General features: G+C 35.2%; 1 protein-coding gene across 1 annotated transcript; it reads right to left on the bottom strand.

The window, feature by feature from the left end:
- Positions 1-67,952: 67,952 nt before the first annotated feature.
- LOC149552043 (uncharacterized) lies at positions 67,953-121,252 on the bottom strand. The gene is made up of 4 exons (XM_089787517.1): positions 120,758-121,252; positions 120,490-120,636; positions 119,777-119,847; positions 67,953-68,649 (listed from the first exon to the last, which is right to left on the bottom strand). The coding sequence occupies exons 1-4, from the start codon at positions 121,073-121,075 to the stop codon at positions 68,364-68,366; spliced, it is 822 nt and encodes a 273-aa protein (XP_089643643.1). The 5' UTR covers positions 121,076-121,252; the 3' UTR covers positions 67,953-68,363.
- Between the last annotated feature and the right edge of the window lie 22,927 nt (positions 121,253-144,179).

Below are 144,179 nucleotides of genomic sequence, written 5' to 3'. Positions count from 1 at the left end.
GAACCCCAAAGCACTAAAAACTCTCTCATCCTCCACATATTCCAATATCATGGTCAAACATGATTCAAAAATCTTAAAAATTTCTGATATTAATTCCTACAACACTTTGCGCTGAACTAGACTTCCCCAAAGTTTGATTATTGATCCTTCTTCTCTAAGGTTCTGTGTAAGATCATATTGTTCCTTCATTGTAATGGAAAAATAAAAGGACTTCTCTCTCAAACAAGATTCATCTAAAACTCCATTTATAGTTACCCTATTGATTAGTTTTCTTTTGCAAAATTGATCTTTCAAAACAAGCAACTTATCTCTAAAATCTTTAGGACTTCATAAACTCCAATAATGGGAAACATAATACACATTGATTCAAATAATTTGTGTCAAGGTAGTATTTCTCTAATTTTTGAGGAAATATTATAAGTAATATCCTTCATAGAATCCATTAAAAATTCGATAATTTATTCAAGCACTTCCTTTGTAATAGTTAATTTTGGCTATATGGGTATCTTTCCTTTCCTTGTGGACATAGGCCTTCCATAGTAGTGCATTGTATCTAACACCCCGAATATTGGAACATAACTCCCCCTTTGCATCAATCTTTAAAAAGTTATCAAGATTATCCAAATATGTGATTCTCATCCACCCTTAAAGATTTTCATCCATAGAAAATGAATCTGGATTTCTATAGAGATTATCGAGGGTCGTGCATGTCATTTTATGTAGTGTATTATATTTTTAAATATAAATAAATCTTTGTTGGATATTCTTCATTATATTTATCATTTCCTCTAGCATGGGGATAATTTCTACTAACACTAAGAGTGTCTCTACATTACTTAACCTTTCACGTAGCTCACCACATTTTTGTTGACCACCCTGATCATCACAAGTTGACTCCATTGTACCAAGAAATGATAGATATTAAAAAAAAATCAATGAGCTAATCCATCCAAAGAGATCCATCTGGTATCATTATCCTTAAGAAGATTTCTCCCATTAGTTTGTCCTTCAAAAAACTATTGAAATTCCCTGAATCGTTTAGGACTTTGACAAAAGTTCTTATCGATCTCTTTGATTAAAACTTCAACTCCATATATTTTTGGAGAGTTGGTGACAATTCCAAAAGCTAGATTCATTGTATGGGCCATGTTGTGAATGTCAACAATGTAAGGTGCAATAAAATCTTTTTACTTTGTGACAAGACCATTCTTGTGGCCTTGCTTTATTGAAGCTCCATCTGCTCCAACATACACCAACTTTTGGGAAATCACCATTTTATATATACATGTCTATTCAATTAGAGAACTCTTTACTAGTTCAAATATATTTTCCATTGTTGAATAATCTTTCATTTTAATAACAATTAGTAGATTGGGTTGGAAGACAAAATTTTGTACAACATAGACATGCATGCATACCTTGGAAGTATTGTCTATTTTTGTCACCTCATCCAAAGATAATGCAATGAAATTTGACTATTTGATTTTTTCTTTGATATTTTCCTTTTCAACCTCAACAAGACAACTTGTCATTCCAATCCATTTTTTACTAACCAATGAATCCTCAGATAGTTAAAAACTTTAATAAAGTGTAATAAACCATTCAATGATGGGTAGTCTCTCATGGCATGCTCGTTGCTCACAATATAGAAGACACCACTTAACTGAAGAACATTACCCATTTCTTCAACTTCCATTACTTTTCCAAGACGAGATTCAATGGAGCCTTTTACTTTAGTAGGCTTTGTTTGTATTTTCTTATGAAATTCTAAGATTCTTGCATTCTTAACATGTTGACATTCCTCCTTGGTTTTTCATCTTTTCACTAATTATCCCACTCCATCTATGATTTTATTCTCATAAACATTACCCATATTATTTTCTATGGTGTCAATTTTTAGCTGCAACCTCTTTTCCTTTTTATTTATCCTTGTGCATATTGTACATTTTCATTTTATCAAAGGCTCACCTTCTTTTGGATTGTGTCAAAGTTCAATGAATGGATACTTTGAGGCCCATTCTATTTGAAAATTCATGATAGATAGATCCTAATTCCAATCTTTTTTGGATTTCACATCAGTTTTTGCATTTTATTTCCTTTTTCTCTTTCCTAGTTGTGCACCATCACCATCTTTGGAATTCTCATCCAAGTCTATTAATTATTATGGCTACTCTAGGTATTGACCTAAAGATCTTGGTTGCTTTGCGTATTGACATGAAGATCAAGTTTGCCAACTTCTTTAATATGTGCTAGTGGAACTGGTAGTGGCAATGGTTGGGAATCTTGTAAATTTCCTTGTGATGTTGTAGCTTCCCAATTTTTGCCTCTAAAATATGATGACATGGTTCTATTAGTGCATTTGGATGGCCTTTCTTAACTTCCACCACATGTAAGATGCTTACCCTTATTCATGTTTGACATCTCCCAAGGAATATAGGCTTCCATAAAATTCAAGATATTCAAAAAGTGATAGTTGACTACAATCTATTACATATATTTATCTAAATATTAGTCATTGGTTTTATGACCTATACTATAAAATATATAAGTCTTAGGTCTCCTTGGTTACCACATGACTCAATGGTACTAGTCATTGGTCCTTGTTGATAATTGACCACTAATAGTCTAACTTGTATCTACTAAATAAGAAAAAAACTAAAATTATAGAGAACATACAGATAGGAGTATGAGTTACTCACCTTTTCCTAAATTATAGTCATCATACTTGTGACTCGCTTGGCAATGATCTTGACAGTTTGAGAAATTGAGACTTCTCTATTGATTGGAACTGAGACAACCTACTAATCTATAAATGTATTTATACCACTCTTTTTGGCAAAGAGAATCAGAATATTATAGTGCATACAAAATATCTGGTGAAGCCCATGTAATAAATACATGTATTTTGGAATTTCTAAGGCGAATATGGTTTTTCCATTATATGACCATGCATAATATAGTTTGATAAATTGAATTAGTGTGTGACATGCATTCACATGTTTGTGGGGCGAATGCCATCCCTCTCCTAAAACATTTTTTAAAACCAAGGGTGAATTGAGGTCATCCAAAAAGTTTCACTTCAGAAATCATTGGTGCATGTGTTTAATTTGACGGCAAAAAAAAATTTATGGGATATTTCATTTCAAAAGGAGATCTAATGGAATAAATCATGTGCCAATGAGCCCAAGGGTCTGACCCATTTTTTATAATCTTGGGGTGATGCACCATACCACATATGTAGAAAAAGATTTCCAAAATAACGTTGGTCGATGAGCAAAATTCATGAATTGGCCCATATTCACCACTAAAGTGAACCTTGCAAATAAAATAAAATAAATTAAAAAGTAAATCTATTAAATCCCTTCCCCTTTAATAATCATTGTTTATTACTCCACTTACTAATTTAATATATTCACCCTACTCCCATACCTACTCTATCTACCCTACCTCCCCTACCTACCCCTACCCCCTACTAACCCATGTACCAAGAAAGGTGATGACACATTAAATGGGGAGGTTCCATATACATGAGGGATGCACCAAGATAGGGGCAACATAAATAAGGAAAAATTCATGCTAAAGAGTGGTGGGAGTTGGGAAGGGGACTCACCCCAAACAAAGGGTACCCCTCATAAATGAGATCCTCTTTTTTTTTTAAATTTACTTCTGCACACTTTTCCCAAAATAGTGGCATAAGAGGAAGGAGGGGAGGAATGGTGTTGGGGTGTAGGATAAGTGGAACCCATATGGGTTCACATGCCCCTCAACATCATTACCACATAAGTTTACATTTTAAAAAACAAATTGAAATGTTTAAAAAATATATTTATGCAAACATAATACTATATTTTCTTTTAGTTTTGTATTTTGTTTTCTATCTCAAGTGGGTCAAAAAATAGTAGTTTAATCTATGTAATTTGTATGGGGAATTAATTTCTTTCCTCATAGAAATTCTAGAGAGTTGAAGGTCACTTCCAGAATTTGTTTTTGTTTTGTCTAGCACTTTTCTTTCAACTATTATTCTTGCCTTCACTTTAATTTCTCCACTTTCATTGTTTTCTCAATTAGTGGATTTGTTTCCAAGGCATTATATCTTACTATTTGATTACTTAATACTACACTTTTAATGGTCTCATAACTCAAATTTATTAATCCATTTAATCTCATGAAAACTATTGAGCTTAAATATAGAGGTGAAAAATATTAATTGTAGTGCCTCTACCATTTGATTTTTGTAAGTCATCCTAATAGATGCAACCTTGATGATATTGTTTAGTGACTAATCATGATTATGACCATGAGTGGTTTACTTCCTTGAAGTGATTGGATTTATGTTATTGTATTATTTGCTTTGATTGTGCTTATGGCTAATTCATGAGATTATGATGTGTTAGATGGTTCACTGAGGTTTGTGTCAGTGGTTACTGTTGTGGTCTCACAACACACGCCCCATTCCTAGTGAGGAATGGGGACCCCCTACCTTTTTTTGACTCCTGAACTCACAGTTTGAGAGTCAATAAAAGATGTTAGAGTCAAAAAATTGAAAAACACAAAAAAATTGAAAAATTTGAAAAAGATGAAAAAATCAAAAAATATAAAATATATAAAAATTATAAAAGTAAAAAAAAATTAATAATAATTAAATACACACCATATGTGTGTGCGTGCGAGGTGAGCACTGCACACTAGTGCAGGGGCACAACTTGCACCTTGAACATCCACAGGGGTTATAAAACCCCCTGCCCACCAATGAAACTCCAACTAATTTTTCATTTTTCAAATTGATGACACCCTTGTTCGAAGGTGAGCATCTCTCCATGCATCCAAGAACACATTCGCACATGCACTGGCACGCACTGCATGCTGCAACACACTTGCATGCATTGTGAGCACCACCTCACATGTAGCCTGTGCACCCCGCACCTTGTGGCACTGCATGCCCAATAGCATGGCTACTATGTGCTTAATAAACTTTGCACCCGTGATGTTACAACTACACCCACGACACTTCATAACCCTCCACTGCCCATGAGATGAACACTACGCTCATGGCACTTCATATCACTCTCACCCACAGTGCCAACACTGCGCTCATGGTTCTAACCTCCACAACCCTCGTGCCTCTCTTTGCAGATTGCTCAACACCACATTCTACATGCCTACCACACCAAAACCCCACCTACTGTGCCACCACTCCGCAACGGCCTTTGTGCCCCATGCCACTGCTTCATAGCAGGCTTTGCACCCCATACAACCACAAGCGCTCTCTTCCCATGGCATGTGCTTCATTACTCCACCCTCTTGCATCTTTCAAACCCTTACTGCAGTGAGCGCTTAGCGCCGCACGTGCTCTACTTCCACTTATTTTATTATTATTTTTTGAAGTAAACCCAAAAATAATAAAAAATAATAATTAAAAAAATACAAATAATTGAAAATAAAATAAAAAATACAAATGCCCAAATTGGGCATTTCACTATTGTTCTTTATGTTTATTTTCTACTTTTTATTTCCAAGTCTTTATTATTTTGAACTAATAAACATTTTTTTCTAGTGACTTGTAGGAGATCAGATGGCATCCACATCTGAAATGACACCCAAGCCTGTAGTTTTCAAATTCCAAGGCGTTCCCTCAAAGTCAAGATTTCATGATGACCATGTAGAAATCAGGGATATTAATTTAGGGCACATGGATCTAAGTGAATTCTTGAGATCTGCAATAAGCCCACCAAGAGATCTGTACTAGTATCCTCATTGATCCATTATAGGTTGGTGAACATAGCGTCACACCCATATCAGTACAGTCATCAGAACTAATCATGGCCCTGGTGCAACATTTTTCTCCTGAAGAAAGGGTCGTCAAAAGTATCACATGAGAAGTTGTGTTGGACCTCTTACCCAATAACATTAAGAGGGTCTTCTGTCTCCCAAGAGCAGATCAGTTCATTAGGCTCTCGTATGAAGCAGCTGACAGATGGTACGGGGAGCACCAGTAGGAGACGATAGACATTATACAATCATCATACCTCATTGAGAAGCCTCCTAGGGGAAAGATAACAGGAAAAGTGGATATGACCTAAGGATACATGAAGGAGGACATCAGTTATTCCATCATTCTCTTAAGAAAATTCATGGGCTTACCCACAACTGGCCACCTCGGCACTTTCATGGTCAACTTCATTAAGACCATCAGAGCAATGAAGATACCTCTGGATTAGGCCAGCACACTAAGTTGAGCAACTGAGGATAGTAAAGGATAAGAAGAATTTATTCATGACTTCTTACATGGTATACCTACTTGCAATAAGGGTGATAAACTATCCCAATTTGTATAGAAGAGGCAGTATGCAAGATCCTAATTCCTGGCCATACATAGTCTACCCTCAGCTGGTGAAGAAGAAGCTCTTAGCGCAAAGAAAAGAATATAGAATCCTAAATGATGCGTTCATTTTTGTGATCATTCGATTCATTGAGGGAGATTATGATAAGAGATGAAGCCAAAGCATAGATTACAGTTCTCAGAGCCTACTTCATCCAGTTCAAAATGTTCACATATCTTTAGGTAGCTATTGCCTCCATCAATCCTAAGGAGCTCCCAAGATACCCAAGTGACAAACTGGTGCTATTGGAGATTTCCCAACAAATTGAGTTAGCATATGAGAAAATAAAGAGACAACGAAGACCTTGCTAGGCATGTCCACTGGTCATTGGACCATATCAGGTGAAGTGAAAGTAGGATATTTCATCCTTCAAGTGGGAGTGGGAGAACTATCCCCTTGAAGAATATAACTCTCCCTAGCCCTATTTTGATAATATTGGGACAGTGGAGATTCTGGCAGGAAAAGACTTTCACCATGAGGATGTGATTGAAGATCACTGGATGAATGCAACAAATGACTATGATGTTCACATAAGGGACTATTGTAGGATGACTTTGTATCCAGAAGAGAAGATGCTTTAGTTCAACACAAACAAAATTGGTGAAAGACCCATTATGAACACTAAGGTTGACAAGGAAGAGGCTGATGATATTAATCATTGGGCAAGGCATGTTATTAGAATGATGAAGGATTGGATCAAGAAACCTTTTCCACTTGATCCAATACCTAATATAGTGATCTTTCATGCACATGCCCACCCAGAAAGAGGTAGAGGGAAGAAAGTAACAATTCTTACCTTTGTGGCCTAGTCTTCTATCAGGCTAGAGATAGTATACTAGCTTGATCACCTAGTTGGATACTATCACCCTCTAGAGAGGAGGGGAAAGAACAAAAGGAAGAGGACCTCCCCTCAAAGGATTCAAATAGAATAAGCTAAAGAACAAGTGTCTTCCCAATAGCAAGAAGAGAGTGCACAAGGGTCTAAGGAAATTGGAGCTACTCAAGTCTAGGATGAACCTCAATTGCCTCTCATTGTGCCCAGCCAAATAGAAGAGGGAGAGATTCTGTAAGTCTCCATTCCTCTTGTGCAAGAAGAGCCAGCTTCTCCTTCTACCTCCAAGAAACAAAAGAAGAGTATTAAGATCCGGATGACAAAGAGGCAAAGGATCAAAAGAAGATTGGTGCCTTCCCCTTCTATTCCTGAAAGCATTTCAGAGGGAGACAAAGAGGAGGAAGAAGAAGAATCAGAAGAGGAAGAGGAAAAAGTGCCTCTACAGGGAAGAACTCAGCTAGCAAGAGCCACTGAGCTACAAAGGAGAAAGAGTGCCATGGGTGCCTCACCATCCACCATATTAGAACCCTTAGAACTCTCTTCCTTAGAAGATGAATTAGAGCTGTGGGTGGATGAGTAGAGTGAAGAGGGCAATGACATTTTTTCAATGCCAAATTTTGATTTTATGCCTATGGGTATAGAGTTGATCAAGGATAAGATCAGGGGCACCCCTCAAAGAGAACCTCAATAGGAAGACTAGATGCAAATGCCACCAGATACACAAGGTCTTCATCTTACTTCTCCATCTCCACCAAAAATTATGGTGGTAGATAAGGGTTTAGTTACTCCTCCACCTCTGAGTTTAGAAGAAGAACAAGTTTAGAAGGAACCATCACAAGAAGATGAACCAAAACAAATGATGACCAATGAAGTATCGAAGTAGGGAAAAATAGTGCAATATTCTCAACTACCTTCCCAAGACACTAAGGTTCAAGCTACAGGGTCTACTAAGACTCAAGCTATGGAATAAAAGCCCTCCAATTAGGAGACAACTCTAAGCAAAAGGGAAGGAAGTTGTAGAACATACCCTTTCATCATCAAGAGCTAGGTCCTTAGCAGGATGCATTCCTAGATGGATTCGAAAGGAGATAATGAGGAGTACTAAGCCTCAATTCTGTGCTTCAGAGGAAGACATTTGTGACATTGTAGATATTTTGAATAAACCTAAGTCTCCATCATAGGAGGCAACACCATTGACATTTGTCACTAGCACACAGAACCAGGAATTGTTTAGACAAGTGGCTACCCCTCCTAAAGACACAAATATAGAAGGCCTTGATCTTGAGGATTATGAATTGAAGGATGTTATGTTGGGGAGGCCTACATGGGATTTAGCTCGATTGATGATGATAGTGGGAGTCAAAGAGGTCCTTAAGCATATGAAATAGGATGAGGCCAAACTCCAAGCACTTCAAAGGTAGGTTGAGATCCTAAAGGGATATCTAGCTAAAGTAGTTGGTCCTCTAATCCTAAACACCCCAAGTAGACTTTGAACATTATACTTAGAGAAGGGGTAGTGGCACACATTGATCCATTTTTGAAAGCCTGTCAGCAATGGTAGGAAATTTTTGAAGAGAAAGGTGTTACGATAATTATAGGGAATTTGAAATTACTACATGCCACACAAGAGAATGTGAATAAAATCATAGTAATTTTGAAGCAGGACTTCAGTATTATGGATGAAGTATGGGCCTGGAGTAAGGATTTGCAAACTCTACAAGCCATAAAGGGGCAAAGGTACTGAGTTTTGATTGATGTATATATCGGAGAAGAATTAGATATGATTGGAAACTAGATAGAAAAGATAGTGGATAGCAATAAGGTAATGGGAACATTACATGATGAGATTCGTCGTCTCAAGGACCACGCTCGAGAGTGAATTTTGGAAGCAAAGAGACACTACAGTGATGCATGCTTGGATATTTTTGAAGATGAGGAATGAGAAAAGTTTTTATATATAGAGATAGTAGTGGAGAATTTCAAGAAGATTTTTTTGGAAGTTATTGATGATGAAGACATCCGACAAGCCTTCACAACTAAAGAAGCATTGTTAGAATTCGATACCAAACTCAGGGATTTGGAGGTAGATAATTACAAACAAAAGGTTAAGGATAAATATGAGGCTTTGGATTTACTAATGTAGCCAAAATTATTGAGATGATAGAGAAATTCAAGGGCAAACATCCAAACATAGCTTTGGGATGAAGAAGAACAAAACCCAGATGCCAGAATTTCAATTTTGACACTCGATAAAATTTTGAGATTTTGACCCTATCAAGGTCCGTAGCTCCATAGGTGCATAGGTCCATAGGCACGTAAGTCTGCAGCTCCATAATTCAAAGGTGTGCCGATAGTTAACTACTTGTTCCAAAAATAGCACTTTCCATGCATTGGGAACACATTCTAACAGCAACTTAACTTTGACACACGCCTAGTAAAGGACTAGCTTCTAATTTTGGCACCTCTGAACACTTCCACTTCAACTCAAAGTTTCCTCCTCTTTCTTCTCTCATATTTTCTTTTTTTTTTTTTACATGTAAAGACTCGTGCATCCAATTAATGAATAAAATATGGCTGGAGTCTTTTCTAAGCACCAGCTAGGTAGTTAGTTTTTATATAATTAGTTTGTTTATTGTTTAAAAGGCATTTTATTGTATGAAGATATCTCTCACTCTCAACACAAATTGAGGAGATGATTTCTTATAAATAACCCATTGTAATATGTAACAAAGGCTACCATTATTATGCAATTAAACTATGCTTTTGGTGCTCGCATTTGGAGTGTAGTCATTCTTGCCTGAATGTGTCATTGTTTTGTGAATTTAGCTCATGGAATCATGATTGAGCCAAAGGTTTATTGTGTTTTTTTTGGTTGTACGATCTTTTAGCTCTAGTGTTTTCTACAAATTTACAAATTTTGCTGACGTATTGAGCTCGAGAAGAAATCACCAAATTTTGCCTGCATACTCTTTGTCTTGCATTAGTGCACTTTTCATGGCCTTTCAATTTGATGAAGAGTGAAACATCATTTGATTATTGAAATTTCCCATTGATGATTACATCAGTGGAATCTAGGAAGCCCTACTTACTTTCATTGGTTACCTACCGATTTCTTTGAAAGCTCAACTTGCAATGTGTTGTTTTCTATAGCTTATGTCCATTAGGATTTCAATTTCATGTTATTTTCTTTGAATTTCATGTTTTTTTTTTTCAAGTTTTGTTATTTTCTTTACTAACCCCTTATTAGAATAGGAACTCATATTAGTTGCATTGTTAGATTGCATTCATAAAAAACATTAAAAACATTAAAAAAACATAATTTCTTTTAGTGTTGTTTTGAAACAATGTGCAGATTCTACATTTCATCTAAAATCAAAATGAACCAGAAAAGGCCTCCTCATGAAAATTCACATTTATCTTCAACTAGAGTCAGTTCACAAGATCAGCTTTTCAAGAGAGGAATTCACAAGAATTCTTGTCATTTAGCATCGTGTAAAATGATAGCTCAACAGTTACGAAGATCAATGTGGTATCATGATGTTGTTCCATGATTACCCTAAGAAATGTGTACAGATTGCACTATGTACTATTATCCTACTACATTGGACTAGGTTCCTTTAGTAGTGGTTAGTCATGTTATGACTGTATTCGCTTATGTATTTTTAGTGCCTTTTAATTTTTTTTAAACAACCATTATTAAATACTTAAATAATTAGAAATGAATTGTCCATGTTGGATTCATTGGTTATGTGTTGTGGATATTTACCTTGTTATATTTTGATTTGAGAGATACTTGTTACTCATGTTATGTTTTACATTTGAGATGACTTGAGAGTTAGATGTTTTGATCAGTTGATCATATTTTCATGATGATGTCATTTTGAGATGACAATATGATTTATGATGATATCTAGTTATCTAGTATTTGGACATATCTCTACTTATGTTATGTGATGGATTTAATGCTATGGTTATTTACTTCATTCTTGCTTCATTATGCTATATGCTAGTGTGAGTGATGTAAATAGATTATTTTAGTATAATTGAATAAATGGTTAAATTAGGTGATTTAATGCATTTATTGTTTTGGCTAAGTTATTATATGCAATTCCACTTGATCATGTATTTTAGTGTGCAGGATTTATATCCCTAGTAGTGTTATATGGAGTTAGTGATTCAATCATTCATATTTTACCCATATCATCCCTGTATGGTTGACATATCTTATTTAAATGATTAAATTAAACCCTCCAGTGATTTGATAAATCTAGACTCATTTGCATTATGTCACTAGACCCATAAACGTGTCTGTGCATTTAGAGGTTCGCATTGTTGTGGAGGTTGTTAATGAAATTTTGTGATTTTTGGAGTTTTCAAGATTTCTTTTATTTTATTTTTATATTTGGTAGCTTTTTCATAGATGAATTCTAATCACTTGGAATGGCCTATTTTCATTTGGGTTGATTCAGGATTTAACTAGTTCTCCTAAATATTTTCCCTAATCCATTATTCACTCAAAAAGTGAATAAGTATACAAAAAGGAATCTAATTTCTCATTTCTCACATTTGAATTAGAATGTTTTAGAGTAAAAATCAAAATCCTCTTCATGAGGAATTACTATTTTTTTCATTGTGAGAGCTACGAGTGTGGGATTGTTGCGAGATCAGTCTTGTTGGATCCAACTTGGGGAGACCTTGGATTGCAATGATTTTCGGCTACTTCTACGGGATTTTTATTTTATAGTTTAGATTCTTATTTTTCCCTTTTAGCTGTGAGGAAAGGCTCTTCCATTTTATTGTTTCAGCTCCATTTCTACTACTATTTTTTGGTAGCAATTTGTTAGGAGGCTGAGAGCTACTATTCCCCTCCATTTTTGTATGTTGGCTCTACCTAGTTGGGTGGGTATGAGCATTTCCCTAGTTTTTGAGATGAGGGTTTGGAGTTTTGCACCGTTAAGCTGGCCATTTTTGCATATAGAGTTCAAATCCATATTTTATTGGATTTTTGTGGCTTTTGTGCCCTAAGACCAAATGGGTTTTAATTTTCAAGTTTTTGAGTTTTGAGGTTTTTCATCTTGATTTGTGTGTCACCTAGTTTTCTCAGGTTTTCTTGGCATGATGTTGGTTGTGGAATTGTATTATCTATAGGATGTCAGTCAAACCATTTTTTCACTTTTATGTTGCATTGGGATGCATGTTGCATCTATACTCCTGACTTGGTGTTTGGTTGAGTGATTTTATACATGGTGTTATTGTCCTTTTGGACCCTTGTTATTATTTCGTGGACACTAGGATTCATGTAGAATCCATACTCCCAAATTGAAGTCGGTTGAGTGAGTTCATGATTTTTGGTCTTGTTGCATCATTGGGATTTGTGTAGACTCCATACTCCTAGATTGAGGCTGGTTGAGTGAGTTCATGATGCATGGTTTTATTGTTTCTTGGGATTCATGTAGAATCCATCCTTCAGAGTTTAGTTTCAACTAAGAGATATTTTATTTGTGTTCTCATCCATTCCTTGTGTTATGATCTTGTGATGGTGGTGTGCCACACATGAGCATGTATGTGTGTATTTTTTAGGTGACTTGCGAGGCTTGATCTTTTTTGGACTTATCAGAAGTTATGATCATTTGGGGTCGAGTTGGGAATATGCATGCCTACAAATCGTTGGATGGGCATGGGTAGGTTAGGGTAGCAAATGGAGGAGCTTCTATCTTGCAACCTGGTGACTATTTCCCATTGGTTGGTAGGAGAAGTTTAATACAAGTGATAACTAAATACAAATTATGAGTGGTAATAAATTTAAGATAATTAATAAGTTGGGATGGTGTGCCTTCCATTGGGAAGAGCTACCATTCGAGGTGTGTGTTTCTATTGGGGATTTCATTTACCAATATTGGCTTGGCCTTTTGGATGCCAAGTGACTCTCCATTATTTCAACCCCTACATAGTATCCCATTGAGTGTCTAACCAAGACCTATTATAATTGTATTGTTTCATAATCTTGGTTTTAGTTATCATTATTGTCTAGTGTGAGCTTTAGAGATGGATGTTTGCTTTATGTGTGTTTATGGTTGGATCATTATCTCCATCAACATGATAGGTGTGGACCTACAAATTTCACATGGTTGGGAGGCGTAGATACCTATACCACTATTATGGATTGGTGTACAGAGAGGGTCTATTGTCCTAGTGTGACCATCGTTGGATGTTTTCACTTGTTACTTCAAGTTCTAGAAATGTTTCCTTGTGATTTATGCTTCCATTAGGATGCTTTTATATCATGTTTAGATGGTGTTAGTTTATTTATGAATTCCATTATTATATGATTTGATAATGGTATCTTCTTAGTTGGAGTATCTATTGCTTTTGGTTTAGCATGTTAGATTTCTCGTTCTTAAGATGTTATTACACTTTAGTAGTGACGTCCTTGTAAGACATCTTCAACTATCCAGTTGGTAGTTTGGGATGTTACATGTGAGGGATGGATAAGGCCTTCAAGGTCTCATGATTCCATTATGGTTGGGAGGAAGCTCACACTTAGATTCATTGTTCCAATTCATTGTGATGTTGTATTCAGTTCACTACGTTCCTTTACTACTATGCTTTAGATGGTTGTTGTAGTTCTATCTTGCCATTATATCATTTGAGTGTCTATGCCTTGATTTGTGGATATGGTACTCCCTGGTGTGGAGGAAATTCATTTCCTAACTTTTTACCTTTTTGGGTTTTGGCTTGTTGTTTTAGATTCTCATGCAAAATTTTGCTTTCTCACATGAGAATGAAAAAGTTTGCATGGTGTGTTGGGTTTTCTCATGCAGCTCTTGGTACTTTCTTGCATGAAACCCCACACTAGATTTAGGTATTTTGGTTGTTGGGCCAAGTACTTCCTCACATCATTTAGTGCATTGCCTCACATGAAAAGCATTTTCTCGTGTGTTGTGTTGTACTTCCTCACACAAAATTTCTTTTGATGTAGTCCTCACACAAAAAATAGGGGGTATCTCCACTAGGTTTTGGGGATAATTTTTTGGTGTTTTAAGTACCCTTTGGGTTTACTTAATTTTCCATGTCAGGATAGATCTTAGATTCTTTGTTATGTGGTCTTCTTTAGTTTTTGTTTCTCTACTTGTGTGTGTTAGTTTGGTACTGGCATTTGGAGATTTTTTGGTTGTCAAGATTTTGGTTAAGTCTTTTGTTGTGATCTTTGTGATCCTCATATGTGGAGTGTTGTGTAAATCCATACTTGTTAAAATAAATAAAATCTTGGCTTGTATTGAATCTTTGTTCCAAGGATCTGTGGGTGGGGCATTACACTAATGTTGTATTCAATTTAACAAGTCTATTAAAGGGGTAATGGATTAGTTAACTTATCCCAAGTACACTATTGACATGAAATGAATTTATTTTAAAATAAGCACATTACCATAATCTCCAATTGGTAGAAATCATTTTATCACCTTCAAATTTTCACTATAACTTTGAAAACAAACATGAAGGGTCAATTCATTCTTAATACATTCAATTTACAACTAATTCAATTATACCTTTATTCATTTCAAGAACTATTAATTACAATAGAATGACATACTTGAGACTTCAATACAAAATCTTTCAATTTTTACAATAAAACATTAAGAAGAATAGAGAGATTTACATGGGATTTCCATGCTAATAATTTTAAGAAGATTGGTTATTTCTTCCAAATTCCAAGATACATACATACAAAGGGTATGACCATAGAGTAGAATTTTCATCACTCATCAAAGAATCAAAACCAATGATACAATGAAGAGAAGAAGAAGTACTCTCCAATATAACATTTTGATTATAATGCAACATGAAATTTTCTTCACATGATGCCAATAGGAGATCCAAAAAATTCAAGATTTCTCCAACTTGATGTTGATCTCCAATTGGATTTGACAAGTGAGTGTCAACACACCTAATTTATTTACTTAGTTCATGCCAAACTAGTAGTACATGTCAAGCACAATATGTAAATATTAAACCATGTTGAGTCATAGTGAATGTCGAGTCACTCATGTGCTGAGCAGATAGACCTTGCCAAGTGATTTAGGATCCAAGTAAATAGTGGATGTCGAGAAATCTATGTGCCAAGTCATAGTAGAGAGATTAGTGCATGTCGAGCATCAGAGACATCAAATGCTGAGTGACACAGTTTTGACATATTTGTTTGTAATAGCACAAAAAACTATGTAAACCATTTTTTAGCTGACTTAAAGGTAAATTATGATATTTTGGAGATAAGAACAAATATCTAGTTGGATTCCCTATGCAATTACATGCAGACAATTAGAAAATGGGAAGGATTAAGTGGCAAAAAGGATTAACCTCATCTGTAGATTCATATCTAACCCTAAACCACCAAAGTCTTCTTAAAGAAGACAAAAAAACCCAAAACTATCAATCAAGTGTGTAAGGAATTGAAGGAGTGAAGAGGATAGTTTTCATGAGCAAATAGAGTATTCATAGTGACTTAGTAGTTATGAAGAGAGAGTGAATTACAGAATCAGTTAGAGTAGAATAGAGGATAGAGAAAAGGATACAACATTGAGACATCTAATCAAAAAGGATCAAGAAGACATTATTTATAGGTGATCTATAATCAAGCAAGCAATTGCCAACCACAGAATCTATGTTGAGACATTCTAATAGGTGATTTTAGTCAAATCTCTTAACAGAGTAGTCTTAACAGGCTATATGAAATCCTTTAATAGGGTGCTTACTTAATTGTAAGCTAAAGTCTTTTAACAAGGCACACTTCTAACAGGGTGTTGAAATCCTCTAACAAGGTGAGACCTAACAGTCTTTGTAAGCCTTTAACATGGCAGATCTTTCACAAGGTAGATCATGTTTCATGGTTAAAACATTGTAACCTTCATTGGATACATTTTATTGTTATAGTAGTGAAAATTTGTGGGTGTCATCCCCACCCCAATTTTATTGAATCAAGCAAGAGAAGACCTAAAGAATTCCTTGAAGAGAAGGAAAGAAATTGCTATTGCGGAGAATAACACACAATACAAAGAGATAGACACTACTAAGCTATTTGTAGATGGAGACTCAAATGAATTTGACACAACAATTGTAGATCTAACGGAAAAGAACAAAGTAAAAGCTGAGGAAATCAAAAATCTTGAATTAGAGCAGGAATCACAAGTCATACTGCTATGTGAAGTAGTTGAACAAAAGAAGAAAGCTATGAAAGACAAAGCCATGATTGAAAAAGATAAAAGAATTATGACCAATAGATTGGAGGAGAAGTCAACATAGATAACCAAGATCTCCAACATACAATTGGATATTCTAAGTCAAATGATGAATGCCAATTATGGACTGAATGTCAAGGATATTGAGATAACTACATTAAAGTTGTAGAATGAACAATTACAAAGTGACTTAAAGAGAGAAAAGGAATTTGCTGAAAGTTTCAATAAACCAAATGAAGCCATCAAATACTTTGAGCAATTATTGAGATCCCCTAGATCCAATAATGATACATCCAGACTGGGATATACAAGAACTAAAGAAGGAGAATCATCCAAAAATGCAGAAGAAAGTATCAAAAAAGGTAAGAACCCCAAACATACTTGTCATAATTGTGGTAAGAAAGGACATACTACTAATGTGTGCAGAAGTAAGATTGCAAATTAGAATGTCAAGCCTAAGAACATGGTTCACTACCATAATTGCAACAAACAAGGTCATTGGGCACATGAATGCAAAACCAGGACCATGCATACACAAAGATTTGAAGGATATTGCTACAACTACCAGAAGTATGGACATAGAGCTTTTGAATGCAGATCTAAACCCATGTGGTCATCAAATAAGTGAATAAAGGTAAGGAACAATGGAAACTCTTATAACTAGGATTATAATACAAGATATTGTTGTCATTATTGTTAAGAATATGGAATATGCTTAAGAATTGTATTAGGACACACTTCAGAGGTAATTACCAAAGGTGGTTGAGTCAAACCACATGTTTTAGTTGTTTGAAGATTGGTCACATCAGTAGGTATTGCCCAACAAATTCAAAGGCACCAAGTTGTGAATTTGATAAAGGCAAAGGTAATGCAAATGTTGAACACATTAGAGATGAGATGAAGAAGACATGGAAAAATAAAGTTTTTTGTAGCACATCAAATGGAGAAGGGATTAGTTCACCCAAGGGGTCAAGTGATCACACTGCATCAAACTAGGAAATCAAGAGGTATATGGGATTGATATTTTAAGGATATATCATACATCAGTTCCAAAGGAGATAGTACTGAGAAGATTACATTAGCATGAATAAATATGCAAAATGTTGATAGGAATTCAAGATAAAACTTAAGTTTGTTGTGTTGTTGTCGAGCATGAAATATTTCCTATGTGTGTCGAGTGGAATGCTAGAAGATGTCGAGCTATCAATCTGGCTAGTTGATGCCAAGCTCATAGTGGTTTCCAAGTGATGGAAATGTCAATGGATGCCGAGTGACCTTGAAATTGGTCGATGCCAAGTTTACAACTGTGTAAGTACTAAGAATTTATTATAAGGTTTTCAAAGGGTATATCATCAATTTTAGTTCATTTTTCATCATTCCAAATTTGAGAAAGAGTGATCAAAGTAAAAGGTGATCTAGAAATCCATTCAAAGTGTTTTCAAAAGATTCTAGTAGTGATCTCACATCATTTTATTAGATTTCACAAGGTATTTATCAAGAACCAAGCTATGTAGTTTTAGTTTTCATAAACCCTGGTTTCACACAATGGCATCTAGTTCAAAGAATGTTGAAGGGAAGGAAGTGTTAAATGTTCAATTAATGAGTAATGAAGTCAAGTAGACTATTTTCAAAGCTATTCCTGACATTGCTTACAAGCAAGACCCTATTGGTGAATTTTCGATGATTCTGCCAAATGTAATAATGGTGCAAGATGTAAGAAAATGTTATAGCTGTAAGATAGGGAGCATTGGGGATATGGAAATTAGGAAAGCATACAATAAACTTTGTGAAAATGGTGTTTTGAAAGAAGAGCTCAAAATCATTGAGAGAAAAGGATTAACATGAGCCCTAGATTTTCCAAATGTGTTTAAGACATAATGGATCAGAATAGTGCTTAGTAGAATCCATGATGGTTCCTTATGGTTGGAGAATGGAAATATTAAAATTAGTATGAGAACAATCCATAGGGTTATTGGCTACCCAACCCTAGATCGGCCTAAGACACTAAGAAGTGATTCGAACGAAGTGATTGAGAAGAATACTACAGCTATCTGGAATAAGAGAGGCATGATAATAGACACAACTATTGATCCTCTAATAAAATTTGTTGTAAGGGTTATATCACACAGTATATTGAATAATGTACCCTATATAGCTATGGATGTTGGATATTGTTAAGAAAGATTATACATATGATCTAGCAGAACTACAATTGCAACAACTAATGGAGAACCTTGGAGCAATCAGGAAAACAAAGAGTACACAATACAAATTTGGCTCTATATATTGATTTTTATATTCTTTTATGTAAAAAAAACATTCCCCTCATTTGGTATTGTGCGATGGAAGACCAATAGATTAATTGTAGTACAGATTGGTGAGTACATTGAGTAGCTAGGAGAGAATTTTGAATCCTTAATGACTAGTTACTTTGAAGATTTCAAAAATTCAATGGAGGAGAGACTAAGAATGTTAGTATCTTTAGTTGAAAAATATTATAATGATGTATGTTTTCTTATGGATTCTAATTATACATGTGTACAAGCTACCACACCAAGGGTGAGATGGTTGAGACCCTTTAGGCTATGAGATAAATGTGGATGAAGCCTTTGCAGCTATAATAGCTCTACTTGCAGAAGAGGTAAACAAAACTACAAAAGTTTTTGGAAACTATGAGATGGTAAAGTCCAAGATTACCATGGAATTGAAGACTACCTCTACCATGAAGGAAAAGGAAAAGATAGTGAGGAAATTGAAAGCCAAATTTGGAGAGGGTGCTAAGGAAGGAGAGGAAGAAGAAACTTAAACACGAGCACCTCTAACTTTGACACAAGGCATGGGAGAAGGTAATGAAGAGGAGGAAACTAAAGGTGCCAAGGGAGAAGAAGTTGAGGAAGTGCCTACTCTTGCCAAGCCAAAGAAGAGGAAGGCCAAGGCACAACCTATGGCAAGGACTAAGAAAATTATCAAACCTAGTCAACCAAAGCCCATTGCACCTACAACAAGATTCAACAAATGTGCTACTACACAAAAGGTCAAGGAAAAGATAAATAAAATAGAACAAGGACATCAAGAGAAAAAGAGACCAAGAAGGAAGTATGTTGCACAACCAAATTTTGAAGAGGAGAAACAAAGTCAAATGACAATAGCCAATTTAAGCTGGTGAGTCACAACCCTCTTTCAAACCTTGAAAATTTATGTGAAAATGTTAAGAATAATGTAGACCTATCAAGATTTAGTCATGTTGATTTTGATAAATTGGGTAAAGAGGAGAAAAACCAAGTGGAAGAGGCCTTATATGCCATGATGGAAAAATTCAAGACAACACAACTAAAATTTTCCAACTATATACCTAAGAGTCTATATGACTTAGTTGAGCAAAAATGGCATTTCTATCTAAATCTGGAAAGACAAATTAGGGAGACTCACACTGGACCAATTGATACCTGAATTAATAAAGGCATGAATTGCTAATGTTGTAAAGAAGTGTGTAGTTAGGTTCACACCTAAATACAAAGCCTTTAGCATTTTACAAAATAATATTGAGGATGTTGTCAAGAAGTCAACACAAATATGGAAACTCATTTATGGGTTAACCACAGTAAAGAAAGGAGAACCTAAACCTTTTGAGGTCATAGATGATGATGAGGAAGATAATGAAAAAGATAATACTATTAGAGGAGGAACATAAATGAAAGAAGATGACATGGCAACAACTAAGCCTAAGCAACAAGAAGAATAGAGTGTGCATGACACACAATTTCCTAATGTCAATCCTCCACATGACACAACTGAGATACTGAAACAGTAACTGTCAAGGATGTTTTTTATCTATTAGCTCAAAACATCAATCCTCTTACTATAGAATATTTGAAGAAGATATTAGATCAATCTACACTATAGGCCAAACTTTGTGGCAATCCTATTTTGGTAAGTGTAGATGAACTACAAAAGTCAATGACTAATGTTGTAAAGGAAAAGGTGAATCCACAAGAACCACCTTCTATCATCCCTTCAACCACCAATGTATAACCTTTGGTCCAAATGCTAGAAGCTACATCTACCAAGGTTGATACAATTGCTAAGATTGATACTGTTGAGGAGAAGATAGCAATAGAACAAGACACCATTGCAGGACAACATGAATAGACCAAACAGACTTATCTACACCTATAGCACAAGGGAAAAGTGCAATTCAAGTCATAGTGGTAGAACAAGTCAAGCCTGAAGAGAGTGAGCTAATACCCAAGGTGAAGGAACAAGTTTCCATTCAAGATCTGGTAGCTCTACTAGCATCTAGCACTCCTTCCACACAAACTCTTCAGAAGCTTAGCACAAAAGCTATTCCATTGCAAATCTCAGTGCCAACCCCAAGTTCATCAAAGGTTGAAAAGGTAATTCATTATGGAGATATAAGCCTTGATGAAGAAATTATTATACCCAAATATGACTTTGACACCATGACATTAGAACAAATAGGCATATTACAGCAGGCCCTAGAAAGGAAAAAGCATAAAGAAATGCTTAGGAGAGAACATAGGTAGAACCAAGCACTTCAAGACATTAAGGACATCTTTCTAGATGCATTTAGTCTACCAACTCCTAAAGAAACCAAGCCACTAATGGAACAACTGACATATATAGTGGAAAAGGTTAGTAATGAAGACCTTGATACTAATGCTAAATTATTAGAATGGTCAGAAAAGAAGTTCCAAAACAAGGTGAATGAGAAAATATCTAGTGAGATAGCACTAACACAAGTTGCATTGGCAACTAAGGTTGAGGATGTGAAGAAGGTACTTGAGAACATTTTCTCATTGTACACAAAATTATGCAACCCATCACTCTTTACCCAAGAGACCATAAGTCACATTCTGAGTCTGGAGAGCCAAATTTCTACATCAAGTGCAAGACTACCAACGAATCCAATTTAGAGTGAGAAGCATTTTAGGGCATTGCTTCAAACACAAATTCAGTTAGCTATATTGATAGAAAATGAGTCTAACATAAGAGCCAAACTGACTAGCATACAAAGAACCCTCACCCCACATATGGAAATATTGCACAAGGAGCTAGGCTATGCTAAAACTTTACTGAAGAAAAATCCCAATCTTTCTACTTTAGATGGTCTAGTCCACCTTGCTACTTAGCTTGCCATCCAACTAGAGTCATTGGATTTTGCATGTGATAACTGGTATGCATCCCTCAAGATAATATTGGATGTCCATAAATCCTTTTTGGACAAACACATAATAAGTGTATAGCCCATTTGACATAAGTGTCAAAAAGTGGGAGATATAATACAGGGGGAGAATACAAACAAAGGGGGTATACATCATTGGAGTAGATATATATTTTTGGGGAGAGAGAGTAAAATGGGGAGATATTAGCTACAGAAGAGAAAGTATACAAGAAGTATCAGATGAAAGAGTATCAGTAACATAGTGCATTGAAGTCAACCTATATCTATAATACCCCAAAATTGGCTCATTGCCATGATACCAATTCTGGTCTATTTCTGATCAATCCTAAAGTCCTATTTCACTAGGAAAATTCTTATTCTACTACTCGCTACTTGACTTAATTGTTAGATGCAGAAAACACTAATCTGCATTTATCATGCTTATTATTTAATTCCTATAGTATTTACTCATATTAGTCACATTAAACCTATTGATTAATATTTTATTTAATTATTAAGTATTTATACTTTAATTAAATTAAATTATATCCTAAGGCTAATGTAATATGGAATTAAAAATTATTTAATTTAATAAATATGCCTATTTTAATTAATTAAATGAAATTATTTAATTAAATGGAGAACTTACTTCTAATTAATTAAACAAATTTATTTAATTAAATGGGAAGTCATTCCTAATTAATTAAATGAAGTTATTTAATTAAATAAGAAAAGTGTCTCTAATTAATTAAATAGAATTATTTAATTAAATGAAAAAGGTAATTATGAGAGCATATATCATTTTATTAAATAAAATATCTCTCCAAAATCTCTCTTCAATTCAAAAAGGAAATTCCTAGTTCACTGTTGATCAAATTAGAAGTGACCCAGATCACTTGCTTTTACACTGAAGTCTATCTGAGTTGACTGACTCTTACACTGAGATCTGAGCCAATTAACTCCCTTTGATTTGGGAATCTTCCTTTATGACTGAACTTCATCTTTAATCCTAACCGTTGATTGAAATCGATCTCAACCATTGATGGATTCCGAGAAAGTTAAGAGACCCTCATTTCCTCATTATAGAGGTTGAAATTGAATAGTATTGAATTGTTGTCGAATTGAGTACTCATCTTATTCCACATTGCTATCATTTTAGATTCTCATCTAGCTTAATAATGCATAAATTTAGCTTAATGTCTTTTATTTCTTAGATTAATTGCTTGCACTTTATTTAGAGTAAATTTGCATTCATCTAGCTTAATTGCATTCATCAAACCCTTCATTCTTAGAGGGTCTGGTTGCTTACACCTTGAATATGAGGATATTTAATAAGCAAAAAACCCTTTAGATAGGAGGCAATGGGTCACACTATCGGGTGTCTTGGGTAAACAATACCATGTTTATCCTAGGATGATTTCACAGGTAATGACCACGTTGAAGTGTCTGTGAGGTTCAGAGGCCCACAATTCATAGGTACATTTCTAGCACCGGCCATGGGGCCCGAGAAAATCAATTTCTCAGGGCTTCTCTACATTTTTTTAAAATCAAATATTAAATTCTCTGTCCGTACGATTCCATACAGATTTGGGAATCTTCGTGCGAGACTGTTTATTTTCGTGCGAGGATCCAAAATCTTTGCATGAAGATTCTCTTCGAGTCGTGCAAGAAAGTGCCTGAACGCACAAAATTTCACGTGGCACTTGTTTCTTCAAGCAGGCTGTAAAATAATTTTGCGCGAGCTGCAAACAATTTCGAGCGGCTTGAACAGAGATTTCACGCGAAATCTTATGACAGTAGTTTCAATTTTTAGCATTATTTTTTAATCTTTAGCTTATCTAATTTTGCTAATGTACTTGTCTTAATCTATTCTTTGATTTCTTATAGCTTCACCGTTGTTTGTAGGACGTATTGCCGAAGATTCCTTTTATAATCCACTTGAAAAAAGACTGACAATTTGCTTGCAAGACGCTGTCAAAGACATGCTTGTCAAAGATCAATATTTTAAAACCCACAAAACAATGTGTGTCTTCCTTTTCTGTTTTCAAAACTAGTCTAATTAGGGGCTTGTGAACTTCCTAGGTTGCAAGATGGAAGAATAGGGGAATATGCTCTTCACTTCTTGGAGGTCATGACCAAGAGTGAATTAGAAACCTAGACGCTTCTGAAAGATGACATTCTGAAGAAGGCAAGCAGCTTGGTGGTTCTCCAAAGCTTATTCTCTTCTATGATAAGACAATGATTTCCTTTTAGGGAATCAAAATCTTTAAGGAAGAATGAGTTTGGATTGATTAAGCCAAGTTGGTAATTAACTTGTCTTGTGTGTTTGAGAAGGGAAATAAGGTAGAGGATTATGCTCTTTCCCCTTGAGGGAAATTAGAAACTCAGACCCTTAGATCTAAACCACTAGTTTGTGTCAATCCTTTAGTCAATCCTTTAGAGGGCCTGTCGAAGTGATCCAACCTCCGAGAATGACCCAAGTGAGCACACTCCTTTCACCGGAGATTCCAACTCACTATAATCAAGATGCTTTGTAGAGCAAAAGACTCCAAAGCTAGATTAATTTCTTTCCCTTAATTCTTGATATCGCATATCAAGGGGAAGCTCTTTTTGTGCACTGGTCGGTGCCAGCCCCTGGCTTGTTAAGCAAGTAGTGTGCACTTTCAAATGCTCATGTGGGCTACTAGTCTCAACTCCGCTTGCAGAGCTACCGAGAATTAATACGAACAGAAGCCAAGTAAAAGCCTCCTAGTTAGAAGCTACCCGGTTCACCTCTAAAAGAAGGCATAATCTTTGTGCAAGGAGGGGGAAGAATCTCTCCTGTAAAACTCACCATAGGCATGCTATTGGACATTGAAGGTGGTATATGTGCTTGTCCCCTACCACAAGGGCACTTGTTTAGCGTATGCTATTGAGTCCTTTGAATATACCAAAAAATGGCTGCCCTCTAGGCGGTGACATGGCCGTGTGAGGTACACGCATGTGCATAAGATGTGGGACAAAGGTTTTGCCTTCTCTACCAATTTTTCTTTCTAGGGATAAAGCGTGTCTATTATCGAGTCATCAACAAAGTCCAAACCATTTTACAACAAACAAAAGTCAAGAATCCCCTATCCTATCAAGTTGCCTTATCCTCAGCAGGACTGTTTTCAACTATTGCTTGCTTCCCATTGTCTTCTTTGAACACTTTCCCTGAATTGCAAACTTGAAACTTTGTCCAAATGTCTTGCGAGGTCAATCTCATTGTCTGTCCAATTGAACTTATCTCAAAAAATTTCCTAATCTGTCCAAAAATTCAAGAAACCTTGTCAAAATTAGTTGTTGTTGTAAAATTGGTCTGCTTACTCATGCAAAATCATTTGGGTCTCGCGCAAAATCATTTGGTCCATGCACGAAATCATTTTGTTCTCGCACGAAATTAAACTTCTGTCATGAGTCTTTGCACAACCCTGTGAACTTTCTCATGTGAAATTAAAACACTATCATTGACCTTAGCACAATTCAGGAAACTTCTTCGTGCGGCCCGTAAAAGTTTCTCACGCAAGACTTTGTGTCAGCATTACCAATTTGGGTCTATTTTAGCTATTTGTAGCCTGCACACTAGCTTTTTCTGCGTCCGTTTATCGCTCTCTATCTACAAGTAGTCCTAAAATAGCGACACTTCACTTAGCTGGAGACTTGTGTCTTGTACTTTGACTGGTCTCGTCTCTTAAGTTACCTTTTGTCTTTGTTTCTTAATGCTTGTCATACCTTGTGTCATGTTGGTCATAATCTTTGGCTATTTTGGCCTTTAAATTAGACCATTTGTGCCTTGATGGACAACATTCTTGCTATTATCTCATCCTTTTTGAGACTCAGTCTTAGTGTAGTCCTTGTCTAGGTTCTAGCTTTTTGTTCTTGTCAATGACTGTTGCAACCAGAAGCGGCAACGTGTTTTATCCTGATAACCTTAGACGTGGTCGTGCTAGGGGTCATAATTGTGGTAGAGGTTGCTTACCTTTCATTTCGTATAATGACTGATCGTGAATCTGAACATAGTAGTCATAGTCGACATCAAGAACCACCTAGGAATGACAAAGAGAAAGAGAAAGACTATGACATCGATGAGGAATAGGAAGAGGTGGAAATACTCCCTGAACACATAGAAAAATTTTGAAGAGACAAAAACTTCCAAAAGGTCATGGGAATCCTACTCAACAAAGAGAAAGAAAAGTACTTTCTCAAACTTGCCCAAGAGGGAGCAAAGTTACCTTCTCATTTCAATGTAGAAACCATTGTCAAAATTGAAGAAGAAACTGAGACCTCTAAACTCCAAAAATAATTGAAAATTATACAAGACCAATTGGCTCAGATGATGCATGAGAAAGAGAAACCCACAAAGACATACACATTGGATGTTCTTTGTCCATTTCCATTTGACAAAAGCATAAACATTTCGCCTTTCCCACAAGGTGTAGAATTATCCAAATATGAAAAGTACTTTGGTAGTACTGATCCCCAAGATCACTTGTGAGAATTTGGTACTTTGTCTATGGAGTTTATACACGATCAAACCTACCTCATGTATTTATTTCCTAGAAGCCTAGGAGGTCAGGCTTTGGAGTGGTTCTCACATTTACCTCCTGGTATCAAGATGTTTGACAAAATTGTCAATCTCTTTGTTCAGCAATATTCTCATAACATTCAACACCCTGTCAATATTCGAGATCTATGCAACCTTAAATAGAAGGTTGGTGAACCTTTTCTCACTTTCCTCCAAAGGTGGAGACAACTATACACTAAGTATTCTCGTAAAATCCCAGAAACGGAGAAGCTTGACATTTTCACTGATAACCTCTTACCTGATTTTGAGTATAGAGTCCAACTACAAGGTCTACGTACCTTTGAAGATATGCCTACATAGGCTATCTGTATTGAAGAATTTATGGTCAAGAAAGGTGAACTCACTCTTTAGAGAGACATAAAACAAGGTTCCACTTCCAACAGGGATAAAACCAAATATGTCAACAAGAACTGAGAAATTGTACATGATGGAGTTGTTGAAATGTCACACCCAAACTTTCTAAAGCGGCATTTAATCTCACAGATGGCCTCAAAGTGGCCAAAAATGCTGAGAAACCTCCCCCTAACAATAAGACGTCTGGGAACAAACCAAGAAACTCATGGGCAACATGCCCTAAGCAAGAATACACGCCTTTGGGAGAACCCTTGGATGTGGTTTACAAAACATTGCTACAACACAAGCTTATTTCACCAATGGATAACCCTCGTCCCTATGATCCACAACCACATCCACCATGGTGGAATGAGACCTCATTCTGTGAGTATCATCAAAACAAGGGACACAAAACTAGCAACTGTATAAACATGCACCATGAAGTCCAAGAAATGATTGATGCTGCTGATCTTGTGGTAGATGGACATAACAAAAATTCGGATCACAAGGTGTTCAAAGAACCTTTCCTAGCTTATGAAAAAGGAGAGACTTTAAAACCACAACCCTACAACAAGGTCAACTATACATATTCCAATGATGACAATGTCATTCACATGGTTGAACCTATGGATTCTAAACATTGAGACGTTATTACCATTAAGGGCAAGCAAGATAATGACAAACCCAAGACACCATTTGTCTTGAGGGGCCCTACTTCCAATGCAATAGATAATGCGCCTTTGCAACACTGTGCTAATGCTGTCACTTGTTCTCGCACCAAGTTGGTGCTCAAAGGCCCAATGCCTGCTACTTCAAATCCTGAACAACACAAAGACAAAGCCATTGTGGGTCCATCTGGTAAAGGTGCAAAACCCACAACGAACTTGACTGCAACCAGTTATAGTGTTCTCGATCAACTAAAATGAACTAATGCTCAGATTTCCATCTTTGAGCTGCTTAAAATCTTGCCTGCTCATAGGAAAATTCTGGACAAAGCCCTCACTGAGGAAAATGTTCCTCAAGATCTTGATCTTGAGTGATTTCAATCCATGGTAGGTCACCTGACCTCACCTTATCTTATGACCTTCTCTAAGGAGGATGATAACTCACTGAGTCACCCACATAATCAACCTCTACATATTGAGGTTATGATTTATTAGACATGTGTTCGTCGGGTACTCATTGAAATGGTGCTGGCCTAAATATTGTCTCTATTGCTCTGCTTAGACAATTGAATTATTCTGAGTACTCTGTTGATCCTCAACAAAAGATCACTATTAAATCGTACGATGAAGTGGAATGAAAGTCACTAGGTCTTGTGGTTTTACCAATTCGTGTCAGTCCTATAAAGAGGGATGTCACTTGTCAGGTGCTTGACATTCCCTTGGCTTGCAACATTCTGTTAGGATGGCCATGGATACATGAGATGAGCGTTGTGCCATCCACATACCACCAATGCATCAAATTCTCATTTCATGGCTCTGAAGTTACTATTCCTGCCACTACTAGCTACACCTACAATATGCTCAAAGCTGCTGAAATTTTTGTCCCTACTAACTGTGATTCCACTAATTATCATGACAATAAGCTGAAACAAATTGAGCAATCATTCAAACTAAAAGAAACTGGCATGGGAGAGTATCACATTGAACCAGTGCTATCATTGGCATCTCTCCTAGAGTCTCCTCAACATTATGGGAGACCCTCAGAGGCAAAAAAGCCATTTGTGCTGACACCTCAGACCAAGTATAATGGTGTTTTTTTCAAGGCTATAGTTCCCTTAGAAGATGAAAGTGAAAATAGAGTCATTGTTGCATGGCTTTATAGAGAAGAGGCTCTAGTGGACCTAACAGAACACGCTTGAGAAATTACTCCTAAGAAATATGGGCCTGGCCTTAGGGTTATGAAGCATTTTGGTTACAAGGGAACTGGCTCTATTGGGTGCAATAACAATGGCCTAATTGATCCTATCAAAGCAAAAGCTCAAAGCAATAGTGATACAACTAGCCTAGGGTTTAAGAAAGTCTCTTTCCATTTGGGATCAAATAAATTCATCCCTAAACCTAAGAGTTCATTTGAAAATGAGTCACAAGCTGAGTCAGATACTCAGGAGGAAGAATCTGATGATGAGGATTCCTATCCTCACCTATCCCTTATGATCTCACTAAATTCTTTGCTGAGCTAGATGACTTTGTGCCACGTGTTAGCACTGTGGATGATACTAGTGATTCTTCTGAGGACAATACTGAGCAACTCAAATATCATTCAAAAAAGGGAGAATCTAATCAGTCATGCCATGTTGAGTATTTTTGTAAGAACCCAGAGGATGAAGGTGACTATGTCACTATCACTATTGGGAGTTTTATAATCTTTTGCCATGTAGCACTGATTCTCATGAATATGAATTTGACTCTCTTTTAGAAGCTACTACTGATAAAGACATTGATCAAGTGCATGTATATGAAAACCAAATCGAAGTGGGAGAAATGTCTAGGGTTAAGTCACATGGGTCTGATCCAACTAGTGTCCTAGAGTCTTCACTTACTGATGTTTGTATTCTGAGGCATTTGAACACACCTGTGGATGAAGTCGCCATAGGTCTCAAATTGCTAGTCCATACACTTAATGACTATACTATGAATGCAATTGAACCAACCACTACTCTCTCACTCACACATCCTGAGGTTATAGACTGGAACCCAAATACATCTAGCAAAGTCCCCACATTCCAGAATGACTATGCTCTCGCCTATTACCTAAATGCTATCAAACTTGTAATGTCTTCCACCAATCAGAAGAGAATCAACATGACTGAGGCTAACATCAAATATCTCAGTCACACAATTAAAAAGAAAAAATGAAAGAGGTCTGATGGTGAAAACCACATTGTGGTAGTGTTGGATCCCAAAAAATTAAAAACAAAAGACGTATTCAAGGGTGAAAACCTCTTTGAGGTGCCTGCGGATGAGATATTTGATGTCCTTCCCAGTCACTTCCAGGAGAGATCATCAATGTTAATAGAGCCAACGTAGCCAATTAATCTGGGCAAAGAGGAACATTCTCATTTGATACATCTGGCACAGTCACTGTCACCTGAAGAGAAGGAACAATTCATTTCTTTTTTCAAAGAAAAAAAGAAAAATTTTGCTTGGACATACTCTAACATGCTAGGATTGGATCCTGATCTTATCATGCGTCATTTTTCCATAGCACCAAGCATCAAACTAGTTAAACAGAAGCTTCAAAAAATGCACCCTCATGTTGCATTGCTCGTCAATGTAGAATTGGAAAAACTTCTCAAAGCTGGTTTCATTCGTGCAATTAATTATGCTAAATGGATATCCAATATTTTTCCAGTTTCCAAGCATGATAAATCTATCAGGGTTTGTATAGACTTCTGTGATCTTAACTTGGCTTTGTCCTAAGGATGACTTTCTACTCCCCAATATTGATATGATCATGGACATGACGGCTAGCTATGAGATGTACTCACTTATGGATGGTTTTTCTAGATACAATCAGATAAAAATTGTGCCAGAAGATCAGGAGAAAATGGCTTTCACATGTGCATGGGGAACCTTTTGTTGGAATGTAATGCCATTTGGTTTAAAGAATGCTGGTGCTACATATCAGCGAGCTGTTACTACAATTTTCCATGACATGATGCATAGAACCATGGAATACTATATTGATGATACCTTGGTCAAAAGCGCTAAACACAATACTCATCTGCAAGATTTGGGACCCATCCTAGATCGTATGGAAAAATTTAGTCTTCAGCTTAATCTTAAGAAATGTGCATTTGGTGTCACATCAAAGAAGTTGCTAGGATACATTGTTTCTGCAAAAGGAATTGAAGTAGATCTGGAGAAAGTACAAGCGATAATGGACATGCCACCACCTCAGAACATCAGTCAGATGAGAGGACTACAGGGAAGGATTCAATCTATCCGTAAGTTTATTTCATAATTGGTGAATAGATCACAACCCTTCACAAAGACCTTACATAAGGGTGTGAAATTAAATTGGAGCCAGGATTGTGAGAAAAGCTTAACACAGATCAAACAATATCTTGTCAATCCTCCAATTATTATGCCTCCTATTCATGGGAAGCCTTTTATTTTATACATTTCAGCCACTAAAACATCTTTGGGCATCCTATTGGCTCAGAAAGATAAAGAGAACAAAGAAAGAGCTATTTATTACTTGACCCAAACACTGGTTTCTTATGAGAAGAACTATAGCATTATTGAGAAAGCTTGCTTGGCAGTTGTCTTTGCTTCCCAAAAGTTGAGACACTACATTCTTGTCCACACTACATGGCTTGTGGCTAAAATAGATCCACTAAAGTACTTGCTCATTAAGGTAGCTCTCACAGGAAGATTAGCTAAATGGGTCATGATACTCAGTGAGTTTGACATCCAATATGTTGAACGCAAGGCTATAAAGGGACAAGCAATTGCAAACCAGCTGGCTAAGGCACCCATACAGAGTCTTCTACCAATGAACATTGATTTCCCAAATGAGTCAATTCTAACACTCACACACCATACATGGGTTATGTTCTTCGATGGGTCCTTTACACAATAGGGATCAGGTGCTAGATTACTCTTTATTACACCACAGAGATACTCATTGCCCAAAGCGTACAAGATTCTATTTCCTTGTACAAATAACATTGCTGAATATGAGGCTTTGATCAATGGCATGAAAATTGTAGCTGAATGGAGAGTGGATCAGTTAGACATCTTTGGTGACTCTCAGCTTGTTATCAACCAAGTAAATGATGTGTACCAAACAAATGATGAGAAATTAATTCCTTTCAAGAACATGGTTGATGACTTAAAGAAGTATTTTGCACACATCACCTTCCAGCAAGTTCCATGAGCAAATAATAAAACGGCTGATGCCATGGCCACTCTGGCCTCCCTGCTACAAATGCCAAAAAATAATCTCTGACATGAGTTCTTGGTGGAATCGTTACACTACCTAGCCTATGACACCCCTAATTCCAAGATGATCTATTCTATTATAGGACAAGAATCATCCTGCTACCATCTCATCTATTCCTACCTTCATAATCAAACCATTTCGAAAGGTCTGACCCAGAATGAGAAATGTTACCTAATTTGTAATGCTTCACATTATGTCATTATTGTTGACAATATGTATAGGAGAGATCTCGATGGAACACTCCTTAGCTATTTAGAACCCAAAGAGTCCAAATGTGCACTAATTGACATTCATGAGGGCATTTGCGGATCTCATTCCAATGGCCTAACACTAGCTCCCAAACTCCTTCGTGCTAGTTACTACTGGCCCAAAATGGAGCAAGAAGCTATCAAGTATGCTAGGTCCTGCAAGTAGTGTCAGCTACATGGGAATCTCATTCACGCTCCAACCAGAGAGTTGATTCCCTCTACTAAAACATGGCCATTTCAACAATCAACCTTTGACTTAGTGGGACAGATCCACCCAACCTCCTCTAATGGACATAAGTTCATTATCACGGCTACAAATTATTTCACGAAGTGGGTAGAGGCAGTACCTCTCATAGTTGTTGATGGCAAAATTGTAGCACTTTTCATCACAAACTACATCATTTGTAGATATGGTGTACCATCCTCAATCATTACTGACAATGGAGGACAATTCAAGAATAAAGACCTTAAGGAACTATGCAAGAAATTCAAAATCGCACAACATTGGTCTTCTATTTATTACCCTCAGGGTAATGGCCAGGTTGAGGCATCCAATAAGGTGATCCTCAAAATTCTTCATCGCACAGTCAGCAAATCAGGGAGAGACTAGCATCTCCAGATCAATCCAACTCTGTGGGTATATAGGACAAGCATTAGAACTCCAACTGGCACAACTCCCTTTGCGTTGGTGTATGGGGCGGATGTTGTGCTTCCAATAGAGGTCGAGATTCCTACCTTGAAAATATTTATGAAGGGTCTTATCACTGATGATGACTACAGGATAGCTCAACTTCAAGAGCTTGTGTTACTGGATGAACGACGACAAGTGGCATGTGATCATCTACGAGCATATCAACAAAGAATGGCCAGAAGCTACAATCGGAGGGTCAAGCCACATGACTTCCAGCTAGGTGATCTCGTCCTCAAAGAGAACCCCAAGAATCAACAATAGCGAGTACAAAAAGGAAAGTTTGAACCAAACTAGCTCAGTCCATACATCATTATTGTAGTATATGGATCTAGTGCCTATCAGCTTTCCACAACCGAAGAAGATGTGCTTAAAGAACCTGTCAACGCTCTCCACCTGAAGTGGTTTTACAATTGATTTAATCTCAGCAAGCTCTCTGTACATATCTATATGTCCTAAAAAAAATCAAAAAAATAAAAAAAAGTCCTGAAAAAAAAAAAGAGAATCTTGCCAAGAAGGTGAAAACTTGGTAAACAGGAGCCTCTTGTTCCCAACGCTCCATCTTGCAGCGCACCTTCAAGCTTTTTTTACAGTCACTTTCATGCTTTCGCTTTCCTGCTTTTCTTGCTTTCTACTCATGTATCCATGGATTAAGTCTTGTCACAACTCGGGGGCATTCCCCCTTTAGTGTCACTCTTTTCGAGATTCTCCTCATAGAATCTCCTTTGCGATAGTCACCGGTGGTCCTCATTGCGTCTACCTATTGTTGCTAGTGTCACTATTTTTGAGATTCTCTTCATAGAATCTCTTTCACGATAGTCACCAGTGGTCCTCACTGCATCTGCCTACTATTGCTAGTGTCACTATTTTTGAGATTCTCCTCGTAGAATCTCTTTCACGATAGTCACCAGTGGTCCTCATTATGTCTACCTACTGTCGCTAATGTCACTCTTTTCAAGATTCTCCTCATAGAATCTCTTTCACGACAGTCACCAGTGGTCCTTACTACATCTACCTACTATCGCTAGTGTCACTCTTTTCAAGATTCTCCTCATAGAATCTCTTTTGCAATAGTCACCAATTGTTTCAGCTGTGTCTGCCTACTGTTGCTAAGGTCATGTCTCCAGATTCCTTTATGGAAAATCTCTCTTGCATCAGTCACTAGTCATCCTGGCTATGTCTGTCTATTGTCGCTCAGTTCTTCTTAGGTTCTTCATCGTGAAGATTCCTCTTTGACCTCATTCACCAGTCATTATGACTGCATCTGCCTACTGTTGTCACCCTACTGAAGAGATTTCTTTCAAACATGTTCTGGATACTGACACTTGACATCAATCCCAAAACATTGAACTCAAAAATGACATAATTGTTTCGATATGTTGAGCATTTTATTTGTTTACTTTGTTTTGCTTTATCATATCTCCTCAAGCAACTCAATGATGTCATCTTTGACTAGAGAATTCTTTGCTTTCTATTTGCAGTTTAGTTCCAATAAGTTGATCTATTCCTATAAAAGGGGTGTCCACTATAAGAGCCTCCATCCCATATTGGGTGGTCGTGTGTACCTCAACTCTTTTTATATGAATACATCAATATCGTTGGTTCTTCTCCTTGTTTGATTCGAGTGAAATCTTCATGCTACAGTAAATATTGATACTCATCCTGCTAAGTGAACATACGGGTCACTACAAGTATATCTAGCACACTTATGGCTTAGGTTACAAATGCAAGGGTCATTGTGGATAGAATGAATACTAAATACTTAGCACAAGAGGGATATCCTGTGTGTTTGGTATGCCTATCATGTAAACAACATTCAGGTCATCCTAGCATTTATGCTCTGATGCTTATGTTAACTTGCTATATTAAAAGGGACAAATGTTCTGATCATTCTGGCTTCTTGTGCCTCGAATACTTACATTCAATCTTGACAAACTAATAACGTATGTTATATTCATATTTCCATGATTGCAATGTCAGTGGGAATTGTATGACCTATGAGCTTTGTTCTATATCCGGTGATGATTAAATATCGAGGCTTGGTAACCAGACCTAGGGCTACATTTAACATCAGCCTTGCATTACATACTTCACTTGCATAAGCACACAATTCGATGGTCATTCTGTTCCTACCCTTTGTGATGAAGGATTGAGGGCATCTCCACACATCAGATTCCTCCATGGCTATACAAGCATTTGGTCTGTTGATTCATGCTCCTCAATGGAATACTTGTCATCGTCAAGCAAAAACATGCAACACTATGTGAGATGTTAGTCCATACATATGCATTCTATCCAAGTACAACATACATCTCATGTACATCAAAGTAAAGAAAAAATAGACAATGACATGTACACAGAGATACTTAGCTCAAGATCTTGTATATATATATATATATCTATAAAGAATGGATCAGTACAAAAAATGGGTGCTACTCGAGCACAATCGATCAAAAATGATACATGTGGTGTTGGCACACCAGTCGATACATAGCCAGAGATCAAAATCACAGTCAGGCATAGAGCATCTAACTCTATCCCATACCCTCGCCTCCAGGAGGAGCAAGAGCCATAGGTGGCGGAGGCGGTAGTGGCATATCTGGTCTAATAGGAGGTCATGCACCTCCAGACTCTCGGGCATACTAAGAAAAGCGCTAAACCTGAAGTGTCTCATCAGGTACTGCACTCATATATGCAGCATAATAGTATGTTTCTCGAGCTAATTAGAAGTGGACCTCATCCTACGCCAGCTCTAATCTCTGCTCTGCAGTCTCTATGTGCTCTCTCCATTGGTCTGTCTCCTACTGTCTCTCCACTAGCTGCGCATCTCGAACTGCCACTGAAATCTGCAGGTCCCCCAACTGCCAGGAGGCTTGATGGATTTTCTTTCAGTACCATCGTACCGTGTCCTGCACCCCAGCTACCAGCTGATCCAGCATATCCTCATCTAGCATCTTCGGTGCTTGTCGCTGTGGAGGTGCCTGCGGCTATGGTGGCACTTGTGACTGTGGTGGCACCTATTTTTGTGGAGCCTCCTACTACGGGGCCTCCTCCTCTATCCTCTACCTGTGGCATCGACTCTGTGCAGTCCCACTACCCCTAGCACCTAGGTCTGATCTCATCTGATGTGGGGGAATCGACATCTGCTGTACCCAGTGGTGGACCTGTGGGGTCTGCTATGGCTGACCTACTGGCTGTGGCTATGCCTACTGCTGCTGGGGTACCTACCTTTGTCCCTGCCCTTCCATCCCAACTGGATCTATAAAACATGGGAACAGATGGCTAATCAAAAATGCCTGATATGCAGGCGTCATCCCGGCATCAACTACCTCTAGCAAGTAGTCCCACTACACTGTAGTTAGGCTGCAAATATCTATCATGGGCCACCTTGGATCCATCCATGCTAGCCATCCCCGCTCAACATCCTTTTGCACCCTGGCATAGGCACAGAACTCAGGAGAAATGTCTTATGGTTGGCCATATTGTCGCCACACTCGTGAGATCACAAATCTCTCTATGACAAATGTCGTCCTGCCCACCAGAGGTTGAGAATTGAACATCCAGGTAACTCTCTAGGGGCATCATCCCAATCCTCTGTCTCTCACCAAGGTTGTCATACAAAGGACACCAGGTCATCAAGACGTATCCTCCACTGCTCTATCTTACCTAGGTGGACTTGGGTAATATGCCCTCAATATCTGCATATATACGGCTCCATGGGCTCTTTGGTATCCTCAAAAATTGGCCTACATATGGGAAGATGCTCCTAGGCCCAGATCTACAACACATATACTCCAGCTGCCATGGTCTTCTTCTCGTGGAAGACAACCTCGTGCATCTCATGGAAAAGGTGAGCCAGCATGCACTGACCCCACCCAAAGATCTCAGGTGCCTCCAACATCCTGTGAAGCATGGCACCCCACCCACACTCCAAACCATGTTGTCCTTTGTCAAGACATAAGAAATAGCTCAGAAATATAGCCAGCACCGATGCTAGCCAATGCGTCGGTCCATAAGTATGCATCATCTCATCCTAGCTAATAGCCTTGTCCCTCGGTAGCTCTCTCCCAAAAATAATGGATAGTGCCTCTATCCTTGCTCGGGGCCCTGTATCATAGATGACTCAAGCACCGTGAAAGGGAATCTGCAAGACCCTCCAGATATCCTCCAGGGTGATCGTCATCTCACCCATTGACAAATGAAATGTGTTTTTCTTTGAATGGAAATGCTCTACCAACTTAGTCAATAAGTCGTGATTCACCATCATGGCTAGAATCTGGCACAAAGAAGACAAACCCAATCAGGCAATGTGTACCCAATTAGCATCATCGAGACTCCGTAATAGCTCCCCATATGGTGGGTAATGAGACATGAATGCAACGTCACCAAAAACCTCCTACATGCACAACAACAAATAACAAAATAAAAAATTAGTATCAAGTTGAAACGGTAAATCAAAACAAATTAAAATGAAATTTTTGAGTGCGAAAATAAAACTTTTAAACATGACTGTCACAGGATTTCGTGCAAAATTCATGAAATCTCGCACGAAGTTCTCCAAGTTTTGCATAAAAACATGCTTTCTTAGCACGAAGAATCACATCATCACGCAAAAAATAGCTATCCATGTGAGAAAAGAGCAGTTCGTGCAAGAAAAGAATCACCTTGCATGAAGAATCTCATTCTATGTACAAAACCTAATGCTTCCCATGCGAAGATCCTCTCGCCCCGCGTGAAGGAATAGTGCACCCTATTTCTTCGCACAAAGAAAGAAGATCTTCACGCAAAAAGAGATAGGTCTCGTGCAAAGACCGATTAGACAATCCTAAAACATGCTAAAACATGCAATAAATGACATCGAAATGTGTGAAAGAAAAAGTACAAAGGAAGGGACTCGATGACTCACCGGTGGTCTGTAGTTTGTTGGCCAGCTGTGACATCTAGAGCGCTCAAATCGATGATATCTCACATTAATTGCCATGTCTCTCTTAGAGCTCAAAATCAATAGAAGACAAAAAGCACAAATGAATTGAAAATGACCCCTTGGGCCCTTATATAGTTGTTGACCAAATTTTTCAAAGTGCTTAGATTTGTGCAAAAATCACCCCCTGGCTAATTGGACCATTCTGAATCCATTTCGGGATCGAATTCAAAATCTGACACACCTAAGAACCTCAAAAATGTGTTTTAAAATTTTGGGGACCAATGCGATCAAATGCTTGTGCAGCCCAAATCTTTCTGATACTTTGTGATTCTTGGCATCCTTTCAACTCTACATTCTCCATGTTTTCACACCTCATTTTGGAAAAAGTCAACTCAAGCCAACCGTGGCTAAATCTGATCAACTTTTGGTCAAACTCAGTCTTTGTGACCTTGCAATCATTACATAATAACTCTAAATTTTCTTTAGATCATTTTGATCTCTTCTCTTTTCTTCAAATCATTCTAATCTCTACTACATTCTGCTACATCTCAGATTTCTTCTGTATCTATTGCTATATTGCTTCACATCTATTTTTGGTGTGTCATCTTTCAATTTTGCTCTCGAGGGGGTACGATGATTACATCATTGAATACTTATTGCTTAGGGCCTCTCATTCCCATCTTATATCCTCATCACTTTGGGCATCTCATCACTCAGGCCATCTTGTTCTCTTCTATCTGGCATCTTTGCCATCTATCTTATCTTTTCATCTATTGATCAACCTTATAACAACTCTTCTCAAAGTTTGATAGACAAGTATTGGGACAGTCTAAACCCCGACTCCTAAGGATCAAGCCTCATTCTGAAGATGATTCTATGACTCATTATTAGATCTTGTTGTCTTTTATCAATCTCAGGTATCTAGGTGTTCTATCTGGATCCTTGAAGGTTAAGCTCCATTCTAGAGATAATCTTCTAAATGCTTTCAATCTCAAGTATCTAGGTGTTCTATCTAGATCCTTGAAGGTTAAGCTCTGTTCTGGAGATAATCTTCTAAATGCTTTCAATCTCAAGTATCTAGGTGTTCTATCTAGATCCTTGAAGGTTAAGCTCTGTTCTGGAGATAATCTTCTAAATGCTTTCAATCTCAGGTATCTAGGTGTTCTATCTGGATCCTTGAAGGTTAAGCTTCGTTCTGGAGATAATCTTCTAAATGCTTTCAATCTTAGGTATCTAGGTGTTCTATTTGGATCCTTGAAGGTTATGCTCTGTTCTGGAGATAATCTTCTAAATGCTTTCAATCTCGAGTATCTAGGTGTTCTATCTGGATCCTTAAAGGTTAAACTTCATTCTGAAGAAACCTTTTAAATGCTTATCAATTTCAGGTATATAGACGTTTTGTCTGGATCCTTAAAGATTACGCTTTGTTCTGGAGATAGTCTTTTAAATGCTATCGATCTTAGGTATCTAAGTGCTCTACTTGGATTCCTTAGGATTAAGTTCTATTCTAGAGATGGTCCTTAAAAGCTCATCAAGTGGTCTCTGTGTCATCACCTTTGGGACCAATCTCATCTTCGCATCACACTTTCTGATTTTTCTTTGAATTGAATGTGTTGCTCGCACATTCATTCAAAGAGGGGCAAAATGTAATACCCCAAAATTGGCTCATTGCCATGATACCAATTCTGGTCTATTTCTGATCAATCCTAGAGTCCTATTTCACTAGGCAAATTCTTATTCTGCTACTTGCTACTTGACTTAATTGTCAGATGCAAAAAACCCTAATCTGCATTCATCATGCTTATTATTTAATTCCTATTGTATTTACTCATATTAGTCACATTAAACCTATTGATTAATATTTAATTTAATTATTAAGTATTTATACTTTAATTAAATTAAAATTTTATCCTAAGGCTAATGTATTATGGAATTAAATTTATTTAATTTAATAAATATGCCTATTTTAATTAATTAAATGAAATTATTTAATTAAATGGAGAACTTACTTCTAATTAATTAAACAAATTTATTTAATTAAATGGGAAGTCATTCCTAATTAATTAAATGAAGTTATTTAATTAAATAAGAAAAGTGTCTCTAATTAATTAAATATAATTATTTAATTAAATGAAAAAGGTAATTATGAGAGCATATCTCATTTTATTAAATTAAATATCTCTCTAATATCTCTCTTCAGTTCAAAAAGGAATCCCAGTTCACTGCTGATCAAATTAGAAGTGACCCAGATCACTTGCTTTTACACTGAAGTCTATTTGAGTTGACTGACTCTTACACTGAGATCTGAGCCATTTAACTCCCTTTGATTTGAGAATCTTCCTTTATGACTGAACGTCATCTTCAATCCTGACCGTTGATTGAAATCAATCTCAACCATTGATGGATTCCAGGAAAGTCTATTTAAGAGACCCACATTTCCTCATTACAAAGGTTGAAATTGAATAGTATTGAATTGATGTCGAATTGAGTACTCATCTTATTCCACATTTCTATCATTTTCGATTCTCATCTAGCTTAATAATGCATACATTTAGCTTAATGTCTTTTATTTCTTAGATTAATTGCTTGCACTTCATTTAGAGTAAATTTGCATTCATCTAGCTTAATTGCATTCATCAAACCCTTCATTCTTAGAGGGTCTAGTTGCTTACACCTCGAATCTGAGGATATTTAATAAGGAAAAAATCCTTTAGATAGGAGGCAACGAGTCGCACTTTTAGGTGTCTTGGGTAAACAATACCATGTTTATCCCAAGATGATTCCATAGGTAATGACCACGTTGAAGTGTTTGTGAGGTTCAGAGGCCCACAATTCACAGGTACAGCATCAACAAAGACAAATTTACTAAGAAGGAGCATAGAATTTTGGTTATAGAATAAACATATCAACTCAGGGGGAGTTATCAAATTTTGAGGTATACAAGCTATTCCAAAATTTTGAAATTTTGAAGTTTTGTATATAAGTCAAGTCATGGATATGTTATGCTTAGGAGATCAAGGATATTAATGTATATTCAGGTGCTTTTGACACTCATGTCAAAGGGGAAGATTGTTGATCTCAATTTGGTTTTGACAAGTGTCAACATACTTAAGATATATACTTAGTTCATGCCAAACTAGTAGTACATGCTAAGCACAACATGTAAATATTAGACCATGCCGAGTCATAGTGAGTGCCGAGTCACTCAAGTGCTGAGTAGATAGACCTTTCTAAGTGATTCAGGAGCCAAGTAAATAGTGGATGCCAAGAAATACAGGTGCTAAGTCACAACAGAGAGATTAGTGCATGTCGAGCATCAAAGACATCAGATGTCGAGTGACATAGTTTTGACATATTTGTTTGTGATGGCACAAATAACTATGTAAACCATTTTTGAGCTGACTTAAAGGTAAATTATGATATTTGGAAGATAAGAACGAATCTCTAGTTGGATTCCCTATGCAATTACATGTAGCCAATCAAAAAATGGGAAGGATTAAGTGGAAAAATGGATGAATCTTAGTCATAGATTCATACCTAACCCTAAGCCACCAAAGTCTTCTTAAGGAAGACAAAAAACCCAAAACTATCAATCGAGTGTGTAAGGAATTAAAGGAGCAAAGAGGATAGTTTTCATGAGAAAATAGATAATTCATGGTGGCTTAGAAGTTATGAAGAGAGAGTGAATTGCAAAATCAGTTAGAGTAGAATAGAGGATAGAGAAAAAGATACAACATTGAGACAGCTGATCAAGAAGGATCAAGAAGACATTATTTAGAGGTGATCTATTATAAGGCAAGCAAGTGCCAATCGTAGGATCTATGTTGAGACATTCTAATAGGTGATTTTAGTCAAATCTCTTAACAAAGTAGTCTTAATAGCTACATGAAATCCTTTAACAAGGTGCTTGCTTAATTTTAAGTTAAATTCCTCTAACAAGGCACACTTCTAACAGGGTGTTGAAATATTCTAACAAGGTGAGACCTAACAGTCTTTGTAAGTCTTTAGCAGGGCAGACCTTTCACAGGGTAGATCATGTTTCATGGTCAAAATATTTTAACCTTCATTGGATACAATTTATTGCTGTAGTAGTGAACAGTTGTGGGTGTCATCCCCACCCTGGTTTTACCTTCTCACTTGAAGGGTTTTTGGATAATCATATATGGTGTTATGTGTGTAGATGCTTACATGTTTACATGATTTAGATGTATATGCTTTATATGTTATTTTAGTTTACTTATTGAATGCATAAGATAGATATGCGGTGAAATTTTTATGGGTCCAAGTTTAAACTACTAATTCACTCCCCCCGCCCCCCACCCCTCAAAAGTTTACCTTTCCTATTGTAATTCCAACACTTGGATCCATAGACCTACAATAAAACTTGAGCATAACCATGGAGTGCTCACCTCCCAACCTAGGTCTCTATGAGACCATGCCCAATCTTGGAGAACCTAGGATAAATAGGATACATACACAACCAAACTCTTAATGCATAAAACATTGCAATAAATAAAATACTCCCTTAAGTAAGGCTTCACAATGGGATCATCTAAGATCCCATGAAAGAGGTTGAATGTGAGCCAACCAAAGAGGAGATGCCAATGATAACAAAATCAAATTCATGCCTTCCAAATGCTTACACAAATTAACATAATCAAATTCATGTCTTCACAAGGCTCATACTAATCACAACTTCTCCATACACATATTTCTCCTTATCACCTCCAAAATGTCTCAAAACATCAATCAAAAGCATGAGCCTATACCCCATAGTTATTTTCCCTCTTCTCCATGAGAAGAGACTATACACTACAATGGTGGCAGAAACTAACCCTTCACCCAAGGCCACTTCTTCCCTCCTAAGGGTGAGTAATTCATTTCACACCCAAGAACAAGACACCCTCAAAATGTGAGAAAATAAGGAATCAAAAACTCCATTCCCATCCTTTAAGAAGAACAACAATACATACAAGAGATGCATACAAAACATGTTCGCAAATTAATTCACATACTAATCTATAAAAAAATAATAGAGATACTCTTGGATAGAGACACCAACATTTCTCAAAGTTATGAAAGTACAAGTTGATAAGAGCCCCTTTCCTTTTGCTTCCAATCTCCAAAATCCTAATGTCTCTAAAACTAGAGAGTGAGTGAACTCCCACTAAGTTATCCAAGGCCCTCTAAAAATACCTCCAAATTCCTATCCACCCATTAGCGATAAGTGTGAGTTGACTCCTAGTCCTTGGCTATAATTCTTGTATGCTCTCATAAATGCAAGCTTGGACAAGTGTGTGGGGAAGGGTAAGTTCATGTGACTTTCCCATTTTCACAAATTTTGGAAAATAAGTTATTTGGAGAATCAGTAAAGTTGTCTAGGCCTTCTAGTAGTGAAAAATAGGTCCCTGACTCATATTGTTGTTGTACACGATGGATTCATGTATTCATGAGACCTTAGAGAAAAGTGCAAATAGAATGACAATGGACTAATCTAAACCCAAAAAATTATTGTCAAATAGAGAATCTATGAACATCTCATGTTTTCCTAACTATAACCACTAAGATTTATCTTAGACCAACATCTCAATGATAGTTCTAGAATGGTAGTATGCCATGAATGCAGATCTACAAAGATGTATGCAAGATCTATGTGAAAATGCAGATTATACGAGTATAATAAGCCTAGAATGATATGATATAAGCATGTAGTAGACTAAACATGTGCTAAATGATACTAAATAACATTAAAAAATGTTAAAATTCTATCAAAATGCTATGAATTCACTATAATAACAATGCTAAAAGATGATAACTCTAAATGTGCCTATAGTGCAGATGCCTAAAACTTGGGTCCTTTTGCTCTTGAATTTCCCTCCAATTTATAGGATTTCAGAAGGGGTTGGGGTAAAGATCAAGATTTTAATTTTGACTGGAGGGTAATGGTGAAACTATAAATATCTCAAGAGGCACCAAGAGGAAGAGTCCAATAGACTTAGTTTGTGAGGATAAAAGAGGATTTTCACTTTTGTGAAGATAAATGGATTTATTGATTTAATAAATGTTCTATTTATTTTCAACTTTTATCTTTTCCTTTTTCCTTTTTTTATTTCATCTTATGATTTTGTGAATTGTTTTTCCCCTTTTTAAAGTTGATTTAGGCCCTTTTTTATTTGATAGATTGTTTGATTGACTAATGACCTGATGTAATGATTGATTTGAAATTTTTTTGCTTTCCTCAGATTTTATCCTTAATTTTGCATCATTTGATCAAAATTGTGTTGTTTTAGGTCTTTTCCAATTTTGGGGTGTCTACAATTGCCATATTAGCACTTAATTTCAACTAAAATCACATCCTAGAACCCCTTTTTAGCTCTCAAAAGTGTAGCTAAAGTTTGAATTTGAAATTCTACTTGATAGAGCTTCACCTGATAACTCTTAAAAAGTGGGATTAGCTTAGGAACTCTATTCGGTTTAGTTTTAGGCTAAGTTTCTCTTGTCAAACCCTAATTGATATGTCATTTTCACATAGACATCACAAGTATCAAGTGACACCATAAAAGCACATTACACATTACAAGTGACATTTCACAAATTACAAAATGAATTTAATATAATAGATACATTCAAATTATATTTACAAATTAAAATACATAACAATGAGGTTCAAATCTCTTCAATAAATTCAACCTTGGTTTCACTATTTGCACATAGGTTTAGCTCTTGGTTCTCTGATTTAGTACCATGGTTAATTCCCTACACACTCAATTTGAATATTAGTGGCTCAAGAAAATCACTTATATATCAATTTAATTTGCATAATTAGATTCAACTTTAAACATTCCTAATTGCATTTGTGAGGCCTTGCCCTAATCCATCATAGCACATCTAATACATTTTATTTTGACGCATTATGACTCGATATGTTGAGACATTAGCTAATGGACTGGACATTATTATATTATTTTATGTCGTGTGATGCTTTACTTTAAAAATGCTTAATCATGTTATTTGATATTTTATAAGCATGCATAATGATGGTGTATTAAAACAAATAAATTCAGGATTATGAATATATTAAATACTTTAATTATGCAATTTGTAATGACTAAATATGTGTGTAAAAATGAGATAAAGTTGTTTAAATGAAAGTTTGATGTTTTGATCAAAATAATCATGCAGTTTGGTTTAAATATATGAATATGATGTTATCCAACTATTGATGTGCAAATTGAATGTGTAGGATTATTAACCATGGAATTTATCAGAGAATCAGTAATCGACCCTATGTTCAATTTGTGAAACTAAGGTTGAGTCTAATGAAAAGATGCAAACCTCGTTGTTTCATATTTTATTTGTATCATAATCTAAATGTGTGTATCATCCTATATTTTGTAAGGTGTTGAATGTTACGTAATAGTGAACCTTATGGTTTCACTTGACACTCATAATTTGTATATGTGTATCAGCATGTTAATTAGGGTTAGCAAAGTAACCTATTACCCAAAGATTGATTAAGTTAGTAATCTAAGACTAATTAGTTAGAGGCCTAGGGTTTTAAAAAGTTCAATTATTTTAAAGAAAATAATATAGGTCCTAAAATGATCCTAGAGGCCAAAATTAATGCAATCCAAGTGCCTAAGGGGTATGTGTATGGGTTGGGGACATTTTCCACCCTTCTAGATCCTTTTGTTGACTTTTATGACCCCCTAAATATCTCATTTTCCCTTTAGTGCGAAAATTGAACATCTCCTTGAGGTTTGCCAAGTTTACACTTCTCTTAAAAAGTTGTCTTAATGGTAGGATCAAGTGGGAGATCCTAGAAGGCTTAAGTCAATTCTAGAGTTATTTTCATTTTAGGTGGGTGAGTTTAGAAGCCTATTTAGTTGTCATTTTGAGGGTTGAAGGGTGTTCACCCATTCTCTACATTTAAAGAGAGTCAAGCTTGGAATTGAAGAGGAAGAAGGATTAGCTCTTCTCAAAAACTTCATCGCCATAACCTTTGTGAAGGTAGGATTCTTCATGGCCTTATTCTTCATGCATTGTTCTTTGTTTTCTTATGCAAATCTCTTGCATGTGTGTATTTTGTGTTTTTGATGAAACATGTGAGGGATAGGTATTTGTGGATTTTCTAATTGTTTTCCTTCATGTTTTTTCTTTTTTCTTTGTGGGGAAAATTATTAAGGGTGTGTTGGCATTACTCACCCTTGGATATGGCAGAAGTGGCCATGTATAAGAGATGGGCCTTAGTTGGACTCTGGGTCAATGTAGAGTCTCTCCTCATGATGAGGAGAGGGAGAAAGTAAGGTATTATGGGCCTTTACTGTCAATACAAACTAGTTTTTGTTTGGGAAGAAAGGAGAGAAAGAACAAAAGTTCTTTGTGATTATTAGCCTTGGAAGAGGCATATATTTGGTGTTTATGATTGACATCTCCTACCCTGGAAAAAATCCACCTTCTCCCAAGTCTTGGTTCAATATGGAACCTGTTGTGCAAACCTTGGATGTGATTAGTTGTTAAGTGTGTCAATGTGATTGAACATGATTGCCACCCAGTCAATTTCAGTTCTCCATGGTTATCTTTATGTAAATTTGCAGATTGTTTAGCTGATACCTTGATATAGAGGAAAACTAGATTCAGAGTTTTTTTGGTGTTCTTGAGTCCATTGTTATGGATATTTCTCCTTGGAAAATATGATCTTGATGTATAAAATTTGATAGTAGAAATGAGAACATGTTAAATGGATTTCACGATAAATCCCTTGAAAATAGATTGGTTTAGGATGATTGCAGAAACATAGTGTTTCACAATTCATTGCTAACTTTATATATGTAATGAAAATGATATTGGGTTTTCTTCCCTGATTCTTTCCTGATTGAGTCTTTGAATCAGGTTTTTTATAAAATATATATGAATTGGCTAGCCCACTTATTTTTAGAAAAAAAAAAGTTATTCATTCCTTGTACTTCTGGAAATTCATTCCATGTGCAAATGATCAATTGTAATTATATATAAGGATGTTGTAAAAAGTTGCTCGATTGAATTATGCTTATGTGTTAGAGGAAATTCAATTCAAATGAATGTTACTTTATATTGCATTGTTAGTAACTATTGAAAATACTCCTATTTGAATGCAAAATATAACATAAAAGCCTATTCTTATATTCAATCCAAAAAAATGAATTTAACATTAGTATCTTATGCCATGTTAAAAATTCTATTAAGAAAACCTAACACTCGATGAGAAAATAAAGCCTAAAAAAATTCATCTATTTTAGAGAAAAAATGCTCTCTAGATTTTGTATGAGAGAAATTTTAATTCCCTTTTGGTAACAAGGAATATTTCTAAAATATTCCTTTTATAAACCATTTTTTAAAATAATAAATATATAAGCTTTGAAATTAAAATCAATTAAATAAAACTATATATATCCTATCCTAACCTTATTCTCCTCACCTATTAATCTTTTAACATTCACTCCCTCCCCACTTGCAAACCTCTCTATTCCCTAAGTGCAATCATCCTTATCTCATGATTTGGAAGAAGAGGCAGCCTACAGGCATGAAGACCCTCAAAAAGGGTGTGCAGATGTAATTAAATTATAAACTCCCTTACTGACCCTTGCACTATCCAAAGCTAATGTCACATCACTTACATGCCATTTTGTATTGGCCCCTTCAAAGACTTGGGCATAGGTTTGGGTAAGTGTGCATAGGAGGGAACAAAAAGAGAGAGAGAGAGAGAGAGAGCAAAATTTAAAGCAATTCAAGCATGTAAGAAAAAGGCCCCATCCAAATCTTTTGCCACCATCCTTGTTATGATGCCATGTCATCATGGTACGTGGGGTTTCAAGTCAGCCCCCACCTTGGGAAGTGACCCTATGTTTATGCCAATCAACTTACCTTTATAACTTCTCGTTATCTTCTAAGTCATGCCCACGTGAATATTGGGTAGCGTGCGATATGTATGGGGTAGCACACTGGGATTGGAAAGTAACCCTTGGAAAGTAGTCCATGTGGGGTCAGTATAATTGGTTATGGATAGAGTTAGTAAGGGTGTAGGGGTTAGTAGGTGTTGAGTAAGGATTAGTTGGTTGGTTAGTTAGTTAGTTTAGGGTAGTAATACAGTGTTTAGGTTAGGAGTTGATTTGAGATTAGTATTAAATATTTAAAGTAGGATTTAGTATTTTTTTAAAATTATTATTTTACTTAAATTTAATTGTGATAATTTGTATTTATGTCCTTTTTTTTTTAAAGGGATGGATTAATGTTGAAAGATGAATGACTAGGAAGTCAAAGGTTTTAAGTTAGTTTTATTATTCGATTCAAAATATTTTAATGTGTTGGGAATAAAATTTACATTCTTAATTATGATAGATTTGTTTATATTGGTTAAGGGATTATGAACTTTAGTTCTTAGGGTTAATATTAGAGTTAAATCGAGGTAGTGATATAACTCAGAAGTTTTGCTAGGTGATTGTATCTAAGGGATGAATTGTTTTAACACATTGAAATAACTTATGAGATGACATTATATGGTTTGAAAAGAAATTAAATATTGTAGTTTAATTTTATTTTTTACTTGTAATGCAAAGTTCATTTAATAATGGGAACAAGTATTAGGGTAATTAGATGAATGTTCTGAAATGTTGAAACCTAGTTCAACTAGGAGATTAAACTGGCACACAAAATAAAATATGGAACCTTAGAAAACCTAATGTGTATCTTGTGTCTTAGTCAACCATATTAAGTCAAATTTAGGAACTATGGAAACTTTCCATAACTTGTTCAAGTAACATGTATTAACATAGTGGATTAATTAACTTTTTTTAAAAGTGTTTTTGCCCTGATATTTTGGGCATGACATCATTTCAATAAGCTTCCCATTTCTAAAAAATTATCAAATATAAAGAATTTTCATAATTAAAACATCATGACATATCCATCAATTCAATTCTTAAACTTTAAACCATAATTCATCTAATCATACTAGGTCTAATCCTGATTCAATTTATATTACCAAAATGAATTATCTAAATGCATACACATATAATGTCGTCAAAGCATCATAAGTCAAACATAATAAGTTAAATATCACAAGAATTTGATTGATACCCATTCCATTTAAACCCTTAAATCATAGAAGCCCTAATTCATTTGTGTGTTTATTATCATCTACATCCATTAATTTCATAACACCCGTGGTATACAAATGTACCCTAGGTCAACATGCAATTTTATGATTAAATCACATTTCCACATCATCAATAAACTCATCTCAACCTAGAATTATAATCATTTGCAACACAATACTCTTATAATATTAAGGTGCAATAATTCACTATTTTATTTACCAATTAAGAAACACAGTTCATTTTTCTTTATAGTCTATAAGCATCACATTATATTTCTATCTAAAACTTCATATAACACCTAAGAAATATTGATCTCATCTCAAAATATAATTCACACACCAATCTTTATTTACAATTAATTAAACCTATAATACCACAAAAATCACCTGAACATATATCATCAACACATATACAATAGTTTCTAGCATCATCAAAATGTCACCTGAGTGGATAAATATTAACACATGCATAGGGGGTCCTAGCCTCATCATAATATTCTAGTTTCATCATAATAGACTATACATATATAGATGCAGTATATACAAAGGTTCTTTGACCCTATAACATATGATTCTTGCTTTCATATAGTTGGTCGAATTCAACACAATGCTATTATTTTAACATTTTATTACACAATATTCTCCTATAGTTACTTTCATAATACTTTACCCTAACTTCTTATATTAAGTTATCTTATAAAAACTTCATAGTGTGAGGATAGTTTTATCTTTGATTTTCTAACAATCCTTAAGAGAGTATGTATTGAACCATAATATCATAATAACTGCTTGTTCCATCATCTCATCTCACTCTTCTATCCATACTATTCTCCTATAAAGAGGATTACTAGAGAGATTCATATTTAGATAAGCGCATGTGAGGAGGGTCTTACAATTTAGTTTGAAAGGGCTTAAAAATAGGTTTAGTATTTTGTTCAAGAGTGTCCAACATGCCAAAGGAAAATGAGAACACATGCCTTGACGTCTAGTGAAGCGAAGCCCATGCGAACAAAATAATTGTATTTATGTTGTAGTTGATAGGTAAACTAAATTCTCCTATTTCTTTGCAATTTCAGTTGTGTTTACAACATCTAAAGTGGTGGGTTTATTTTTTAAGGGGAATTCTAGTTGCATGAGTTGCCTCAAAATATAGTATGTGATAGGGACTCAAAAATTGAGTTTTTTTTTGCACAAGTTATTTAGGTTGAGTGAAATAGAGCTTACTCCTAGCACTAGCTATCATCCATAACCTGATGTTCAAATAGAAATACTAAACAAGTGGTTGGAGGGCTAATTTGAAAAACTATGTTTTAGGGAGAAACTATGGGTGAAATGGTTACATTTGAGTTAGTATTATTATAACTTTACATATCATATTTTAATCAAAATATCTTTGTTCATGGATCTTTATGGGTATGAACATCCAAATTTAAAATATTTAGTGTTGGGGGATATTAGAGTATCAAAATATAAGGATTAGTTACAACAAAATAAAGACATGATGAAATCATTAAGTAAAATCTATAACAAGTCCAAAATTAACAAAAGCAAAATGTAGATCAACATAGAGTTGAAAGATATTATGAGGTCGGTGATTTGGTTTATTTGAGACTATATCCCTACATGCAATATTCACTAAAAAGGAGTGTTTCATAAAATTTCAAGTCTACATTATATGTTCCTTTTTAGATTTTCAAAAATTTGAAGTAGTAGCATAGGAGTTGGAATTACCAACATGCGAATAGGTACACAACATTTTTCAAGTTTCATGTTGAAGAAATCTTTGGGACACAAATAGTCCATATTGCATTTCTTTCTTTGGATGAGGAAAGGAAGTTTATCTTAATTCTAGAAGTCAATTTGACATAGGAAGTGTACTCTTAGCAAGGATGTGATTAAAGAATACTTGTGAAATAAATTCCTATCGATAAAAGATGCAACTTGGGAAAATAAGATCTTAATCCATCTAAGATTGATTTTTCTTAAGGACAAGTGAAATTGGAAAGGAGGGACTATAATGTCCCCCTCAACTTATGGATTTATATTATAAAATTAATTGATGTTAATACCCAATTAGCATTTAGAAAAAAAAATATTATTCCTCTTATGCTTAAAAAAATTAAAAAAGAGAAATATTTTTTTGTCTTATGAGATGGAGAATAAAAGAATATCAAGAAAAGTGGATAGTTGCATTGGGGGAAAGAGAAAGAGTTAAAGAGAGGAACATTTTTTAGGGATGCATTTTCTTCAATGTTGAAAGACATCTCCAGAACAATCTATATATAGTGGGGTGGAAAGAAATAAACAAGAAATTGGAAATGTTTATGGCTTAGAATTTCTCTTGAACAAATTATTCACAATCCAACATTTCATAGAAAGTGGAAGGAAAACAAAGTGGGCTTGTTTAAAGTTAAGGAACCAAAAAATTGAGTAGTGCATGAGTTTCCTGACATGCATGGAGAAAATGCCATCTACAAAATAATAAATGTGTGAAGAATAGGAATTTGAGAGCAGAAAATAGCATTTCTAATGAACCTAGCAAACATTGTATTTTATGAATGCATGGAGCACAATCTATTTAGGCTTCCATGTTATTTACCAATAGTGGGTCTTTAATGGGAAATGCATTTTGTTTTAAATGAGCCAACATGGGAAGTCAAACAAACTACTAAACTTCGAGAGGTAGGTGTAAGGAAGCACTATTATTGTATCTGAATGTTAACTCGTGTATCTAGGATGTGACTTCTTCAGGTGTTCAGAGGAAAACTAAGATGGTTAACCTCCTCCATTGCTATCCATGATGAATCATCTATTGGCCTTCCTTTCCATTTTACCAAGTACTCTACATAAGTTTTGTTCCTTTTACTTTTGCCAACACAGTTGTCTAGTATCTCATCAATTTCCTTTGTAGCTGGAGTAGTTGTTGGAATACTCCAATGTGATTCTACAACATCATCTCCATCACCTCCTTCATAATACTTTTTTTAATTTGGAATGTTAAATACTAGTGAGATATTCAATTCAGTAGGAAACTCTACTTCGTAAGCATTTCTAGAATCATGCATTTTCACTATCTTGCACAGTCCAAACTTCTTCATTTCAACTTATTATACTTAAACCTCTTTTTCACATCTACCTTATCCTTGTACTATGTATTCATCTTAATAATGTGCTTCATCACCTCATGGATATTCTTCAAATGTTCAAAAAATTCTTCTGCTTCAACACTACTTATTTCTCCTTTGTCCAATTGTCTTAATTCAAAAACATTTATGGGATTGATCCCATATACAATCTAGAATGGAGATTTACTAGTACTTCTATTGACAGAATTATTGTATGCAAATTCTACCTATGGTACAATCAGATCCCAACCCTTTGGTTTATCTCTAAACAAGCATCTCGAAAAATTCCCCAAACTCTGGTTCACAACTCTAGTTTGTCCATCAATCTATGGATGATGTGATGAACTAAACTTCAAATCAATCTTCAATTTCTTCCACAAAGTACACTAGAAATACCCAACAAACTTGGTATCTCGATCTGAAACTATACACTTTGGCAAACCGTGTAGTCCCACCACTTCTATGAAAAACAACTTAGCCACATGAACAACATCACTAGTCTTCTTACAAGGAATGAAATGTGTCATTTTTTTAAAATATGTCAACCACCACAAATATGGAATCATGCCCTCATTGTGTCCTTGGTAAACCAAGAACAAAATCCATGCTGACATCCTACCACACCTTCTCTCGTATATGCAGTGGCTAATACAACCCAGTATTATGCTTCACTCCTTTTGTCATCTGGCATACTCTGCAACTCTACAAAAATTTCTTTATAACCTACTACAACTATGGCCAATAATAATTTTTAGCAACCAAATTAATGGTATTATCTATACCAAAGTGTCTAGGAAACCCTTCATTATGCTTCTCCTTGATGAGATTCTCTCTCATAGGAATTTTTGGGAATGCATAACCAGCTTTCTTTGAGAAACATACCATCTTGGATTATGAAATCCAACCACTTTGTCCTATCTAGTGTAACAGGTTTTATTCAAGCCTTCCAAACTTCCCCAAAATTAGGATCCTCTAGATACAAATTCTTAGTTCCTTGAACCCAACCACCTCAATCTCAGTAAAAGTTGTCTTCTAATAAGAGCATCTACAACTTTGCTAGACTTATCACTCCTATATTTTAAAACAAATCTATAACTCTACAAAAGCTCAAGCCACTTCAAATGCCTTTGGTTCAATTTTCCTTGACTATTCAATTATTGCAAAGCTTGATGATCAGTATACAAAAAAACTCCTTAGGAAGAAGATAGTGTCTCCACTTCTTCAATGCCTGAACTACAGCATAGAATTCAACTATAGCATAGAATTCATGATCATAAATAGAATATTTTCTTTTAGCATCATTCAACTTCTCACTAAAATAAGCAACAGGTCTACCTTCTTAGCTCAAAACAACTCCTATTGCAATGCCACTAGCATCACGGTCTACTTGAAACACCTTATTAAAATATGGAAGTTCTAAAACAAGATGCTATCTAACATTCTATTCCAACATATTAAAACTCTTATCTACTCCTCCAATCTGCTTAAATTCTTTTCTACCCCCTCTCATTGTTTCAATCAAATGCCCACAAATACTGTTATAACCTCTAATAAATTTTATGTAAAAACTAGTCAATCCATGGAAAGATCTTACCTCAGTCACACTCCTTGCAGTAGGCCATTCAAGGATAGCCTTCACTTTCTTAGGGTCCATTTTCAGATCTTCTATTGAAACTACAAATCCTAGGTATACCAACTCCTTCACAAAACTACACTTCTTTATATTTATCAGTAGCTTCTTCCCTCAACTTAGCTTCTTCCCCAACTTATCAAACACCTTATGAATATGCATCAAATGCTCCTCCAATGTCTTGCTAAAGATCAAAATATCATCTAGGTAAACAATGATGAACTTACCTAGGAACTCCTTCAATGCCTCATTCATGAGCCTCATGAAAGTGCTTGGTGCATTGGTTAGCCTAAAAGGCATAACTAACCACTCGTACAATCCTTCCCTTGTCTTGAAGACAATCTTCCACTCATCTCCTTCTTTGATGTGAATCTGATGGTACCCACTCTTTGGAGCTATCTTTGTGAAATACACAACTCCACTCAAACAATCCATAATATCGGCCATCCTTGGAAATATAAATATGTACTTGATTGTGATCTTGTTGATAGCTGACAAATCTATGCACATCCTCCATTCTTCTTGGGTGCTAATATTGTTGGTACATCACATGGACTCAGACTCTCTTGAATCAACCCCTTCTACAATTACTCATGCTCTTGCATGTTCAACTCTTCACTTTCTATTGGTGTCATTCTATGCGTTGTCTTGTTTGGAAAACTGACTCTTGGAATCAAGTCAATCTAGTGACCGGTCTTCCTCAATGGGGGTAATCCATCAGGTACATTATATGACACAATATCAAAAAACTATCTCAACAAATCTGCAACTTCTATAGGTACCTCGTCTACTTCTTCTTTACCATATTTTGGGATCACAACAAAGCACATTTACTTATGCTTCATACCTTTGAGAAACTCATTTCCATCAACAAAACATATTTTGGCAGAACTACATACATTTTCTTCTTTCTCCTTCAATGACTTCAACTTATGTTTCACTACATCCTTTGTCAAAGAGTGGGTATTTTCTCACCCATCATGTACAACATGTCTGTCAAACTGTCATGGCCTACCCAACAACATATGGCATATGTCCATAGGTATGATATCACAAAGCACCTCATCCTAGTAGCTTCCAATCTTGAGCTTCACTAGGCATTTTTCATTGACCATTACCTTGTGGTCATCTTGCACGTAGACAATACAGTATGGATGTGGGTGTTTCTACCTCTTGAGATTTAACTTCATGACCATCTTTTCTAACAACAAATTGTCAATGCTTCCACCATCAATGATCACATCACAACACTTATCTTCACATTTGCACCTGGTGTGAAACAAACTCCTCCTTTGATTAGGTTCATTCTATTAAATAGGATTTCTCCTCTTTCAACATCTTTAGAATGGGATGATTTGGCATCTTCATCAATAGGCACAACTTTGGCTTGGCCTTATCTTCTTTGATTAGTCCTTCCTTAGCACTAAGAACATTCAAATGCTCTATGCCCTTCTCTGTAGTGAAAGCATTTCCTGTGGAAAACTCCTCTTCTAGATCCTTGCCCTCTGCCTCTTCATCTCTGATCTCTATTGTTTTGATTATGGAAACGATTGGAATTGTTTCCCCTCTAGCTCTGACTACTACTATCAACCTCATCCCTGTTCTTCTGATCATCATTTCGACCTCCATAAGACTATCCACTAGATCTTCCACCGCGACCTCTACCACTATTTTAGTTATCAATTTTTTTGCTCAACTTCACCTCAACTCTTAGAGAAAACTAATAAGTCTCCTTAATACTAGTCATTTGAACCAGACTTGGCTCCTCCTAAATGCTTGGCCTTAACCCATTAAGATAATGGACAACTTTCTCCTTATCACCATCTACATGATCGATTCTAATGAGAATTTGGTAGAACTCTTTTGTATATTCTTGAACAGATCTTCCTTCTCTCTCCAACCCTTGCATTTTCTTTAGCAGACAAAGCTCATAATCTATGGGAATGAATTGTCACTTCATTTTAGCTATTATTTGGTCCCCATCTGGTGATTTTGTCCTTTCCTCTTCTATTCGCTCCAACTGAATCTCTTGCTACCAGATCTTCGCATGTCCCTTCATTTTTGCCTTCACAAACTTGACTCTATCAAGATCCTCAATATCTTCATACTCAAAGTATTCCTCTAATTCATTGATCCAATTGATCAGCTCCTCCAGGTTAAGATTTCCCAAAAATGTGGGAGCTTCAAACTTAGGTCTTTTCCAATCTTGGAGATGGCCTTAAAAAGCCTCTCTTCCTCTAGGTTTAGAACTGCCTCTACTTCAACATTTTCTTCTTCTTCGTCCTCATCCTCGCTTTCATCTCTTATAGCAAGATTTATTCTTCTACACATTTGTTCTTCCAATGCTTGCATCTATCTCTAGAGGGCTCTAAAACCCTTAGGTGCAACACCTACAACTCTTCCACCATGTTCTCTTCATGGAGTCATTTTTGCACTTCTGTTGAAACCCTAGTGCAAACTGCTTCACAATTAGTGATCTGTCTACACATGTAACCCAAACCATGGTCTTGGTACAACTGCCTCAGAGTCGATGATCTATTTACACACTCAAGAAATTCTTCTCTGATACCACTTGATGAAGGTACGCTCTGATACTGCTTGATGAAGGTATGCTCTGATACCACTTGATGAAGGTATGTTCTAAGACCACTTGATGAAGGGTGCTCCCCTTAATACCACAAGCACATAACAAAAATAAAGAAATAACAACAATTTGCAAGAACAAAATGTGGGCTTCTTATTATCACTGCAAATGCAGAATTACAAAATTTTGAAATATAATATGCAAACCCACATAGGTGCCTTCCTTACAATAATTTGCAACATAGAGTTGTGAACTATCACCCAAAGTTGACCTAGACAATGTACAGACATTCCTTATATAGGCATTTTTACACTGCCAAGAAGTTTTTAGACATCAAACCCAAATCCTTGAGACCGACTAACTCTAAAATTGCATATAGAGTCGACCCAATACACCTTTGAGACTTATTTTGGAAATTTTGGTTAGCCCAACTGCGGAAGGCCATAACTTTAGAACTGTTACTCCGATTAGACATTGCAACCACTTTTTAGAATCCTTAGCTTTTGATCTATAGGGCCCAACTCGCACTAGCTCTAGTCGGCCCCATTTTGAAGCTCATCTTGTCCCTCTAGGGTTTTCAACGATGACCCAGAAGTTTTTATACCAAAATTGTACACCAAAAATCTGTAATAAATCCACAAATACTCATGATACGGCATTGAGCCTCAACTAGTAGGCTGATATATCCAAGATGAGCATCCATCTCTCATTCTGAGATTGTTTGACTGACTTACTAAGGAGCAACCCTTCACAGACAACAAGTATGCACTAAGACAACCCTTATTCAAAAAAAAGGAAATATTTTTGGGGATGCAAGATTTCTCTTACACCCAAGATGCTCATGCATCACCTAATACAATGAAAGTGGCATACATGGCAACTATTGCAAAGGCAAGAGTAGTTTCTTTAAAACATCAAATATTGGAGGAAAAGATGGAAGTGTCAATAACAATGATTATACAAATGACTAATTGAATTATTTTTAAAATGTCTACAAGATTGAACAGTCTAAGGGACCAATAACTAACAACCTTATATTATCTTCATATTTCTTTCAATGTAAAATTGTGGATCTTGAGTAAGAAGCTAAGAGTCTTGATTGAACTTATCTTCATCAAATAAATGGTGCATATTGTCAACCTTCAAACTATTTTCATACTTATCTTAATGATATTTGCATTCTATGATGAAGTGGCATTCCATTTCCACAACCCCCTTATTATAGAGTATGCAAATTCTTTATTCATAGACTTCCCTAGATATCATCTACCCAATGTTCTAATATGATGCAATTGTGTCCTCAGTTGTACAAATAACAACCTTGCTTATTTTAGTAAATGCTCCTAAATATGTTTTTTCTAAAATGTTTACAAGTTGGATCAAACTCTTTGATGTAGTATGTTTTTTTTCCATCCAATGTGATTAGTCCACATTGTAGTCCTAAATTTATCTGTCACAATTTTTTTATTCTTTAGTGATGTTACATGTTAGTACGTTCATGCATCTTGATGTTCCACTTACATAGCCATTTTTTTACTTCATTCAAGTTTTCTTTCTATGTTTCAGATTTCCTTTGTAGATATTTTGGTTGATTAGTTATCCATGTTTTCAAAAAAAATTAACTTATTAACTAGTTTATCATTGACAACTCCAATAGAAAAACACATGTTTCAGCCAACAACAAAAACCATACTGGACCATATTTTCAACTCTAAGATCGTTTGTAATTAAATGCATTTGGGTTCATTCTAGTTGTATCTAACTGAAGGTTAACATGTTGCTTCTCCAAACTTCAGACCCATAAAAAACAATGGCATGACCAACATACCAAAATGATTGTTTTATCATTCCAATAAAGTTTTTATTGAATACATGTCAAAAACTTCAAACTTTTGCATGGTAGATTTCAAATACTCTATTTTTTAAGATACATAAATTGTTGAGATTTTGTTTTCTACAAGATAGATGTTCCACTCATTACAAATCCTTTGTTTAGTGTGTTCATCATGTTGGTGTTGTGTATTTTACTATTTGAGTTTGTTTGTTCTAAGTCTCATACTCATTGGTTTCATTCTTACTCACATCATTATTCTTGCTCAATCATGACTTCTCTCTTCTTTGTGTGACTTTAATTTTTCCTTCTATTGACTGAGCATTACCATGTACATTCCATATGATGAGCTGGTATTTGTTCAAGTATATCTAGCTTCATCAAGTGTTGATGTTTTGGTTGGGATATAATGTGGCATTGTTTTGTTTGTGTCTGTTGATGAATTTTTAAGGACTCCTTGAAGTTTATTATTGGTGTCATTTGTTTCCTTTTAATTGATAATGCTTGAATGTTTGTGTCTCTTCAACTATGCTCGATGATAAATTCTCTTATTCCATTGAGAATATCTCTGGATTATGTGTGGTAGTTTCTTGGGTTCTTCTTCAAAAGAGTTATTTTGTATCATTCAATATTATTTGGATATGCTTACTATCATTATCATGTCTATCAAGAAAAAGCATTCTTCAACGATGATCATCATGGTTATCAAGAAAAGCATTCTTCAATATGATCATTTCTTGAATGCAAGTCATTCTTTGTTTTGTCTTTCAATGTATCAGTAGCATGTACATTTCATCTTGTCGGGTTCTTGGGTAATGTTTTAGTTTTGTATTAATAGAGCTTATTATGTATTGAACTATATCTATGACTAAAGAAGATTTTTGTATCATGAATATTAGAAAAACTATGTCATGTCGAGTTTAATCCTTATTTGATCATTGTATGTTGAAGACATCAAAAGAGGGTAGAGTTATTGTAAATATTTTATAAAATTGAATAAAGGATCTATCTTTCTATGGGTTGGGATATTTCCCTCGAGAGGAGGGTTTTCCCCAAGATAATTTTTGTGTGTTATCTATTATTAGAATTTTTGTGTCTTGTATTGTTTTTTATTTAAGAAAAATAGGTTTTGAAGGGTGCCTGAAACTTGTACAAATCTAAAGATTTTCAATAAGCACAGATGCAAAAGTACAATAGACATAGGAGGAACCAGTCACCCCCCAAACAAAGGGTAACCATGGTGACAGAAAAGCCTATCACCCACCAAAACCAATCATCTAGCTAGGAGGCTAAAAACTAAACTAAGAGATCAGCCTCCAAAACACTAGTCACTACAAGGGAGCTCACGATTTGCCCTTTAATTTAGAGCCTCCCTTGCACGATTGGAGATTCATTTCTAAAGGAGGAGTAGAGGGCTTAGATTTCTTTATTTTTACTGCAATCCAACCATCCTCCACCTTTGTTGCCTTAGCAATCCAATCCCCAAAAGAAACTGAACACTGGAAGCCAAGGCAAGCAGAAGCAACAACATTCTCCCTAGGAGAGCCTGTAGATGACTAGCCCCCAAAAAGACCAGGAGGAGCATCCGATATAGGTTCAAGGGCAGGAGAGGGAACAACGTCTAGACCAGAAGTCTGGATTCCTCTGCTATCACTGGCACCGAATGTTTGTGAGCAAGGGAATCATCCTCGGGGGGAGAGTCATTCATAGGTTCTAGGGGCACATCAGTGAACTTAAGCACCGTATAGTACTCAGAAGAGGCCCCTGACCACCAAGAAGGCGGTTGCCTTGACTTGGTCTTCACAGCAACACAACGAGCAGCAATGTGACCTGTCATATGACATTTTCTATAGCGAAAAAGTATACCTTCATAATCCAACATTTGGGTCTAGGAGCCCCTCAAGGAATCCAAACAAATCTTCTCAAGAAGGCCCTTTGAAACATCCATCTCTACAAGAATTCGTGCACACATCAAATGGAGAAGATCATAAGTGTCTGAGTCCACATATAAAAAATCGCCAATAGCATCCCCAATAGTTTCGAAAATAGAATCCAGTCATAGATACATTGGGAGATTCAGAAGTCGGACCCAAATAGGAACCCTGTTAAAGGATTTGGTAAGTGGATCAAAATCCATATGCCACTGTTTGGCCATAAGTGGATATTTTTCCTACCATGAAAGGCTGTTATCACACATAATAGTCTTCCTATCTTTAGCACTTTCAAACTTTACTATGAAGAATCATTTAGCATTTGGAAAGATGTGGACATCATGGTCTAAAATTGGTTCCCAATGCTTGGAGATCCAAGCATGAAGATCAGCAAGAGAGGGCCAAAAACCTCGAAAGCGAAAAATAGCAGCAAGAGAAGAGAGCTCTTCTGTCGTATTGAAAATGTCATCAATTGTTTGTGAGTCTAAAAAAACTCTTATAGGGTTTGAGACACTTACAAGGGAAACTTCACGGGGACGAGCAGGCCAAAAAAAAGACCAGCATGAGGGACAACACCATGCAAGCCGACTTCAAAGGCAACCACGTAGCAAAGGTCCTATCCCCAAAAGACACAGGAGAGGCTAGCCTAGGAGACCCTACAACACATGGATGAGAACACAAAGGAAGAGCGGCGGAAGGAGGAGAATGAGCGCCAGCAGAAAATGTGGGCGAACAAACCCTACTCCCCCCAAGAGCTAACGCTGCAACAGATGAATCTGCAGCATGAGTGGTCGCACCAAAAAAAGGCCATACCACACCCTCCACACCTAGCTCGACAGCCTCCATTGGAGCATCAGAGGAACCCGAGGCAAGAGCAGAAATAGGAGACCCATTTTGAAATCGCCCTTGGGCACGAGCAGGAATAGGGACGCGAGCGGGAGCCATACCATAAATTTTATTATAAGTTCTATTGTTAATTCATTATGGTTTGTAAATTTATTAACCCTTGGTTGTAAGCACTACAGGCACGAAGCCCCACTATTTCACCAAGGGTCAATGGAAAAACATTATCAATTAAGATCAACAGTAGAGAATGGCCCTGTGGGGACTTGAACCTTGGTTATAGGCTCTACAGGAAAGAAGCCCCACCATTTCACCAAAGGGACAAGCCCTATGTCTCGTATTGTTGCATTTATATGTATTTATGATTTAAATTTAACATGGTATTAAAGTGGGTCTAAGGAAACAATCTAGAATTATAAGTACCAAGTTACTTTTGTTATTTTCTCTACTTTTGTGTGTTCATTTTTCAGCTTGTGACAACTGTGAATTGTTTAAAAGTAGAAGATAGATTAGACAGCTCTTCAAGATTCTCCTCATAGAAGCCTAGGATTTTGATTACACTTGAAGAGAATTACCTTCTGGACTATGTAAATTATGATGTTGCCAAGCCATCTAAAGAAGTTGAAAGAACTCAATGGAGAAAGAACAAGATCATGGTACGGAATATTCTGATCAGTTTGGTTAAGGATAATCTAGTTCCCATTATCTCAAAATAGTGTTTAGCCAAAGAGATGTTTCAGACTCTCAAGGACCTATATGAATTCAAGGCCTAATAGAACTCTAGCTCTGAGATGTCAACTTTTGCATGTGAAAATGGCTAGAGATGAATCAGTTGTTTCACATTTTATGAAGATTAGAGACTTAATGGACCATCTTGATGCAATTGGTCATTTTTTTGTAGATAAAGATTTAGGTATGCTTTCCATGAATGGGATTCTCTACTCCTATCCTTCATTCAAGATGTCAGTAGGAGAGATGAACTTCCTAAATTTGACATGTTGAGAGTTGATTGCATTCAAGAAGAATACAGATTAAAAGCTAGAGGAAATGGATGTAAAAATCATCATGAAGATGATCATGTACTTGCAACTCACGTCTCAAAAGGAAAAGGGAAGCAAGGAAATTTCAAAAGATTCAGAGAAAAGAATTTTGAGTCAACCTCTGATTCCAAGAAAAATAAGTAAGACTTTTCTAAGATCTGATGCTTTCGATGTGATAAACTTGGACACATTGCTAGAGGTTGTACCTCAAGACCAAAGCCTCAACCAATTGTTGTAAATGTTGAGAACTCTCCTCCTCAAAGAGAGTTAAGTTATAAAATAGAAAGGTTCTTATTTAATTCTGCACTCTCTAGCAACATTCCTACAAAGAGTGATACATGGTTGAGTGAATGTGGAACATCTCATCATACTACTGGTAATAGAGAGCACAAAAAGATTCTCATATTTAAGTCATTATTGGTAATGATGCATGTGATTCTATTATAGGTGTTGGTTCTACTTCCTTCCAATTGGATTCCAAAATTATTCTTTGCTTGAGTGACGTTCCCTTTGTTCTTGGCATCAAGAAGAATTAGATTTCTATGTCACCATTAGAAGATAAAGGTTGTCATGTTGTCTTTGTTGATAGAAAAGTTCTTACATGGAAGAAGAACTTCTACATTGAATCAACTCATGAGATTAGAGCTCATCATGACAATCTTTACAAGCTTTCAACTCGTCCTATTCAAGCTTTAGCTCATGATACTTCAAGTTCAAGTAAACTTTTACAAAAAAGGTTTGGGCATCTAGGATTTAGAACTTTATCTTTTATGGAGAAGGTTAAGGTTGATCTTCCAAAGCTGAACCAAAATCATGAAAGAGTTTACAAGGGATTTTCTATAGGTAAGAACATTAAAAGTACTTTTCATAGAACAAAAAGTAGAGCAAAAAAACCCTAGAGTTAATTCATTCTCATTTATATGATCTTGTGTAAGTTACTTCTCTTAGTGGTTTTTGGTATTATGTAACCTTCTTGATGACTTTTGTTGCAAGTGTTAGATTTATTTTCTTATGTCTAAAGAATCTAATAAAGAGTTGCAATGTTTTAAAGATTTCAAAGCACTTGTTGAAAATGCATTTAACAAGATATTAAGATTTTAAGACCTGATAATGGAGGAGAATATGTTTCTGAATTTTTTCATAATTCTTGTGTTGAAGTTGGGATTAAGAGGGAGTTTTGTGTCCCTTATAATTCTCAACAAAATGGTGTAACTAAAAGAAAGAACAAGACAATTGTTGAGGCAATGAAGGACATTTATATGGGTTGAGGTTTGCATGATAGCACTTCACATTTAGAATCGTAGTCCTCATCATATTCTAAATAACATGACACCAGAGGAATCTTTTTCAAGCATCAAACCAGATATTAGCTATTTCATAAATTTTGGATGTCCAATTTATATTCATATTTCAAAAGAGAAAAGGTCAAAGTTCAAACCATCAAGAAAGATAGGCATCTTTGTTGGTTATAGTGATTCTTCAAAGGAATACAAAATCTACATTCCAAATAAAAAACAAATTGAAATTCGCAGAGATGTTTGTTTTAACGAAGATGAAGCTTGCAAGAAATCCAAAGATCCTAACATGGAATCGGATAGGGAAGATTTTGACCACCCTCAAGATACTCATATAGCTGATCCAGATCCATCTTCAGAGATTTAGAGGGACAATACAGATTTAGAAGATCTCGCAGTTGATTCTATAGATACTTCAGCTAAGTCCCAGTAATACTTTAGCCAACAAGAAATGGCCATTATGGGTCAGGTACACTATGGAAGAGACCGAAAATATGCAGCCCCTCATGGTACTTTCAAAGAGAGTAAAAGACCACATAAGTTTGTTGGTTACGTAACTTGGATGGGTCACATTATAGAGTATAAGCCTTGTAAGGTCGAAAAAGCTTCTAATCAACAAGTGTGGAAGGATATGATGATGGAGGAATATGAATCCATCATCAAAAATGATTTGTGGGACATTTTTTGAAGGCCCAAAGGTGAATCAATTGTTTCTTCTAAATGGTTATTTAAAATTATACATGCAACTAATGGAAGTATAAAAAAACATGAAGTCAGATTTGTAGCTAGCGGTTTTTCAAAAAAAAAAAAGGCATAGACCATGATGAGACATTTGTGTTAGTAGCTCATAAAACTTCCATCAGAACCATCATAGCTTTGCAACCGTAAAGGGTTGGAAACTTCATCAAATGGATATGAAAATAGCCTTCTTAAATGGGTAATTAAAAAGGGAGTTTAAATTGAGCAACCAAAGAGCTCTGTGATTCATGATAGGGAATCTCATGTGTGTGGGCTGAAAAATATGCTGTATGGTCTTAAGCAAGCTCCACATGCTTGGTATAAAATAATTGATCGCTATCTTCTGAGGTTGGGCTTCCAAAAGAATGATGTTCTAAATTATACTTCAAGGTAAATGATGACAAAGTGTTGATTCTTATGCTTTACGTTGATGATTTATTCCTCACTAGCAATGATGATCTCATTGTCAAATGTAAGAAGTTAGCTTCTGCATTTGAAATGAAAGATCTTGGTTTGTTGCATTACTTCCGTGGGCTTGAGGTATGGAAAAGACCAAATCGAATCATTTTGAGTCAAGGTAAATACACTATTAATATTTTGAAGAGATTTGGCATGTTAAAGTGTAAATTTATAGTGACTCCTATGGAAGCAAATCTGGAAAGATTACATGATGATGCAGCTACATCACATTTAGTTGATCCTACTGCGTACTGGTAGTTAATTAGATATTTGATGTATTTTGTTAGCACGAGACTTGTTGTATGTTATACAGTTAATAACTTCACTCAGTTCATGTGTGAACCAAGGGAGATTCACCTTGTCGCAGCCAAATAAATATTGAAATATACATGTGGTTCAATGAAATATGGCTTGAAACATTCTTTATGTGTAGACCTGAGCTTGTAGGGGTTCTCCATTTCAGATTAGGCAGGGTGTGTGTCTGACAGGAAGAATACTTCAGGATGTTGTTCCAACCTAGGTTCAACCATGATTTCCTAGTGCAGCTGGAAACAATCTTTTGTTGCTTAGAGAACAGTTGAAGAATAAAATGTTACAGCTTGTGTGGTTGCAAGAGAAGCTACGTGGATTTGAAAATTTCTTGTAGGTTCATTTGGGCAGCCTTTGGTACCTATAATTATTATGTGTGATAACCAAAGTTGTGTAAAGCTTTCTGTTAATTCAGTTTTTCATGATAGAACCAAATATGTGGCAACTAAATATCATTACTTGAGAGGTGTGGTTCAACAAGAAGTGGTTGAAGTCAAGTACATTCATACAAAGGGAGAGATTGTGGACATTCTCCCCAAGCCACTTCCAAGTGTGAAGTTATTTCTGAGAGAAGTTTAGTATTGTGGAGAATAATGCTCTTGTTGAGAATCTCAGCTTTAGTGATTCTTTGCATATGATTAATGAGTTATTCTGTCTATGTGAGAGAAGTTTAAGGTGCAATCTCTTGTCAATGAGTTCTATGTGAGAGAAGATTGAGGTGCAACTCCTTGTTAATGAGCTCTTCTTTGTGACAAAAGTTCAAGGTGCAGTCCCTTGTTAATGAGTTCTTCGTGGGAAAAGTTTGAGGTGGTCCCTTGTTAATGAGCTCTCTGTGAGAAAAGTTTGAGGTGCAATCGCTTGCTCCACTTTTTAGGAGTGGTTACGGTAGATCCACCCTCTATCAGCAGTCATGGTGGAAGTCATGTATGTGACTTCATAACTTGTGTTCTGTTTTTCAAATTTGCCCTCTAGGAGTAGCTAAGGTGAATATTGTTGAGTTGAGATAACAATCTTTCATTGATAAAATATATGATGAGTCTTGTGTTGATATTCTTTTTGGTTGCAGCTATATGCACTTGTTATAAGATGGCATTCTCAAGATTTCTCTCTTACTAAGAGTGTTGAATTTTTGGTAGCTGCAAGATAGATCTCCCATTCATAGTGAGTCCTCTATTCAGTGTTCCTCATGTTGGTGTTGTGGATTTTTCTGTTTGAATTTGTTGCTTCTAAGTTTCACACTCCTTGGTTTTGTTTTTATGGGCATCATGATTGATGTTCCATCATGACTTCTCTCGTCTTCATCTAGCTTTAGTTTTTCCTTGTGTTGACCAAACATTATCATGTTCAGCTTCAACAGGTACTGATGTTTTGGTTGTGATATGATGTTGCTTTTTTTTGGGGCCGTCGGTGAAGTTTTAAGGACTCAATAAAGCTTATTATTGGAGTAATTTGTTTCCTTGAAATGGCTGTTCTCTTCAGCTATGCTCAATGATGAATTCTTTTGTTGCATTGAGAGTATCTTTGGATTATGTGCGGCAGTTTTATGGGTTTTCCTTCAGAAGAGTTGTTTTGCACATTCAATATGATTTGGACATGCTTATTATCATTATCATTGGCTAATGGGAAAAGGATTCTTCAACGATGATTAATATATGTTCCAGTTTTATGGGTTCTTCTCCAGAAGAGTTATTTTGCATCATTCAATATTATTTGGACATTGCTCACTATCATTATCATTGGCTTATTGGGAAAAGCATTCTTCAACAATGATCATTTTCTTTAAGGTAATTTATCCTCTCTTCTGTCTTTCAATGTTTCAATAGCATATATGATTCATCTTGTTGGGTTCTCGATTAATGTTTTAGTTTTATATTGGCAGAACTTCGTATGTATTGAAACACACCTGTGATTAAAGAATTGTGTATTGTGACAATCAGAAAATTGATACCATGTCGAGTTTAATCTTTATTTGATCGTTGTATGTTGAAGACATCGATAGAGGGCAGAGTTCTTGTAACTATTTTACAAAACTGAAAAAAAGGTCTATCTTTCTATCGGCTGGATCGTTTCCCTCAGTGTGGAGGTTTTTTCCTAGGATAATTTATCTATAATTTGAGTTTTTGTCTCACATTGTTGTATTCATATATATTTTTGCTTCAAATTTAACATAAATTAGTCTATTGAAATTCAAACTACATACGAGCTATTGATTTTTAATCATTCCATTTAAGAATTAATAGACCTCCCTGAAATAAACTACTACATAAATTAATGATTAAGATGATTATAACACCAATAAATTTTCTACCATAAAATTTTTTTAAAAACTTATTTTGCTTATTTAAATTTTGAGTAGTACATTGCAAGCTTTTGCAATTTTCTGTTGGTGAAGTGCCTATGTAACAGTTCTGTTTAGAAAACCTGAGGTTGCTATTGTAAATTATCATGAAAAAGATATTCTACTTGATGAGAGCTCTCACTAAACAAGCATCTGGAATTATTCCCTTCTTGAAGAATAATAACTCTACCTCAAGGGCATTCTTCCCTATTGAATAGAATAACCTATTTGAGGGCAAGAGTACCCCCCATAATTCCCATTTCAATGTTGTGTATTATACTGACTACATTTCTATGTTGATGTTGCATCATACTCACTACATTTCTCCATATTCTCTACTATCAAGTGTTTGGATTCTACCATTAGGTCGAGGAAATGTTAGCAAGATTCTTTATATGCTTCGTCGCCATAAATGTGATCAGTAAGTTGAAGCAAGACAGCAATTCTGAATGACAAGCATCAACAGAGTGACACTCCACATCAACATAAAGCTTCAATATCGAGAACAAAAGGTTGCAACATTAAGTAATTGTCAAAGTTTCAAAGAATTGACCACCGAACCATGAATAACACTCCAATTCCATAAAGGTGGTTTGGATACATGAATTGCTATGTAACATTTGGAAGAACACGAAATAGGCATGATCATACATATGAAATCACTGTATAGAACTTTTGAAGTTAACGATATATATATATATATATGAGAACAATGGTATATTGGAAAGAAGGGGTAGTAAACCATTATATTTATACTTCTATAGTTTCTTTTGTGATGTGATTTGCATTAATACACATACTGGTAACAAATAATGAACCCAGTATTTTAAGCTTTAAATGTTCAGGTTGGGGTATGGTTGTTGCTTATTGGGCTTAGAATCCTCTTATGTTGAAATGGAATTGAATTGCAACAGTATTATTTGACAAACTACAACTCCACCAGGGTAATAAAATCCAAAATATTAGGTACAAAAGTTGGAAAATTTAATAGTAAATAAGCCATAATAGAACCCACTGAACAAGTATGGTAAATGCATTATATCTTCACAAGCAACATCCTGGCAAAAACAATTGCATTCCTATACTGCTGAAAAAAAATCCTTCTGAATCATGCCCTTGTTCACTACTATGGCAAAAGGGCGAAGATTCAGGTACAAACATATTGGAATGGATTATGTATCTTCTGCAGTTGATGAATAATTCATAATGCAATATACCTTAAATGCCTAGCCTCAACTCTGAAATTATTCTGTTAGTTAATTGCAGAGTTCTTATAAGTAACAACCTCTGAAACTTATGCCCAAGGAGTGCTATATCTGTTAAGGCTTGTAATCAAGAAATTATATCATTTTATCATCTTGATACAGGAATTTGAATAATGATACAATCAATTAATTATTTGCAACTAAATCAAGTATCTGGTTTTCAAGTCTGCATCCCATACAAACAATTAAAACCAGAATACATGTTCAATGTCTTATGCAGAGCTGAGATTTGCAAGGGTTGTTTGCAAATCAAATTAGATCAACAATGTCTAACAGACAAGGTCCATTAGATTATGTCTGTTAGTTACAGAAAGAATTGCATCAACATGCCAAGTAGAGGTGCTCACATGAATTATCAAGGTTCCAGCCCTATGTTAATGCAGCTGTTTCAACAAGCCAGCGTAAGGGGAGAAATGCCTCCTGAACAGTGAGGCCTTATTTACCATTCCCCATGTGGGCATAACTCTAACAAACCTTCTTCTTTGCAGGCTTTGTAACAAAATCATCATCATCATCATCATAAGATATACTTCTCTTCGCAGAACTTGTATTTCCTTTTGAATCACCATTAAAAGATCTTTTCTTTTCTGAGATGGATGAATATTTTCTTTCTGGTACAGGTGAATATTTCTTTTCTGCGGCAGATGAAGATTTTACTGGTGTTCCTGTTCTTTGTTGCAGCTGCTTCTTTTGCTTCCTCTCATATGCCTTTTTTGCTGCTTCTGGAGTAAGTAAGCCATGCTCCATCATCCTAACAAAATAAGTGAAATTTTCAACAAATTGCAAAGCCACAAAAATAAACAGTAAATGCTAGCTCAGAAAAGAGATGTACACTGACCAAGGATGGGAAGCACTTTCTACTTAACATCAGTTATGGTAGTAAGTGTTGAGGGTGTATAACAGCAATAGAGTAGAAACAAATACTTCAAACATGTAAAGAAAATTGCAACAAACTAAAGTACTAAATAAATGTTAAAATGATAAAACAAGAAGAAAACTATAAATTCCTCCGAACCCTTCACTTCCTCCACTCGAATTCTTCCTGAGCTCCTGTGTAGCCTGACATTTGACTCTCAAAAGTCAGCTCATCAACCCCATACTCAAAGAACCCATCCAAGAAGCTGCTTTAAAAACCTCTATGCTAGGAAAGGAAAGTAACTTTTTTAGTCCATAATACCAGCCATCTGTTTTATGTCTACATATGGTAACAGTAATATGGGACTACCCATACTCCTTGCAGGAGGCACCTAACTATGCTACAAACAAATCATACATAGCCTACCCCTATGAAATTTGAATTTGTGACCTTTCTTTCAAGAGCACAATTTTCCACCATTAGCACAAGTTCTCTTTCTAGGGGAGCCTCCACTGCTTCCAACCGCACCTCCTAAATAGCAAAAATAAAAAGCATCCTCGCCATCTTCTCCATTTATGTCAAAATGAAAGAACTTATACAAGACGGCCACTAATGCCTTAAACCTTCTGTGAATTAAAACAATAGAAAAGAATGGCTATTACCACCTCCTCTGCCAACTCTGTAGATTTCATTAGCACAAGTTTTTATAATTCCAATATGGCTGTTGCTACTGTTTGTGGTGATGCTTTCAAACAAAATGACTGACATCCATCTGTGGATGGTGTATTGATTATTAAACTCCTTACCCCATTATTTACAGGTTTTTGCACCTGCAGCGCCCTTTACTCCCTGCAAGTTAGGCACTGATGGGGAGGTGTGTTTTGCTTTGGGTACAGATTGACATGGTGGGATTGCCCTAGGAGCAGCAGGGCGCTTTTTGCTCCTTTGGACGCTCCTGTGTCTTCTTCTAAGCAGCCTGCAGCAGCACTAGTCTTAGACAAGACTCGAAATTCATTCCATGCATAGGCATCCATCCTGCTCTAAAGCTTCTTGATGATGTATTGAAGGTGGATGTTTATATTTAGTGAGTTTAGTTCATTATGGTCAAGCCTTTCAGAGTTGCATACTTGGATTTCTAAAATCTGCTTCTCTAAACTTAAGGACTTGGTAAAAGTATACTGTATTTCTAGTGCTGAAAGGTTCTTTCTTCTTTCCTGTAGTTCAAGTTAAGATGGATATTTTATATTGAAAAAAAAGTATGCGGTTATGGAACAAACAGACATTACTGGTAAAGCCATTGGTCCCTGCCTTTAACCCCATGACAGACACTCTGCCAATTTGGATGAAATAAGCCATGGTTCCAACTCCATGATAGAAACATTTTCCATTCTGCAAGTTTTGGCTCCCACTTCAGTTCCGGGTTGACTCTCGTTTCCAAGGTATTGGAAACTCCTTAGGTTGATTCAATTGACTTCTGCTTCGATTCAAGTGGAACTGAACATATCAAAAGGTTTTCCAAATGAAATATGTCTCTGGGTAGAAGATTGAGTTTCAAAACAGGTTCTAGACTATGAAAGTAGTGTTTAGATATAAAGGATGCTTCCACTGTAATGTCCCCATTTTTTCAGGCTCTTGGGATTAGCCTATCATGTGACCCTCGTAAGCTAATGAGTACAGACAGAGGGTCTCTTTCAATGGGCATCTACTTTAGGATTCAGTATCCTATGGTTTGGCTTTCGTTTGGCGTCATTCGGACTTCATTTGCTATAGTTTTGCCATGTTTACTATTTATAGTAAGTCTGATATTGATCAAGAAGGACCCTTTCTATTTTTGGAAAGTGCATTTGGTCACATGGGGAAATAATAGGTGTGACTCTTATTTCAGACAACATATTGAAAGGATAAGTATGTTGGGAGTTATTATTATTTTGGTGGCCAAATTATTATTAAATCATTAAATAGCTTATTATAAAGTTATAATTTAACTTTATAATTTCACTTAAGTTGAGGGTTGAGTCATCATGGAAAGGGGCCATTTATTTAATTAATTCATGGAAGCCTAAGCCATGGTATTAATTTAAAGTATTGGAGTAAATGAATTATTAAATAGAAAAGTATATCTTTTTATCCCACATTGGTAAAACTTGTGTTTGAGCTCTCACAAGAAAGAATAAAAAAGGACTTGAGAGCTCATTCTAAGATATCCATTATTCATTTGATGAAAATTTATTAAGTTTCTTGGCTGTGAGAAATGGCTAGGGTTTGAGGACTGATTCCTCTCTTGGCAATTTGAATCATCACTGATTGATGATGAATTTTGCAAACTGAATTCTCAAAATACTATTCTGATTCTATGGATGCAAATTTGGTGCTGTTGTAAACCAAATTTGAAAAGAACTATTAAATTGCTGCTATTACAGAGGCTGCAATATAATTCTGGAAATTGATGAGGACTCAAGGTGCTGCGTTTTTTTTTATTTTGGAGAAGATTCAGTAATTCTGGGCTGCATATCAGATTTGAAAGAGCTGCGTCACTTTTTAATGGCTGCATGACTAGGATTAGAGATTGCATTTTTTTCCCTTTCTGACAGCCCACGCACATGTGGGAGGGTTGTGTGAACTCTTAACAGTTAGTGCGCATTCATGGAGGTCTGCGTCTCATTCCAGCTGGGTTCTTAATTCATAAAAAAAGGTGCTCATTTAATATATTTAATTGTTGTGTTATATGACAATTGAAATTAGAATAAATTTGATAATTGTGATCAAGTCCAGCAAAGTGTTGAATTTTAAAATAAATTGTTATCTTTATTATTCAATTTTGGACAAAATTCAACAAGTTAATTTTTATTAAAAGTGAAACACAAGACTTTTAGCAAGCAAATTCAGAAATTAATAATTACTTCAGAAGAGAGCCAGGCAGTATCATTACATCCAGGCAGGTTATGTAGTTGTGGATAGTTCATTTGGTAAACCATAAACTCCAAAAGTCTTACCTGGTGGAAGGTTGCATGCATAGTTTGAAAACTCTGCAAAAACTCAGCAAATAATCTAGTCTGTTGCAATTTTCTTTTTATGATGAGAAGAAATAGGGAAGCCTGACTATGTTTATGGACTCATCTGTCATGCCAAAGGAAAAATGTACCAGATGATGATGATCTCTACTACTGAAGGATTTAAGTTTTCATTTGTATTTCGTTGTCTACATCTTTGTGTTTCACTGGCATGTAACTCCTATTGATACTTCAGAATCTCATATCGCATTTCACATTAGCACATTGTTTCTTTGCAAGGAACCTGCTGGACCTTTAATTTTTGTCATCTTGCCATATCTCCTATTTATTTATTTTTTCCAAAGAAAAATTAAAAATCTAATTAATATAAGAAAAATCTCAAAATGCTAAACACGCTAAAATAGCAAGAAATTTCAATATTAAGCAGGTCGTGTATTAGTTTATCTGTGAGAATGAACTGCGCCAAAGTAAAAAGGAATTTGAGCAAAACTATATCTGTAATCATTAGCACAGATTATGTACCCTACTGATGTAAAACAATACAAGTACAAATAACCATAAAAAGTGGACTTTTCTTACCCATGATCTAAAATGAAAATTAGTCTCAACAAAGTTCTCAACTAGTAATTCTGCATGATTAATAACTTAGGGCTGTCATTTTAGTAAGTAAAAGCAAAGAAAAGGAAAATGAGACTACAAAGCTAATTATATTAGCAATTCAATAATCTTGAAATGATGAGATGCATGCGTAGTTATCAGGGTGAAAAAGTTCTGAGGGCTCAAAGTAAAGGATATGCTTAAAACTTCAGAATGTAGAAAGAAGTTTACGAAAGTTCAGAAGACAATTCAAAAGAATAGCAATATACACACATGCGCTAGCACGGATCCATCTTAAGACAGGTCTGACATGTGCTGAAATGAATTTAAAAGGTATGCTTTCACTCACCTTGTGGTAGAATTTCTATCGAGTCTCTTGAACCTCCACATGTATAAGAATGTGCTAGTATAAAAGATGCTAAGATCCTCGGAAAAGTTATATTTTTCTTATCATTGTTAACAGTTAATTATCTACCAATAACTAAAATGTTGGATGCCTATATTCTCAACGTTTCCACTCACATACAACCCAAAGGCCAGGTTCATGTGGGGTGTAAAATGTAACTCTTGACACTATAAATGTTTCCCTAAACAGTAACCATAGTCGGAAAATATAATATACATCCCTTTTCACTGACAATAATCATAAAATTAAATTGTATTAAGAAATTGACACATTGTATTAAACTGAGATATATGCGTGCAGTTTGAGACCTTTTCAAAAATAAATTATAAAAACAGTAGAGGATAATATATGGGCTTTAAAAGATCTAACAGCCAAGGTTGGTGATCTACAATTGTCAACAGCACCAGTGTGTCATATAGACTATGTTATCAACCTGTATAGATAGTGTCGGCAAGTCCTGTGGTGGCTGGACAGCACCAAAAGAGTGACCAGAAAATTTATTTAAAGGATTGAAAGACAGAGGATGTCATATAGATGATTTTAAAAAACTGTAAGGATGGGACTAAGCTCACCAAGTCATGATGTGGCTGGACAACACTGTTGATGTGAGTTTTGTTACACTGCAATATGTAGAATCAAATACTTAATGTTCCAAGGAGAAACATCAAAGACTCAATCCTCTCTTAATATACGGTCATCTCTCACACTAAGCTTGCAACGTAAGATCATGAAATGACTTCGAGGTTCCTTCAATTGTGGATACTCACTCAGTAAAATAATGTAATATGCTGATAAACACTTGGGGACTTGCACTGTTCATTCAATGGATATCAAGTTAATCTTGCACTCCTAAAGGTTTGGCTTCACAATGTGCAATGTAAATATAGTTTTGATTTCCCAACTTTCCACTTCAACTCAAACTTAAACTTGCTAACCTCGGCTATTTCTACTCCTAAATATGAATGCAAGGAATTAGGATGACTTGGACTCTACTAGATGCAGCTTAATTAGCAGCTCCACCCACCTAGTGCAAGATTCTAAGGAACACTCAAATGGTTTTCAAATCAATATCTCCTCTCCAATCCCATCAAATAGATGCAAACTAAAGATTTAATATTAATTGAAGTTAAAAGAGCTTTCAATCATAGCCTTTATTCACAAGGCACACTCACAGTCAGCAAGAAGCTAGTGGCCCAGATTTGTCAAGTCAATCAAGTAAACATCCACAATCACTTCCACTCAACTAAACTACTCAACATGAAAAGAAATTTAATCCAAGTGAAAATTGTGGAAACCATGCAACACTTCAAAGAAAAATTAAGTAATTCAGCATGAAGAACCAACAATGAATCATCTATTACATTGAAAGCATCATAGCAACAATTTGATCGAGTCTCTCCCTTGTCTACTCTACTCTACTCCTAGCTCTCTAATGCTTCTCTAATCTAATGAATCTAACTTTTTTACCTTCTATTGTTGCAATATCCCCACAAGATATTATACCCAATTTTTTGCTTAAACAAATAATTTCATGCATTGCATTTCAAATTATCCAGTAAAAATACGAAAATACCCAGATGAAGATATAGTTTCAGAAATGACTATTGCAATTCAATCTTCATTTATAAATAACCAATTTCAAACGCAGCTACAGAAATCACAGTAAGATTGGATAATAAGCAATAAAGATTTTAAGCACAAGTGAGACGCATGTAAGACATCTCTTACAAACAATGAGTTTTCGTCCACTACCTTCAAGATTGATGGTTTCCATCCTCAAGCTGACCGAAAGTTGAAGCTTCCAAATTCTCAAGAGAATAGTAATCAAATCATATAACCAAGCATAATGACTATTCAAGAGAATAGTCTTGAATAGTCTATGAAAGTTTTTTTTATAAATGTCCATGTGACTATTTGTTTTCCCCCAGCCTGTCTCTTCATCTTTCATTCTGAGTCTTTTAACAACCCACTTTAAATTAAAATGTCCTTTTAATAATAAAGTGACACTAATATGTACTTAATTTGAATAGTCACTTTAATAAATAAACTAATTAATCTTCTGGCATTAAAACAAACCACCAATCGAAATTGAAAACCATTGATGATAACTCAATGGAAAGGCCTCAATGAGACGCTCCATGTCCAATATTGAGATGCCAAAAATACTAAATCCTGTCGACATACTATAAATAGTAAGGATCTAGAAACCATGTTGAATCAACTCTAATAAGCCTGAAACTGGAGTTGTCTAGACCAAATCTCTTTAAAAATCACTCTAAAGTCCTGGTTAGCACTCGCAAACCAAGGCAAAAGGGGGCTAATCACCTTTTAAGAATTAATGGGCTAGAAAAGGGGTCATTGTCCCCCCTTCCTAGAGATTATTTGCCCTCGAGCAATTTGCACCTACATTCAGAACCAAATGCATGGATCTCATATCAACCTCAAAAATGTGTTATTCTTATTAATTGTATACATGGAATTGTGAAGCCAATCATCAAAATCCCACTGAACTAAAGCACCCAACATGCCAAATACCAAGATCCCAAATTATCACGGTGTCATGACTATTGGATATGAGGAAGCAGTAGCATCTCAAATAGTTGTTAACACGCAATAACTCACCAATCATGACTGATCTCCAATGGAAATGCATAACATCCATCATAGGCGCATAATAAAACATATCTACCCATCCTAAACCACTGATTTAAAAATCAAACCACTCAAGTACTGAGGTCAACACCAATGGCACAGGAAGGCTAATATAACCAGTGTTATACAGGGACTCGCACCCTTCTCCCAAACCTCAGACTACCCATCCCCAAGACGTCCCCGCACCGAGTATTCGCATACCCAAGTACCCCACCTCCACCATTCCGCAACCATGCTGCCGCTGAAATGGGGACTTGAATTTCTATTTGATTTTTTATTTTTAAATCTTACTATGTTAAATGTTCAATAGTTCTAGTTCATGTTGCAATTTTGCTATGTTCAAGTTTTTAATTTGCTATGTTCTACTGAATAATCATTTCATAACAAGCATTTCAAGTTCTATATGTATACTATACAACACCCCTCCCTGCCCCTTCCTCCCTTTGCCATCCCCTGGCCATCCCCCCGTCGTCCCGAAAATGAGGCCTATTTTCCCCTCTCCGTAAAACTCGTTCCGACGCCCCACCGTCCTAACGTATCCCAATATTGGTGTTACATTGAATATAACAATCATCAATCTGAAATGTCATTGAGCACATAGGTATCATGAGTAAGACAGTGTTTGAAAATCCATCTCCGATGATCAAACCATAACTACCATCAATCCTCTAACAAGGGCTATTCAATTTCGAATCATAGAATCCATTCAAACTTAAATTAAGGCAAAATTCGAACCCATGAATAAGTTGACAAAGATTGGGAAGCAAGACTATGGAAACGATTCACTAATCCAATCCTGTGAACAAAACTCATTGCTAGAAACTACACCTAGGTCAAAAATCCTACAATCAATTTCATTCTCATCTCTGGAGTCAAAAACAACTTTATCATGTATCTCAAAGTGGATTATCAATTGTCGAATCAACATTCACCTCAAACAAACAATTGTGAACAACCTGAATATTATCCTTTACTCTCAACTTATATTGAACATCTAGATGGTCCAAAACTCCCTTACTTGATTTTCTAAGACACCTTTTGAAGTCATAAGTTTGTTGTATGTTGTCAAGTTCCTTAATCACCTACCTATAAATTCAAACATTTCTCTATTATCTTGTTCCCTAAACTAATTCATGATTGAAATGTGATTGTTTGCTTCTTGAAGGGCATTTTGTGTATTCTCCAAAGTCACTCAAGTATCGTTAAGCTCCATGGTGAGCTTATTAACCTCAACCTCCCCTTTCCTCAATTTATCAGCATATATTTCAGCAACATTTAAAATGTAAACCTGCCTCTGAGTAGTCATGAATAATCTAATTTCAAAGATTCAAAGGCTACTTTAACCACCTGTAACTCAGCAATATAAGAATCACCTTCCATACCACTTTGTCTCTTTCCCATCAAAACCTTCTTGTAGAGATCTTCAATGGTCCCTGAGTATCATCGTGAAGTACTAAAGCTGCAACAATTATATCATCAATAACTTTCAACTGATTCTTTAAAGTATCCTTGTCATTTTGGGATGCATTATCTAACTGGCCATCCAAAACATCATCATCTGAAATTCCTTCTTTGATTGGTCCTTTAAATCACTATAATGCATAAGTGAGTTGCTGCTATAAAGAAACACATGATGCATCGTATGTCATGTCCCCTCTTTTAGCTCAGTCTAGCAGAGACATGTGAGTCAGCTTATTATGGGGTCTTGTAGGCTGACAGGGTTGGATAGAGACCCATTATGGTTATTCAGTGTTGGAGACTTGATGTTCTGGCAGTTATTGATCAGTTGGGAGATGTTCCTTGTTTTTAGGAGGCAGTTCGTACTTTTTAGGAGGTATGATCTTGCCCAGGGTTGAGTCTCCATGAGATTACTCTTTGGGTTCAATTTCAAAGGGATAGGGCTTGTTTCCTAAATTTTAGGAGCATCCCTAGATTTTAGGGATGAGACTACTAGTGGATCCTTGATTTCCGACTTCAGTCACAAACAGGTGACAGGATGATTTTATGGTTTGTGATGTCAGTTGGGCATTTTGTGGCTATTTAGGTTATATTTTTAATATTTCCTAAGTTAGCATTTAATAATTTAATAAGGCTAAGTTATAGCCATTTTGGAGTAATAAGAGGTTTTTGGCCTCATTTGGATTGCTTATCCCTTGGTGTAATAGCTCTCGTTGGAAAGGTCTTGAACTTTTCTAAATATTTCTCTTTTTGACTCAGAGCATTTCAGTGAACGAATTTCTTTCTATTGGGAAAAAGGTCATTTTCTAGATACTTGACCACTTTAAAAATGAGAAATATATTATTTCATAACCCAACACCACGTGGAGACGCTTTTAGGGTTTGAGCTAAGTTTGGTGGGTTATAAGAAGATGAAGACAAAGTTCGAAGGTATTATTGACATATTACATTTTGGATTTGAGTTTTGGTCTCTGATTGAGCTTTCAGCATTTGGGACGCTAAACCCTCTTGCTTTGCCTATTTGCGACATAGCCCCCAAAACAGTGGTTTGGATTCTTAGCAGTCAAAAGCACCTTGGAGATTGTGTATTGTTTCTTCAAGGGAACGCAGTATTGAGTCAGAGTTTTAGCTAGGGTTTGGACATTTTATCCACGTGTGGACACTTTGCAACTGTACGGCCGCGCCTAGCAGCCATATTCTTTCCCATGTGCAGCACTTGAAGAGCTGGAATCTGGCCGTAACTTCTTTCTGGGCCCATATTTCTCATTCACGCCTTCACGTTGGCTTTGTCCTTGGTTGTATTCATCTGGATATGATTATAAATCTTCATCTGGTTACTTATTAGGCCTATATTCAGGAAAATCTGCTTGAAGCGACTTTGTTTTAAATATATTCGGAATACATTTTCAAAACTGGTTCATGTTATTGTACTTCTGTTATTACTTACTGAAAATCATCAAAAATACAAAACAATCAAACCCTTCTACAACTATTGTCTAGCTCTGCAAGAAAATTTTAATAAATAGGGAAAACAAATTTAAAAATATAAATTTACAGCAGATTAGCAGAAGAGATATATCAGGGATCTTTCATCATACCTCTCAAAGATGTCACCAATGTCAACTGACCTCAAACTCCTTGTTTGATTGATTTGCATACAAAGACGAGGTCGCTGCAATGTCATCATGTCAAACAACTTTTAATGATGTGAAGATTCATAAACTTTTTGGAAACATCTTGAGATCCCAACATCCCCTCATATTGATTAGGACCATCTCTAACAATTTGTTTGTCAATCACAACCCCCAAGGCACCAATGTAGAGATCTGTATATCGCTAACCTATAACAATCGATGAGTTCATCTCATTACTAGCATTTGTGTTATTTTGTTGGGACAAAGCTATGAGACTCTTATCTTCTTCATTACTGGTCTGAATTTATTTGGCTGCCTTATCTTTATTACAATCACCACAAACACGATTTGTTGTCCCAATGTCCTAACTTGTGGAACAAATCTGCTCCCTTCTTATTTGGTTCTTGATTTTCTTTGGTGATTCTGCAACCTGTAAACCCATTGAGATTAATTCATTTTTAGTCCTGCTCCTTGAACTTTTCAATTTTATGCTCAATCAATCAATTTTATGCAACACGTGATACATGTTCCTTCCTCCAAATGGCCAACAAATGTGATTGCAATTGCTTGCAGTATCATCATTTTCATCTAGAATTAAAGACATAATTGTGTGCATGCAAGTGCTCATATTGTCTAGATGATGCTTCTTGATTTCAGTCAAGAAACATTAAAATATCTGAAGAAGCAAATCATTACACTCAAGGTCAATCATAATGGCAAATGATCTGACCCTTGTCATGATTTCTAAGATCTTAGCCATCTTAAGTTTTAACAAAGGTAGGGCCTTGTCATCATGTAACCTCTATAAGCTCTTCACAATCAATTGTAGAACCTTTCTCATGTACATCATCATTATAGGCTGCTACAGGAACTGTTATCCATGTAAACTCTCAAACATAAAGCAACTGTAAGCCTAATATCTTCATGCGGATGTTTAATAAACTTCTACTGAACCAAAAAGAGCATTGCGTGCTGCAAAGTCCAGTTAAGAAGCCTCCAATCTGCCTTGTCTACTCTAGATAATATCATGAATAGGGAATTAATATTAGCCAAGAAATTAGCCGCATACACTGGAATTAATATTATCCTTCACACTATATAAAATATATTCCAAACTATAATAGGAGCTTCAAATAATGACCAGATGTAATTTTCATTATTAACAATCACCACATTAGGAGTTGGAGGGCCCATGGTTTGAAATAAAAAATCTTTCAATAAATAAATGGCCGTTCAGCCTTAATTTCACCAGCCTATATTAAGTAACTCACCCATTAACCATTCAAAAAATCAATACTTTACGTCAATGTTTTTCCAATCAACATTAGCATCAATTAAATATTCCCAATTATTTCTTCAATCCTTATTCACAGCCAAATAATAAGATTATCTGCAAATATTTGGCTAGCAGATAGATATTATAATATTCACGATAATCACGAGTGTTGGTTACTAATGTTTGATACATGAATATGTGACATGAGCCCCTTCTGTCGTCTCTCAACCATATAAACTATAAATGTCTAAGAGTTGATAAAAATGAAATATTAGATTTCAATTGCAATATCAAAGTTGTGCCCTGTATGAGTTGTTTCACTTTCATTCCAAGAATAGAATGGCTATGCAAGCCTGCCTAATGCAGCCATTATTCAAAAAAATACAAGCCATAAAGCTCAAAAAAATGCTTCTACCACCATGACAAGCAAAATATTCAAATCTCCACAAATAATATTATTGTCACAAAGATTATAAAGGCCCAACAATATATTTGAATGAATTAAATGGATGGCACTAAACTTTAGTAGGGCTTTTTTCCAAATTCAAAACATAAACTCTCCACCAAGACACTATTAAATCTGACAATAGAATTTACCTCTGAATTCAATTCTAAAATAATTTCTTCAATGTTTATCCTTCAAGCTAGCAAGATAATATGTTCTAATACCACTGTAATATCCCCGTAGAAGACCATACCGAAATTTTTTGGCAAAAATTGAAAAACATAATTTCATGCAAAGTAACAAGAATCGGAATCGGATCGAAATCGGCAAGGCCGAATCAAATCGTGAATCGGCCATGAATCGGAATCGAATCAGCCATGAATCGGAAAATTTAAAAAACCCTTGAAATTTAGTGAGTAACTTATTTCATAAACCCTTTATCGCTGATTCGATTCACCGATTCACAAAAAATCGGTTGGCTTGAATCGAATCACCGAATCGCATGAATCGCATGAATCGCCGTGATTCTTGGAACTATGATTTCATGCAATAGATTTCAAATTATCCAATAAAAAATCCTAAAGTACCAAGATGAAAATATAGTTTCACAAACGAATATTGCAACTCAATCTTCAATCAAAAATAACCAATTTCTATCGTATTTACAGAAATTACAGCAAGATTTGATAATAAGCAATGATGATTTTAAGCACAAGTGTGACACATGTATGATATCTCCAACAGATAATTGGTTTATGTCCACTGCCTCCAAGCTAAAGGGTTTTCATCCTCAAATTTGTTGAAAGATGAAGCTTCCAAATCTTCCAAGAGAATAGTAATCAAATCATATAACCAAGCATAATGAGAATGAGCCTATAAAAATTCTTTTATAACACATCCTTGTAACGCTTCGTTTTCCCTTAGCCCATCTCTTTATCTTTCTTTCTGTGTCTTTTATTAACCCACTTTAAATTAAAATGTCTTTTTAATAATAAAGTGGCATTAATATGTACTTAATTTAAAGTCACTTTATTAGTAAACTATTTAATCTTCTAGATGTAAAATGAGCCATTATCGCACTTGGAAAACCATGCGTGATAGATCGTTGGAAAGGTCTCAGCGAGATGCTCCAAGTCTACTACTGAGATGCCAAGAATACTAAACCTTGCTGACTCACTATAAATAGAATCTGGAAGCCCTTCTGAATCAACTCCAATTGGCATGAAAGTGGATTTGCTTGGGCCAAATCTCTCTCTAATCCTTGTGAAGTCTTGGTTAGCCAACCAAAGCAAGGTAAATGTGGCTGACACGTCAAGAATTAATGGGCTAGAAATGGAGACATTACAAATCCCTTACAAATGAGAAGTCCTTGGCCTTTTATCAACGAAGGGCCAAGATCAATTTGAAATCAAGGGTTAGGATGTAAATTTGTCAACCCTAACATCAGGAATTAATGGGCTAGAAAAGGGTACATTACAAATCCCTTTCAAATGAGAAGTCCTTGGCCTTTTATCAACAAAGGGCCAAGATCAATTTGAAATCAAGGGTCAGGATGTAAATTTGTCAACCCTAATTAGGGTTGAAAAATTTACAACCAATTACATGAGGGCACCAATTCATGGGCCAATAAGAAAATTACATAGCTTTTGCCGACCAATAAGAAAAAGGACACGACATAATTTGATTGCTTGTGCTTGAATCTAGAATTTTCTAACTGGAGAGAACAATTGGGTGTCACCTCTATCCTTATCGTGTAGATTTATTTAATCCTTTAATGAAGAGAATATATCCCTTGATACTCAACATTTCTACCTATCATAAACTCTTCTGAAGCTAGCAATCTGTTGTGGATGAATGACGTGGTTCATATTTTCAAATTGCTTCATCTTTCAAATCTTCTCCATCTTTTGTGATTTTCTTATTGCTTTGATTCAAATTTGTATCTTGAACTTGTAAACTTGATTACATTTGTGAATTTGATGATGTCATCATGTGATTCGATCCTCTAAACTTAAATGAATTCTGGATTTTGATCTCAATTGGAATAGCCATGATGTTGAATCTCCTCACTTTGAATCCTCGAGCTTGAACTATAACCTTGAAGCCTTTGAAGTTTCTGATCATCAACTTGTCATTGTCTCCTTTGATCAACCCTACAATGCAAGGAGAGAAACCCCATTAAGTTCATGGGATGACAATCAACAATTTACAATAAATCTGAAGATTTCATGAAAGATTTTACATCATCAGTCAAGAATTGACTAAATCATTGATTGTCCCGAGTTGGAAGCTGAATGTCTTTACTTCTTTACAAACTGAAATGAACTTTTTAAAATCTGATAGAAATAAGAAAGCTTTCCCATACATTACACACCCAGATTTTGCTTTTCAATCATCTTTCATCTCTGATTTTGGCACAATCACTTCTATAGGAGGTAGGTCCTGGTCTAGATTGTTGCTACGGGAGTAGAGTTTGTTGCCCTTTTGGGACCCTAAACTTAGAAGAATCACATGGGCACTCTAAATATGTGATTCACTGCCTTATGTCTGAGATTTTTGCCTTGCAATCTGGAGGACTCGATGTCAACCAAAACAAGCTTGCTTCCCAATGACTTCACTACTACAAGGAGAAGGCAAGTCACTTCCAAATGAAGAAAATCACTGCCTAAATTGGGGGGGAAATCGCAGCACTAATAGCACAGCTAATTCACTCATGATGTAATGTTAGAATGAGGAAAAAAACCCAGGAAGCCGACCTAGTTTGTGTAAAAACAATTAATTAAGTTCTGCTTGCATGGTCTTTACAAAGGTAGAGTTGTCGCAGAGAAAAGTTGTTTATTTTGTTTAAATTTGCCCTCCTTGCTGGGTGGGAATCTCTGCAATGTGGGCAAAAATGCCCAAGGGCGAGCAAATTCCACCCTCTCTTGGGCAATGCCTTAAAAAAAACACTATGAATTGCCCCATTATAATCTGATCTGCAAAGCACATTCAGCTTACCTCCCAAACTTTGGACTGAAAATGCAATTAGGAACTGAATTTGGCATGACTTGGGAGGTCAGAAATTGCAAAAGTTTGGGTAATCCTTATCAAATCAAACTTCAATCTGCCCTTCTACACTTTGCCAATCAGACCTAAAACCACATCCTTACTTCAAACTTGGGCAAAGCGCAATCAAAGACTGAATTTAGAAGCAATTAGGATGTCATAATTTACAAGATCTTGGTTAAAATGCACAGGGAGGGTACAGAATCCAACCCTTCTTGGGCAATCCTATCAACTTCATCTCTAATCTTCCCTGCACCACCCTCTTTGACCAAATTTTCATTCTAAACTTCCCCTATTTGTATCAATTTGATCCATGCCCCCACTTGGAGTCAAAATAGGATGTTGGAAATTTAGAAATTTTGGACATTAATGCCCAAGAAAGGTCAGATTCTGACCTATTTTGGGCAGTCCTGGCCCCACTTGAGATTTCTAAGTTACCAGACCATCAAAAAAACATTTTCTGAATTGTTTCCCATCAGATCTGCCAAGGTTAATAAAGATTTCAAGGGATATCAATGTTTAAGGCAAAAAAAAAGGTTGGATTCCAACCTGTTTTGGGCAATCTCAATCCTATATCAGAAAAAGAAATATCCCAAATCCACAAATTCTCATTTGTTCAAGCCCTTCCTTCACCAAATTTGTTAAGTTTTCTCAATTTGAAGGGTGACATCAGAGGTTGGCGATGTTCAAGAATGGGGTGCCGCAAATGTCGCCACAACACTGACACCTATGAAAATGGCACTGCCTGATTTGGTATGTGTTTTCCAAAGGCAGCAATCCCTTGTATTTATAATGAGCATAAGCCAAGAAGAGACGCATCCCTTCATGAGACATGTCTATTCGTTTATTAGTTAATTAATATAATAATAAATTTTTATTTTATGTTATATACTTACACACACATATATATGAGATTTCCATGTATTATTATTATATTAATTTCTCATATATATATAATATATATATGAGATATAAATTTATATATATCTAAGCATTATAATGTGAGAAATTAATATAATAATAATATCTGACTGAATCTACCAATAATAATTTATATATTCTAAAATAGGTTTATCCGACTGAATCTACCAAACATTAAAACTCCCTCTTATCTAAGGAGGATAAGCACAGAGATATTACACCATTGGTAATATTAAGAATGGCACAATTTTAGGGAAATCTTTGATCAAAAGATCTCTACTATTTTGATATCACATTTGATACCATGATATTGGTCACTGGAATATCAACATATGATATTCACCAAATACTCCGAGTAATGAGCTACAGAATATCAACACATGATATTCACCAAATGCCTATCATATATCTGTACAAACAACTCATAAACCATCAAGTGAATGACATCTAACACTTAGCTGTTGATTTACAAGATATAATTTATCATGATCTATTTCAAAATTTACATAAAATGATTTAGGTTATTGTAAGATCGTCACCTTCTAATAACTTTTGCAAATACAAGTGATAATCATTTGGAAGTTGTCACTTCCTCATGATGCACATAACTCATAGAGCATCAAGTGAATGACATCTAACACTTCTTGATTTACAAGATATAATTTATCATTATCTATTTCAAAATTTACATAAAATGACAGGTTATTATAAGATCGTCACCTTCCAATAACTTTTGCAAATACAAGTGATAATCTTTTGGAAGTCATCATTTCCTTGTGATGCACATAGGGGATAGCCCCGTAAAAATTATACAATCACACACGTGGACTTTTGAACTCCCTCTGAATATCAATCCTCATCCAAAGTTGCCTTTGAAGATGTGTCAAACACCCTCTGAATCTGATACCAATCTCCCTTTTCCTGCAAGAAATTCTCAGAAAAGATCAAGGCAAATAGCTCTCACAATATCTCATGGATTGAATGCACCCTTGGCAAATGTGCGGCTCTAATGCTTCTTTTGATTTCAACTAGATTCCTTAAGCATGGGCCCATCAATATGTATGCATGTATCCGATCTTTTATATATGTACTTTAATCTTTGGTTGGTACCTAAGGCCTTACTTCCTTGTACTATATACCTTCATTTACACCCATATATATATCTTTCAAGGTTTATTGCATTAATGGCGATCTCATTAAACTTACCCGAAATGATTTATTAGGCGTCGACGGTGATTTACCCTTTTTCATGGCTTTATTGACTTCCACATGTAACTTGTTTATTACTCATCTTATTATTGTTTCGTCCCAATAGTGCAATCCATATGTGGTTCAATTTCATTTACCTTATCTTTCCTCCTTTATCTCTGACGTGTCCAAACATCTCCCACTAGGGACATCCACGTAGTTGCATTCCAGCAAAGTAGAGCGGTTAAACAATCCATCACCCTAAATGGTGACATACGCAATGCCTAACATGTCTAATATATGTTGGTTATATCCTGACCTGGCCAATAAGAATGTTATTCTTTTAAATATTATTTTCCTTTCATATCAGATGTTAACTGCATATGGTATTGCTGATTCTGTTGTCATATTCAGCACTGAGTGTTGACTTGTTTTCATCCTTTCCTAGATTACATATATGTTGTATTGCCGCTGGTTATATTCTTTCTTAATTTCTTAATTGTCTTTTATTGTGCAGAAACATTATGAACTCACTCTGTGTTTGACTGTTTGTTGTTTCCTTCTTTTTCCATTAACATATTCTTCACATTTTATTTTAATCACTGGCATACATACAAATCATCGCTCAGGTCACCACCATGAGGACTGAATATATGTATAATTTTATTGACAATCCATGGATCCCTGTCGTTACCAAACTGTGATCACTAGAGGATATGTCTTTCTCTCTCTTTGATGCTATCATACTTGGACTGTCACTATCGTTCCCTATTCTACCTCTGTACTTGAATCAAACTTCTCATAGCCTCCTGCAATTTGCAATATCAGGTTCAAATCCGGCTCCGATACCATGTTGAAGAATGGAGGAGTGTTGCAAATGTAATGGCACTGCCTGATTTGGTATGTGTTTTCCAAAGGCAGCAATCCCTTGTATTTATAATGAGCATAAGCCAAGAAGAGAAGGGACATGTCTATTCGGTTATTAGGTAATTAATATAATAATAAATTTTAATTATAGATTATATACAATATATATATATATATATATATATCGTAGTAAATATATAAATATATGTGTGTGTGTGTGTGTGTATGTATGCATGGATGTATATCTAAAATAGGTTTATCTGACTGAAGCTACCAAACATTAACAGGCAATTAGCCAAGTTTGATTATAAATGCCCAAAGAGGGTCGGATTCAAACCCTACTTGGGCATTCTCAGCCAACAACCCAAAATTTTCCAAGTGTGGGAACCCTTAAATATGTCCTTACTTTCACATTACTACACTCAAAATCCTCAAGTTCTTCATTGAATTATGCTTTAAAGCTATGTTACCAAATTCTTCCTTGGCAAGCCCAAAGTCTAGTCTCATTCTTGCAAAAGTCTGGTCCTTATCATATTCTTGCAAAAGTCTGTCCAAATTCTGTTAGACGAACCCGACACAATTTTTGCAGTTTCTATGGCAAGTTGCCAAATCTGCAGCAGGACCCAAACTGAATTTTACCATATATATATATATGAGGTGGTGTATATTGCTATGTTGCTTTACTATTAGCATAGTGGCGTATTAACTTGTTTTTTATTGCATACATATCATAGTAATGAGAATCAATGCGATTCAGGCAACTTTGGCGATTTAGTGATCTGAGGAAGCATGGGCGATTTTTGCTGACTCAACAAACTGGATTGTTGATTTTTTAGGCAAGAATCGCCAAAATCGGCCCCAAAAATCAAGTTGGTAAAAAATCACCAAAAATTGACAATTCAAGTAGGCCTTGCCAATTCCAGTCTGATTCTCAAAATTTGTTCTTTGATACATATGCATATCATACATACATTTTTGTACGGATGAACCCAAAACGAATTTGAACCCACCCCAAAAAAATCTTGAACGAATTTCAAGCCTGAATCTCAAACCTGAATCCAAACCAGCAACTTAGCTTTAAAGGCTTGATTAAAGGGGGCGTAATTTTGCCTATGTTGGGAAGTAATGCCTAAAGAGGGTCAGATTCTGACCCACCGTGGGCAATTTGCTTGCAAATTTACACCACAAACCAACAACTAATCCTTTTCATCTCAGTAGGTGAGAAGACTTATGCAAATATAACATTTAAATTTAAGTTATATTTGTATAAATACTGTCAGGATGTTTGAGATAATTTACAGCTTCATAGGATTCACAAATAAAGATTCTAGATATTGGGGCTTTTCAAAAAATTCCAGAACTCACCGAATTTCAGGATTCAGCATTCTAATGTCCCATTATCTTTCTTAACTTTTTAAGGTCAAATTGAAGCTGGAACAAGGAATTTCTAAAGCTTTTAGCTCATTGCAACCCAAATCCCTTGGTTTTAACTCCATCCCTTTGACTAGCTTAGCCGGACTTTTCCACATATCCCTGACAGTCTTGACTCCCCGGCAGGCCAAAATTACTCGAACTCACTCTCATACTTGGAGACTTAAATATGTTGCCAACTAAAACCACATAAGACAACTACTCCTACTGGCAGAGCAAAAAGAGTGGCTTGCTGTTTGCTATGGGATAATGGTGTGAAAGACTCACAACAAAAACCAAATCACTGCACCAAAATCAGTCAAAGGGTTAAATGACTTAAACATAGAATTTGTCTAAATAACAAAACATACTCTGAATTTAAGTCATAGATAACAAATCAGATATTAAAATCTTCTTGAACATCCCAAAGCTTCAATAGATTGTGCAGGTCATTAATTGCCTGTTTTATGCAGTTTAAGATCCACCAGATAACCATGGAAGCTCACTTTGAGAACCGATTTCTCATAATTCCAATGCCCTAAATGTGATTTGCACTGTTATATACTTAAAATTGCATGTCCACGTTAACATCCAGTTAAAAGGTAATTTTTTATACACTTGCCACCCTACTGTGTAATCATTTAATGTGGAATTGTTGTGCCTAGCTAATGATTCTTCTAACTCCAAAGGACATTCTATCATATTAGTACCTCTAATTTGTAATACTGGAATGCCTACCATTCAAATAGAAGCATCCAGGGAAACATTGGGAGGATCCATCTATTTATGTAAAAAAGGGAACTAATATTTTTAGAATGCCTACCATTCTGAGAGAAGCATGCAGAGCAACATTGGAAGGACCCGTATACTTGTGGGAGAGAGGGAACTAATTCTATTTTTTTTATGAAACCCTCAATTCGGAGAATGGAAAGCTACTCTTGCTGCTAGCCAACCTCCATGGAGGATTCCATCCAAATCTACATCTAAAGCTACAGATCCGGATCTTACCCCCACTTGACTATCTTTAGGATCATACAATCTATAAAGATTAGTAGATTTCCACAATCCATGGGTACATCTGAAATGCTGCTTCTAGACTCAATTGTTCGAGTATTTTTCGCTGCACAAATACTTACACAATTGAATCAGAAGCACCATTTCAGATAATCATATAATCTGACAAGTATTGATATCTCTGTCATCATTTTTTCCTTCTATAGTGCTATGGTATTTAAACTGTGCAGACTTCCTAATGGAGAGCAGACTGTACATACTCTGGTAAAATGCATCAAAAGGAAACACACACATATAAGTTACGACAAAATGAGAACAGTAATTCTGACATGTAACTCAAACTAAAGCTTCAAGACTAGAGAAACATGGAATAATTCTGAATTGGCCATTATTTCAAATGGTTGGGCCAATGGGCAGATGTCAATTGACAAATTCAATTAATTTCTGTGTTTCTATTGAATGAGGAGTTATCTTTCCAGTATTATCACTACAAAGAAGATGAAGTTGATGGACTACTTCAAAGAGGCAACTACACAACTTGGTTGAATTAATGTGATTTAAAAATTTAGCTGTGGAAAAATGTGCAGCTAACATCATGTAAACTTCCATTAATATAGATTAAAGTGAGAACCCTCACAGACTTGGATTTATGTATATGATTGCATCTTATACTGACATTGGTTTTCTCCTCCCCTGTTATCAACTTGGGGACTGTAGCTTGTACCCATAAGCATCTGCATCAACTCCAATCTTGAGTACTTCAGCAAAATTTGGTTGATCTCAATCAACTGATACTTGACAGATGCTAAACATTACGGATATTGTTTTAAAGTTTTAAATATGACTCAAAGATAATGATGGGATAGATATTTTCATGGCTATTACTATTTTGCTGCTGCAAACACAATTATTTTGATAACTGTCATTTTCAACATTCATGTTAAGCTTTTAAATTTACTTTAAGATGACATTGTTTAAATATTAAGGCCTGAAGATTTTCTTTACTAAAGATAAAAGATTTAGCATGTTTGTAAATTTTGAAATTGGTTAAGAGGATACCATATGAACTATGAGACATAGATAAACAAATATGGATCAAAACAAGTATCTGCAATGTACATGTACTCTGTACACAATTCAGCAATGTCATATCCTGTTATATCTGGGTCATAAGACAAAATCACAGTACATCCCCCTCAATATGGAACAGCCAAACCACACATTCCCAAGTAACAAAAGAAGGAACTTGTTTACGCTACCCCCAGAAGTAAAGAAACCATAACAATCACTTCATTAATATTGGACTGTTGAGTGTATAGTTTGCTGCAGATGGAGTGCTTTATAGTTAAAAGCTAAGTGGCCAGCTTGGATGTGGGTTTGAAATTCACTCAAATTTTTTGGGGGTTGGGTTTGGGTTCATCTATACAAGAATTCTTTTTGATATATATATATATAGCAAATAAGTTCATACGCCATATGCTAATATTAAAGCAACTTAACAAAATACACCACCACTTATCTATGGCCTGTGTTTTTGGACTGCCTGCTAACTTATCAATAAAATTGAAAATTGAAGATTGAGAATATGAAGTCTCTGTGGACTGCAATGGTTGTCTGGATAAAAGCTTCCAATGCACGTCTTTTTGCCTGCTGTTTCTGAGAAACAACTCACAGCAATTGCTTGCGTTTTTGCTTGCCCATGGAATTTTCTGTATTGCCCGTGATTTTCTGCAAGTACCTGCAAACCTCTGTGTTGTTTTCCAGTTTTTACTAAGCCTGTCATTTTTTGCCGAGCCCGTGTATTCTCAATTCTCTGATCTCAATGTCACGTATTGAGAATGTCGTGGATTAAGCCCATTGTTCAGGTTTAAACTTTACCACAAAAAATATATATATATATATTAAAACTGCGGGAGTCCAGGTTCGGTGAGAAAAAGATATATATAAAAGCTTTAATAAAAATAAAGCCGTGTCACAGTCACGGGAAAGTCCGTCAACATTCGCCACAAACAGAGAAAATCATTTCCAACTCTTCTGGATAAGTCTAAATTTCGTAACAAATTCACTTCCCATTCGACTAGGGTTCTGCATACCACTTTTTCAGCAAATTTACAGTAAAACAACGAATGTACTACAAATTCGAACCGAATACGAATATATATATATACATACATATGTATATATATATATATATATATATATATATATATATACACATACATATATATATATATAGATATACATACATATATATATATATGTATGTATATATATATATATGTATGTATATATATATATATGTATGTATGTATGTATGTATGTATGTGCAGCAAATAAGTTCATACACCACTATGCTAATATTAAAGCAACTTAACAAAATACACCACCATTTGTCTATGGCCTGTGTTTTTGGACTGCCTGTTAACTTATCAATAAAATTGAAAATATGAAGTCTCTGCAGACTGCAATGGTTGTCTGGATAAAAGCTTCCAATGCCTGTGTTTTTCCCTGGTGTTTCTGAGAAACAACTCACAGTGATTGCTTGTGTTTTTGCCTGCCCGTGGGATTTTCTGTATTGCCCGTGATTTCTGCAAGTACCTGCAAACTTCTGTGTTGTTTTCCAGTTTTTTCTAAGCCCATCATTTTTGCTGAGCCCCTGTATTCTCAATTCTCTGATCAATGTCACATATTGAGAATGTCGTGTATTGAGCCCGTTGTTCAGGTTTAAACTTTATCACAAATATATATATATATATATAGATAGATAGATAAAAACTGCGGGCGAGTTCAAGTTCAGTGAGAAAAAAGATATATATAAAAGCTTTAATAAAAATAAAGCCACGTCACAGTCATGGGAAAGTCCGTCAATGTTCGTCAACATTCGCCAAAAATCAGAGAAAATCATTTCCAACTCTTCCGGAAAAGTCTAAATTTTGTCAAATTCGATTCCCATTCAACTAGGGTTCTGCATGCTTTTTCAGCGAATTTACCAGTAAAACAACGAATGTAATCAACTTTCAAAATCGGTGGTCCAGCAATGAATATGGTAACTAAGGTTAAAAGCCCATGGTACGATCTAATTGCCCAAGACATATGTTCTTAGAAATAATGAGGCCAGGAAATGAAGAGCACAGAAAAAATACTAAGAAATTTAAATCAGTGTTTTAAACTTCTAAATGCACAAAAGTTCAAACCACATAAAACAGAGAATTAGAGTAGAGAAAGCAAACATCAAAACAAAAACACCAAAATTCTCGTGGAAAACCCTTTCGGGAAAAAAGCCATGGCAGATCAATAGATATCATTAAACAATTGAGCACCAACCCAGAATACGTAAATGACCACCAACTCACAGAGAGCACCAACTTCAATTTTCACACCAACTCAAATGCACTGAAACTTAATAAAACTTTTCACAACACACTCAGCTCTTTAATCACCATATATGCAGCAAGTTGAAAAAAGCAACCAAAATACATCCCACATCAAAATGGATCGGTGATTAGCAACAAGAAAATAATCCACCAAAATGAGGACAGCAACTAACAACAAGAAAATAATCTTGTAAAGTTTAACATGCAACATACATGCTCATCTACAAAAAACCTAAGTCGCCAAGATATATAGATAGATATTTTAAAATGTGTGTGTATTGGTAAATAAATTATTAAAACTTTTATATGCCATTTAAAAAAAAAACTAAACAATAACAAAAAAAGGAACAAATGATATAACTATAAACAAATCCATCATAAAATAAACAGATGATTTAATATAGTTTAAAGTAAATGCCACCCTTCCTATTTGGTGGTCTCCACTTATGTTTTCGTGTTGTGTAAGTAAAAGCTCTGTAAATTGCAGCAATTTTCTGTGAATCTCAGCCACGATATCTTGGGAGGGGAATGACACGCTATATACTTGGAAGGGGAAAACGACCTGCAATTTTTTTCAACCAATGATAAACACCATGCACCTACCAGCATCCACCATGCCTCCGCCTCTGCCTCTAACTCCCAGCCCATTTAAACCTGCCAGGAGTACATTGGTAACGAAGCAACAAACTCTAAAACAAGGAATGGCTGAGATATTTTTCAATACTTCAGAATTCAAAACGATTCCTTCTATAACATTGACCAATTTCATTTTTAATGCTGATTGTTACATAATCGTGGTAAGAAATAAGCTGCCCCACTCACAGTCAACGGAAGAATCTAGAACTATCCCTCAAAAGGGATAAACAAATTATTGAGACACCAAGAATCAAATTTTGAAACCATCAAAGTATACAACGTTGAGGAAAGATCGTTGCAAATGTAATAGCACTACTGTGACTTATGTGTTTTCCAAGTGCAGATCAAAATGTGTGTGTGTGTGTGTAAGGGTAGAAGAGACATGTGTCTATGTAGCCTAAGTAATGATAATATAGTGTTGAATAACATTAATTAATATTTATTAGATGTCAATAACATTACACACACACATATATATATATGACTCATCTAATAATTATTAATTAGTGGTAATTATGTTTAATTGATAAACATAATTACTAAGAACAATTCAATCTCTTGATCAAACTAATCCGACTGAAGCTACAACATTAAAACTCCCTCTTAGCTAGGGAGAATTGTTTGTAAGATTAATAAACTGTACTCCCGAGTAATGAGAGAGCAATATCATCTCAATATGATATTTTGAATTAAAGAAAACAACATAATTTAGACGCTACCCTATAGTATCATCAAGTATGATTCAACTAGGAATATCAAGCATATGATATTCATCATACTTATTATTTCTCTGGTATGTGCACTAGCATCAAGTCTCATGATGCCTACCAAGGAAAATATCTAAATATGGTGTCTCTAATACTACGTCTCATAGTATACACCATGCCATATCTCAGTACAATAACTTCAAAAATAATCTATGAGATATGTACTATCATGACCTCCATAGACATCAACCAAATGATATCCATCCTGATAGTATAGATATCACCTCATGTGATATCCACCACTATTGTGAGATTGTCATCTCACACTAATGGTAAGATGTGCAAGTGTTCATCATTGAGAGATCACCACCTCTTAATAATGTTGATAGGGGCCCATAAGCCAATAAAGTCATGGAGTCACACCCAAGACATTCATCATGAACCATATTAAAGTACAGATCCATCATAGCTACTCCCAGAGGGTGGAACAAGGGCTTTCACCTCAAACTTCTCTCACAAAGAAGAATGCATTACAAGGAATTTCACCTTGAACTTCTCCCTCATAGAGGACTCATTAAGCAAATATCAATTTGTTGACCTTTTCATCCGAGATTGCCTCTTGATGAAGTGTCAGACTCCCTCTGAATCTAATATGATCAAGATCCTTGATAGTCAATAAAAAATCCTCTACTTGTTCCCTTTGATAGATAAGCGTACATGGTCCCAATCATTGAAGGTATCTAGACATGATCGACATGTTGTTGGAAGTGCTAAATTCAAGACCACCTTTGACCTATTGTCATAAGATTGAGTCCAAGACAAAACAAGTAAATAACCATCCAGAGGTTAGAATAGAATCTCAAGTGTTTTATGTGTAATCTCAGATGCCATCACTTGCACAATTGCCTCGACAACATTCCTAACGTATCAAGTTTCTTTTCTTGCAAAGCCCAACCCTAGGGGACCAAGGAAAATAATAATGCCAAATAACTCTACAGTACCAACAAGAATATAGATAAGACATTGTTCACAGCAAGAAAATAAAAGGAATAATCAAGAGACAATGAGTTTATCTCATCATTTAGGGGCAATTAGGACAAGCTTTCAACTCTAGTAGACAATCACATCATTATTGTAATCAGAGTCATTTCCATTTGTGATCCAAGAGTGGTTGAACCACATTCTCCTTTAAAATGTTTGTTACGACCTCTTCATATACATCACCTTAGATCTTCATAACATATTATGTTTTAATCATCAAAGCATATTAAATTTGTTGATTCAATTGGAGGTCTTGCCATCCAGTTATGAAGGACGTACACGTTGTCACAAGTCATGAATTTTGATGTTAGAGATGTGAAGGTTCTCAAAACCAATTTTGGGCCCACTATGGTATACTTGAATAAGGATTAATCATAATCATTGTTTAATTCACATAGTTCGAGGCTTGAATATTCCATTGCACTTTTCTAATAATTTTAATGGCTTTTATGTCGTGCTTATTTTTTATTAGAATCGAATGAACAATCCAACTTGCTTTAGGATGTTGGAAGTCAAAGAAATATGGAAACCTTGGAACTCAACTTGTTTCCCTCCTTCCAAAAAACTGCAATCTTCTAACTTCGATGCTCGAGCTTGAAAGATAATCAAGCCTTGTTGTAGATTTCTTATTGGGTTTGATTGGATCTGCCCCTCCCTTTTTTAATTCACCAAGATGGAGTTCAATGGATTGAATTGATGTTTACACAATCTATAACTTGTAAAGGCTAATCTTTTTCTTTGCAGTAACCTCTTCATTGTTGTATAGGTCTCGCCACTAGACTGTCCAAATCTAGTGACCATGTGCAGCTATGTGCAGCCTAGCAAAGTAAGGGAAAATCCGCATTTTGACACTTGTTAGTAACAAAAATCACAAATTTAACCCCACCACAATTAATGCCATCTATGATGCCCTCGAAACAAGTGGAAAAATCACAATATGTGGCGTCTCTAATAACCACCAATGCATGTAGATACTTCTCCAATGGCCTCGACTTGTGATAGATCACCGACAACCCCAATGACTGCCTTGACATAATCGAGACAAATTTGAGAACAAGTTGGGGGCTTTTGTGATGTTGAGACTCCCCGCTATGGCAGCCATCTGCAGCCATGTTGCAATGGGTGGTTTTACTTCTTTATTCAATGGACTATTACTTCACAACAATACACCATGATCATAGTTGATCCTACAACCAAACAATGCAAGTTCTTGTCTTCTCTTACACACCACTAGTTCCAATCATTCAATGATAATCCATTTACACTTAAGAGTCTTTTAATCTAATGGTAAGTACATTACTTGCTACTTTAAATCTTTAAATAGGATTTGAGAAACCATAATTCAAGGTGGTGGCGACAACACTTGGTGATATGGATATAACAAAAGCATCTTACAAAGTGCATAGCTTTTCTTCCTTTCTAACCATTGTAGAAGATAGGACGGGTGTAAAATATGATTTGTTTGACATGGCATTTGGGAGGCATTTTCTTCCTTATATTCACTCAAACAAATCACATAGACTGGAACTTCATTAGTATGAACAAGAGTTACTTTTATTGTATCAAAGGCACCTATCGACTCTCCCGTCTCCCTCATCGCTTTAATCACTAAAATCCTATATTTGTGTTTCAATATCATCTCCTCTGGTACACATTTTTGAGGGGTCTAATTAAAGTATCCTCGATAAGGGAACTCCCCCTTGAGGTTTGAATGGTTTATTCCATTCTTCATTCTCTTAAAATTATCTCTCACTCTCTTCTTATTTAGGATATTTCAGCGGGTAAGAAAGCCACTTGTTGATTCGCTACAAAACTATGAGATTCTACATCACTCTTGTCAAGTATAGTATGAATCATGTCTAATCTGCAATATCATTTTTTAAACCACGAAACCTGTAGAAATTGCAATAACATCCTTTCACCTCTTTTCGGTCTTTTACATGTCAATATGAGAGAAGCTTTGTCCAAAGCAAATATTTTGTAATGTTTGGATAATAAGCTCAATGTGTTAATGATGTTCTCTCCACGAGTTGTCGGCCATTCAAAGTCACCGCATATGGAATAAGAGAACCCTATTTTTTAATATATTTGCATATAGATATGATTAAGTTCGACTTAATCACCATGTTGAAGAAATATATCAGCCAGGGTGTTGCTCAAAAACCTAGATGTTGTATGTAGTGGATGTAAGGCATAGGCAATTCAATGTTGTCTGTGACTTGTACCTAAGCAAGATAATGACAGACCTATAGGGGAAAATACCTATGCAGATACTATTACTTTAGATAAATCATCATCATTGCACTATTTGTCAAAACTTATGACCAATGTTGTGCACATTGGTTTATTTTTGCGATTGGTAAAATTCCAAGACAGTGAATCTTTCAATGAGCTATGTCTCTTCATAATAACCCTAATGCCTTCAAGCACCAGTTCAACATACACCAGAGTGGCAAAGAGCTAATTATAGTAAAATTTGTGACCTAGCTTCCCTGCCTCTTCGAGAAGGAACTCAAAACTCTTTATTCCCAACTTCAGCAACACTAGATTCTGAGAGCTGAAAAAAGGAGACCTTCCTTTCTACTAGGACTATTGTCCAAACTTGGATCTTTCCACTAGCTCATAATAAACCTAATGCCTTCAGGCACTAGTTCAATATACACCAGAGTGGCAGAGAGCTAACTACAGTAAAATTTGTGACCTAACTTTCTTGCCTCTTCGAGAAGGAACTCAAACTCTTCATTCCCAACTTAAGCAACACTAGGTTCTAGGAGCTGAAAAAAAGGGAGACCTTCCTTTCTACTAGGAGTATTGTCCGGACTTGGATCTTTCCACTAGCATTCTGCTTCGGGTGTTCATAAGTGTGTTTCCTCTTGCTTCCTTCAAGAGGAGTACTAGTCTTGCTTTTTGGTCTTTTCGATTGTTTACGGTCCATCTTTAAATTCTTGGTATGATCTCCAAACTAATTGGTTGGTGCTCTTACATTGCGGTGTTAAGATAGTAACATCCTACTGCAACTGCAATATCTCACCTGCTAATCCACTGTTAGAATACAATGCATCATCTTGGCACAACAATCCACCCATAAGCTTTATAACTATGTGCTCATGGTCATCTATAGATTGACTATTTACTGCTTAGCTTCAACCCAACATATATATTGTGATGAATGCCAATATTGATACATTAAAGTGATTAGAGATCTCATTCACTAACGTGCCTCTCAAGAGTTGTACTATGTTGCTGTATAGTATTTCTGAGAGGCCGATACGGTATAGTATTTCCTGAAATCTAAAGATGGCAATGTTCAATCGAATGTAATGAACCCTTGTCTGGATCTGTATTTGAAAAGTAGAACCCTGCATCAAATTGTTAGTATAAATTTAAAAAATGTATGAAATTCATATTGGAACATGAAATTAACAATATAAAGACTACCTCATATAACCCATTACTAATCCTTTGGAAGAAACTCCCTTCGAATCACTCAATCCTCTAATGGGAATTGTTTCCTGACTAAGTAATCGTCAGAAAGGAGTATCTAACTAAGGCCTCTTGGGATCTCTGGTTAATCACTTGGTAAAGATCCCTCCTCTACCAAGGCTCTCTGACATATGCATATGTTTGATCCTCACAATGTATATATTGTCTTTTATTTGTAGTTTCTCTCCAAAGAAACTAGACTTCTATTCAAAAGTTTTTAATCATCTTAGTTGAATATTTTATTCTGAGTTTCTCTCTAAAGAAACCAAACATTCTGAAATTCTTGTTCAAATTCTCAACATCTTAATCGAAAGTTTTATCCTAAGTTTCTCTCTAGAGAAACCAAGCATTCAATAGTGTTTTCTCAATATTGGGTACCTCTGTTTAAGTTGTCCTAATCGGGTTGCAACATTAAGTGTTTCTTGTGATATATTAGCTTTCTGCCTAGCCTTTCTTCCTGTATGATGACCACAATTGGGGTGTGAGCAGACAATCCCAAATCCTGGTGAATATTATTTGTCGACAAAGTGGTAGCTTCCTCTATATGCAATTTCGGCGTTGACTCCTTCCTTGGTCTGGTTTGTACGTTATTTTTGAGAGACTTCCCACTGACGAGTGAGGGCTTCCTCCCGATCTCAATAGTAATGTTCTACGCTGAGATACCTTCAGCCTCTGCTAATGCGTAGTGTCTTATGCTGCTGCAAAATACCCGTCAACACAAATGTTCCTGCTTAATTCTTGTTTGAATTCTTCTATCTGTGTCTACCTGTGTCTCCTCCCGCTTTCTGCCCTCTTCCCACTTTCGACATGTGATATATATGACTTCTCTAAACCGCAAGTTGTGTCCCTTAGGAATCGATTAGTATTTAGAAATACTGATTCGTTTGTTTATGTTTGTCAATGTTTCAAGTTTGTATTTTATTTTATTTGTTCATCAAAATTTAATTATTTATTTTTCTTTTGTAATATGAATTATGATATTATTTGTGTTTTTCTTATTCAAACAATTGTCACAAAATATGTTTTATTAATTTATTGTTCTATTACTTCTTCATAAATGATAATTGTTACAAAAATATGAATTTTTGTGTAGGAAATTACACGGGCTATGACAATCCCTCCATCTCAATTTTGCTTGTCCTCAAGCAACTTGAGTGTTTCTTCTTTTTCCCAAGTAGCATCTTCAACGGGCAATCCTTTCCATTTTTTTTAAGAATTCTTTCACAGTTCTATTTCTTAGCACCTTTTCTCTGGTATCCAAAATTATTTCCGATTCCAACCGGAGTTGTCCTTCATCATCCAGAGGGGAAAGTTCTACACAGGGTACTACCTGTTGGCCCAAAACCTTCTTGAGTCTGAATACATAGAACACGTTGTGGATTTGACTGTAGCTAGGTAACTCTAGTTCATATGCTATTTCCCCAACTCTTTTGATTACTTTGTATGGTCCATAGAATCGAAGTTTGAGTTTCTCAGTTCCATTCTTCTTAATAGACGATTGTTTATAGGGCTGTAGTCACAGGTACACCAGATCCCTTCCTTGAATAAGCGCTCTACTTTGTTCTTATCTGCATATAGTTTTTGTTGATATGTAAATTATCCTTCAGTTCTTTAATGATATCAATATTTCTTTGAATGGACTCCTGTGCGCTAGGTACTCTGCTTTCAGTGATGGTTAGGCTTCCAAATGTCATTGTTTCATATCCATACAATGCTTTGAAGGGACTCATCCTTATGGACATATGATATGTTGTATTATAGCAATACTCGCCCAAGTGTAGCCACTTGATCTAGGCTGTTTGTTGTCCTGTGACATAATTTCTTAGATACCCCTCTATCCACTTGTTTACAATCTCAGTTTGACCATCGGTTTGGGGGTGATAGCTGGTGCTAGGAGTGAGTGAAGTCCCAGCTAGTCTAAATAATTCTTGCCAAAATTTACTGAGGAACTTGCTGTCTCTATCACTTACAATGTTCTTGGGTAATCCATGGAGATGAAAATTTCCCTTAAAGAATACTTCCACGATTTGAGGTGCTTTATATTTCGTAGAGACAAGAAAGAAGTGTGCAAATTTTGTGAGTCTGTCTACCACTACATGGATGCTATCTCTTCCATGAACCTTTGGTAACCCTATTATGAAATCCATAGATAAACGTTTCCCATTTTTTATTTAGAATAGGTAGTGGTTGTAATAACCCTGCAGGGTGTGATTGCTCTGCTTTATTTTGCTAACAGATTCTACATTCTTGTACATATTTTTGTATGTCTCCTTTTAATCCTTTCCAAGAGTATTTTTCCCTTATCTATTTATATGAAATGTCCCCTTTTCTGATTTGATATGGTATTTCACACCTCTAATCAGATTTTCAAAATCAAACAACTGCTATCACAAAGATCCACCAAATTTCTCAAGAAACCCCAAATCGGGTATGCCGAAAATAGTGCCAAAAAGCTTCACAGCTTCACCTGTTATTAATAAATCTAAAAGTGGAAATTTTTACAGAAAGTTCAGCAGCATAACAGCCTACAAAATGATGTTTCCAAATCTATATAGCCTTTACACAACAGCTCACAAATGTAGGACAAAAACTATGCTCATCGGGCTCCCAAAATTAACACAAAATGCCCAAAAACACCACAAAAACACTAATAAACTATCTCAAAAGTTTAATCATGTCCCAATACATATATTCAGCTCTATTTTAACAGCTTAAAGTCTGAAATACAGCAGCAACCAAAACTGATATGAAATGCTCAACTGAAAACACCAAACTCATGCAAAAAACACACCCAAAAACCCACAAATCTACACTGTTCAGCACAAAGGCAAACTCTGTATGAGCATGCACATGGAATGGCTTCAAACTCCCGTCCTTAGCCTTCCTGGAAACCTGCAAACTCCCGTTCTTGGGTCTCCCTGGAAACCTGCAAACTCCCGTTCTTGGGTCTCCTTCTCCACAGGTTTGGCAGCCTCTGAAGAATAACAAAGAATGAGCGAAAATCAAGTCTGGAATACCCCCCAAAATGCCTCCAAACCTCTTTAAAAAGGGCATAACTGTAACTCACGTCCAAGAGAGGTTAATGAAACATATTTTAATAATAATTATCATTTATTAGTCCAACGGTTTCCAAAGATTAACTCCCTTTTTCCGAAACTTCACTTTCTTGGGCCTGCCTGTCTTAGCAAAGATTATTATTTTTTAATTATTTGAAAAGGGGACATGACATTATATGTTTTGTAGTATCCAGGATGTCCTGCCAATGGATTGTCATGATATTCCTTCATAATTATCTTTTTTACTTTAGATCTTGGAGTCAAATAGATCCTTCCTTTGTAGAAGATGAGGTCATTCGAGATCTTAAAATCTCCATTGGATATCTTCCCTTCTATAACTTTTGTTGCAATTTGATCCTTTGCATAATCTACTATTATATCCTCTTTCCAACCTGAAATGCAAGAAATATGGTTGATGTGGGATCTTCTAAATAAGGCGTCTACTGCCCCATCATTCACTCTTTTAACATACTCTATGTCAAAATTGTAGGCTTGAATTTTGCTCACCCATTTCTGTTGTCTATCATTTAGATCTCTCTGATTTAAGAAGAAGCGTAGGTTATTATGATCTGTTTTGACTATGAATTTGCCACAAACCAAATACTGTCGGAACTTTGCCAGGGCATGCATTATCGCCAACATCTCTTTATCATAAATCAAATAATGTCTTTCAACTCCGGCGAGTTTGCGGCTTTCAAAAGCTATAGGGTGCTTCCTTTGCATTAGTACTGCCCCTATTCTGTCTCCCGAGGCATCACATTGCAATTCAAATGGTATGGAGAAATCGGGTATGGCCAATACTAGGCATGTACTCATAATGACTTTGAGTTGTTTGAAGGCTTGTTGTGCTTTGTCATCCCAAGTGAAGGCTCCTTTCTAGGTTAAGTCTATAAGAGGGGCTCCAATTTTTGAGAATCCTTTAACAAACCTACAATAGTAACTGCATAATCCCACAAATCCTCCGAGTTGAGTAAGAGTCTTAGGCTTTGGCCATTCCTTGATTGCTTTAATTTTTTCTTCATCCACACTTACTCCTTCCTCATTGATTTTATGTCCAAAGTAAAGTATTTCCTTAAGTCCAAATTCACACTTTGAAATTTTGGCATAAAGGGATTCTCTTTCTAAAATACTAAGGACTTCCTTGATGTGTTCTAGATGTTCCTCCCATGTCTTACTATAAATGAGAATGTCATCAAAAAATATGAGAAGGAATTTGCATAGCTGCTGTCTAAAGGTATGGTTCATGCAAGATTGGAAAGTTGCTGGAGCATTTGTGAGTCCAAAGGGAAGTACAAGGAACTCAAAATGTCTGTCGTGGCATCTGAATGTTGTTTTAGGTTCATCTTCTTTCATTCTGATTTGATGGTATCTGGATCTTAAATCAATCTTGGAGAAATAACACGCTGCATGCAATTCATCCATTAGCTCATCAATTGTAAGGACAAGGTATCTATTTTTTATGGTTTTCTTATTCAATGCTCGATAATCGATGCACATTCTCATAGTTCCGTCTTTCTTTTTTACTAATACAACAAATGATGCAAGAGGGCTGCTACTTGGTTGTATATGCCCCATTTCCAAAAGTTCCTTGATAGTTTTTTCTATCTCTTCTTTATATTTGTGGGGATGCCTATAAGGCGTAGTGATTACTGGTCTTGCTCCTTCTAATTCAATGGTGTGTTCAAAACCTCTCTTAGGGGGAAGTCCAAGGGGTATATCTTCAAACACCTTTTTATATTTTTTAAGGATAGGTTGAATCTCTAGATGGAATGTTTTTTCTTTAGTGGGGTTATTATCCAAGATCATACATTGAGCTATCATTTCTCCTTGATCATGTTTTAAGATTTCCTCCATTTTATTACAAGATACTACCCTTGCTGATCCATCAGTCATGCCTCTTAGTGTTATGTCTTTTCCCTCATGTTTGAAGCATATTTCCAGATTTGGCCCATCCATGATGAAACATCCTAGGGAGTTGATCCAGGGCATTCTTAGGATGATATCATTTTGTATGTTTGCTACATAAAGGTTCCTTTTAGTTACATATCCATTAGTGGTGATTTCCACTTTTGTAACCATCTTTTTGCAATGATCTAATGTGCCATTTGCCAACTCGACTCTAAAACCTTCAAAGTCTTGAGTTTTTAACCTTCTTTTTCTTGACCAAGTGTTTGCTGATAAAATCATGAGAAGCTCCTGTATCCACTAGTGCAATCACCTTTTGTCCCTTAAGCACACCTTTGATTCAGAAAGGGCTATTCTCATCTCGAGATATGACTGCCAATATTCCTCGTTCTAATTCCCCTGTTTTGATTCTTTATTTGTTTCTTCAATTTGATTTACTTGTCCTCTTTTACATCAGTGTCCTCATCCCCAAGGTTCCCTACATTTAAAGCACATTTTTTTCTGGATTAGTTCTTCTCGTTGAGGGCATTTGTGTCCAAAGCTCCAAGGCTTGTGGCATAAGTAACATGGTTTATCTTAGTTTTCCTTATTGATTCCTTCACTTCGGGGAAAAGTTTTGGAGGGAAAATTCCGGAATCTCTCCTTATTATTAGATTCAACCATTTTGGTTTTCCTTATGGCTTCTTCCAGATTTTGTGATTCATGGGGTTTTACCAAAGTCTTTGTAGATTCTTTTAGACCTTCTAGAAATATTTGGGTGAGCCTCTTTTGGGATAGATCAAGGACCATGACTGAAATTTCTTGAAATTTCTTTATATACTCTTGTAGGGCTCTTGTTTGCTTAAGGTGTGTCAACTCTTGGAAGTACCATTCGGTATCTTTCTCATCAAATTGGCTTATGAGTTTTTGGGAGAACTCCTTGTAAGTTTTCACATCTTTATGACCTAGTGAGATGCGTCCTTGTGTCCACCAATCATGTGCTGCTCTCCCCAAAATGATTATGGCAAATTGGAGTGCTTCTTCCTCTGTCATAGGATTTAAGATGAAGAATGTATTAAAGTTTTCTAACCACTAATGAGCTGACATTTCCCCTGATCCATTAAAGGTTGGAATTGTGACCTTACTTACTTTGTGTTTAAGTGCTTCATTTACATATCCTCTAGGTATTTCTCTTCTTTTATCTGCACAAAATTCCCTAAACAAGACTACTTCTCGAATGTGAGGTTCCAGAGCTACATATATTCTTGCAATATCTTTTGTACTAGTTAAGGGCTGCTCTACCCTATATTATTATTTTCTGAATGGATTGAACTAGTTTCTCTCCCCAGGTTTGGTTGATTTCTTGAATTATTAAATTGAATTTCCCATGTTTTGTATAGTTTGATTTCTCCATTTGGTTTAATAGAGTTTGATTGGTTTGGTTGGTTTGCTCCATATATGACCTTACTTCATTTGCTAAATCGTTCATTGTTGTCTTTGTTCTTCTCTTGTAAGTTTGCATAAGCCTTTATCCACAGGGTGGCAGGGTTATGCTCTAATACCATTGTAATGAACCCTTGTCTGGATCTGTATTTGAAAAGTAGAACCCTGCATCAGATTGTTAGTATAAATAAAAAAAAAGTATGAAATTCACATTGGAACATGAAATTAACAATAAAAATACTACCCTGTATAACCCATTACTAATCCTTTGGAAGAGACTCCCTTCGAATCACTTAACCCTCTAATGCGAATCGTTTCCCGATTAAGTAATCGTCATAAAGGAGTATCTAACTAAGGCCTCTTGGGATCTCTGGTTAATCACTTGGTAAAGATCCCTCCTCTACCAAGGCCCTTTGACATATGCATATGTTTGATCCTCACAATATATATATTGTCTCTTATTTGTAGTTTCTCTCCAAAGAAACTAGACTTCTATTCAAAAGTTTTTAATCATCTTAGTTGAATATTTTATTCTGAGTTTCTCTAAAGAAACCAAACATTTTGAAATTCTTGTTCAAATTCTCAACATCTTAATCGAATGTTTTATCCTAAGTTTCTCTCTAAAAAAACCAAGCATTCAGATGTTTTCTTAATATTGGGTACCTCTGTTTAAGTTGTATTGGTTGGGTTGCAACGTTAATTGTTTCTTGTGATATATTAGCTTCTTGCCTGGTCTTTCTTCTTGTACGACAACCATAGTTTGGGTGTGAGCAAACAATCCTAGATCCTGGTGAATGTTATTTGTCAGCAAAGTGGTAGCTTCCTCTATATGTGATTTTGGCACTGACTCCTTCCTTGGTTTGGTTTGCACATTGTTTTTGAGAGACTTCCCACTAACGAGTGAGGGCTTCCTCCCGATGGCAATGTTCTACACTAAGTTACCTTCGGCCTCTGCTAATGCGTAGTGTCTTATGGTGTTGCGAAATACCCATCAACACAAATGTTCCTGCTTAATTCCTGTTTGAATTCTTCTGTCTATGTCTACCTGTGTCTTCTCCCGCTTTCTGCCCTCTTCCCACTTTCGAAATGTGATATATATGACTTCTCTAAACCGCAAGTCGTGTCCCTTAGGAATCGATTAGTATTTAGAAATACTGATTCGTTTGTTTATGTTTGTCAATGTTTCAAGTTTGTATTTTATTTTATTTGTTCATCAAAATTTAATTATTTATTTTTCTTTTGTAATATGAATTATGATATTATTTGTGTTTTTCTTATTCAAACAATTATCACAAAATATGTTTTATTACATTTATTGTTCTATTACTTCTTCATAAATGATAATTATTACAAAAATATGAATTTTTGTGTAGGAAATTACACGGGCTATCACATCGAAGGTGACTTGTACTTCTTAATGTTTTGAGAACTTTACTTGAATATGAGATGGAAGGAAATGCACATTAATGACAACTTGTTCCTTTCTAAATTTTGTAACTATACATGTCCTTATTATTAAAAAACTTGGGGCTCACCTGCTCTAATACAATGGTGAGGAACGATCATTGCAAATGTAATAGCACTACTGTGAGTGACTTGTTTTCCATTAGAATGTATATATATAAGGGTAGAAGAGACATGTCTCTACATGGCCTAAGTGATGATAATATAATGTTTATCAATAACATTAATTAATATTTATTAGATATCAATAACATGACACAATATATATATATGTGTGTGTGTGTGTGTGTGTGTATGTATGTATGTATGACTCGTCTAATAATTATTAATTAGTGGTAACTAAAAAACATAATTACTTCGAACAATTTAATCTCTTGATCAAACTAATCTAACTATAGCTACAACATTAAAAACAAACACCTACAACCACAGTACACCAAGAGATACCATATCACCTCACTAAGTTACCACGTCCAGCAAATGATACTTATTTCACCAAATAGTAGCACAGATAAAATATAATCGCTACTAATTAAGAAAAAATTTCACTAGCTTTTGTTAGAAAGTAAAGTCCACCAAGATAATTGGGGGGGTGGTGCAAAACAATTATCAACCTTATTAATCCTTAACCATAAGAATATACACGTACACAATAACACCAGATATGTTAACTAGGGAAACCCTTGATCAAAGGGAAAACCCCGGTGTGGATGGTACCCACAAAATGATGTACTAATATAAAAATTCCTTGTAAGAGGATGGACTCTGTTTGGAGCCAATGAAATACATTCCTTACATATCAGTCTCTGTTAGAAGACTTTGAATCCCTATTCGGAATTGTGCCAACTCTGTAAAGAGTTGTATAAGGCAGAAGAGGCCCACTGTCCAAACAGCTTCACGGCAAGACCGCCTAACACACTGTCCAACTGATATTTGTATTATTCCTTGCAGAATAATAGAAATGAAATAACTTGAACTCCTTCTCTATCCACTTGATTGAACCAAACCTCTTCAAATCTTAATACCAAATCTTCAAACTCGCATCACTCTAATCCCTTTGATCACTTACACGCATTTACCAACTTCGCATATCCTATAAAAGTTTGCTTGCTCTTACATACATTACACGCAACACACACACTTCATCACAAGGAAAATAACCTCCCTTTATACCATATCCTCGACATAATTTACTAAGTCGGCCTTGAGGCTTTCTCAATTAATTATAATAGGACCTCATTAAGATGATACAATTCATTACATCTTTTCACAATTACAAAACACTGTCGGCTCATAGTAAAAACAACTTCTCATACATGCAACCTTTGACCTCACTGACATCATCATCAAATTGTCTACTGTCACTATCTAACTTTGCTCATCACGATTCTATCCTTGTTAGGAGATACAATCCAAACATCAAAAACTACTTCCCAGGTACTCTATCTGCACATTGTCCTCTGTAATTCTTGAATATCTCTTGCATGTCTTCTATTGAAGATGGTAGCTGCAATAGAGATCTTTATCTCTAGAAATATGAACGTTATTATCATTATTGTTACGTTCAGCTGAATACGACACTTAAGTTTGATGACATGTCATTCACATGCACAGACACATGAATATTTGAAGAGTTATAATTAATTATAGGAGTTATGGGAATCTTAAGAGACCTTCGGTTATAATGTGAAAAATCTCTCCTATTGTTATATATTTGCAGCTACCAAAGGATATTGTACACTTGAACTTTTATTATCAATAAAATGATCGTTTGTTGTGTGGCTAGATTTTTCCCTTCATTCTAGAAGCGTTTTCCCAGGATATCTTCTAGTGTTGATTTTCTCTCTAATGTTTTCTTTATTATGGTATTTCATCTTTAGTTTCTAGGCTCTAGTTTTAACATCTTCGACTCTCTGGATGTGCACTTGTCCACTTCATCAAGACACTCTGTAGAACATATCCATAACTGTGCTTGATCTAATCATTAATACACAATTCGTACGACCTCATTCTCTGTCTGCTACTTTGCCAATCTTTACAAAAATAATACTATGTTGACATCAATGACAAACACAGTCATGAATGCAACATGTCAATCTCTCTAACGCTTAGGATACTCCCCCAAAGGAATAACATCAACATTCATGGCAACATAGATGAAAAACATATAAGTTCCCAAAATACCAAATCAATCACTGCTACTGTTGTTGCTCTCTTCTTTTCAAATCCTCTTCATCAATCAAATCTAGAACTCACAGGAACAACTCTCCATCTATTCTTCCTCAATCTTACATGGATGACATTAATTGTTCATACTTCTCCCCCTTTGATATAACTCAATGTTTATCATCATTGACATCAATCTATTCATGAACAATTCTCTCCCTTACATCTCCCACATACTACCAGAAGATGTTTTTCATGTACAACTCTCCCCCATTGACATCAATGACAAAGGCTTCATTATGTCAATCATCAGCTCAAAGTCTTCAACCAGATCAAGTGTCCAAAGACATTATTCTATACCAACTACCAAGAGTCCTTGATGACTCTACTCACCATGGATACTCGCCCATATGCGAAGCATCAGCCGTCAGTGTAAATAAACAATAGTGCTCTGTACCATTGGACTGAAGTAGGCAAGGGCATAAACCCAAGCATACCTCGCAAATATTCCAATGCATCCTTAGGTAAAGGCTTTGTAAAAAAATCTACAATCTGCTCTTTTGTACTCACATACTCTAATCTAATTTCTTTGGAACTTTCTCTCTCAAAACATGATACTTAATGGATATATGCTTAGTCTTAGAATGTAACACAAGATTCTTAGACATACTCACTGTACTCATGTTATCACAATGTATGATAAAAGGTTCTGAAAACTCTATCCCAATGTCCTTCAACATATGTTTCATCCACATAATCTGATCACAATTGTTTGTTGCTACTACATATTTTGTTTCTGTTGTACTATGTGAGATACACTCTTGTTTCTTGTTTAGTCAAGAAACCAATCTTCCTCCAAGGAAAAATACTCCACCACTTGTACTCTTTTTGATATCCACATTGCCTGCCCAATCTACATCAATATATGCACACAAAGTAAAGTCAATTGATCATTCATACCACAGTCCAAAATCAGGTGTACACTTCAAATATTTGAATATTCTCTCTCCTATCGCGTAATGCACTTCTTTAGGGTTTGCTTGAAATATTGCTACTGTACCAACTACATTTGCTATATCTAGTCTAGTGTGAGTCAGATATTGCAAACCTCCAATCATGAATCTGTACTTCTTTTGCTCAACTGTAAGTGTCTCACCCTTACTAGATAACTTGTGATGAGTTATCATAGGTGTACCAACAGGCTTACAACTTTCCGAGTCAAATTTTTTCAACAAGTCTTTCAAATACTTAGTCTATGATAAGAAAATACCATTCTTCTACATAATCTATAGACCTAAGAAATATTTCATCTCACCAAGCATACTCATCTCAAATTCATTCTTCATTTCATCAACAAATTTGTCACTTGCTTCATCATTACCTCCAAAAATTATGTCAGTGACAAATATCACAATAATCAACAATCCATCCTCAATTTCTGTCAAATACAAATTACTATTTGTCATACCTAAGCAAATCCCAATTTTGCCAAATATTTATCCAACCTCACATACAAGGTTATAGGTGCTTGCTTTAAATCATACAAAGCTTTCTTCAATCTACATACCATATCCTTTTCTTCTATCAAAGGAAATCCTTCAGGCTACTCAATGTAGACTTCTTCAAGTTCCCCATTCAAAAATGTTGACTTCACATCCATCTGATACACTTTGAACTTCTTGCTGCATAAGCCAATAACATTCTTAGTGCTTCAATTCTAGCAATAGGGGCAAATGTCTCTTCATAGTCTATACCTTCTTGCTGGAAATATCCTTTACATACCAATCTTGCTTTATTTCTCACAACCTCACCTTGTTCATTCATCTTGTTTCTGAAAACCCATTTAGTGCCTATTACATTCTTATTTTTAGGTCTTGGAACCAATTCCCATGTCTCATTATTCACAATATCTAGTTCTTCCTCCATTGCTTGAATCCACTGATCGTCCTTGCATGCCTCATCTGCACTCTTTGGTTCAACTTGAAAAATCAAACACAATTCTTCATGTACTCTGTTTCTTGTCATAACTTCTTTTTCTTTGCTTCCAATAATCTAATTACAAGGGTGATTCAAATTATCAATTTCCTATTAGGCATTGTTGACTCAACTCTTACTTCTTCTCTAGATTCAGAGCTTGGTTCTTCTCTCTGTTCAACAACTCGAACATCATTCTACAAATCATTGTTAGTCTCAAAGAAAGTTTCAACATTTTCTATGATAGGCTTAGGATTAGCTTTCTCTATTATTTCCTCTTTCTCAACCAATTCAAGCCCATCATCTTCATCATTACTATCATTCAAGATCTTTCCATGCTTTAAAAAATTTATCATCATCAAAAAGGAAATTATTTCTAGTCTTCCTTACTCTCTTAAGGACATTTGGATGAAAAATGACCAAATTCTTTACATGTCCAACAAACAATAAATTGCATACCATCTGGGTCTCATTTCATAAGCAGAGGAATTCCTTATTCAATCTTTTTCTCTTCTTCAGATCTGGATCTATCTTCATTTGTACTAGGACTCCTTGATAAAGTAGGTCTAGTCTTTTGTATGCAACAAAAAGATTATGGATCTGGAAATTCAATCTTTTGTTCTGTACATAATTCTGATATCTCACCAAGGAACTCCAGCTTCTGAATATCAAAATTAACTTCATCAGTTTTTGGACTTTCTTTATTGAAATGACCCGCCATAGATCTCCTTAAGTTGTTAAGTTTTTCCTTCAAGGACCTAAAGCTCTAATACCAATTGTTAGAAAGTAAAGTCCACCAAGATAACTGAGAGGAGGGTGGGGGGGTGAATGAATTATCCAACTATTAAAACATTTATCAACCTTATTAATCCTTACCCATGTGAACAATATAACCAACAACCATAAGAAGATACACATACACAAGAACACCAGATATGTTAACTAGGGGAACACTTGATCAGAGGGAAAACCCCAGAAGGGATGGTACTCACCGAATGATGTACTAATATAAAAGTTCTTTGTAAGAGGATGGACTCTGTTAGGAGCCAATGAAATACATTCTGTATATATCAGTCCTTGTTAGGAGACTTTGAATCCTTGTTAGGAGATTCCAACCCTATTAGGAGTTGTGCCAATTCTGTAAGGAGTTGTATAAGGCAGAAGGACCCACTGTCCAAACAGCTTCACAACAAGACCACCGAACACACTGTGCAACTGATCACTACATTATTCCTTGCAGAATAATAGAAATGAAATAACTTGAACTCCTTTGTCCTCTTGACCAGACCAGACCTCTTCAAATCTTAATACTAGATCTTCAAACTCACATTACTCTGATCCCTTTGATCACTTACATGCATTTACCAACTTTGCATATCCAACACAAGTTCGCTTGCTCTTACACATAACACACACACTTCATCACAAGGAAAATAACCTTCCTTTATAGCATATCCTCAACATAATTTGAGTTAGCCTTGAGGCTTTCTCAATTAATTATGATAGGACCTCATTAAGATGATACAATTCATTACATCTTTTCGCAATTTCAAAACACTATCGACTCACAGTAAATACTTCTCATACGTGCAACCTCTGACCTCGTGCACTCACTAACGTCATCATCAGGCTGTCTATTGTCACTGTCTAACTTTGCTCATCACGATTCTATCCATGTTAGGAGATACAATCCAAACATCAAAAACTATTTCTCAGGTACTTTGTCTGCACACTGTCCTTTGTAATTCTTGAATATCTCTCGCTTGTCTTCGACTCTTTGTATGCACACTTGTCCACTTCATCAGGCCACAATGAAGATCATATCCGTAATTGTGCTTGCCTAATCATTAATACGCAATCCGTACGACCTTGTTCTCAAAATGTTACTCTGTTAGTCTTTACTAAAACAATACTATGTTGACATCAATGACAAACACAGTCATGACTGCAACATGTCAATCTCTCCAATGCTTAGGATACTCCACCAAAGGAATACCATCAGCATTCATGCTAATAGCTTTGACATCAATAACAAAATAGTCAACAACCTCTCCCTTTTCCATTGATGGCAACTCCATCTGAAACCAAAGTTACTTTGAAATAATGCTACTCCCCCTTTGACACTGATGATTGACAACCCACATAACTGAAATGGGGCTGAAAGAATATGATATTGAAGAATCCCCAAAAGTCAAAAAATCAATTCAAAGATGAACTGAAATCACTACCAACCCTTCAATTTTGATATTATCAAGAATGTATAGACTTGCATTAGTGATATGTTTAACATTTTTACTAATTTCACAATAATTTGAGCTGAAAACTAAAGCGTGTCCTTGATCACACATTTGAATCACACCTTCTACATGTAAAACATTCTCAATTTTTGTTTCAGCATCATCCAAAATAAGTGTAACTTTACCTTTGACTTTTGTAGATGCATTATCACCAAATCTTACCATACCTCCATTAGTCCTTTTGAGAGTGAGAAGCTTGATCTTTTCTCCAATCATATGCCTAGAACAGCCACTATCAATATACCATTTTACTTTTTCATTTTGTCCATGAAGGGTTGTTTGCACTATCAAGGATTCTACTAAGACTTATTGCTTTTTTTTCCTCCAACCCTTAGCAACCTCTTTTGCTTTGTCGTCTTTTTCAACCTTCTTGTTCTGCATAGAAATATCTTCCATACAACTTCTACAAACTTTTGCAATGTGACCAAAGTTATTACATTTATAACATTGTAGTTCCTTGAAGAAGAAAAACATTTCCTACTCATAGCTCTAAAATACTTTCTTGCAAACACTCCACATGTTGTCACCTTTTTCACACCATCACCCCATTGCAAATGGTGACCCCCTGTTTTATCCTAGCAGTAAAGTAATTAATTGACTTAATCTAGGTTTGACAATGAGAATGATTTTGACATCTCATGGTTGGTAAAGTCAAGTTTGAGCAAAGTCTTAGGGGATACAATTCAATCCTTAGTTGCAAGTTCAGATCTAAGACTAAGTTGGTTGTTTCAAGTTTTCAACTGTCAAGCTATAGGAATTTGAATCAATTTGCACCTTGAGTGAAATTCACTTGCACTTGCAAAATTCAAAACCTTGTTGAAAATCCGATTGCAAATTAATGAAAATGTTTTGTTTTGTTTATTTTTTCTTTTTTTTTTTTGGGGGGGGGGGGGGATGAGTATTGTTTTAATTTCAACAATGACTAGACAAAATTACAACTTTCATACAAAACTTGTGCAATATTTGATCTGAGAAGGGGATTCGTAGTAGAATTACACTTAGTAATATTTCATATCTACACTTGAAATTCCAAGCAAGACCTGACCTAGCTTACAACACGTTTCCAAGGATGGCCTCAAACTCAACTTGCAAGAAGATAAAATTCAAAGAAAAAAGATTAAATTTGATGTGTGTTTAAAGTTTTTAAAGCAAGTTTCCATCTCAGACATCATCTTTAGGTGAACACCAAGCTTTCAGCATGGTAAAAAGCTAATCAAGGCTTGCAATCGTGATTGAGCATCTGATCCAAGATATGGCAAGAGTTTGAGCTAAAAGGAAAATCCAATATGCTTTTAAAAGGGAAATCAAAAGGAATTCCAAGCCAAACCAAATTTACAAAGCAAGTTTCAACACATCAAAGATTTTTTTGGTGAACCTCATTGGAAGACTCCAAGAAAGGTCAGAATTCTGACCTCCCTTGGAATTTATTTCCAAGCAGCCCCCAAATCCTGCCCAGCCTTGGTGGCATTTTTCGAACTGAAAAACCTTAAATTAATCAAAATATGGGCAAGTTAATTAAGATTCAAATGTTTTCAATCAGATCTTAAGGAAAAAACCAAGAAGAAGGAGGCAAAAATCAATTTGCAAATGTGCAAATCTGAAAAAAGGAGGAGGATTTGACTAATAAGGCTTAAAAGTGATAAATCTGAGTTAGCTGTAAGATGAAACCAACTTGCCACTGAATTTGCAAATTAAAATCAGAAGAGGCAAAATGGAATTCAATTTGTTTTTGAGCAGGAGCAAACTTGCAAACTTTGGAACAGAATTCCAAGGGAGCAAACTTGTCAACTTTGGAACAGAATTCCAAAGGGAGTCGGAATTTGGACGAAAAGGGTTGGAATTCCAACCACCCTTGGAAATAAATTCCCATGCCCCTTTGAAATATGCTATATGAAAGAAGAGAATTATAACCTATGCAAGCCCCTCAATCAAGTTGGAGTTGGCTAAGGGAGAAGTCAGATTGCAAACTCATTGCAAATCACCACAAAATCGGCCTTAAAGAAAATTGATTAAATTACAATTTGAATTGACTCCTAAATCAAGTCGGCCCCATGCAATAAGAAATGACCTTTAGGGTGTGAAGCCTACAAGAGGAAGACGCAAGTCTTCATTTCAAACCACCAATGCAACAAACAATAATTGCAAGAACAGAGAAGACCATGTAGGAGGGGGAAATTTGGGAAGAGGATGAAAAATTAAAACATTTGTAAGCCTCCAACAATGATCAATCTCGCTGGTGATAGAGGGAATGAACTTATAAATCAAAAAACCCTCGCAGTTATAAGATGTCTGAATTGTAGCAAGTTTGAGCCTTTAACAACTCAGAATTTTCAAAAAATTTAATCAGGTTTGAGTGTGAAATTGATTATGTAATAGTGAACTCCTGATTGAAATGAAGAAGTTTGTTGGATGTTTTCGAAGAATATCAGATGGTGTGAACCCAGAAAATTGGAGTTTAGATTAGAAATCAGAAATTAACCCCGTAAGATGCAAGAGGTTGAGAGATTGTGAACCACATGAAATGTTCTTCATAAAATGATTTATTTCTAAATTCTGTTTAAGAACGCTAATAATTATCTTTTTGCAACAACTTTACTTCTAATTCAAGTGTTTTCTTGTTTGCAAGGAAATGAAGAAGGCCTGATGAGGTTAAAAGAGGACGTGGAAGTGCAAAAATCAAGCAACAACTACAAAGGGAGATCCAAAGCTGACATGAAGTCTCAAGATCAAGGGAAATTTCAAGTGGTGTGTCGAGCAAGAGAAGGTTTGAGGTTGGAAATCAAATTGGAAATGATGGTGCGAATGTAATGGCAAAGTTGGCAATCCTAAGGCTTGATAGAGAAATCATGGCAACATCAAAGCAGCATGAGGGAAAAGACATCGCGATGATCAATGTTGTAGATCCAAATTTGTTGGAAATCCCAGCCAAGGGTGATGATTGAATTGCATACACACCTCTCATGGAATGAGAATATCAAGATGCAAATAAAGTTCAAACAGAAAGTATTTGCAAAGGAAGACAAAGGTTAATAAGTTCAAGTCGTGAAAAGAGATCAAGGCCAAGACATCAAAATAAGAACTATTTCAAGTACAAGCAAGTTCAAGAACAGTTCAATGAGAAGAATTCCAAAACAAGGAGGATGAAGAAGTAGAGTTGAAACAGAGATTGTAAGATAGACTTGTTGAGGTGGCACCCACTAATCTTCAAACAATCACAAGATTTCCACACAACATATCCAAGATCATCCAATCAAGTTGTTCCAAGTGTACATGTGGATTGCATTTAATGCTTACCCCAATAACTTTTCTCATTGGCCCATCCTTAGATTGATATGTATCTCAATGCAATGTCATTTTCTCATTGGTCAGCATTAATGCTTGAGAGTAGTCGTTATATTAGCCTTGGGGTTTTACTGATTAATTTGGGTTGTGATCTTGGATCAATCTAAGTCGTTCATTGTACTTGAAGCCTCCATATATGACTTGCTCAAATCATTTGTAAGGGAGATCTATTGAAATTGTTTCTAGAGTTATTCCCAACTCATTGCTAATTTCATGGTGAATACTCATGAAGTTTCAAAGTGTTGAATGCTTTCTACATTTCTCACTTAAAATAGAATTTGCTTGAGCAAAAGTAGTTTACATAGTTGAATAGATAAAGAAAGATATTGTTGATAAGTAGGAGATAATTTCCACAGCAAGTCAAATTGTGATATTGCTATCAAGATTCAACTGTGTGATTTTTGAGTCAAACTCATTGACCCATGTTTCATGAGTAGTGATTCAACATGAATCCATCTCTAATGAGAATAAATGGAACACTTAGCACTCATTGGATCTAGGTGATGCTCACAGGGGTGAAGCACCCAGACTTCCCAGGAGGTCGCCAATCACAGTACTACTCCACCCTAAGCGCGCTTAACTACGAAGTTTCCTCCATGGTTGAACCCAAAGCTTGCAACCCCATTTGCAAAACCTTCACCAAGTATTGTATATTGTACCTTATGAACCATTCATTAGAAACCCCCTTAACCTCATCAATTGATAAGTAGGAGATAATTTCCACAGCAAGTCCAATTGTGATATTGCTATCAAGATTTAACTGTGTGATTTTTGAGTCAAACTCACTGACCCATGTTTCATAAGTAGTGATTCAACATGAATCCATCTCTCATGAGAATAAATGGAACACTTAGCACTCATTGGATCTAGGTGATGCTCACAGGGTAAACTTGTGTTCATACCTATCAATACTTGTTGATTGCAAGTAACAAAGTAAGGTTGGTTTGAACCCCATTGCAAGCACTTCAATTACTTGATGTTCATTGATTTGCACAATCAAGTTTTCATGAGCATGAGTAGTTTGAAACTAGCACCCTCAGAAGATAAGACCCTCTTCAACATAGTTCATTTGGCAAACAAAGGGCTAGTTTCGTTTCACCACAACATCAATAGTGTCTTGCATTAGTAAAGTTAAAGTAGATTAGGTTTCTAAACTCACATCCCATTTGAACTTTATTTCAAATTGTTGTTAAAAGTAGTTGATGCACTCACATTGCCATATCATTTGCATTTAGAAGGTTGATAAATCCTCCACAAGAGTTTAACGTAAGTCCCCAAGTGATATTCAACAAATCACATGATATAAACTGAGTTGTGTACAACAACAAAGCCATAAGTACATATGTAATCCTTGGGGTTGCTTTACTTGATCACATGATATTGTTATATTTTCCTTGTTCAAGAGAGGATTGGATACCTAGTATTCCATCCTGCACATCGAGGTGGTCACAAAACTCAAATCAAACCTACAGTTGACTGCCTTGTGTAAAAATAATTGCAAGAGGAATAATAACCATAAAAGAAAGAATTATTAAACCTGTTCTTAAGTGTTTGTCTTGAGATTGGAAACCTTTTAAAAGCATCATTTCTGATCTTTTATGGTGAATCCTTTGTGTATCAACATTGGTCTTTTGTTGTTCTTTTGTAGACTTTGAACATCTTCAAGACCAACTCCACCTTTATTAATAGACAATCTTTGTGAGCCAATAACCTTGTCCCAAGGACATGATATTTTCCTTATTTATCTTCTTATGATTCCATTATGTCAAGGATTCCTGGATTTATCTAACTTTCTAAGCAGAACAATTTCAGGTTCAACTCTTTCACAGTTTTCTTCCTCGAGCTTAAGCTGATTTCTAATTTCTTCTTCCACTTTTTTTGCTTCTTCAACCTGAATCTTCAAATCAACTATCAATTTTTCTACTTTTCCAAGAGCTTGAGATGTCTTGGTTTTTGCCTCATTCCCTTCTTGTCGCAGCAACTTCAAGTTCTAATTTTTCTTTCTAAGTCTCTTGATTTCATTAAGAGCGCTTATTAGCTCTTCTTTATTTTTTTCAGTGTGTACTTTATATGGCCATGAACAATATTTCTCCACTTAACGAGTCTTCATCACTAACATCGGATCAAATTATTTCTTGCTTTGAATAGAGACTCTTTGAATTTCTGAAACTTCTCTTTTCCCTCAGACTTCTTCTTGTTGGACTTATGCTTCTTTTATGGTTGTGGTGTGGTCCTAACTTTTTGCATATAGACATTTAGCTGCAATATGTCTTACCTTACCACAGTTAAAGCACATGACAGACAACTTGCCTTTTTATTTACCTGAACCTTTCTTCAACTTTCTCATGAAATGTGTCTCTTCAAAATCAGACTCTTCATCAGAACTTTTACTAGATGCACACTCCTCGTCTTCCTCGAAACTTTTAAGGTTGCCTCCTTTTTGGACAAATGTACAAAACCGCATACAACAAAGAATTAGTGTAGAGCAAGAGCAAATATCAAAACAGAAACACCAAATTTCTCATGAAAAACCCTTTTGAGTAAAAAGCCATGGTAATTCAATTTAAAGAAATGTGCACCAACCTAGATTACATAAGTGAACACCAACTCGCAGAGAGCATGAACCCTCCTCAAATCACAAACTTTTTTCAACTAAAGCACCAAGTTTAGTTTTTACACCATCTTAAATGCACTGAGAGTTAATAAAACTTTTCATAACACACTCACAGTAAATGGAAGAATCTGGAACTATCACTCAAGAAGGATAAATGAATTAAAGACCCACCAAGAATCAAATTCTGAAACTGTAAAGTATACAGATACCTGCAGCTGCCATACACCAAGAATAAACCATATCGCCTCACTAAATTACCATGTCCAACAGATGATATTTATTTCACCAAACAATAGTACAGATAAAATATGATTGCCACTAATTAAGAAAATCAATGACAAAATATTCAACAGTAAATCCATATGATGCTTGCATGATGAGACACAAGCCCTTCAAGTAGCTATCATTAAAAATAAAATCAGAGAAGCATATAATGAAAGAGTCGAGCAATAATATTGAGGCCTGAGTTCTCAATATAAAAGGTGAAGTACGACAAATAATTTTAGGGAAAGATTAAGGCTGATCTTAAACGTTTTAGTATTTTCAAAAGGCTAGCTATTCTTAGAGAGGCATAGCTGGACACCAGTGTTGCAAAAAAACCTTTTCTTTTGGGTACACTTCATTGCTTTAATCAGTTGCACTATTCTTGCATTAAATTTGATAAATAGTTGCCTCTTTGGTCCGTTTCCTTCTGGATTAGTTACACTCTTGCGTGAAATTTGATAAATGTGCCTTTTTAGTCTGTATTTTTCTGGAATTTTAGGACTTCCACTCCTGATGACTGTAAATGATATATGTTGCTCAGAACTGCTGCTGAACTGCAATATGCAGACTTGCCTATGATCACATGATAGGCATAGCTGTAAATACTTTCTCTAATTTAATGATTACGTTAATTTGTATTCAACAATAGAATAATGTTGATTTGATCATTTTATTGCAAACTGTTGTTAATTCCATTCTGCATAATATAACAGTAGCAGGATGTACTTTTTCTAATTTGATGATTACGTTAATTTGCATGAACAACAACAGAATAACATTAATTTGATCATTCTATTGCGAATTCTTGTTGTTTCCATTCTGCATAGTATAACAATTGCAGGATGAACTTTTTTTAATTTAATGATTATGTTAATTTGCAACAACAGAATAACATTGATTTGATCATTTTATTTTAATCTGTTGTTGATTCCACTCTGAATAATATAATAATAGCAGAATGTCAATCACATCTCCTATTTGATTTTTTTTTCCTCGAAATAAGAAGAAGACTGAAATAATGGAATGCTTCCCTCAACTGCAACATGACAAACTGTTACTGGAAGAAACAACCGATATTTTTCAAATCCCATCTGAAAGAAAATATACCGCTCATATAAACAGAGCATGATAACCAATGCAGATTTTCTAAACCAGCACACTTTAAGTATTATCAAAGCCTATAACTGAAACAAAAAGAAATTCATGAAACACATAGATCTCTATGCAAAACTCATTAAGGAGATTAAGTCCGGTGAAAAAACAAATTGCATAATCACTACCAAAGCTATAATTAGTAAAAAGATTAAACTTTCTTTTGGGTGACGGAAAATGTGAAATTAGAAGCTTTCATACCAAATCATTGCCATTTCGCTTGTGGGTATCTGTTCGTACAATGACTCGTAAAAAATCCTTAGCGGTTCCCTCTGCACAAACCATTCAATACATCAAGTATCTTGTTTTCATCTCCTAAAAGCTTTAAAAAACCATGCCAACATTCTTTTCCGATTCGTAAGCAAAAGCCTAGAGGTAGTTTAAATACTAAGAACGAATGCTTGACATTAGGACATCATTAGACAAAACACACAGCAAATTTTCAAAAATCAACCCAAATCAAACGTCATATTTGGTTTTAAGGGTTTTTAATGTAATGGCAATGACAGTTGGGTCAAATTCTTACACGACGCCGCATTTATGCCATAACGGGTCGAAAATCGTCCATTACATCCTCCAATATTTAACAAAATTAAAGCTAGATTAATCACATTAGTCTATAAAATATGAAAACAAAATAAAATTCTTATAGATACCAGTTACATTAATTACATCTAGTGGCTAGAGGTCCACTGGAAAGGCAGAGAGTTCAATACTATATTACTAGCTTGAAGCCCGGCTATGTATGGAGAAGTGCAAGTATTTATGCTAATTTTAAGACAATAGATATCACTAAAACAAAATAATATAAAGGAAGAACAGATTTCTTTGAGTGCCTATATCTTTCAACTCAAAAAATAGTCAAATTTCACTATTAAAAGAGGAAGACAAAAGCCCAAAAAAAAGAGTTTTACCTCCTCCGGAGGATCATGTTTTTGTCCTGGCAAACTGTAAACTTTCTTCTCTTTTTCCTTGCCATTTCCTGAACTGGCTTTCTTCTTAGGAGTACTGGTACTAACTTCCTGTTTCACTTTAGATGGGCTCCCCTCAAAAGGCTTGACCTTTATTAATCCAATCAAACCCAATTACCAGACACAATGATGATATCAAAAACAAATTCAAAAATTTTCATTGCCGTATGGATCTAAGTTTGGGCAGATGAAAAAATTGCAAAATACCTACCTGCTCCTTGGCAGGCAATTTAGGCTTCACATCGTCAATGGATTTCTTAGGGATACTGACAATCCCTGTCTTCGAGCTGCTAGAAATCCCTATCTCCTTTGACTTCTTAATGAGATTCACCGGCTTAGATGACGACGAAGGCAGCGGGGGCTTGGGACTTTTGTTTGAATCCAGACCTGATATTTTGGGGGTGGGAAGTTTGGGCAGACGATCTGAATGATCTGTGTGAACTTTTTTAGGATAGTTATATGAATCGTCCTCCCTTTTCCCTGGATGGGATTTCGGCTTGAAAGACATCTTAAGATTTTCGTCGCCCATTTACAGCCCAAATCTGATCTTACGAGGAAAAACCAATTCCAAGATTGAACTGGAAGAGACCAAATAAGGAATGTAATGTTTATCATATATAATTAGAATCTACATCTGTATTCTGGGTGCTTTATTTTGTCACAGTGGCTTCTGCGTACTTATTGCAGGGTTATTATTATATTTGTTAGTTTAGTTGCATTTGGAACATTCGCTTTTATTCAAGCAAGTGGCGCAGTAAATCTTCCCAGGAGGCCCAAATCGATCCGGGGTACGTTTATTCCTACCACCGAGTCTGTGTCGATGTGGACGGCCGCTCTTGCAACTTGAGCCCCTAGTCTCTGGATCTTCAGTTTCTAAGATTTTTAAATTTTTAGATCATTCTTAAATTGGAAAGAAAATCTACAAAATTCATTAGTGGTGGGTTTGGTGAATGAGTGATTTTCACGAGAGCTCTTTGGAGCTGGAGTCTCTGTCTTTTGTGTTCATTTTTGTAAAAAAATTATAAGATTGTCTAATCAAAATAATAATAATAATAAGTCTTCACCATTTTTTTCAAATTATCTTTAAATCAATAATTAAATATTTTATAACAAATTTTATTTTTAAATACAATGTTATATTATAATTATAATTTTCCATCTTCTTTGAAATATATATTTAGTTAGAGTATTTTTTCACTAAATTGATTTATATTTAGTAAACTATTCATTTTTTATTTTGTATATTATTTATATTATGTTTTGATTATTAAATTAGAGTAAGATTATGTATGTAAAGTTACTTTTGACACTTAGACAAGTTTTTTTTGTCTAATAGTACAAAACTTTTTAAATTTTATTTAATATCTTTACACAACACACTTTATTAATTTTCATTTTTTCTTACTCTTTTTTAACCAGTAAATAAAATAATTGATTAATTTTTACATATTTTTAAAATATATACACAAACTTAAAAGTTAGAGAACAAATCTTAATATTTTAAAATAGTAAAATATTTTTGGTTGAATTAATTGTACTTATGCACAAAACAAAAAACAAATTGCCCAAAAAAAAATTATCGAAGTACCTCTAAGAGATAATTTGAAAGTGAAATTAATAATATCTTATTTATAAAAAAAAAAAGATCAGTTCTCCATGGCAAGGAATTCGATACTATTGTGCCTCCAAATAATATTTAGCCTAAAAAATTCATGTCTAATGGTACAGATTAAGAAATTCTGTTGTCGGCCAAAAATTTGTTTACGCTGACCGAAAATATTAAATAACCTCTGCTAACACTGCCTTTTAATTTCCTAAATTTCTACTGACGAAAATACTAATAAAGCCCAGGAAATTATCCTTCGACCAATCAGAAATTAAGAATTTGTATTCTATAATTGATTTTTGAAATCAAACTTTAGAGAATATCGAATCACACTTTCATTTTTGGCATAAATTAATTGGGGGGGCTAACAGGAACATTAGTTCCCTACCTTATATAAGGCAAGGACTAATAACGTTCATGAGGCCAAAGCAATCTATGGGACCCACCTGCTAACAACTAGCCTAATCTAGTTGTAGTCCTTTGACTAATTCTTCTCTTCTTCGCTGTATTTTGATGATCAGTTTTGCAGTCTTATTTAGTTGCTTTTCCTTGAAGAGGTGGCCCATACTATTGTTTTCTAGCATCTTCAAGTATTCAGATCTAATGTCTTTGTATGTTGGGTAGTCCATGACAACGTGATGTTCTGTCTCAATTGTCCCCATGTTACAGAATAGGCATGTCCTATCTTCCCATTCTTCTTTTGGCACTTTCCATCTACCTATCTTGCATCTCAATTGATGGGAGCTAGTTCTAAGTTGGGCTATAAGCATTTTGGACTTCCACTTAATGGTCACACCTAGATACCCATTTTCCTCATGACATGCATTGGGATTAAATTCCTTAATATAGTGATTTTTTTTCCTCCCCATGCACCTTGTCCACATGTTGTTACTAAATCTTTCACGAACAAACTTCTTGATGTCCTCCATACCATTCGAGCAACTATGAATGTTGACATCCCACTTTTGCACCCATTTATTGTTTTGCTTCATCCATGTGTTTTTTCTCCTTTCTAACTTTTCTTTAGTGACTAGCTTAGGTCAACGATGATTTTCCATGCTTTGTGTTTTCTTTAAGTAACATAACAGTCAGACCATTGCAACAGCCTCCAAAGGGAAGGCACCCACTTCAGCTAATAATATCTCGTATGGTACCGAGGTTTTGATTGTAAGGTTGTTGATGATAAGGTGCTTTTGTATTCTTTCTACTTGTCGTCATTTTTATCCAACAAGCTACTGCCCTAAATTTCACATCCATACAAGATCACTGGTGTGGCAAGCAGCCCAAATAATATTTTTTGTCTTCCAATCCCAGAGTTTTGCATTCCTGCACTTAGTCTGTAAAGAATACACTGCCTTCCAACCTCCTTGAATCCTTTTGGATATGCACGTTTCCTAGCTAAGTTTGTTCTGCAAGTCAATTCTCAAGTACTTGTATTCACTCACAATCTCTAAAGGGTTACTCTTAAAGAGAAAAGTGTATGGGGGTCTTTTGTTTCTTTTCAGTGAGAAGATCATAACTTTGGTTTTGTTGGTGTTAACTTCCATACCCACCTCTTAGCAAAAGCTTTCTAATGCCTTTAAGTGCTCTCTCAAACCATTGGCTATCTTAGCGATAATGATGAGGTCATCTACATATAATAGTAGTTTTACTACATAACTGGCCAGCTGAACCCTCTCGCCACTAGTTCTATCTAACCATTCTTCTAGCTTGTCAATGTAGAGGCCAAACAAGGTTGGGGATAGCATGCACCCTTGTTTGACCCCTATGTCGTTGCCAAAGCATTCTGATAGTCCATCCATAGTTTTGATTTTGGCCTTAACCAACTCATATAATTTGTGTATTGTTGTCCTTAGCACCATAGGAATTCTAATCTCTTCCATTCTTTTGTAAAGTTTGTGATGAGGTATTGTATTGAAGGCTTTTTGAAGTCCACAAAATAGCAAAAAGCCTCATCCCCTTGGGTGTCCCATATTTTCTCAACTAAGTATCTAAGAATTGCCTCATGATCAATAGTGAAGTGTTTCAGTCTAAAGCCCACTTGTCCCTTTGCTCTTTTTTCCTCTATTTTAGCTCATTTGCTGATTTTGTGTTCTATCATGCTTACAAATAGCTTGTGAGTTAGAGGGGTTGTTTGTGTCCCCAGTTTTGTAGATCAGGACCAATACACTGGTCATCCAGTTTTGGGGAAAGCCCTCCTCATTGGCAATGTTAAAGATGCAGTTGAACAAGTTTTAGAAAATTACTAAACTATTTTAAAGTAATGGAAGGGATAGTCATCTTTATTGGTTATACATTATAGTTCATAGTATAAATGTGTGATTTTAGCATATTATTTTAAATTTAAATTTATTATTATCTAGATTTTGTTCTTTTATTTCTTTCGTGGACAGTTAATTCTGTGGAAAGTTAATTCAATTTTATAAGATGTTTGATTTTTTAGATTTGGACATACTTATAATTTTATTCTTTGGATTAGATTAGATTGACCTAGTTCTAATCATTTTAAGTTATATTATATCTATTTATTAAGTTGATTTTCTTAGAACTTATTGTTATATCATCATCTTAAATGTCCAAAATCTCAAATTATATATCTTGGACGTATTTATGGGATCATGTGTCTCATTTAGGATCTTGAATATGATTTCATAGCATTTTATTCATAGCTATGATATTTGCAATTTTAGCCTTAGTAGCATCAACATTTGTATATTACACTATTCTCAATCTCAATCTTAGCAACATCAACATTTGTATATACATAACTTATTTTCAATCTTTGTATTTTAAAATCATGCCTTCTTTATTATTAGGGAAGTTAGTATTGTTTCCTCCACTTGTAGCATGCCTCACTATGTCTTTATACTTAATATCTTACAAAATAATAAGTAGTAAAAAGTTGAGCATAATCAAGGAGGCTACATGAATCATGAATAGGTCTACACTTATTAGACTAAGTTGCAAGTTGGCCTAGTGGTAAGAACTAGCCACGTATAAAGTTGTATCCCAAGCAATATAAGTTTGTGTATATGCAAAGAATCGTATAAGGGAAAATCCAAAATTCACACAACTTCTTGAGTTCCAAAGTATGCATGTCTCACAATCCAAATTAGATATCAAAACTTTGACTCCAATTAGGGCTCCAAAATCATATACAAACAAATATCAAAAGGAGACTATATTAGCTAAGAGAGTCACCTTAGTGAAAGAGGGATTTTATATTGTTTAGAAAAAATTGGACCATCAAGAGATTCTTTAAAGTTGCACCCTATCAAAAAGTCAACCAGAAAGAGTTGAGGTTGATGTGTCTAGTGAATTTTAGGAAATAATACTTTATATATAGTCACATTTAATCATTTTCCTACATAATCCATTGAGAGACAAGAATAATGCAAGCTCAAAAAACTATTGTCATCATAAGATCAAATAGACAAACCACAAGCTAACACAAGATATACCCTAGGGAAACTATCAAATGTCAGGGAAAAACCCAACCTTTGAGTGTATCAATAGTTTATTATATTATTCAATCATAAAATAATCATTAAAAAAACTTGCAAGGTTACAATGACCACTACTGAAACATCAAAACCTCTAATGCATTATCATGCGTCAAAGCATGTAATCATACATCCCATGTCATTCTTTACAAAATGTAACCTTTGAAAAGACAAAATAATGGCAACCCAACTAACCAGCCTACACAAAGTACTAAATATATTTGCTTTTAAAAATGCAAGCTCAAACAAAATGCAACTATTAGTAATCTAAATCATGTATACTTCTAAACCCACCCACCCACCCACACCCCCACCCCCTGCCATTTTAATATTGAGTACTAAGTTTACACTTTAATAAATACAATACAATACCCTAATGTGTCTCCTATGTTTGAATTTTTTTTCCTTGATGACTTTGATACTTTTATTATATGTTATTATCTACATGATGAGATGCATTGATGATAGTTTATTATTTTGGTTGTCAATATCATAGTTGTTTAGATGTTATATTATGTTACTACTTTTAGTTTCATCCTATATGCATGATGATGCTAGTGGGGTGACATGATGTCTTGTGATGATATCTACTAAATTTTTTCATTTCAAGGCTATTTATTATGTATCAAGGTGATGTTATTGGACTCCTTGATTATTGTGTCTTTTATGTTGTGAATATATTAGTTATTTAGTTTGAGTGTTATGTGCTTAGAATAGTCGTACCATGTATTAGTAGTGAGCTAATATAGTATGGTTAGAGGAATCTAATGGTTAGGAAATAATTTGTATAAATATAGTAATAAGTTATTTAGTAAATATTCACTTGTGGGTTGGTAAGTATAAAATAGGAAAGAATATAATGTTTTGTGAATGGATATCATTAATCGACAATAACTATGATAGCATATAAATGATAAGTTGTGGATTAATTAGTATCTAGTAGCGAGTGTTAATTCAATTAGAGATTAGTAGGGTAATTTTTTACTTATCTAATTGTTATATATTACTCTTTTTGTTAATGTTTAAGATAAGTACAACTCGATTTACTATTAATGTTAATAGTAATTAATATATTTAGATGCAATATTTAAGGAGCGAAGAAGGCAAGTGATGTACATATATACATATGTTATATAATATAAAGAGATGAAGGTAATGACGTATGAACTATCCATTTGATACATTTCAATTCCAAAAACTTTGTTCAGAAAGACCATACACGATACCTTAGGCCAAATTGGAATTGTTAATGCAACATGATATTGTTAGTATAACACTTTATATTAAATCAATCAATTCCCTTCAACTAGTGGAAGAATTAAGTATCAACACACAACTCACCTAATGAATATAATTGTCACGTGAAGACCTTGAGTAGATAGGTCTTGAATACATAATTAATCAATAACTTAGTAGCAACATGTTTATGTCACCATGTGTTTCCCCAATTTTATCTTTTAGAAAAATGGAAAAAAAATTGATGTTATGTTTTTGCCCATAAATTTTGGGCATGACATGACACAACCTTTTATTCCATAACCACACATCCTTAATTTGAGCAAATAAACATGTCTTAGTTGTAGGATCAAGGTAGAATAAGTTACCTTTTTATCTACACTCTTGGTCTACTCAGCTTACCTTCATCATCAAAGATCTTTGTCATGCCCAAAATATCGGGGCAAAACACACGAATTTTCTTTTTTTAATAATTAATCCACTAAATTAATAAATATCACCTAAAAAAGGTTATAGGAAGATTTAGAAATGAATTCTAGTTGTGATTCAACATGATGCAGAGTTAACATCTAGTTAGAACATGATATCATAATTCGAAAAAGGCATTAGGTTCCTTAATTCCTCGGCCACAGTTGAATTGTTAAGCTCAACTAATTACCTAAGATGCATTACGTTTTGACATGATTCTATATATTCATTTTACAAGTTAAACTATAGGTGTGTTGAAATGCAAACATAAGTTTCCCTGGCAATACCTTAATACTTTACCCAAAGATTTATTACTCAAGAAAACTTTAATATTTCATTAAATCAAATAAAAGAGTAGATAAAATTTTCTAATACTAATATTAATTTCACCTTATTACTAAGTTCATGAAACAATTACAAAGAGAAGATACATTATCTATCCCTAATATAACATCCCCACTAACTACCCGTACTAACTAACTCATTTCACTTTCTAATCAAAACAATCGATTATTTAAAATAAAGCAACCATTTACAATTTAATTAAATAGATTTAAGAATAACTAAAACCTTAATAATTTTTAAATCATAAACTAATTAAACACACTATCTTAACTATTAACTACTAACTAATATCTAAAATAACATTACTTTTCTAATCACATTCTACTTCTAACCCCCTTTAAATCTTACATGATAAAATTTTATTAAATTAAATATAAATAAACTAAAACAATACTAATAAAATACTAAATTATATTTACCTTAAAAAATAACATACACTAATCTAAAATTATACTATATTTAACTAACTAACTAACTAAACTAACCATTAATTCCTTATTCACCATTCCCCACTACCACTATTTTTTTTTTACCTAACCCCTACCCAACCCTATACCCCCCACACTATTCTACAACCGTCTCCTCCCACGTAGGCGCATTACCCCAACCCTTCCCACGCTGCCCAAGGTAGGGTTGTCTTGAATATCCATGCACCATGATGAGCTGACAAGAGAAGAAGGAGGGTGGGTGGTTTGAAGGTTGGGGTAAAGTTATCTTCCCAACCACACATACTTGCACTTTCCACCAATCAACCCACATGCAAGTGGTTGGAAAAAGGTGAGTGGGATGAGATCAACAAGGGATAGGTTGGAAAAATAGCAAGTACACATACTCTATGAAGGTTTGGTGATGGATTTAAGGTTTTAAACAAGAATATCTAAATCTTATCCTCCCCATGGGTGGCGTGCCCAATCAAAATTTGCATGAAGTGGTGTGGGTTCCTATGCAGGGATGTGTGCATGAGAAAATTAGGGAGAAGTTTTTTAAAAAGGTAAATGTGAATTTAATTGGAGGATGCAGAGTTAAATGTGTGCTTCCTCCTTTTGTTGACTTAGATTGCATCTTTCTAAGGGTTGCGTCCATTTCAACCCCATGTGCAGGAATTCTTAAGAATTAAATGGGATGACATCAACAAGGTAAAGGATTAGTTATGGATTAAAGTTTAGTGGGTGTATCTTGGATAAGATAGATTGATATTTATAATTGTTGTATTTTATATCTATTTAAATTTAACTCTTATTTTAAATGGTTTTCAATATTTAGAAGGGAATCTTTATGGGAATATGCTCTGTTTCAAAGTGAATTAAAACTTCTCATACCAAAGGTAGAGAGCATTTTTGCTCTAGAAAGGTAAATTTCATAAGGATTTGTTTTTTTTCCACAAGTGTTAAATTTTCTCATACAATTCTTAAACATGGCATAAGGGGATTTTTTTTTTGTCCATTTTCTAAGATAAATTATAACATAGTCCTTTGATGTTATATTTATGCACTAAGTAGGAGTATATATTTTTTGATAGTCACTACAATGCAAAATGAAATAACCACCATATAATTTGAATTTTCTCTAACACATGTTCATAATAAAATTGCATAACTTTATGTATCATCATCGTATCTAATCACCATTAATCATTTGCATATGAATTGAGTTATAAAGAATTCCATATGAAAGGAATTGCTCATTTTTTCCAACAAATGTGGGCTAGTCACTTCTTATTTATTTTATTCAAAACACTTGATTCAAGGACTCCATTGGGAAAGAATCAAGGAAGAAAACCTGATGTCATTATCATTTCAAAAATAAGGTTAACAATAAATTTTACATCATGATCATTATCCTGAGGAGAAGTCTCCAAAACATTTGAATCAAAACACCAAAACTCTAAATCTAATTTGGCTCCATATCAAGGTGTCAACTACGAAATCTACAAATTACATCAAGATAACCATGGAGAACTGAAACTGACCGGGTGACAATCAGATTCAACACAAAGACACATTTAAACAGTTTCTCCCATCCCAGGTTTGCACAACAGGTTCCCTATCAAACCAAGACTAGGGAGAAGGTGGATTTTTCCAAGGTAGGAGAAGTCGATCACAACACCTAAACAAATGCCTCTTCTGAGGTTAACAATCACAAGAACTTTTGTTCTTTCACTTCTTATTTCTCAAACACAAAACGGTTTGTATTAATGAGTAGGGGCCCATATCACTCTACTCTCTCCCTCTTCTCATCATGACGAAAGACTCTACACTGACCCAAAGTCCAACTAAGGCGCTCCTCCCATACATGGCCACTTATGCCCTATCCGAGGGTGAGTAATGCCAACACAACCCTTATAGTTTCTCTCACAAAACAAAATGTAAAACATGAAAGGAAAATAATTAAGAAACCCATAACAACCCATCCCTCACATATTTCATCATACATATGAATACACACACATGCAAAAGGCCTACTTAAGCAATTGAAAACATAGCATGAAGAACAAGACTGTGAAGGATTCCTACCTTTGTAAATGGTTATGGAAAATTGAGATTTTGAGAAGAGATAATCCTTCTTCCTCTTTCAATCATGGCTTTACTCTCTCTAAATGTAGAGATTGGATGAACATTCTTCAACCCTCAAATTTGCAACTAAATAGGCTTCTAAACTCACCCACCTAAAATTGTAATAACTCCAGACTTGACTAAGGCCTTCTAGGGTCTTCCAACTTGATTAAGGAAACCTTTTTGGTGGAGTGTAAACTTAACAAACCTATGAAGAAGTTCAATTTTCGTACTAAAGGAAAAAAGGGATATTTAGGAGGCCATAAAAGTCAACAAAAGGGTCTAGAGGGGTGGAAAATGCCCCCAACCCATGCACATACCCCCTAGGTACTTGGTTTACATTAATTTTGGCATCTAGGATCATTTTAGAACCTATTAGTTTGGCTTGAAATATTTGAACTATCTGAAAAACCTTAAGAAAGAAAACTTACCACTAAACCCTAATTAAGGTAATTAATCCAGGTTACCAACTAATTAGTCTTAGGTTACCAACTTAATCTATCTCATATTATTAGGTTATTCAACTAACCCTAATTATCATGCTGATACACATATATGAATTACGAGTGTTAAGTCACACTATAAGATTCAATGTTACATAACATTAAACACTTTACAATTACAGAATGATACACACATTCAGATTATGATACAAATAAAATATGAAACAATAGGGTATGCATCTTTCATTAGACTCAACCCTGGGTTTCACAGATTGTACATAGGGTTGATTATCGATTCTTTGTTAGTTTTCCTGGCTAATAATCCTGCACACTCAATTCACACATTAGTAGTTCAAGAAAAATCACATGTATATATTTAAAACTCATATGGATAATCACATTAATCAAAACATCAATATTTCATTTAAATAACTTTTTCCTCATTTCTACACACATATTTAATCATTAAAATTGCATAATTAAAGTATTAATCATATTCCTAATCTTGAATTCATTTATTGCACTACGCCATCAATATGCATGCTCATAAACATCAAATAACATGATTAAGCATCTTAAAGTAAAGTATCACACAACATAAAATAATATAATAATGTTCAATCCATCAGACAATGTCTCAACATATTGAGTCATAATGTATCAAAATAAAAATTATATTAGATGTGCTATGATGGATTGGGGCAAGGCCTCACAATCTTGGCCTTCCTTTTCTCAAATTCTAGCTTGTGACCTGAGTTATTCAACTAAGAAACACTCAAAATATTATATTTGAGTCCTTGAACCCAATATGCATCATTGTATCTGATCTTATCATTGAACATTAGTGATCCTTTACCTTTCACTAAGTATGGAACATCACTACCAAACTTAACAGTTCAACCATCATCAATTTCTTTAATTTTTTCAAATTTTCTTAGATCACTAGTCATATGATGTGAACAACCACTATCAATAATCCATGAGTCATTCTTAGTAACATGTGAAATAAGGTCAGTTTCATTATCATACCTTTCACCATTTGGATCTTCTTTTATTACAACATAGACCATTTCAACTACTTCCTTGTCATTATCAGAACTTGTCTTAGTATGCTCTTCGACGATGTAGCATGACTTCTTACCTTTGTCTTTGTAATCCCATTTCTTCATGTACTTGAAATTTTTCTTTATCATTTCTTTCATTTCTATCATATTTTCTTTGGTTAGGATATTTAGTAGCAAACTGACCAACCTCATTACATTTGAAACAGATCAAGGGTAGTTTACCTTTGTATTTACCTTTATCTCTTGATAACCCTCTTGCAAGTAATGCTTCAATCTCATCCAGATCATGTTTAGTTTCATATTCACTTTCTTCTTTAGTTTTATTCTCTTTCTTTGGATTGTTGATGGCTATTGAAGACTTAAAAGCATTTCCCATTATAACCATATTGCTATCATAAATGCTCAACTCAAATGCAGTTAACCGACCAAGTAGACCATCAAGTGTCAGATCATTTCCAAGCATAGCTCTTACTTCTTGAATAGTAGAAACTTTGATAGCATAAATAGGCAAAAGAGTTCTCAATACTTGACTTACAATTTCAAAATCCAATATGGCAACTCTAATAGCTCTGATTGCATCCACAACATCTTTGATTTGGTTCACATGTTGTATAGAATTTTCACCCTCTTTCATTCTCATGTCATCATACTTACCTCTCAATATTTTAGCTTTAGCTCTCCTTCCATTTTCATCTCCTCTATAAAGAAGCTTGAGTTTATCCCACATTTTCTTAGCATTGGCACAATTTTTAACATCATTAAATTTAGCATCATTGAGAGTAGATGTAATATCAATCATCATACTATTGTGATTTCTCTTTTCATTCATTTTCTACATAGTCACGGAACTAGCAGGTGTGCCATATTTATTCTCTAAGTAGTGTGTGATATTACCTCTAATACCTAAAAGATGTAGCTTCATTTAGTCTTTCCATGAGGATAAGTTCTCCTTGTTCAGCTTTGGTGACTCTCTCTTATACATCTTGATATTTTTCTTAAGTTCCTTTAAACTTCTTTCTTCAAGCATTCATCTTTGATGCCAAATTGTTAGATAACTGAGAGGGGGGTGAATCGGTTATGCCAGTTATCTGACAGTCCCTTTAAACATTTCAACACCATCAAAGAAACATAAACATTAACAATAACTTCAATAAATCCAATCACTCGATAGACATATCCAACTTAAAACTTAACTCATACATCCACTTCTTTCCAAATTGTTATTAGATTGCTCCTTACATTATCGAGTGTCAGTAATTTCTAGTAATTACTTATTGATATCTTAGTCATTACTGAGTTGCAGTAAACTATGAAATATGTAAATCAACTTGCAACACAAATAACATTCAACTTTTGACTCCAAGATTTTTAATGTGGAAATCATGTTAAGGGAAAAAATCACCTGGGACTAGCAACCCAAAAATATCACTCTTTTGAAGTGATCTCTATTAGGCGACTACCTTGTTAAAGGTTACATACATTTTGTTAAAGTGACCTTGTTAGAGTATATCACCAAAAGACAATCTAGACTTTATCACATGTTGCCCCTGACTAAAAGAGTGATCTAATTTAAAAGACTTACAAACACCACTAATTGATTTTACAAAATAGGATTTCATTGACTTATTACTTCCACTTAGTACATCTGAGATTTTATGCTACAATGGTTAAACAGTAATAGTACAAAGTGATTTTTAAATAATAGCAACTACCTTTTCTTGTTCAACTTTCTATCCTTGCTCCTTCTCTAAATTTTACTCACTCGATTGATTTTTCTTCTACAAACTCTTCTTCTTCTCTTCTCTCTACTCTACTCAATTCACTTATCTCAACACTTATCTCTTCTCCTTCAACAACTTCACTCTTCACAACATCCTTCAATTAAATCTCCTTAAACTTCATCAAATCTCAAAAAGAATCACATTGAAATCTTCAACCACTTTGAACCAGTAGCCAAAAACTGTCTCGTTCTCCTCCTTAGATAGTTTTCTCAATGCTTCTAGATCCTTCCATATTTTTTCGTTTAATCAAAATCGTCGATCTTAGGTTTACAACTAAATTTTTTCATACGATGAAGTTAGACACATAAAGAATATAAACTTACATAGAACTTTGTGTCCATCATTATCCTCTTTAATTTCTTTTGTTAGATCCTTCTTGAATTTTCTCCATCATTGATCTTGCAAAAAACTTTGACTCCCACATTAGAACTCAAACTTTCCAATTTTCCATCAAAAGTCAGCCTCATATTCCAATTTCTCAAACATGTTCATCTAACTATCACTCAGGTAAACATTACATTTACTCAGGAAAGATATAACTCAATTAATATTGACCTTCTCAAGAAACATTATGTTCTTCCTTCGTTATAATTGGTTGGGCAATACTGTAGTCACTTGGTGAATATAATTTCCCTTCATAAACCTTGTGATTTGGTTAATCTTGTAATATTCAATACTTCTCAATAATATCATATTGTAAAATAATCAAAACAATTTTACATAATCATTTTCTACCTCATTCAAGTACCCATTGAATAACTTACATATCAACTCTGACTTCATCATATTTTCTTCAAATACTCTTCATCAATCAAATCCTTTTAATCAATCAAATGATATGGTACTTTCTTGAGTTAGTATAATGTCTATCTAATTAAGACTTTGACATAAATGAAAATATAACAACTCATATAACTCTTTTACATACATTCATAGCATCATAACCTAATAATATCCCACTATCAATTACAATATCAATTGGGGCTAACAAGTACAACATTGGGACTCAAGAAGATCCAAAACTTGTTAACATTGGTAACTTGTACACTGACAAGGAGAAGGAGAAATTCACAACATTTCTTTGAGAATACAAAGATGTTCTGGATTAATCCTATGGAGATCTAACACCTTTCCATCATAAGGAAGTTTGGCATGACATCCCTTTGAAGTTTGGCATTATAACTTTCCACCAAAAGTAGAGGCAATACAATCCAAATATTTTTGGTACCATTCTAGCCAAAATTCAAAAGATGTAGTGAGGAGGTAGTATCTTTCTTATACATAATTCATCATGGGTAGGTAGGATAGTTCCTATATAAAAGAAGAATGGAGAAATCCCCATATGTGTGGGTTTTCACAATCTCAATCAATTATCCCTCAAGGATAACTATCTACTGTAGGTCATGGACCAAGTGTTACAAGTTATCATTGGTTCAGAGATGTTATCTATGCTAGATGTATTTTTGGGCTACAATCAAATTGAATTTCATGAAGAAAATCAGTATAAGACAATATTCACTACCCCATGGGGAACATCTTCATATCAATAGATACCTTTTGGCCTCATCAATTATGGGGCCACATTTCAGCCAATGATGGATCTTGATTTGAAAGGTATTACCAATGAGAGCATCATCATGTACTTAGATGCCTTGACTCTTTTCTCCAAAACACGTCAAGATCATTTCTCTCATCTATGACAAGTCTAGGAGAAATGTAGATAGTATGGAATATCACTAAATGCCAAGAAGTAAGTTTTTGGTCTGATAGAAGTTAAGTTGTTGGGACACATTGTATCCAAATAAGTTATTAAAATTGATCCAAACATAGTGCAATAAATTTAAAGCCTATCCCTACCATCAAACAAGATAGTGGTTCACTCTTTCTTTAGGAAGATGAATTTATTGAGAAGGTTTGTGTCATATTTTGTAGAAAAAACTTGTCATATTACTAATATGGTTAAAGGAAAAGATGTAGGGTAGGGGCCCTAGCTCGGTTGGCTAAATCTTCCCTATTGCAAGGGGTTGGTCACGGGTTCTAGTCTCCCCCGTCCTTGTGGTACCGGTAGGCGTGTCGTGCCAGCGCTACCGGTCATGTTAAAAAGTTTACCAAGCGCATTTTTTATAAGAATGAGGGCGGGGGCCCTAGCTCGGTTGGCTAAATCTTCCCTGTTGCAAGGGGTTGGTCACGGGTTCTAGTCTCCCTCGTCCTCGTGGCACCGGTGGGCGTGTCGCGCCAGCGCTACCGGTCATGTTAAAAATTTTACCAGGCGCACTTTTTTTTAAAACAAGTTAAAGGAAAAGATGCCTTTAACTGGAATCGAGAAGGGACGATAGCATTCAGAGAAATAAAGAATGCAATAACACATGCAATAGTGTTGGTGTGCCTTGATTACACAAAGTGCTTCATCGTGTATAGTTATGTTCCTGAGCCTACTATGTATGTAACTTGATATAGAGGAAGTATGAAGGTATTGAATCACCCATTTCATTCATGAGTTTCCCTTTGAAGTCTCTTGAATTGAAATACAAATAGATGGAGAAGCATTCTTATGTTGTTGCCAAAGCAGCAAAGCATTTCAAGTTCCATATTCTAAATTTGCATATCATTGCTCTAGTTCTAGATACAACTTTCAAGAACATCTTGATGCAACAAGAGTTTAGTACAAAAAGAGTAAACTAGATTGCCAAGATCCGAGAATATGATTTGGAGATACAACCAACCAAGCTAGCTCATGGAAAAAGACTTTGTCATGTTATGCTTGAAAATTTACTTTTGCAAGTAGAGAATGAGAATTCCCCTTCTCTCCCTACTATTTTTTTTGTCGATACAATAGATGAATGGCATTCTAGTATAGATCATTACTTGAGTTATGGAGAATATCCCTCACATTTGAAATACAAATAGTGGAGGACTCTCAATCTCAAATATTTTGGCTTCATCCTATGGAAAAATGGTCTTTACAAGCATGGGGTGGACCAAACTTTCCTCTAATTTGTGGATAAAAACCAACAAGTACAAATTCTAGATTCTTTTAATAAACAAGCATGGGGAGGACATTTCTTGGCAGTTGTCACCGCACATAAAATTTTGAGAGCTCAATACTATTGGCCCATACTTTTTTAGGGGTCTTATAAATGGGTAAATAAATGCAAATTGTGTCAACAATTAGTAGGTAAACAAAAGATTTATGCTATGTCATTGAAGCTAGTAGTGATCAAGGAATCATTTCGAAAATGGGGAATTAATTTTATTGGTACTATAACCACCCTTAAGAAATTTTCATACTCATATCGGAAGTAAATAAATTTTGTTTCAATCACATGATAATTTTGGCACATGCATTGTTAGAAATAGGAAATACTAAGAGTGGGGGGGGGGGGGGGGGGTGAATCAGTATTTCACAAACTTTTTTCCAGCTATAGATATCATTAACAATCTTATTACTTGCATAAATAAGTAAAGTGATTAGTTGAATAGTAAACACAACCATAAAGAAATGAGAAACATAACACCATAATTTTTTAACTAGGAAAACCCTGGCCAAGGAAAAACCCTGGTGAGGATGGTGCCCACAAAATAATCCACTAATCAAAAGTATCTTGTGAAAGATATTGACCCTATTAAGATTCTATTACATCTATATAGTGTCTCGGTTCTTGTTAGAGGACTAGGTCTTGTTAGAAGCATCAACCCTCTTAGGATTTGTTATTACAATTACCAAAATGCAAGATAAGCCCACTACCCAAACATGCAATATATAGTGATATTTAGTATATAAAAGTACAAATACAAAAACCTCTTTACAACTATGAATATCTTCAACATCTAATATTATCTTTGTAGCTCATTGTAACAACTTCACATATATTGTCTTTTACTATTGTTATCACAAATTTTACATCACAAAAAAATAGCATAGATATTGCAATAACCATACATCACATTCATCACATCATACAACTTTGCATTTCCAAAACTGTCCTTTATACCATAATATTTCATAATATCCTACATTGTCAGCCTTCATGCTTCCACGTGTCCCAAAATACAAAACTATACTTCTCCCACTTAGGGTTAATATTTAGGATGTCATCCCTAATTATTCAAGTAATTATTTTGGTAAATAAAATAAATTCTTAACATAAAATAAACCATTCCTTAGTTCTCTCATGTTCAGTCGACTCATAACTGGAACTAGTAAGACCATTACAACTCTATCTATACTATTTGTACTACCTTGTGCTATTAGATGTATAATTCACATACTTTATTCTATTCATCCTCAAGTGCACAAGTGCAAATAATGTCTTTGTAAAGCTTGCCGATCAAAACTGTGCCTATGTTGATAGATAATCTTCATGATACTTAGACAATTTTCTAAGTCTTACTACCAAAACTTTATCTCCATAATTTTCTCACTTCATACTAAATATATGTTTCCATAAATAACAACTCCATACTATCTACCTAGTTAAATTTCCAACAATCTCCCCCATTGGCATTGATGGTAACATATGGGAGAATTGGCTAAGTCCCAAAAATACAAAACCTCAAAATTTGTGAATTCTTTTACATGGCCATATCAAAATTTCAAAATGTGGACCAGTCTCTATTTATACCATCTTACATGATTATATCTCCTAATTACTTATTACTCCCCCCTTTACTATACTCTATTATGTACGACAATCCCCCTTACATATGCATACAATTTTCCTTATTTCAATCCCCCTTTGACTATACTCTATTACGTACTACAATCCCCTTTACATATGCATACAAATTTCCTTATTTCACTCCCCCTTTTACATCAATGACAAAGGTGACTCAAAAACTAAAAATAAATTGTACTTCTACCTTCCTTGCTTTCATGCTAGTGGATTGTCCAACAACGCAATGCAATTAATAAAGTTGCTCTTCAAGATAGTTAAACCTTCATTTCATGTTGCCTTTACTGAATCTAAAATTGTCAAAAGCACACATAACCCATAAGCTACTAACTCAGTGGACTAAAAATATGTGTAGCTAAATTGCTCATAGGTAGTCGTTTCTTTTAGACAATCCTCTAGTTTCCTTTGCAATGTATCAATCTTCAAAGATAATTGTTCTCTCAATAAAGAAAATATTTGAAAAAAAAAATCTTTGTTACTCTCAGGTATTCTTCTCTCATCATATAGCTTGTTTATTCTTTGTATCAGCTGGATGACTAGAACATTTGTCTTCTTCAGTTCACTTCCTACAAACTTTAGCTCATCCTCATTTTCCTTTATTTGTGCAATAAAGGTACTCATATATTCATGTACTAGTGCACATTTTCGATAGAGATCATTCCCTTTATGTATACAACCTTGCAATTCTTTGATGCATGTGTCATGGTTTACCAAATCATCTTTGACATTCTAACATACCATTGCAAAAATAATTGCATCATTTTTTGCCTGAGCCTTTTTTGTTGCTACCTTTGTCAATGTCTAAAAGTGACTGTCAAATTCTTCCAACACTCTCATAGCCTTCTTTTGGGGATTTACTTCATTAATTTGAATACTTATCAACATTTCCATCTTTGTTGTCATATTCTCAAGGATTTCATGAGTTCTTTTTATGCATTTTCCTTTCTTAATTATCCTACTAATAGTTAAAACAGGTAATTGTTTGAGCATTTATAGCTTAAGATCTTCTACTGATTCAATTGGTGTAGAACTGATTATGTTCTCCATCAAAGTCTCTAAAGGTTACTTTCATGAGGAACTTGGCACTTCTTTTTGTGTGTCTTTGATAGGAGTGACTAGCTACAATTGTAAACTCTAACTAATTCCTTGTTCACTGCTCTCATTATTTGTTGTTGTTAGATCTTCCTCCTTGTTTTTCTCTCTTTCCTCATCCTTCATTTCCTCTTCGACTTTAACTTATTTATCTTCTTCTCCATTCTTATAGCTTGTATAGCCTACCAAATTGTTAATAATATGACCATAGTCCTTAGAAGGATCTTTTGTTGTGTCAACAGTTATGCTTATGCTATCGATGCTTATAGTGTCTATTCCAACTATGATATGAGGGGACTCTAATGTTGGTTCTTAGGCCTCTATCATTTCTATGTCTTTTGTTATTTTTTCTACTATTGTGGGAGTTGATAACTATGTTACTTCCCCTAGCACTATCATTTCTTCTTTGTTAAGTTCAGATGAAGACATTATTTTGTCTTATAAAGTCTTATGCACTTCTTATGTTCTTCATCTATGTCATTACCTTAACTATTGCTTGCGCAATTTCTTTATTCACCTCTTCATAATTTCCTCCCATTATAAGAATGGCTCTTGTCTTGTTGTGTAACAGAGGTTCAATTCTCCTCATTGTCCTCTCCAAATAAACATCATAGAATTTTCTTATCAATCTTTCTTTGATTGTCTTGTCTTCCTCAACAACTCTTCTCTTTCTATTTACTAACCTGTCATACAAATCTTTCGGTATCTATTTTTCAATATCTACAAACTTCTTATTAGACAATATCTAGTATCTAATAATTGTGTTCTCCAACTAAAATTTATCAATGTTTCTATAAAAATCATAGTATTTTTCAATTGTACAAAATTTCCATCTTCAATAATTGCACAATTCAACTTCCAAATATTAGGCTTCCATTGTTTACTACCTCTTCTTATTGCCTATGTTTCATTCTTTTATTTCTCTTCTTCTCGTCGTGTAGCCTTGAGTGTAGTAGCTTGACCTCTCATCTTCTTGTCTACATATGTGGCCACAACTTTTTGATTCTTTCCTGGTCCTATATCCATTTGTGTAACTCTTTTGGGTCTAGGGGCCTCTATTGGTTCTTTCTTGACTTCTATTGACCTCGCAAATTTTGATTTAACTTCAACTATGCTCACCTCTTCTTCTTCTTCTTCTTCTTCTTCTTCAACGTGTTATGTTGGTGGAGGTGGAATAACTTGTGGTTGCTTGTGTAACTATTGCATATGGTGTAGATGATGATTTTTATGATGATTAAGAAACTGTAACTCCCTCTGGTGATGGTGGTGCTATCTCTAATGGTGTTGTTTCCAATGGTAGCACATGCATGATATTTTCCTATCCAATTTTCTTCACACCAAAAATAGTTTTTTTACTGCTAAAACCTCATGTGGAGTCATTTGTGTTGCCTCCGTAACCTTCTTCAATTTTTTGTCAATTTTCCTCTTAATAGACTTCTTAAGCTTAGCTTGATAAGCCAACTGCATGTTCTCTTCAAATGTCCCAAACTTGTCAAATTGTTCATCCCTTTTTCCCATAAGAATAGCCTTAACATATCCTTCAACTTCTTCATCATTCGCCTCATAACCAAGAGGGTCTAAATACAACATCCTAGGCTCAACTACCTCAATATAAGTGAAATATGTGTTAACCATGAAACATATATATTTGATATACTCGCTCACAATTGATGGTGGAATTACAAACCTTTGATTCATATCAGTCTGAAATGTTTTAATGATTAATTCTACACTACTTTTAATCTTGTCAATTGGGTACCTTTTATACAAGTTTATTATTTTCTCCATTGTGCATCTATCATTGTTTCTTAACTTAGATAGTGGCATGAAACAAAATCTTCTCAACAAGTGGAAAAACATGTAAGTGGTCAAGGTTTGAAATCTAAATTGACCATTTCTCACTTTCTTGACTCTCTCTATATTCTCTACTAATTGCGCTCTCAATATTTCATACAAATTGGCATTAGTTTTCTCAATACACATTAGGTGTGTTGCATGAACAAATCTTGTTTCCATGTGATCATCTCTAGAACTAGAACAAATCTTAGTCACCATAATCTTGCCTACAAATCTCACATCATCTTATTTTATCACACTCAAGACTATACTTCTACCATTATAATTTGAATTGGTGTTCACAAGTACTACTTTCTTTACAATTTTCTCATTTAAAGGGATGGAGCCTTCATTACTCAAACTAGTAACCTCATGTATCACATTAGCTGAAATTTCAATCACATTGTTTCCCATCTAGAATTTTGTATCATGAATTATGCTTAGGATTATCTTGGTCCATTCTTCCTTGTCAAACTCATACTAAAATAGATATTTAACTAATTCATTCTGACCTAAATGTTGATAGCCTTATTTGAATGTCATGTCCTTCTTGTAAACTTTGTCAAATTCCTTTGAAATGTTTCCTTCTCCTACTATTTCAAGTTTGCACTTGGTGTAACTACTAATGTCTTCTAAATATAGAACTTTTTCTAGGATTTGTGCAAATGTGGTTGTACTGTCATCTTCTAGTGGAGGTAAAGGGTTTATCTTTACCTTAGGTCTAGGTATGTCTTCTACATTATGAATCGTGTTTCCTCCCATCTTAGTTGAAAAATTACTCAATTTCACTACCTTAAAATTGCAAAATTAGGGAATTGTGTAATCACCTTTAACTTTGTTTCAAACCACTTCAATTCTCTCTTAAATTCATCTTTATTTGCTCCTTAACACTTCACATGATCAAATGGTACACAATAATTTGTTTTTTATTCTTAAATCCTTTCAAATCTTCTTTTTTTATTAATTGTGCAAGTACACAAGTATCAAAAAGTTTATTTTTGTCAACTGGGGAACTTCTTTCTATTTGTGTACACACATATGAACTCTAAAACTCGTGTGCACTTATTCATAGCTTCCTTGCTTCCTTTCCTAGCCCATAGTAACCGTGTAATTCTCAACTCTTCACTTAAGGGTACAAATAATTTTTTTTAATGCTATTTCATTTGGTTAAATATGAAATAGGTTTCTTGAATAGATAAGGGTTGATTAGAAACAATTATTAACTTCATCCTATTCTCGGGTGTTTCACTTAACTGATTTTCTAACACAACATGTAAACTTGTTGGATCCTTAGTGATGTAACAACCAATCTTGCTTCTACCCAAAGCTCTCTTAGGGTTTCCTTAGGTCATTCACTTGACCAAATAGGGCTTCTACTCACCCTATACTCCTTAGGACTCTATTCAAGACGTACCAAACCATTTGATTGGTGTACATCAATCAGGTAGAAGAAACATGCTTGCTAACTCACCAACATCACAAATAACCCCAAATGTTTATTTTACTTCAAAAATTAATGATTGGTCATCTAGGAAGGTAATTTAACTTCCTTCAAGGTCCTTAATCAAATTCAAACCTGAAACCCTAATCGAGTTCCAACTACCAAGCAAAAATGCACTCAAATGCTTGTAATAGGGCTATACGAAATTAGCCCTCCAAATGAAGTAAAACTAAAATATTTTGTAAAACTCCTTAACAAGGGGTCAAATAAACCACCACTCTAGAAAAAATTTTTAGAGACCTTAAGGATTTTGGGAGTCTAGGGTTCCCAATCTGTCTATACAGTACGAGCACAAATTTAGTCTTAAAATAAGGGTTTTAAGGGTTTGGCAAGCACTCTGAGGTAAAGATGGTTTTGCCTACCTTAGGACTTCTCTTAATGCTTTCCACTGGGATTAGGGTTACTCAAAAAAATCTTCTAACATTCTCCAAGCTCTGGTTGAGGTATCCCAAATGTTCAACCTCTCCAAATCCACTTAATCTACACTATAAGCCCTAACCAAGTTGTTAGGACTTGCCTAGGGCATCACTTCAAAAATAGATCCTTAGCATTCCAAGGTCCCATCTTTACTATACATAATGTACATGGAGTCATGTTACAAATCCCAAAAGACCGTACGTAACCTACGATGGGAAGTGTTCCTATGACCCCATTCTTACAAACAACAAGCTATTGGAAACCAAAATAATTTAATCAAACATGCAAAACCCTATGAAACAACAAACTAAGTCCATAAAAAATGTCAAATCAACCTACTTTAACACTTCTAATCTAAAAATATCCAAAGATAACCTATGTACAAGCTAGAAGAACCCAAAAGCATAAAATTGTTACTAAAAACTTCCTACACAATCCGTACAACCCAAAAACTAACTTCTCGAACCCCATGAACAGGTTGAGAATAGCCTCATATAGTCTCACCGTGAGCATTCCAAAATGTTTCAGATAGTTATATCCTCTTCTTGACAAATTTTCACAAAATGTAAGAAAAGTTGTCAATGTTGTCATTGACAACATTGACAACAATTGAGCAACTTTTGCATTTTGTTGAGTTAGACCCTCAAACTGCTCTAAAGCCCATAAAACTTTGTATAATGTCCAAATAGGCCTTAAAACACCTAAATATGATGAGAAGACAAACCTTCACCATCTAAAGAGGTATCACTGTATGATGCATTTAGATCTTTAATTTCCTCTTCAACTTTTTCTATAGATTCAGATACGTTTATAGAAATTTGATTTCCTGTGGGTACTTCTTTTAAGACTTGGTCATTCTTTATTTCCATTATTTGTGTTAATACCTTAGTGACTACTTCCTAGCAATGTGAACATTCAAACTTTGAATGACTAACTTTATGCAATCTGCAAAATCCTGGAAGAAGCAAAACATTTGGATTTGCTTCTTCACCTAGGCATTGTAAGTTTTCCACCATGATATCTATGAAATGCATCATGGTTTCTTCTTTTGTGATCAGAATCTTAGATCTTCCATTTTGATCAGACAATGTTCTGGTTGAAGTTGTATCAAAAGTC

Source organism: Cupressus sempervirens, chromosome 6 (assembly GCF_028749045.1).
Source record: "Cupressus sempervirens isolate cs-2001-9-10 chromosome 6, ASM2874904v1, whole genome shotgun sequence".
NCBI classification, from domain to species: Eukaryota; Viridiplantae; Streptophyta; class Pinopsida; order Cupressales; family Cupressaceae; genus Cupressus; species Cupressus sempervirens.
Note: the sequence above shows the minus strand (reverse complement) of the source record. Positions and strands in the feature narration are given on the sequence as shown.

Coding starts and splice junctions, on each gene's coding strand:
- LOC149552043 (XM_089787517.1), bottom strand. CDS start 121,075: ATGGGCGACGAAAATCTTAAGATGTCTTTCAAGCCGAAATCCCATCCA. Junction 119,848..120,489: donor AACATGATCCTCCGGAGGAG/GTAAAACTCTTT, acceptor TGGTTTGTGCAG/AGGGAACCGCTAAGGATTTT. Junction 68,650..119,776: donor AGCGAAATGGCAATGATTTG/GTATGAAAGCTT, acceptor TTATTTTGTTAG/GATGATGGAGCATGGCTTAC.